Source organism: Phoenix dactylifera, chromosome 10 (assembly GCF_009389715.1).
Source record: "Phoenix dactylifera cultivar Barhee BC4 chromosome 10, palm_55x_up_171113_PBpolish2nd_filt_p, whole genome shotgun sequence".
NCBI classification, from domain to species: Eukaryota; Viridiplantae; Streptophyta; class Magnoliopsida; order Arecales; family Arecaceae; genus Phoenix; species Phoenix dactylifera.
This window is the reverse complement of record NC_052401.1, coordinates 116,907-259,770: the sequence shown is the minus strand read 5'-3', so window position 1 is coordinate 259,770 and position 142,864 is coordinate 116,907. Positions and strand designations below refer to the sequence as shown.

General features: G+C 43.4%; 7 protein-coding genes and 2 pseudogenes across 11 annotated transcripts in view; 6 read left to right on the top strand and 3 right to left on the bottom strand.

The window, feature by feature from the left end:
- Positions 1-18,596: 18,596 nt before the first annotated feature.
- Positions 18,597-19,535, bottom strand: LOC120112210 (tropomyosin-1, isoforms 33/34-like). Its single transcript, XM_039131072.1, has 2 exons — positions 19,449-19,535; positions 18,597-19,337 (listed from the first exon to the last, which is right to left on the bottom strand). Exons 1-2 carry the CDS (start codon positions 19,533-19,535, stop codon positions 18,597-18,599), a joined length of 828 nt encoding a protein of 275 aa, XP_038987000.1.
- Positions 19,536-27,964: 8,429 nt separating this feature from the next.
- Positions 27,965-30,541, top strand: LOC103723834 (protein PSK SIMULATOR 1). The gene has a single exon (XM_008814891.4). The coding sequence runs from the start codon at positions 28,230-28,232 to the stop codon at positions 29,967-29,969; it is 1,740 nt and encodes a 579-aa protein (XP_008813113.1). The 5' UTR covers positions 27,965-28,229; the 3' UTR covers positions 29,970-30,541.
- Positions 30,542-35,836: 5,295 nt separating this feature from the next.
- On the top strand, positions 35,837-49,097 carry LOC103723835 (DDT domain-containing protein PTM-like). Its single transcript, XM_008814892.4, has 9 exons — positions 35,837-37,314; positions 37,428-38,120; positions 38,609-39,977; positions 45,572-45,866; positions 45,960-46,084; positions 46,174-46,640; positions 46,773-46,801; positions 46,916-47,407; positions 47,493-49,097. The coding sequence occupies exons 1-9, from the start codon at positions 36,521-36,523 to the stop codon at positions 48,596-48,598; spliced, it is 5,370 nt and encodes a 1,789-aa protein (XP_008813114.2). The 5' UTR covers positions 35,837-36,520; the 3' UTR covers positions 48,599-49,097.
- Positions 49,098-49,667: 570 nt separating this feature from the next.
- Positions 49,668-73,325, top strand: LOC103723836 (phosphatidylinositol-3-phosphatase myotubularin-1). Of its 2 annotated transcripts, none has more exons than XM_039130669.1 (20): positions 49,668-49,820; positions 49,995-50,155; positions 50,274-50,342; positions 51,417-51,491; positions 53,428-53,499; positions 54,862-54,931; positions 56,333-56,382; positions 57,844-58,133; positions 58,304-58,377; positions 58,549-58,612; positions 58,730-58,795; positions 59,076-59,175; positions 59,299-59,412; positions 62,646-62,815; positions 64,955-65,039; positions 68,397-68,615; positions 70,521-70,580; positions 70,705-70,769; positions 71,916-72,195; positions 72,372-73,325. In XM_039130669.1, exons 2-20 carry the CDS (start codon positions 50,102-50,104, stop codon positions 72,882-72,884), a joined length of 2,490 nt encoding a protein of 829 aa, XP_038986597.1. In that variant the 5' UTR covers positions 49,668-49,820; positions 49,995-50,101; the 3' UTR covers positions 72,885-73,325. The 2 variants fall into 2 exon arrangements, with proteins under 2 accessions (XP_038986597.1, XP_038986596.1); XM_039130668.1 differs by having other exon boundaries at positions 49,668-49,904.
- Positions 73,326-73,974: 649 nt separating this feature from the next.
- LOC103723837 lies at positions 73,975-76,908 on the top strand (annotated as a pseudogene).
- On the top strand, positions 76,797-83,682 carry LOC103723838 (leucine-rich repeat receptor-like protein kinase PXC1). The gene is made up of 4 exons (XM_039130670.1): positions 76,797-76,832; positions 77,323-77,365; positions 78,157-82,513; positions 82,735-83,682. The coding sequence occupies exons 3-4, from the start codon at positions 81,022-81,024 to the stop codon at positions 83,463-83,465; spliced, it is 2,223 nt and encodes a 740-aa protein (XP_038986598.1). The 5' UTR covers positions 76,797-76,832; positions 77,323-77,365; positions 78,157-81,021; the 3' UTR covers positions 83,466-83,682.
- A 2,123-nt stretch (positions 83,683-85,805) lies between these two features.
- Positions 85,806-97,116, bottom strand: LOC103723839. Of its 3 annotated transcripts, XR_606713.3 has the most exons (9): positions 95,862-97,116; positions 89,150-89,294; positions 88,963-89,016; positions 88,741-88,832; positions 86,766-87,001; positions 86,604-86,627; positions 86,454-86,527; positions 86,255-86,379; positions 85,806-86,170 (listed from the first exon to the last, which is right to left on the bottom strand). XR_606713.3 is itself a non-coding variant. In XM_008814896.4 (8 exons), exons 1-7 carry the CDS (start codon positions 96,809-96,811, stop codon positions 86,282-86,284), a joined length of 1,749 nt encoding a protein of 582 aa, XP_008813118.1. In that variant the 5' UTR covers positions 96,812-97,115; the 3' UTR covers positions 85,806-86,170; positions 86,255-86,281. The 3 variants fall into 3 exon arrangements, 1 of the variants encoding a protein (XP_008813118.1); XM_008814896.4 differs by having other exon boundaries at positions 86,454-86,627; positions 95,862-97,115; XR_003383024.2 differs by lacking the exon at positions 85,806-86,170 and having other exon boundaries at positions 86,256-86,379; positions 86,604-86,660.
- A 9,652-nt stretch (positions 97,117-106,768) lies between these two features.
- On the bottom strand, positions 106,769-116,920 carry LOC103723840 (BTB/POZ domain-containing protein At3g44820). The gene is made up of 4 exons (XM_008814897.4): positions 116,625-116,920; positions 114,183-114,252; positions 108,542-109,750; positions 106,769-107,932 (listed from the first exon to the last, which is right to left on the bottom strand). Exons 1-4 carry the CDS (start codon positions 116,666-116,668, stop codon positions 107,402-107,404), a joined length of 1,854 nt encoding a protein of 617 aa, XP_008813119.1. The 5' UTR covers positions 116,669-116,920; the 3' UTR covers positions 106,769-107,401.
- A 19,911-nt stretch (positions 116,921-136,831) lies between these two features.
- The window catches only part of LOC103697643, a 12,139-nt pseudogene continuing 6,106 nt past the window's right edge, over positions 136,832-142,864 (top strand). The window contains exons 1-6 of the transcript XR_005513577.1: positions 136,832-137,090; positions 137,466-137,562; positions 137,672-137,769; positions 138,041-138,196; positions 139,381-139,458; positions 139,712-139,843. The product of XR_005513577.1 is annotated as a pyruvate kinase 1, cytosolic-like (transcript). The remainder of the gene's footprint in view (positions 137,091-137,465; positions 137,563-137,671; positions 137,770-138,040; positions 138,197-139,380; positions 139,459-139,711; positions 139,844-142,864) is intronic.

Here is a 142,864-nt window from a genome sequence, read left to right as displayed (position 1 = left end):
AAGGTTTTAAAAGTTTTTAATTCTTGCCTAACTACGAACGGTTCATGAAACAACATTCATGCGATGAACGTTGATCCCGCACATGCCTCTTCCGCTGCCATCTGATTTAATTTTGAAATATCAGCGGCATGGGCGGGTTCCCAACACCAAGAACATGAATAACTATCAAAAAGGAATTAAAAACAATGGAAAAAGATAGAAAAAAATACTTGCTTTATCGAAAAGGAATAAAAAAAAGAAAAAGACAGAGAAAAATACTTGCTTTCTCCCATGATTCTAGAATAAATTCCAAGTCATTGTTTTTCCAAAAAATTGATTGGCTTGGAATTTTATATTCTATCGAGTCTATGATCACTATTATTTCTCCCCACAAGGATGCTATTGTGAATAGAGCATCATAACAGGTTTTTAAGAAAAAAGTATAAGATAACAGGATATCACAAGCGTGCCAATGATATTGCAAATTGATAAGCTTTAGACCAGTCGAGAAATGTTTAAAATATCTTCTTGTAGGAATCTGGTTTTATAGGCGATTGAACACATTAAAGAATGAAATCATATCCCATACATATGCATGAATTGTTGTTAATGGATCTATCTTTTTGTTTTGTTGTTGATTTGCATACATAAGCTAAAGGCAACCAAAGTAGCAAGGCCACTGTAAGGGCCTGGTTCACTAGACCAGCTCATAACAGATTGGGCTGGCCTGATGTAGCCCAAAACCATGGGAAAGCACGTGTGATGTGCGTGCGATGGAGGATGAGGACTCCTGATCGGAGTCTATCTTGTTCTCAGTCAATTCTAGCTGGAATTAGGCCACCTAGGCCTGCCAAGATCAGGCAGAGCCTTAGGGCTTTCCTATAAATCAAGGTCCCCTCTCCTCCTTTTGGTATCCACCGTCAAACTTCACCCCAAATTGCTACCAATTTCCCTCAAAACTTTGATGTTTTTCATTTGAAGTTTCTCACTATGCCAACTTCCATACCTCGTTGGAGTCAAGGTAAGGCTCAAGCTTCCTCTTATTTATCTATTCTAGTCCCCAAATTTGGCATTGATGGGTTGATTGGGGCTAGTAGTTCGCCGGATATAGTTGAACAAGGCTTCTATGTTTCTTACTCTATTTTTCTATTTTTAGTTGTTTCATCCTTGTTGGCCATCTGCTCTCACTGCCCCTAGTCCTGATCGAGATATTTTCAATCATGGATGACCATGCAGTGGAGCTCAGCCACTGGTGAGCGGCTCAGGCTTGATCCAACATGCAACTTCGACAGTCCCCTATTTTTTCCTTGCCACATTCTTCTAATTTTGGGTTTTCCTTTTTGCCACCGATCGCAGCTATTGTTGCCGACGTCATCCCCTTTGTCAAAGGCTCGACCTCCAATTGTTATCTATTGCCACGATCACCTTCCTCCACCTCCGATTCAAGCCTCCAAAGGAACCCTCCCCTGTTACTTTATTTTTTTCCCTCTTCTCTTTTTTCCTTGCAAGGCAAAACTCGACTCTTGCATCACTAGTATTATTGCATTACCTATATGTTGCTGGAAATTGGACCCGGGGGCGGTCGTCGGTCGAGGAGGGGGAGCGGCAGGTGGACACAGGGGAGTGGCGGTCCGTCGGCGGGCGGCGTCCTCCGTCGGGGTGCCTGCAGAAAAGCCAGTGGCCGGATTTTCCGGCGTCGACCCTCCGATGCTTAAGTCAGAGGGGGGCAATCTGTGTTTAAAGGAGAAAGAGAAGAACAGTATCTTTTGAGTTTTCTGTCTCCAACCCCCCTTTGAGAAGCAAGGGTTCCCTTTTATAGGGGGGTCGGTTTACCTGTGATGTGATGGGGCGAGACCGTCGTACGCCTCGGCATGTTGCTTGGACTGGCACACGATCGGGTGAATCATTGCATTGATGTCGGAGATGAGGCCGTCGTACGACCCGAGCTGGCATGCGATCAGGTGAATCATTGCATTGATGTCGGGGGTAAGGCCGAGATCAGAGACTTATCACGGTTGACTGGACTCCGCTGAGCTGATTTGCCGTGGAGAGCCGTGGGTCCGTAGATAATAGGAGCCATGCACATTAATTGTTGAGTAGGCCGGAGATTCGCATTAATTGTTGAGTGAACCGGGGATTCACATTAATTGTTGAGTGAACCGGGGATTCGCATTAATTGTTGAGTGAACCGGGGGTTTGCAGAGGTCATGCGCAATAAATGCTGGGGCAGTGGCAGGATATGGCCCTCGGCCGGGCCTCGAAGGGGTACGACCGTAGTAGGTGGTCGACAAGGACAAACCTCTGGAGTCGGAAATTCTCCAGGTCGGAGGTTCTGAGGTCGGACGTTCCAAGGTCGGACGCCGACTTCGGTTGTCCAAGGTCGGCGGCTATGCGGCTTCTTAGGGGCGGGGTTACTATATTGCTGGGGGAAAACCGTATTTCCCCAACACTACCCCTCGACTTTTGAGTTCGAGCAGCTTGCGAGCTCGGACGCGGGAAGTAAAAATTGTCATTGTGGTTATTGAGGTCGAAGGGGATCACGTCCGCACCCTTACGCGTCTTGGAGCTTTTATAACGGAGTCTGCGCCCTTTGGTACTTCGAGGTCGCTTTAGACGGCGAACTTATAACGGGGTCTGCGTCCTTACGCATCCCGAAGCAGCTACAACGGGGATTGCACCCTTTGGATCTCCGAGATCGCGTCGTACGGCGTACTCATGATGAGGGTCCCTGGGCCCGATGGGGCGGCGCCTCGATCTCGTGGTCGAGGCCCCCCTTATAAATAGGTATGCTGTATCGCGTTTCAAAATGAACACGCGGCATGATCCGAGGTCGGATGTTTCTGATCTCGTATTGGCAGGATAGGGATCTGGGGAGGCTGAGGTTATACCGGTGTTCCACGTGTCCCTGAGGCTTATTAAATGAAGGGAGCGGGGGTGACGTCCGCTCGTCTTTCAAGGTGGTCCGGTTTTGCGGACCCATGATGAGGCCGTGAGATCCGATGGGACGGCGCTTCGATTTTGTACCCGACTTATTGATCTGGAGTGAATGCGGTGCTTCGGCTTCCGAGGCCGACACGTGGTGCCATCCAGACGGGGGGTGGGAACCGAACCCGCCGATCTGGGCCGTTAGGGGGGTCTATATAAACCCACGAATCTGCCCTAAGAGTTCCAATTGGTTGCCTTTCATTTTTGCCGTTTCCTCCTTCATCCTACCTTTCGACCAAATCTTGCCGGCGGCGCCCGGAGCGATTTCCGGCGACTTTCCCATAGGTTTCCACCCTGTGTTAGCTAGGGTTCCTCTTCTTCCTCCTCCTTACTCCCTTTATCTTTAGTTTATTTCATTTCTCTGTAAAATGGGTCTCGGTTTAGAGGAAGTAGGGTCGAGTTTGTCGGGAGAGGAGTTGGAGTTAATCCGCTCCCGGTTCTTCTTCCAGCCCGGGTTTCGTCTCGAAACTGCGAGACCGGAGGATAGGGCGACGTAGCCGCCCCCAGGTCGGATCGTGATCCACCGCGAGACGCTCTGGGCCGGCCTGCGGTTCCCTATTCACGAGTTCGTGAACAATTTGCTGGTAGAGTATCAACTCGTCCCAGCACAGCTTGCTCCAAACTCGTGGAGGACCATAATCGGGTTCTTGTCCTTGTGTCTTGCGCACGGGATCCCGACCTCGGTGAGTGTTTTCCGCCGGTGTTTTTTATTAAAGAAAAATCCGGCGGATGCGGGGTGGCTATACTTCGCCTTTCGGGGCGGTATGTCACTCTTTCAGGGCGCCCCTTTCTCTATTCATGAGTGGAAGAAAAAATTTTTCTTTCTTGCGTCCGAGGTGCCGTGGGGGTTCAACCCGAGGTGGGGGCACTCTCGGTTGAAGGCTCTCAACAGGCTCTCCGAGCCCTCGGGGAGGGATCCGAGGGTCTTGAACTCCCTACGGGCCCTCGGGAAGGGATTCAACCTAACCGAGCCCCTACGGGAGGACGCCTTGGCGAGCGTGGGCTTGAGTTCGGCGCACCCCGAGGGTAAGAATAGTCGCATCGCTTTGTTTTTATATGTTTTCTCTTTTCACTAACATTGGTCTGACACTTGAGAAAATTTTGGTTTCAGACATCCCCCACATGCCGACCAGCAACACGTCCCTCTTCTCTTGATTGAAGAGGCGGGAGGCCGAGGCCGGGGGGGCTATTCCCCAACCTCGGAAGAAGTCGAGGTCGGCCGGTGCCTCCACATCGGCCGGGACGGGAGGCCCGAAGGCAGGGGCCCCCACAATTGATCAGGGGCGGACACGGGTCACCGACGATGCGGGCCTAGCGGGGGGGGGGGGGCGGCCGTAATCCGCTTACGGCGCCCGGGGCCTGAGCCGACTAGAGGCCCCGAAGTCAGAGGCCCCGAAATCCCTAGCTCGGACTAGCCGAGCTCTTCAAGGATTTTTAGGAAGGAGTCGGCCGAGCCAGGATCCCCACTCCTCGAGGGGAGCTCGGCCATCCACGACGCCGATGTCGCACGCACCGTATTTCGGCGTGCGATGCTTCCAGCGGACCGGGCCGAGTTCCGGAACTTGCCGCTGGAAGAGGTTGTCGACGGTACTTACCATAATACCGCTCGGGTAAGCTACTTTCCCAATTTTCCTTAGACTACTGGCGAATATGTTATGTTTTTCAACTCGTAATCGCTTTACCCTTTTTCTCTTGCAGTATATCCACGAAGTCGACATCCTGGTATTCATTGCCCAAGGGTGTCAAGAAGAGACTCGGCAAGTCAGCCGGCAATTGGAGCTGGCTAAGAAGAAGATTGCCGAGTTGGGGGCGACGCTGGCCGAGGCCGAGGCATGGAGGGAGGCCACTGAGGTCGGGCGCCTAGCTATGGTCGAGGTGCTTGAGGAAGAAAGGGCTGCCCACTCCTTGGCCAAGTCAGCCCTGCGTGCCTCAGAGGCGTGCCTGGGGGAGGTCCACTCCGAGGTCGCGGGCCTCAGGTACGAGGGCGGGGTCCTGCGCCTCAAGATCGAGCAACTGGAGGCTCGAGAAAGGAGGGCACTCGAGCGGGCTGAACATGCCGTAGACTCCTTCAAAGAATCGGAGGAGTTTCGCAATATGTTAGAGAAGGAAATCGTCGATGGGTTCCTCCGGGGCTTCGACAACTTCCGAAAGCAGATGGCCCGGATCTGCCCCCAGTTCGATCTTTCGACGATTCGTCCGAGGATGAGGCTGGGTTACAGCTCCGATTCGGACGACGTTCCCGCCGCCCTGGCATCCGAGGCGGAGTCGGCTGAGTTGGACGTAGCCGAGCCTGCGACGGCGGTGGCCGAGTTGGAGGGCGTTCCCGAGGCACCCGCCGAGGCCCCTGCCGCAGACCCCGAGCCTGTGCCCGCCGGAAGACCCTCCAGTCATCGCCATAGATGACCCCGAGGGTGACGCCGACGCGACCGCCGCCCCTTAGGACTTAGATTTATTTCTTCTTTCCATTGTAATCGAGGTCGGCCTTCAAGTTTTTGAATGGTCGACCTCCAATTCTGTACTTAGCCTTTTGGCATTTCATCAATGAAAAATTCCTTTTGTCACTTCATGTTTATCTCTCTTTGTCTTTCTTTGTTGTAAACGAGGTCGGGATTTTAACTTATTGTTTTACCGAGCTACTTGATAAAGGCATGTTCTTTTTTTATTATGTTCCGCTTTCCTGAGTTCAGATTACACTAGCCAGAGGGAGCTCTAAGCTTAGATTTTTAGGAAACTTTCCTAAGTCCTGCAGCTCGGACTTGAAGATTACAGAAGTCGCCATGTTTGGCTTTTGGACTTGAGGCACCGAGCTCGGGCCTCAGGCCTCCGAGCGGGGACGTGCTAGACTTGCATAGGCCGCTAACTGGGGGTCTCGCCGAGCTTTCGTGCTCGGCTTTTGGACCATACGTCTATAGAAGGGTTAGTGCTGTCCCCCGAAGAGGAGCCAATAATCAAATCGACGCCAGGGCTTTCATAGTTATCGCCCTCGGACCCAGCCGAGGTTTCGGCGAGCAGAGTCGAAACTTGTAGAGGATACCTCGGTTTTCTTGAGCTCGATCAGTACGCCCGCGGTCGAGGTTATCTTCATAGGTCGATATTGGAGTCTGTGTATGGGGGCCGAATTGGCCCCTTGTTTACGAAGACTTACATAAGTTGTCGTGGAGGTTCAGTAGATGGAGCATGCATAAGGTCAGTGGGAGATTAGTCTTAAACCGACTTGTAGGAGCAATCCGACCTTGGCCAAAATAAGGTCTCGACTTTAATCGAGATTTTGCTGGCAACACGCAGATAAATATAACAAGGCGAGCATCGAGTGGGATGTACCTTTTGCACTTCCAAAGTTGCGCTCCTCGTAGCGGAGTAGGTTGCCTTATTTCCTCGCCAACTTTTCGGAATCATTCTTTGACTTTTGGAGAACTCGACTTCTCATGGGCCCGATGGCGCCCGCCGAGGTTGAAGGGGTTTGGGAATGCTCCATTAATCTGCGACTCTTCCCGAGGTCGAGCGAGTTTGGGACTCTACGGTCGACCCTCGGGGCATCCCGACCTTAGTCGAGGAATCGTACGTCAGGTCGATGGGTCTGGGAACGCTCTATCGACCTGCGACGCTTTCCGAGGTCGAGGGAGTTTGGGACTCTACGGTCGACCCTCGGGGCATCCCGACCTTAGTCGAGCAATCGTACGTTAGGTCGATGGGTCTGGGAACGCTCTATCGACTTGCGATACATCCCGAGGTCGAGGGAGTTTGGGACTCTACGGTCGAACCTCGGGGCATCCCAACCTTAGTCGAGGAATCGTACGTCAGGTCGATGGGTCTGTGAACGCTCTATCGACCTGCGACGCTTCCCGAGGTCGAGGGAGTTTGGGACTCTACGGGCTGGTGAGGATGAGTCCAGCTCCGCTACCCCCCGAAGTTGACGACCCGTCCGAATGTAGGACTCATGGTAGTCTCGGGGTTCCCCCCATGGATGCAGACGGTAGCTCGGGGTCGTCTGGCAAGGTGCATTCCACGAGGAAGTCGGCGAGTATTTGAGCTTTAATGGCCGGCCTAGATCGATATTCGAGGTCGAATTTCTCGAGCTCGACCGCCCATTTGGCGATCCTCCCCGCACGATCTGACCTTTGCAATATTTGCTTCATAGGCTGGTCGGTCAGTATGACTATTGTATATGCTTGAAAATAAGGCCGGAGTCTCCGAGCTGAGATGATAAGAGCAAAAATTGTCTTCTCAAGTTTTGAATATCGGATCTCAGCATCCCTGAGGACCCGGCTGATGTAGTAGACCGGTTTTTGGAGCTTGTCCTCTTCCCGGACCAGGACCGAGCTTACTGCGACCGGGGAGACGACCAGGTATAAGGGAAGAACTTCATCCCGCTGAGGCTTGGTGAGTAGCGAGGGAGAGGCCAGAAGGCTCCTGAGCTCTTCAAAGGCCTGCTGGCATTCTTCTGACCACAGGAAGTCCTTTGGCCGCTTAAGGATCTTGAAGAATGGGAGCCAGCGCTCAGCCGATCGGGAGACAAATCTCTCCAAGGCGGCAACCCGTCCGGTAAGCCGCTGCACCTCTTTAACTATCTTCGGAGGCGTCATTTCTTGCAGCACTCGGATCTTCTCGGGATTGGCTTCAATTCCATGCTGGGTCACTATGAAACCCAGAAATTTGCTCGAGGTAACTCCAAACGCGCACTTTGCTGGGTTGAGCTTCATTCGGTATCTCCTGAGCTTGGAGAACGTCTCGTTGAGGTCAGCTACATGGTGCTCCGCCGCTCGGCTCGTCACCCACATGTCATCCACATAAACTTCCATATTTCGGCCGATCTGGTCCTAAAAAATTTGGCTGACCAGCCTTTGATATGTGGCTCCAGCGTTCTTCAGACCGAAAGGCATCACCTTGTAGCAATAGGTGCCCTTGTCGATGATGAAGGCCATTTTCTCCTCATCTTCTGGCGCCATTCGGATTTGATTATATCCCGAGAAGGCGTCCATGAAGGTCAGCAATTGATGTCCTGAGGTGGAATCGACGAGCTGGTCAATACTTGGAAGGGGGAAACTGTCTTTCGAGCAGGCCTTGTTCAGGTCGGTGTAGTCCACACACATGCGCCATTTTCCATTGGCCTTCTTTACGAGGACTACGTTGGCAAGCCAGTCTGGGTAGGAGACCTCCCGGATGAAGCCAGCTTCAAGGAGTTTATCCACTTCCTCGGCTGCAGCTCGTTGTTGTTCCGGGGCAGAGCCCCTTTTTTTCTGCTTTACAGGTCTGCTGGTCGGCTTCACCTGGAGTCGATGGACCATGACCTCAGGGTCAATTTCCGGTAGGTCCGCGGGCGACCAGGCGAAGACATCAGCATTGTCCCACAGGAAGCTGACGAGGTGATCCCTCTCGCGGACGCCAAGGCCGGAACCGACCTGCACAGTTAGCTCGGGAAAATTTTCTCATAGGGGAACTTGAACAAGAAGCTCACCGGGATCTACTTGCTTCTTCCAGAGGTTGTCCCTCGCGTCCAGGGTTTCTATGGGTAGCGAGGGGCCCGTTGCCTGAGTCGGCGTCTCGGTTGGCAGCTTTACTCTGTGAGCCGCCATGTAGCACTGCTTGGCAACCAGTTGATCTCCTCGGACCTCGCCTACTCCTTGGCTGGTGGGGAATCGCATGAGCAGATGGCGGGTTGAGACCACTGCTCGAAGGGCATTTAGCCCTGGCCGCCCAAGGATGGCGTTGTAGGCTGAGGATAGACGGACCATAAGGAAGTCCGTCCTCACAGTGCTTTTCTGGGGAGCGAGGCCGACCGTAACAAGGAAGCTGACCTCACCCTCGACTGGGACCAACTCTCCGGTGAACCCGACTAGTGGGGTATTAATTTTCCGGAGATGTCCTTCTGGCAACCTCATTTTTTGCTAGGCATGGTAGTACAAAACGTTGGCTGAACTTCCATTGTCAACTAAGACACGTTTTACATCAAACTTATTTACAATCATGGAGATGACCACAGCGTCATCATGGGGGGTCTCAACCCCTCCCAAGTCCTCGTCCGAGAACGAAATGACTTCAACAGTACGCGGGCGCTTCGGGGAGACCCCTTGGGCTGATCCTCCTGCCGAGGCTCCTCCGATTACATTGATGGTGCCGGCGATAGGCCTGTTGTCATCTGGATTTTCGAGCGGTGTGGCGTTTTCCGCTGGCCTCCTTTCCTCATGTCGGTTCCTTACGAACCGATTGAGTACTCCGCGGCGGATAAGCACCTCTATCTCGTCTCGGAGCTGAAAGCAACCTCCGTGTCGTGCTCGCGGTCTCGGTGGAAGCGGCAGTACTTTCTGAGATTGTGGGGAACTCTTGTATCCCGCATAGGAGGCGGAGGTCGGAAGAAATTCCGACCTTCGATTTCCATCAAAATCTCGGCCCGGGGAGCATTGACAGGTGTGTAATTCTCGTACCTCCCTGGGTACGTCCGAGGCCATGGTGGGGACCTTGGTCGAGGTGGGGTCCTCCGTTGAGGTTGTCCCCGCTGCCGAGGCGAGCTCCTCAGTCGGGGGAGGTTCTTCTCTCGACGGGAGAATCGGCTTCTTTGTCGGCCGCGCTCCTCGCGACGTTTCTTCTGCTTCCTTGAGGCGGGCTCAATTGCACCCCACCTGGAAGCGATTGCCTCCTCGGCCTTTGCATACTTCCGAGCTCGGGCCAGCATCTCGGTGAAGTCGGCCGGGAAGCTCTTTTCGATAGAGAAGAGGAATCGATAAGAGCGAACCCCAGTCTTTAGAGCCGACATGGCTATTGACTGGTCCAGCTCGCGAACTTCCCACGTGGCAGCAGTAAAACGGTCTAGATACTCCTTGAGCGATTCTCCCTCCTTCTACTTGATATCCAGGAGGGAGTCCGACGTCCGCCGTTGGCGTCGGCTGGCAGCAAAATTGGTAGCAAACTGCCTGCCGAGTTGCTTGAAGGAAGATACCATGCTCGGCTTTAGCCCAGAAAACCAAAGCCGAGCTGTCCCTCGAAGAGTCGCCGGGAAGACCTTACAAAGTACGGCCTCCGAGGATCCTTGTAGGGCCATAAGAGCTCGATAGCTCTTCAAGTGGTCGAGGGGGTCGGTGATTCCGCTGTAGTGCTCCACTTGAGGCATCTTAAACCTCGCGGGGACCGGCTCATCCTCGATCTGGCGGGAGAAGGGGGACTTGGTGGTGAATTCAAAATCCCCCTCTTGTCTTGCCTTCTTGCTGTGGAGCGCTTCGATCTGGCGCTCCAAGTGTTCGACTTTTCTGTCGAGCTCCCCAACCCGTGGAATCGTCACCGTAGTTTGCTCCGGCTCACGGTGGTCTGGGGCTGATTCGGCCTCAGAGGGTTGGGGTCTTCTGTTGAGACCTTCCCCCGGCAGCTCTCTCTGGGGGGAGGCCCGCCCTTCGTTGTTGGCCCTGGAGGAGCCATGAAGATTCTGGCCTGGGAGAATCGGGCCATTGGGAGGAAACTCCGGCAAGACCTGGGCCTGCGGGAGAAGCGTTGGTAAGGCCTCCTCGCGCCACAAGCCTTGAACGGCAGCGGCCAGGGCCTGAACTTGCTGCACCAGAGCATTGAATTGCTCCGGCTGGACCTGGGAAACCGGGTCAGCCGGAGTAGGCGAATTCTGGACGGAGTGTCCAGGACTCTGTGGGGGACGCCGGAAGATATTGGAGGCTCCCTTACTTCTCAACTTCATGATCGCGACTCGGTCCCTTCCTCTAGCGCCAACTGTTGCTGGAAATTGGACCCGGGGGCGGTCGTCAGTCGAGGAGGGGGAGCGGCAGGTGGACACAGGGGAGTGGCGGTCCGTCGGCGGGCGGCGTCCTCCGTCGGGGTGCCTGCAGAAAAGCCGGTGGCCGGGTTTTCCGGCGCCGGCCCTCCGATGCTTAAGTCAGAGGGGGGGCAATCTGTGTTTAAAGGAGAAAGAGAAGAACAGTATCTTTTGAGTTTTCTGTCTCCAACCCCCCTTTGAGAAGCAAGGGTTCCCTTTTATAGTGGGTCGGTTTACCTGTGATGTGATGGGGCGAGACCGTCGTACGGCTCGGCATGTTGCTTGGACTGGCACACGATCGAGTGAATCATTGCATTGATGTCGGAGATGAGGCCGTCGTACGACCCGAGCTGGCACGCGATCAGGTAAATCATTGCATTGATGTCGGGGGTAAGGCCGAGATCAGAGACTTATCACGGTTGACTGGACTCCGCTGAGCTGATTTGCCGTGGAGAGCTGTGGGTCCGTAGATAATAGGAGCCATGCGCATTAATTATTGAGTAGGCCGGAGATTCGCATTAATTGTTGAGTGAACCGTGGATTCGCATTAATTGTTGAGTGAACCGGGGGTTTGCAGAGGTCATGCGCAATAAATGCTGGGGCAGTGGCAGGATATGGCCCTCGGAGAGATACGGCCGTAGTAGGTGGTCGACAAGGACAGACCTCTGGGGTCGGAAATTCTCCAGGTCGGAGGTTCTGAGGTCGGACGTTCCAAGGTCGGACGCCGACTTCGGTTGTCCAAGGTCGGCGACTATGCGGCTTCTTAGGGGCGAGGTTACTATATTGCTGGGGAAAACTGCATTCCCCCAACAATATAAAACCATATCATCTTATGCAAACCAAACCCATTGACACAAATCTCATAATACAAATCCACCGATACAAATCAATGAATATGTATATAGCGGTGATCAAATAAAGAAATTCTTACTTCTTGCTGTAACCAACTTAGATACAATGTTTACCAATCTAAGCGCACACCTAATATGTTCAACAAATTTAACATTAATAAATAATCAACTTCTCCTTGATCAGCCTCCAACATTAATGAATCAATTATGCACTGGCTTGTTAATTTTAGAGTCCTAATATTTGAATTACCCATAACTTCTCTATCCTTCCCTAACTCAAAATTAAATTAAATAAAAAGTTAGGAACTTACCTTGATTTAAAGACAAGAGCATGAAATCCTTTGTTAGCTTCTTTTTGCCCGGATGACTATATCTCCATACAAAATCAAGGCCGACTATGAAAAAAGATTCGCAAAATAAGAAGTATGAGGTCGACTAAATGGCAGCATGCAACTGTTCAAATCTAGTTTGTCAAATCAGGAAACAAGTATCCAATCAAGGTAAGGGTAGCAGGGATGATCGACAAGGATTAGGGTGAAGGAAGGATAGGATCGCTATGTAGCAGTGTCCAACAATCCTAATTGACCATCTTTGATTAATCTAGTTAATCAACTTATGAAACAAGAATCAAACCATTGTATAGTGTTGGGGGAATACGGTTTTTCCCCAGCAATATAGTAACCCCGCCCCTAAGAAGCCGCATAGCCGCCGACCTTGGACAACCGAAGTCGGCGTCCGATCTTGGAACGTCCGACCTCAGAACCTCCGACCTGGAGAATTTCCGACCCCAGAGGTCTGTCCTTGTCGACCGCCTACTACGGCCGTACCCCTCCGAGGCCCGGCCGAGGGCCATATCCTGCCACTGCCCCAGCATTTATTGTGCATGACCTCTGCAAACCCCCGATTCACTCAACAATTAATGCGAATCCCCAGTTCACTCAACAATTAATGCGAATCCCCAGTTCACTCAACAATTAATGCGCATGACCTCTGCCTATCGCCGGCACCATCAATGTAATCGAAGGAGCCTCGGCAGGAGGATCAGCCCAAGGGGTCTCCCCGAAGCGCCCGCGTACTGTTGAAGTCATTTCATTCTCGGACGAGGACTTGGGAGGGGTTGAGACCCCCCATAATGACGCTGTGGTCATCTCCATGATTGTAAATAAGTTTGATGTAAAATGTGTCCTAGTTGACAATGGAAGTTCAGCCAACATTTTGTACTACCATGCCTACCAAAAAATGGGGTTGCCAGAAGGACATCTCCGAAAAATTAATATCCCACTAGTCGGGTTCACCGGAGACTCGGTCCCAGTCGTGAGGTCAGCTTCCTTGTTACGGTCGGTCTCGCTCCCCAGGAAAGCACTGTGAGGACGGACTTCCTTGTGGTCCGTCTATCCTCAGCCTACAACGCCATCCTTGGGCGGCCAGGGCTAAATGCCCTTCGAGCCGTGGTCTCAACCCGCCATCTGCTCATGCGATTCCCCACCGGCCAAGGAGTAGGCGAGGTCCGAGGAGATCAGCTGGTTGCCAAGCAGTGCTACATGGCGGCTCACAGAATAAAGCTGCCAACCGAGATGCCAACTCAGGCAACGGGCCCCTCACTACCCATAGAAACCCTGGACGCGAGGGACAACCTCTGGAAGAAGCAAGTAGATCCCGGTGAGCTTCTTGTTCAAGTTCCCCTATGAGAAAATTTTCCCGAGCTAACTGTGCAGGTCGATTCCGGCCTTGGCGTCCGCGAGAGGAATCACCTCGTCAGCTTCCTGTGGGACAATGCTGATGTCTTCGCCTGGTCGCCCGCAGACCTACCGGGAATTGACCCTGAGGTCATGGTCCATCGACTCCAGGTGAAGCCGACCAGCAGACCTGTAAAGCAGAAAAAAAGGGGCTCTGCCCCGGAACAACAACGAGCTGCAGCCGAGGAAGTGGATAAACTCCTTGAAGCTGGCTTCATCCGGGAGGTCTCCTACCCAGACTGGCTTGCCAATGTAGTCCTCGTAAAGAAGGCCAATGGAAAATGGCGCATGTGTGTGGACTACACCGACCTGAACAAGGCCTGCCCGAAAGACAGTTTTTCCCTTCCAAGCATCGACCAGCTCGTCGATTCCACCTCAGGACATCAATTGCTGACCTTCATGGACGCCTTCTCGGAATATAATCAAATCCGAATAGCGCCAGAAGACGAGGAGAAAATGGCCTTCATCATCGACAAGGGCACCTATTGCTACAAGGTGATGCCTTTCGGTCTGAAGAACGCTGGAGCCACATATCAGAGGCTGGTCAGCCAAATTTTTGAGGACCAGATCGGCCGAAATATGGAAGTTTATGTAGATGACATGTGGGTGAAGAGCCGAGCGGCGGAGCACCATGTAGCTGACCTCAACGAGACGTTCTCCAAGCTCAGGAGATACCGAATGAAGCTCAACCCAGCAAAGTGCGCGTTCGGAGTTACCTTGAGCAAATTTCTGGATTTCATAGTGACCCAGCGCGGAATTGAAGCCAACCCCGAGAAGATCCGAGCGTTGTAAGAAATGACGCCTCCGAAGACAGTCAAAGAGGTGCAGTGGCTTACCGGACGGGTTGCCGCCTTGGGGAGATTTGTCTTCCGATCGACTGAGCGCTGCCTCCCATTCTTCAAGATCCTTAAGCGGCCAAAGGACTTCCTGTGGTCAGAAGAATGCCAGCAGGCCTTTGAAGAGCTCAGGAGCCTTCTGGCCTCTCCCCCGCTACTCACCAAGCCTCAGCGGGACGAAGTTCTTCACTTATACCTGGCCGTCTCCCCGGTCGCAGTAAGCTCGGTCCTGGTCCGGGAAGAGGACAAGCTCCAAAAACCGGTCTACTACATCAGTCGGGTCCTCAGGGATGCTGAGACCCGATATTCAAAACTTGAGAAGACAATTTTTGCTCTTATCATCTCAGCTCGGAGACTCCGACCTTATTTTCTAGCACATACAATAGTAATACTGACCGACCAGCCTATGAAGCAAATATTGCAAAGGTCAGATCGTGCGGGGAGGATCGCCAAATGGGCGGTCGAGCTCGAAAAATTCGACCTCGAATATCGACCCAGGCCGGCCATTAAAGCTCAAATACTCGCCGACTTTCTCGTAGAATGCACCTTGCCAGCGACCCCGAGCTACCGTCTGCATCCATGGGGGGAACCCCGAGGCTACCATGGGTCCTACATTCGGACGGATCGTCAACTTCGGGGGGTAGCGGAGCTGGACTCATCCTCACTAGCCCGGACGGAGTGGTGGCCGAACAAGCCTTGCGCCTCGAGTTCCCGGCCTCAAACAACGAGGCAGAGTATGAGGCTCTCATTGCTGGGCTCAAATTGGCGAAGGAACTGAAAGTGGAAGACCTGAAGGCCTTCAGCGATTCTCAGCTGATAGTGAGCCAGATCCAGGGAGACTTTGAAGCAAAAGGGCCATCAATGCAAAAATATCTCCAAAAAGTGCGGAAACTCACGTCTGCCTTGGGCTCTTTCAGCATCCAGCACATTTCCAGAGCGGAGAATCTCAGGGCAGACCAGTTGTCCAAACTGGCGACCTCCCGCATGAGCGAGCTTTCCAAGGAGACAACGCTCGAGTATCTTCAGACACCCAGCACGGAGGAACCTGAATCCACCATGTGCATCGACTTCGAGCCGAGCTGGATCGACGGGTTCGTCCGCTATCTCCAGGACGGAATCCTCCCTCATTATGAGACAGAGGCTCGCCGGATCAAGCGCCAAGCTTTCCGGTATGTCCTATATAAAAACAAGCTCTATCGTCGATCATTCACTTCTCCTCTTCTCAGATGTCTCCGTCCCTCTGAGGCGGACTATGCCCTCCGAGAAGTCCATGAAGAAATTTGCGGAAATCACCTGGGAGGTCGGGCGTTAGCCTATAAGATCCTGCGGCAAGGATATTACTGGCCCACGCTCTAGAAGGATGCGACGGACTTCGTTCGGAAGTGCGACCGGTGCCAACGGAACGCCGACCTTCGGCCCTGCTAACTTCAATCATCGCCCCCGGGCCGTTTGCCCAGTGGGGGATCGATATTCTGGGGCCCTTTCCTCTGGCCACCGGGCAAAGAAAATTTTTGGTCATCTCCATCGACTACTTTACTAAATAGGTTGAAGCTGAACCTGTAGCCTGGATCACTGAGCAAAAGATGCAGGACTTCGTGTGGAAGTCCATAATCTACAGATTCGGACTCCCCCGAATCCTTATATCTGACAATGGTCGGCAGTTCGACAACGTCCACTTCAGATAATTTTGCTCCGAGCTCGGCATCGACCACCGCTTCACCTCGGTCGCCCATCCCCAGACAAACGGAGAAACTGAAGTAACTAATCGTACCATTTTGCAGGGACTCAAGGCCAGGCTTGATCGATTCGAAGGACAGTGGATCGAGGACTTGTACAACGTCCTCTGGGCATACCGGACCACGTTCCGATTGCCCACAGGAGAGACCCCCTTCAACCTAGCGTATGGCACAGAGGCTGTCATCCCGCTGAAAATCGGCCTCCCTTCTTCAAGGGTGGAGCACTACGACCCCGACTCCAACTCTTTCCAACTCAGGAGTAATCTAGATCTCGTTGAAGAGACACGAGAGGTCGCCCGGGTCCGTATGGCAAGATACCAACAGAAAACGGCCCAATACTATAACTCCAGAGCCAAGCCCAAGCTCTTCAAAGTAGGGGACCTCGTCCTCAGGAGAGCCGAGGCTTCTCAGCCAACTGAGCAGGGAAAGCTCGTCCCAAATTGGGAAGGGCCGTATCAAATCGCCCGAGTACAACGATCCGGAGCATACAAGTTGAAATCCCTCGAAAGGACTCCAATTCCGCGAAGCTGGAACTCCGAGAATCTACGAATGTACTACCAATGAAACCCCTAGGGTTCAAGACAATCAGAAACATGGACTCAGTCTCCTTTTTACAAATGATTCGTCCATTCCAATAATTATGATTATTTCTTCTAATGTTGGGTCGTTTGTGATCCTCAGATTCCTCGATTAAGATCGGGATGCCTCGAGGCTCGACCGTAGAGTCCCAAACTCCCTCGACCTCGGAAAGTATCGCAGGACGATAAAGTATCGACTTGACGCAAGATTTTCCGACAAGGTCGGGATGCCCCGAGGGTCGACCGTAGAGTCTCAAACATCCTCGACCTCAGAAAGCGTCGCAGGTCGATAGAGTATTCCCAGACCCATCGACCTGATGTACGATTCTCTGACAAGGTCGGGATGCCCCGAGGGTCGACCGTAGAGTCCCAAACTCCCTCGACCTCGGAAAGCGTCGCAGGTCGATAGAGCATTCCCTGACCCATCGACCTGACGTACGATTCCTCGACTAAGGTCGGGATGCCCCGAGGGTCGACCGTAGAGTCCCAAACTCCCTCGACCTCGGAAAGCGTCGCAGGTCGATAGAGCGTTCCCAGACCCATCGACCTGACGTACGATTCCTCGACTAAGGTCGGGATGCCCCGAGGGTCGACCGTAGAGTCCCAAACTCCCTCGACCTCGGAAAGCGTCGCAGGTCGATAGAGCGTTCCTAGACCCATCGACCTGACGTACGATTCCTCGACTAAGGTCGGGATGCCCCGAGGGTCAACCGTAGAGTCCCAAACTCGCTGGACCTCGGAAAGCGTCGCAGGTCGATAGAGCGTTCCCAGACCCATCGACCTGACGTACGATTCCTCGACTAAGGTCGGGATGCCCCGAGGTTCGACCGTAGAGTCCCAAACTCCCTCGACCTCGGGGTGTATCGCAGGTCGATAGAGCGTTCCCAGACCCATCGACCTGACGTACGATTCCTCGACTAAGGTCGGCATGCCCCGAGGGTCGACCGTAGAGTCCCAAACTCCCTCGACCTCGGGAAGCGTCGCAGGTCGATAGAGCGTTTCCAGACCCATCGACCTGACGTACGATTCCTCGACTAAGGTCGGGATGCCCCGAGGGTCGACCGTGGAGTCCCAAACTCCCTCGACCTCGGAAAGAGTCGCAGATTAATGGAGCATTCCCAAACCCCTTCAACCTCGGCGGGCGCCATCGGGCCCAAGAGAAGCCCGAGTTCTCCGAAGGTCAAAGAATGATTCCGAAAAGTTGGCGAGGAAATAAGGCAACCTACTCCACTGCGAGGAGCGCAACTTTGGAAGTGCAAAAGGTACATCCCACTCGATGCTCACCTTGTTATATTTATCTGCGTGTTGCCAGCAAAATCTCGATTAAAGTCGAGACCTTATTTTGGCCAAGGTCGGATTGCTCCTACAAGTCGGTTTAAGACTAATCTCCCACTGACCTTATGCATGCTCCATCTACTGAACCTCCACGACAACTTATGTAAGTCTTCGTAAACAAGGGCCCAATTCGGCCCCCATACACAGACTCCAATATCGACCTATGAAGATAACCTCGACCGCGGGCGTACTGATTGAGCTCAAGAAAACCGAGGTATCCTCTACAAGTTTCGACTCCGCTCGCCAAAACCTCGGCTGGGTCCGAGGGCGATAACTATGAAAGCCCTGGCGTCGATTTGATTATCGGCTCCTCTTCGGGGGACAGCACTAACCCTTCTATAGACCTATGGTCCAAAAGCCGAGCACGAAAGCTCGGCGAGACCCCCAGATAGCGGCCTATGCAAGTCTAGTACGGCCCCGCTCGGAGGCCTGAGGCCCGAGCTCGGTGCCTCAAGAATCCAAAAGCCAAACATGGCGACTTCTGTAATCTTCAAGTCCGAGCTGCAGGACTTAGGAAAGTTTCCTAAAAATCTAAGCTCAGAGCTCCCTCTGGCTAGTGTAATCTGAACTCAGGAAAGCGGAACATAATAAAAAAAGAACATGCCTTTATCAAGTAGCTCGGTAAAACAATAAGTTAAAATCCCGGCCTCGTTTACAACAAAGAAAGACAAAGAGAGATAAACATGAAGTGACAAAAGGAATTTTTCATTGATGAAATGCCAAAAGGCTAAGTACAGAATTGGAGGTCGACCATTCAAAAACTTGAAGGCCGACCTCGATTACAATGGAAAGAAGAAATAAATCTAAGTCCTAAGGGGCGGCAGTCGCGTCGGCATCACCCTCGGGGTCATCTATGGCGATGACTGGAGGGTCTTCGGCGGGCACGGGCTCGGGGTCTGCGGCAGGGGCCTCGGCGGGTGCCTCGGGAACGCCCTCCAACTCGGCCACCGCCGTCGCAGGCTCGGCTGCGTCCAACTCAGCCGACTCCGCCTCGGATGCCTGGGCGGCGGGAACGTCATCCGAATCGGAGCTGTAACCCAGCCTCATCCTCGGATGAATCATCGAAAGATCGAACTGGGGGCAGATCCGGGCCATCTGCTTTCGGAAGTTGTCGAAGCCCCGGAGGAACCCGTCGACGGTTTTCTCCTCTAACATATCGCGAAACTCCTCCGATTCTTTGAAGGAGTCTACGGCATGTTCGGCCCGCTCGAGTGCGCCCCTTTCTCGAGCCTCCAGTTGCTCGATCTTGAGGCGCAGGACCCCGCCCTCGTACCTGAGGCCCGCGACCTCGGAGTGGACCTCCCCCAGGCGCGCCTCCGAGGCGCGCAGAGCTGACTTGGCCAAGGAGTGGGCAGCCCTTTCTTCCTCAAGCACCTCGACCATAGCTAGGCGCCCGGCCTCAGTGGCCTCCCTCCGCGCCTCAGCCTCGGCCAGCGTCGCCCCCAACTCGGCAATCTTCTTCTTAGCCAGCTCCAATTGCCGGCTGACTTGCCGAGTCTCTTCTTGACACCCTTGGGCAATGAATACCAGGGTGTCGACTTCGTGGATATGCTGCAAGAGAAAAAGGGTAAAGCGATTACGAGTTGAAAAACATAACATATTCTCCAGTAGTCTAAGGAAAATTAGGAAAGTAGCTTATCCGAGCGGTATTGCGGTAAGTACCGTTGACAACCTCTTCCAGCGGCAAGTTCCGAAACTCGGCCCGGTCCGCTGGAAGCATCGCACGCCGAAATACAGCGCGTGCGACATCGGCGTCGTGGATGGCCGAGCTCCCCTCGAGGAGTGGGGATCCTGGCTCGGCCGACTCCTCCCTAAAAACCCTTGAAGAGCTCGGCTCGTCCGAGCTAGGGATTTCGGGGCCTCTGACTTCGGGGCCTCTGGTCGGCTCAGGCCCCGGGCGCTGTAAGCGGATTACGGGCCCTGATCAATTGTGGGGGCCCCCGCCTCTGGGCCTCCCGTCCCGGCCGATGTGGAAGCACCGACCGACCTCGACTTCTTCCGAGGTTAGGGAATAGCCCCCCCGGCCTCGGCCTCCCGCCTCTTCAATCGAAAGAAGAGGGACGTGTTGTTGGTCGGCATGTGGGGGATGTCTGAAACCAAAAATTTTCTCAAGTGTCAGACCAATGTTAGTGAAAAGAGAAAACAGATAAAAACAAAGCGATGCGACTACTCTTACCCTCAGGGCGCGCCGAACTCAAGCCCACGCTCGCCAAGGCGTCCTCCCGTAGGAGCTCGGTTAGGTGAATCCCTTCCCGAGGGCCCGTAGGGAGTCCAAGACCCTCAGCTCCCTCCCCGAGGGCTCGGAGAGCCTGTTGAGAGCCTTCAACCGAGGGTGCCCCCACCTCGGGTTGAACCCCCACGGCACCTCGGACGCAAGAAAGAAAAATTTCCCCTTCCACTCATGAATAGAGGAAGGGGCGCCCTGAAAGAGTGACATACCGCCCCGAAAGGCGAAGTATAGCCACCCCGCATCCGCCGGATTTTTCTTTAATAAACAACACCGGCGGAAAACACTCACCGAGGTCGGAATCCCGTGCGCAAGACACAAGGACAAGAACCCGATTATGGTCCTCCACGAGTTCGGAGCAAGCTGTGCTGGGACGAGTTGATACTCTACCAGCAAATTGTTCACGAACTCGTGAACAGAGAACCGCAGGCCGGCCTAGAGCGTCTCGCGGTGGATCGCGATCCGACCTGGGGGCGGCCGCGCCGCCCTATCCTCCGGTCCCACAGTTTCGAGACGAAACCCGGGCTGGAAGAAGAACCGGGAGCGGATTAACTCCAACTCCTCCCCCGACAAACTCGACCCTACTTCCTCTGGACCGAGACCCATTTTACAGAGAAATGAAATAAACTAAAGATAAAGGGAGTAAGGAGGAAGAGGAAGAGGAACCCTAGCTAACACAGGGTGGAAACCTACGGAAAAGTCGCCGGAAATCGCTCCGGGCGCCGCCGGCAAGATTTGGTCGAAAGGTAGGATGAAGGAGGAAACGGCAAAATGAAAGGCAACCAAATGGAACTCTTAGGGCAGATTCGTGGGGTTTATATAGACCCCCCTAACGGCCCAGATCGGCGGGTTCAGTTCCCACCCCCCGTCTGGATGGCGCCACGTGTCGGCCTCGGAAGCCGAAGCACCGCATTCACTCCAGATCAATAAGTTGGGTACAAAATCGAAGCGCCGTCCTATCGGATCTCACGGCCTCATCATGGGTCCGCAAAATCGGACCACCTTGAAAGACGAGCGGACGTCACCCCCGCTCCCTTCATTTAATAAGCCTCAGGGACACGTGGAACATCGGTATAACCTCAGCCTCCCCAAATCCCTATCCTGCCAATACGAGATCAGAAACATCCGACCTCGGATCATGCCGCGTGTTCATTTTGAAGCGCGAAACGGCATACCTATTTATAAGTAGGGGCCTCGACCACGAGATCGAGGCGCCGCCCCATCGGGCCCAGGGACCCTCATCATGAGTACGCCGTACGACGCGATCTCGGAGATCCAAAGGGCGCAATCCCCGTTGTAGCTGCTTCGGGATGCGTAAGGACGTAGACCCTGTTATAAGTTCGCCGTCTAAAGCGACCTCGAAGTGCCAAAGGGCGCAGACTCCGTTATAAAAGCTCCAAGACGCGTAAAGGTGCGGACGTGATCCCCTTCGACCTCAATAACCACAGTGACAATTTCTACTTCCCGCGTCCGAGCTCGCAAGCTGCTCGAACTCGGAAGTCGGGGGGTAGTGTTGGGGGAATACGGTTTTCCCCCAGCAATATAGTAACCCCGCCCCTAAGAAGCCGCATAGCTGCTGACCTTGGACAACCGAAGTCGGCGTCCGACCTTGGAACGTCCGACCTCAGAACCTCCGACCTGGAGAATTTCCGACCCAGAGGTCTGTCCTTGTCGACCACCTACTACGGCCGTACCCCTCCGAGGCCCGGCCGAGGGCCATATCCTGCCACTGCCCCAGCATTTATTGCGCATGACCTCTGCAAACCCCCGGTTCACTCAACAATTAATACGAATCTCCGGTTCACTCTACAATTAATGCGAATCCCCGGTTCACTCATCAATTAATGCGAATCTCCGGCCTACTCAACAATTAATGCGCATGGCTCCTATTATCTACGGACCCACGGCTCTCCACGGTAAATCAGCTCAGCGGAGTTCAGTCAACCGTGATAAGTCTCTGATCTCGGCCTTACCCCCGACATCAATGCAATGATTCACCTGATCGCGTGCCAGCTCGGGTCGTACGACGGCCTCATCTCCGACATCAATGCAATGATTCACCCGATCATGTGCCAGTCCAAGCAACATGCCGAGCCGTACGAAGGTCTCGCCCCATCACATCACAGGTAAACCGACCCCTCTATAAAAGGTAACCCTTGCTTCTCAAAGGGGGGTTGGAGACAGAAAACTCAAAAGATACTGTTCTTCTCTTTCTCCTTTAAACACAGATTGCCCCCCCTCTGACTTAAGCATCGGAGGGCCGGCGCCGGAAAACCCGGCCATCGGCTTTTTTGCGGGCACCCCGACGGGGGACGCCGCCCGCCGACGGACCGCCACTCCCCTGTGTCCACCTGCCGCTCCCCCTCCTCGACCGACGACCGCCCCCGAGTCCAATTTCCAGCAACATATATCATTTTCAGTATGAAAATATTTATATGTTTATTATATGTGGTGTCAGCCATTGAAGTTATGATTATATGAACTATGATTCGGATTACCTTAAAAATGCGAGCAATGCACTGTTAAATTAGAAGTGATTTGACAAAAATAACATGTTATTTTCAGATGAATAAAAAGTGGTTTAGACTAGCCTCATAGTGAGATAGCCTTTATAAGCTTATAGGTGGGATACCTTCTACGAGCTTACGTGTATAATTTTGTTTATCAATTATAGATTGGGGCATGATCTTGGTTAGTCCAAAATTGAAAAGTAAATTGTTATCAAATCTAGATTTGTGATAAAGAGGAATGGATAAAATACATGAACCAATGTTAAACAAAAGGTTTTACTTGCTGGTGTTTGCGATATATCTATTTTGATACGACAGATACTTGATGTATGTTTATGTAATAACTCAAGATCTCACCTGAAATGGCTAACTGAAAGGTATTTTTTGGATTTTTTAGTCATGTACGAGTACCCAAGATCTCCTCGATGAATAACCGATGTGGGATTAAATACACACCCGCATGGGTTTTCACATACTCTTCCTGTTTAAGCCCTAACGTTCTTATGAGGCTAAAGGTTCAAATCCATTCAAATTTAATCACAAGCACCACAATTAGCCGATAGTCAGCCTCTATGAACTCGTGCTGCAATGTCTTCTAGTCCACATAGGCTTTGGGTCGAGTTCGCTCTAATGCCATTTATAACAATGTTGGACCACACCCAAAAAGGTCAGCTGAAAGGTCTTATTTGGATTTCTTAATTTTATATAAGTACCCAATATCTATCCAGTAAATAACTAATATGAGACTAAGGCCCTGTTTGGGAAAGTTGTTGGCAGTAGAGCTGTTAGAAGTAGAGCTGTTGAAATTAGAGCTGTCTGAAGTAGAGCTGTTATAAAAAGCTGTTTGCTGTTTGGTAACTACATTCGTAAAGTGCTGTGGTATTTTGTTTTGTGTTTGGTAAACAAACTGGAAAAGTACTTTTGTATGACAAAATTACCATAAAGGACATTGCATAGTATTATATAACAGAACATAATAAAACATAACATAAATTAATACATAAATATATGATATAGTATAATATTATTGTAATATAAAATAATATTATGTTGATATAGCATAATAGTGATATAATTATTAGAGTAAATTAATATTTGGTAATATAACATAATATTAAATTATTTAACATAACATATTAATGATTATGATATAATGTAATATATATTATATTTATAGTATAATACAATAATAAAAGTATAAACTATTATAATTATTAGTATAAATTAATTTCTTATAATATAACATAATATTAAATTATTTAAAATAACATATTAATGTATTATAATGTAATGTAATATAATACATTAATATGTTATTTTAATATGGACATTTTTGTCAAAAATACAGCTTTTCGAAAAAGCTGAAACAGCTTCCTCCCAAAAGCTCCAAATTGGAGCTTCCTCTCAAAAGCTGTTTTCAGCTTTCCGCAAAAGCTGAAACAGCTTTTTGAAAAATTTACCAAACACAGTTTTTCATCTAAAAGTACTTTTGGATTCTGGCCCTCTAAAAGCTCCCCCAAACAGGGCCTAAGGCCTCATTTGGAGGAGCTGTTGGCAGTAGAGCTTTCTGGTGTAGAGCTTTTATAATAAGCTGTTTGCCATTTGGTAACTACATTTCTAAAGTGCTATGCCATTTTAATATATGTTTAGTAAATAAACTAACAAAGTACTTTTGGTATGATAAAATAACCATAAAGGACATTGCATAGTATTATACAACAGTGCATAATAAAATATAATATATATTAATACATAAATATATGATATAGTATAATATTACTATAATGTAATATAATATAGTAATATAATATTATGTTTATAGTATAATTCAATAATAAAGATATAAATTATTATAATTATTAGCGTAAATTAATTTTTCACAATATAATAAATTTTTCAACTATGTAATAAAATTGGTTAAACAATTATTAAAAGAATATTTTGTGTAATTGTTATATTTTATCACGGGTATTTTGGTCAAAAAAATAGCTTCTTGATCAGGCTTAAAAGTGTTTTTCCGGAAAGCTCCAAAATAGAGCTTCTCCCAAAAAGCTGTTTTCAGCTTTCTGAATAAGTTAAAACAGTTTTCCGAAATTTTTACCAAACACCCCTATTTCATGTAAAAGTGCTTTTGGAGGGCTAGAAAGTACTTTTTGGCCCTCCAAAAGCTCCCCAAAACAAGGCCTAAACATACACCCGCATGATTTCTCACATACTTTCTCCATTTAAGGTCTGTGTCCTCGTTAGATTAAGACTTCAAATCCATTCTAATCTAATTACAAGCACCACGATCAGCCTGTGGTCAGCTTCCATAGATCTGTGCTGTTGTATTCTCCAATCCATATAGATTATAAGCCGGGTCTGCTCTGATATCATTTGTAATAGCTTAGAACCTCATTCCAAATAGCTAGCCAACAGATATTTTTTTTGGGTAGATCCGCGCTGTTGTATGTCCTAGTCCATATAGGTTATGGGCCGGGTCTGCTCTGATATCATTTGTAACAACTCAGAACCTCATTCCAAATAGCTAGCCGAAGCTCGAAAGATATTTTTCTGGGTTCCTTAGTTATGCATAAGTACTCAAAATCTCCTCGATGAATAACCAATATGGGACTAAACACATGCCCGCGCGAGTCCTTATATATTTTCCCCGTTCAAGCCCCGACATCTTTGTGAGGTTAAGGGTTCAAATCCATTCAAATTCAATCACAAGCACCACGATCGGCTTATGGTCAGACTCTATAAACTAGTGTTGTAGGTTGTGCTCCGAGATTACTCTGATACTATTTGTAATGATACAAAATTTCATTCAAAAAGACTAGATGGAAGATATCATTTGGGTTCCTTAATTCTGTATAAGTATCCAAAATCTTTTCAACGGATAGCCGATATGGAATGAAACATATGACCGCATGGCTCTCATATGCTCGAGATGACTAGGCCATCTACGACAGAAGGCGCATGATCGTTTGCTTTTACGCAACATGGTCGTGATCCTTTAGATGCGAGCACAGCTTCACAAATTCAAGTACGTAACGGGGAATGCTGCCAATTCTGCATCTATGAATCATGTTCTTCTCACTCCTTAGCCAACAAAGCAGTTCCGGTGGCTACAGTGGTTGTCCCGACATCACTGGCCTTGCGCTCTTCCTTTTTTTTTTTTCCCCGACCAACATAGAGTCCCTCGGTACAAAGCTTACCAAATAGTACGTTCTCGTTAATTTAAAAAAAATTAATTGAAACCATTAGCTGCACCAGAAAGCATTTTAGTGCGCGGCGTTGTCGAACCGGACCCAACCCACCAACCGGAATTCATGCGTTCACGGCAAGCTCCAAAACGGCTCCACATAATGGCCACATGTGGCCGAGAGCGACCAATTATCAATATTAAACGTAGATATCGGTGGGGAGAAGATTCGGAACGAACATGCTCTTCGTGAGCCATGGAAATTGTTGCTGGAAATTGGACCCGGGGGCAATCTTCGGTCGAGGAGAGGGAACGACTGTTAGTCCTCACGGCGGGGCGGCGGTCTGTCGGCGGGCGGCGTCCTCCGTCCGGGGCGGTCGGAGAGAAGGAACAGCAGGTCCTCGCAGCGGGGCGGCGATCCGTTGGCTGGCGGCGTCCTCCGTCCGGGTGCCTGCACACGAACCGGTGGTCGGGTTCTCCGGCGCCGGCCCTCCGACGCTCAAGTCAGGGAGGGGGCAAATAGTGGGGAGAAGGAGATAAACAGTGATTTTTGGGTGTATGAATGTTCCAATCCCCTCTTGGGAGGCCGAGGCTCCCTTTTATATGCGGGGGTCGGTTTACCTGTGATGTAACAGGGCGAGGCCGTAGTACGGCTTGGCATGTTGTTCAGGTCGGCGCTCGGTCAGGCGAATCATTGCACTGATGTCGGCGGTATGGCCGAGATCAGAGACTTATCATAGTCGACTAGACCCTGCTGGGTCGATTTGCCGTGGAGAGCCGGGGATCCGTAGATGTCAGGAGCCATGCGCATTTATTGTGGAGTAAGCCGGAGATCCGCATTTATTATGGAGTAAGCCGGAGATCCGCATTTATTGTTGAGTGTGCCGGAAGATTACAGCGGCCACGCGCAATAAATGCCGGAGGGGTGTTAGAGTACGGTCCTCGGACATCGGGGTTTCTCTTAGGTCGGAGGATTCGGGGTCGGTCGTCTTGTGGCCGAGCGTTCCGAGGTCGGACGCTGACTTCGGCTGTCCGGGGTCGGAGGTTGTACGGCTTCTTAGGAGCATTTATGTCATTTGGGGGGAAACTTTATTCCCCCCAACAGAAATAAACGGAGGGAGCCGGCCACCGGCCACGTTGATACAGGTCAAAGGCAACTAGGAGCATCCATCGCAATTTAGTTGGGCACATCACCGTTGTCCAACTTACGATTCTCGAATAATGCTCGAAGGTTCGCTATCCACAGCTCCATGCACGGCATGATTGGATTGCAAGGCTACTGCCATCCGCGGAGTGATGCGCGACCCAAACGATGGGCTAAGAAGGTCGAGATCAAAGCCGGGCACGTTTTTGACCGGCAAACGGAAAAGGACATGTCGTGCCTCCCTCGGGCCCGTCGCCCGCCGCGTACGTTGTGCTCGCCCGCTCGCCCGCTGGCCCTTTATCCCGGGCCCTCCCTGTCTCCATCTCTCACTTTCTTTCTCCAACTCCATCCATTCGCGCGCCTCTTCGTTCTCTCGCTCCTTTCCCCGTCTCATCCGCAAGTCCGGAGTCGCTGCCCCCTCCAATGGCTGGATGGAGATCGAGACTTGCTGCTGCCAGCGAGCCAGTTTACTGATGACGTGGCCGGCGCCTCCCTCCCTTCCACCTTCCAAGACTAGAATACTTTATTATTACTCGTTGTCTGCTGTCATTATTATTAGTCCCCTTCCAAGACTAGTTATTTGCTATTACTTATGGTGTGGCCGAATTGAGTGCATTAACCTTTATCGCCGCTTCCCACTCTGGCACTTACCGCATAACCCGCGGTATCTACCGCCGGCAGCAGCTCTCTAGCCGCATTCTATGAAATTCTTCACCCCCTCGCTCCTCCCATTCTGGCTAAAAGAAAATTCCCGTGTCCACATGCACGCTACCAGCAATTTCGCTTCAACATCACGCCACGCATTCGTTCAGCTCTAGTCACATTTACTGAACCAACCGGCCATCCCAACTCGATTGCTCTTCTTCGCTGCTGCTGCTAATGCAGCAGCACTGCATTAGTTTTCCTTTATCCTCTCCCTGTGCGTGAAACGTTTATTTAGATCATTCAATGTCTACTCCTAATCTTATTAGTATTTTTATTTAATTAGTCATTAATTTTTTTAAAAAATTAAAACTTTATTTTATATAATTATTATTTTTAGAATAACTATCTAATTTTATCTTCTAGAAGGTATTGAATTTTGAATTTAGATAAAAATTAAATATTCTATCTACTGATGCTCTAGTTAAAGAGAGTGATGTCTTCTTGATGTTTGTTTTAGACGTTGAACCTCCGTGCCGTCCTACGAACCTGGCGCCGCAGCAGCCTTATTACCGGGAATAATTGGATGCCCGGAGTAAACCACGAGATCTGGCTGGGCTCATAATATCTAGGCCGGGGTTTCAAGATCTCTTGCTTGTAACCCCTTTTCGCTCCTATAGTCCTGTTTGTCACCCCTCCTCCAGTTCGATCTTTTCCCCCTTGTAATTCCTCGATGAGGAAGCTGCACACGGAATCGTCCTGGTGGCTCGGGCGCGTGGGGCTAGCGAGGGGGAGCGGCCGGAAGAAGGGAGCGGCGGCCAAGGAGCCGGAGAGGGCCGCCGCCATCGGGGTGCTGGCCTTCGAGGTGGCGAGCCTCATGTCCAAGGCCGTCGCCCTCTGGCACTCCCTGGGCGACGAGCAGATCATCCGCCTGCGCGACGAGGTCCTGCATCTGGAGGGCGTCCGGAAGCTTGTCTCCGACGACGACGATTTGCTTCTGGGTCTGGCGCTCGCCGAGATGATGGACTCCCTCGCCTCCCTGTCGCGCTCCGTTGCGAGGCTCGGCAAGCGCTGCGCCGACCCCGTGCTCCAGCGGTTCGAGCACCTCTTCGCGGATCTGGTCAAGAACGGCGTCGATCTGCACGGGATCCGGTACGCCGGGAAGAAGATGGAGCGGAAGGCCACGAAGATGGAACGGTTGGTGGCCGCCAGCTCGGACCTCTACCAGGAGCTGGAGGTGCTGGGGGAGCTGGAGCAGGCGCTGAGGAGGATGCTGGCGGGCGCCGACCCGGGCCGTCGCGGCGGCCTCATCGAGTTCAAGCAGAAGGTCATCAGGCAGAGGCAGCATGTGAAGTATCTCCGGGAGGCCTCGCTGTGGAATCGGACCTACGACTATGCCGTCCGCCTGCTGGCGCGATCCCTCTTCACCATCGTCGCAAGGGTCGAGCACGCCTTCGGCTTCCAGCAGAAGGCAGCTGCTGACGCGACTGGCGGCGACCAGAAGGCGACCGTGACCCTCCTTTCTCGCAGCCACTCCATCGCCGGGCTGACGCACTCGTCGGTCCATCCATCCGGGGGTGATAGAATTCGCAGGTTTCCTTCTGGTCCTCTTGCGAGTCCTCGTACGAGATCGGGGCCGATCGCTGTTGCTGACAGAGCGAGTGGCAGGCAGTGTCTACCCCACGGCGGCTTGACTCCCGCTGCAAAGCGCCAGAATTCAAAAACCAGGTGGCCGGTCACCGGAAGACCTTTCAGCGGGTGCATGGTCGGTGGATTTGAGTCCCCTGTTCTGCAGAGCTGCATCCCCTTGGACAGTGGTTTCCGAAGGTCAAGTGTGGCGGCATCGAGGATTGCCAGTCGAGCCGAAGGTGTGAAACCAGAGGTCCGCTTCCAAGGCAACATTTTTAATATGAACGCATTCCTATCTATGCTCGAATCCAGGCAGAAGCTACTGAATGCTCCGGAGTCGACCCTCGGTGCTGCTGCTCTAGCTCTGCATTACGCCAATGTGATAATCGTGATCGAGAAGCTTGTGGCTTCTCCCCATTTAATTGGTCCAGATGCAAGAGATGACCTGTACAATATGTTACCAACCAGTGTAAGAGCAGCCCTGTGGGCGAGGCTGAAGTCCTATGCAAAGAATATGGCTTCCTCAGTTTACGATCCAGTTCTAGCAGCAGAGTGGAGTGAGGCGTTGACGCGGATATTGGACTGGCTCTCTCCGCTTGCTCATAACATGATAAGGTGGCAGTCCGAGCGCAATTTTGAGCACCAGCATTTGGTTTCAAGCTCAAATGTGCTCCTGCTACAGACTCTCTATTTTGCAAATCAGATGAAAACAGAAGCTGCAATAACGGAGCTACTTGTCGGTCTGAACTATTTATGGAGATATGGAAGAGAACTCGATGCAAAAGCTATACTGGAATGTGTCAGCAGCAGAGACTTAGATGATCCTTTAGACTCAAAAGACTGATATATAGCCTTTAGCCGTCGGTCTGAACTATTTATGGAGATATGGAAGAGAACTCAATGCAAAAGCTATGCTGGAATTTGTCAGCAGCAGAGACTTAGATGATCCTTTGGACTCAAAGGACTGATATATAGCCTTTAGCCGTTGGTCTGAACTATTTATGGAGATATGGAAGAGAACTCAATGCAAAAGCTATACTGGAATGTGTCAGCAGCAGAGACTTAGATGATCCTTTGGACTCAAAGGACTGATATATAGCCTTTAGCCATACCTGATTGTTACCGATGCTGTTTGTTGGATGGGGTAGAATGCTGGTGACTTCCTTGCATTCCAAGATTTATTTCTGAGATATACTTTTGGAATTTTACATTGTTCTATCCTTTTCCATCTTCCAAGGTAAAAATTGACGATATCAATTAATGTATGCTGAAGTTGGCCCTTTTGGCATGTATTATATGCAACTGAGCAATGTTTTTACCCTTTTTAAGAGGTGTAAATTCATGGCAGAGTACTAAAACATTTTGTATACCTGTCAAGGATCATAAATATAATAGAAAGTGACTATTATATGAAAAGGTATTATGCATCTTGTTCTGATTATCAATCTAGTTCAGTCTAGTTTTGTTCTGTTTCTTGTCATCTAACAGCATTATTAAGTGGGTATTTTCAAATCAGTAGTCTTAGACTAAGCTGAGCTAGCTGAATATCATATTGACATCTTGGTGTAGACAAGATGACACCATTGATTAATTGAGTAGCAAGTCATGGAATATGCTATTATTGTTTGGAAAAAGATGTGTGATCTTTCATCATGTGGAAGTAACTCAAAATGCTTAAACATATGCTTTACTGGGAGTGAATTGGTTTACAAGCCTTATAGCATGCTCTTATCCTAAAAAAATTGAAGGAAAAAAAAACAATATCATATAAACGTAATAAGAGGGTAAGCCTTACAGTAAGGTTATTATTTGGAGATTATGGATTCGAAACATGGAAATAGCCTCTCTATACATGGTGGTAAGGCTGCATAAATTTGACTCTTCCTAGACCCCACAATGGCAGGAGCCTTATGCATTAGTGCCCTTTTACATAAATCTAATGGTTACAAAGATCTCACGATTCTAGATTATAAATAAACCACGCGGCTTATGCTGATACCCCTTCTTTTTGATAATCTTTTATCTATTTTTGCTGCTTATACGTCACATCCATTTCTTTTGTCCTTCTTTTTTCATCAAACCACAAACACCTCTTTTTGCCTTTGTTCCTCCAATAACATAGTCGATTTAGAGACACAGAACAGTTAACATTTATAAATTGGCTAGCCATTGTGAAGGAACAGGAATTAGCTGCTAGAGGTTAGCATCCCTCAGCATTCTACTGAACATAGGCTGATTTCCATTCTTCTCTTGCATTATTTTTTAATTCTGGTCAGAGCTTATTATCTAGTTATCTTTGCACCGTCTGATATACATCTTTCATCCAATCATTTTGACTCATTTTTCTTACCTTGGTTTGTATTATTTAATTGTCAGAGCTAATATCTTCTCATCATCCCTTTATCATGGTTATGGATTTCATTTGTTGCTTGGATGCCAGCTTCTTTTTCACCCCTTGCAATCAGCACTGGGAATCGTTATAAGCAAATCTAGAAAAAATTGTAGAAGTAGCAAAACAAGGGTCTAGTCTTTATCAATGCCAAAGGTCAGAAGTTCTTGTCCTAACCACTGTAATCCTTCTTTTGAAACTTATGAGTGTCTGATTTATGTCTACTGCATTCTTCCTGGTGTGAATATGCATCTTTCCCTATTATTGTCGTAGTAGATACTTAGTTTATTGCACTCACAACATATAATGGAGACTAGTTCTGATGCTCTACGTTAATAAATTTTGAGGTATTTTTCTCAGGCTCTCAGCTATGTTTATATCTGGTAGATATTCCTATTTTTTCACTTAACATCATCTTTCGTTTTGTCTTCAGATCTTGCTAGCTAATGGCCTCCTTATATTCCTTTAGTTCTCCATGTTTCTAAATAGTTAATTATTTTTATTCTGTATTTCTAAATAAAAATGATATGATTTATTTGCTTTTGCAGTCGTTTGTTATCTAGGTACTTGTAGATTAAGGGCCTAATGATTAATGAAACCAAAATGAGATTGTTATATCTCAAGGAGAACTCTGGGAATTAGTAATAATCAATTGGTCAAAATAGATTGTGGAAATGCAAACGTAATTGTAGCACAGATGAAAGTAAGACCCTGGACAACGCTAATGGCCTAGAAATACTTTGAAGTGACCGATTTTCTTTTTCTCCAATCAGTTGCGCCGAATGGGAGATGGATGATAACATGCCAGCGGAATCAGGATAGGTGAGTGATGGTTAGGAGCAATAATCACTAAAATATGGTGTCAAGGACCTGAATTAACCACAATTTTACTTTTTCTTCAGCTTCCTTTACGGCTTTGAATTATAAGCTAATAACCTAGTAGGAAATGTAAGCCTTTTGCTTTGATACCATTCTCCTCCCACTGCTGTTCACGTTTTTAGTTCTAAGAAGATGGATTGGAGATGTGAATTTGGAGCACTATTAGATTGTGTCAATGAGATGTATATAGGAAAAACCATAAAAATAGTGGTGAGCCTCATAATGTTGCATGCATCGTAAACTATAAAAGGGTCATAATATGAATGACATGCATGAGAGGAGTGTGTGGTAGGACTAGGGAGGACCAGGTGCATCGGTGGAAGTTTAAATGTTGCTGCAGTAAAGTGATAACAAACCAATTGAGGTAGTATGATCATGTGTCATGAATCAATCGGAGGCCCCTATAAGGTACTGGGTGTGATTTTTCTTGGAATTTGAAAGCTTGCAGTGATAGAGATGTAGTCCATTATGGTATTGAATGGAGAATCATTCAACCATGTTTGGTAGGGATTGTGGTTATAAATGGATCTCAACAATTTGATGGGGTTTTTTCAAAAAGAGGACCAGCGCAATCTTTCCCAGCATGGATAAAACACTCAACATTTCGATCTCCTTGATTTCTTCACATCTTTCTTTGTGCAGTCACTTTGCTATTTGTTGGCATTTTCGATTAGTGCAAGACAGTCACAGAATCCATGACTTCGTATGAAGCACTTTTCATAAAGTTTCTTCATTAAGTGGATTGGCTGCTGTCACCTACATTACTTTTTCTGTAGAAACACTGGCACAGAAGTAACTCACAGATTATGGCAACCATTAAAGGACATCTGTTAATAGTTTGCAATAGGCATACAAGGACCTACTTGAATGGTAGAGTGCTTCAAAGCTCAAGTTGCTGCACCTGGTTTTGGATATGGAGATGTCACGACTGTTGTTACATTTGCTCGTGCAATTCAAGGAACATGGTAGTTCTAGAGCCTTGTGTATTTATGTTGCTGTCCTTTTCTAGCTGAATGTGGGAAATGGAGCATCTTTGATTTGATCTGACTTCGTAGATCTACGTGAGACCTCATCCTGTCTCCAACAATCACATCATCACATTAGTCGCTGCTTTACTGATAAGTAAAAATTAGGTGCTTGTTCTGGGAGTATGTTAGCTTGCCGTTCTCAATTTCTTGTTGTAAGGCATATGACAAGCTTCAAGACTCCAGACATCGGGACCTTTTATCTTTCTAGGATGCTACCTTCTCCTTGAATGAGTGATAGATACGAGTGGCTTCTCATTCCAATGGCGAGAGACATTGACTTACTGAGGTTATTTACTAATTTGGCATCGATCATGTTAACTGAGACAAGAGTCCATTCTAATTCCTCTTCTTAGTTGCAACAAATTCAGTATGGTCCGCCTACTCCTTGACGTAGTTTATTGTGATTGATTACCACTTTGTAGAATATTGCTTCCTTGTTTCTTCAACCTCTTTTTTGTTCTTGAAGCTGTAAGGACATTCATGGAGATGTTCTCAAGACACTTATTTCAGTCATTTGGTTGGATTGTCGAGCAGATCTCTGGTACATAGTTATATTATGACTTGATTTATTTGCATTGCATATTCATGGCTTGGATATCCTTGCTTCAGATTGCCAGGTTTCTTCTAGTTTATCGTGTGGTCTTATTCAGCGGCAATCTCTCATCTGATCCAGCACTTGTATCTAAACTTCATGATTATCTTCTTTTCAATCAATCAGACATTGCTTCGTATTAAGATGCTAAAGTTGAGAGTGCTTAAAGTTTGATTTCCAATTGCTATTTTCTTAATTTTTTGGACAAATACAAGAGGAAGCTACTCTTAACGTTTATGCAAGACCGCTCAAGCTCTCTCTTGTTTGACAAGAGTTGTGATTCTCGAGTCCGCTTGCTCTAACTTTTGACCAATTTGGAATTATATTGTGCAAAGTGCGCCAACTAGCTTTGTTCATTCCATATGGGGCTGTGGCTATGCTTTTTAGGTAGTTAGGTAGAAGAAAAGTACGTTTTTTACTAGCTGGTTAGGTAGAAGAAAAATAGAAAAGAGGAAATGCAGAGGGCACAGATCTGATTAGGATCAATCTTTTACTAATTGAGAGAAGGGAATCTTTCATCAAGCAAGTTTGCTTCAAATCTTTCAGCTAAAGGTTGTCACTACTTTGCCACCAAGGTGGTAGCACGGTGGGAACGGAGCTTTTATTCCACCAGAGTGACTTAGATTTGAAACACGTGGGCATCGATTAAATGCGGGGATCGAATGCTCTCTGCCTGGTTTGTCCGGTGGAATCGCTATCTGGTCTGCCAGTACTGAGGTGGCGCTGGGGTGACGTACTTACACGTGGGGCAACCCACGGGTCGGGAAGAGCACGAACTTGCGACCCGTATCGAACATTTTCTGGTGGAAGGGGGCTCAGTAGGGGCTGCTACACGGGTGGATTCGTTCCCCCTCCTTTTTTTTTTTTACCACTATATATATATATAAAAGGGTTGTCACTACCAGATAAAAATTGAACTATATCTTCTTTTGTACTCATATTTAAATTGAGTGCCTCTCCTCCATATTAAACCAATCATCTAAGAGAAGTGTTCCGCTTCAAATTTAAACTCTCGCCAGTTTTAGCTTAATTGCATCTCACTTTCTCCTGCTGTCTCTAGCTTTAGCAACGCATTGGGGCTCCCATTTTGCTAAGGTGAATTCATTGCACCAAGTTCTTGGACCACCTAGTTCCTAAATTGCAAGGTGGTCTTGCTAGGGCGTCGGTTGAAGTTCGGGTCTCTTTTGTGTCTAAGTCTTGCAATCCACATATTTGCGTCATCTTGGTCGGTTTTGGTCGAACAATTTCCTTATATTCATCGAAAGTGTATTCAAGGACAACCAAGTAGCTACCTCGGATCAAAACATAAGAGCTACAACTACGTGTAGCACCATGTACGTATAATTTTTGGTTATATACCGCCTGGTCCTCAGGGTTCAAGAAGTTGCGGGTGAGGGGTCAACGTTGGTTCCCTCCCTCCGCCGCTTAAAAATTTGAATTTATAAAGCAGGAACGCTAAGGGCAAAAATTTTCGGAATTCGTCCCGCCAAGTGTCGTCCAGCCCACACCGTGCCCGCGACGCCGTTTGTACGAGTAGGAGGTTCGACATGACACGAGGCGACACATCGTCCCATTTCCACTGCGCTGGCCACAGGATCAGCGACTCGACTGGGTCCGTCGACGCGCTCCGTCGAGTCAAACCCGCCCGCCCACCCCACCGATATTCTCAAGCACCACATAGTAAGGTAAAATACAATTGAGCCCACCCACCAACCGTCCGGAATGCCGCAGCTCTCCTCTATGGTCCATATCCAATCCATGTATCTACAATGATGTCTCTGTTTTCTAATTTGAGAGGAAGGCGGGGGGACGAGTCGCCGAGTGGAGGAGCCGGGCGTGGGTAGGAACCGAGTCGGGCGATGGGTTTCGAACCGATGCTGCTACTGTTATGGCGGTGACGTTCCCACCCCCTACGCTCCGACTCGGCTCATATGGAGGAGTGCACCCCCCGCCCCCCAACCCCACCCTCATGCCCTTTCCCCTCTCTCTATCGTCGTGCGCGGACGCCACTGCTCCCACCCAGGGCTAGGGCAAAACCATCCCGACGATCTCTCCTCTCGATCCATCATGATCCATCGATCCTCTCTCCTTTTCTTCTCCCCCATCGCTCCCCGATCGCCGCCTGCTCTCGCGGGCTACCTTGTCGCACAGGATTAGGGGCGGGGGAAGAGACTCTCGGAGACCCCCGGCGTAGATTATCGGCACCCAATTGGATACGCATCTCCCTCTCCCTCCCTCTTCCCTCTCTTTCTTTCTTCCGTTCGTTCGTCCGCTTCGTTCCCACGAGGAAATCTTAGCGCAAAATCGGAACTTTTAAAGTTTCTTTTCCTTCTTCCTTCCTTTTTGGATCCCCGTCTCCGTTCCCATCCATCCCGTCCCAAGTTCTCTTTCCTTCTTCGACGGATTCGAAGCCCCTCTTCCTCTCCTCTTGCATGGAATCCGGGAAGGTTGCTTTCGATTCTGAAGGCAAAGGGATCACGTCGTAGCGTTTCTTTTGCTCACGCTGTATGGAATCGGAGGGGAGCAGGTCTGGTAACCGAGCGAGCATGAAGGAGAGTAGCAGTGGGGAAGAGAGGGCGAATCGGGGATCTGAAGAGGCTTCGACGAGAGGTGGCGATGCACTGGTCGGTAGTTATGTGGGCAAGAATGTATCTGGAGCCAGGACGTTCCTCCTGGGGAAGGTCTCATCCTACGACGGCGGCAGAAGAAAGTACGGCGTCGTGTACGAGGATGGGCATCGCGAAGATTTGGAACACCAGCAGGTCTCCAAGATCCTCATGGTCCATGATGGAGGATCGAGTGTGAAGCCGAGCTGTATGAAGAGGAAGCTGGACCAGCTGGCCTCCTTAGGGTCTGGAGACTTGAAGATGCCGCCGAACACAAGGTCGAGGAACAATGCGCCAGAAGTCTCGGATGGAGCCGAAACCTCTTCGGTTAGCAGGTTGGGTTCCAACCTCTCAGACGATGCCGACTCTTCCAGTGATTCCTGTGACTGTGCCCGTGCTCCGGCTTCTGTGCCATCCATGGAGATCCAGATGCTGCCGCTGCCTCCGTCCTCTGGGGACATTGCTGTTCCAGAGGAAGCGATCAGTTATTTATTCTCCGTGTACAATTTCTTAAGATCGTTCAGCGTCCGGTTGTTTCTGAGCCCCTTTGGACTTGATGATTTTGTGCGGTCGCTCAACTTCAATGGCCAGAATTCCTTGTTGGATGCCATCCACGTCTCCCTCATGCGGGCTCTGAGGCGGCAACTTCAAATGCTTTCCTCAGAGGGCTCGGAGCTAGCCTCAAAATGCTTAAGGTGAGTATGCGCTCCCTTCGTCTCCTTGTTTGTGAGCACCTGTTAATCAATTTTCGAGTGCTTTGGAGGTTAAAAAATTTATATGTTCCTTTTCTTTTCCACATTATTCATAGACATCAAGATTGGACTTTGCTCGATGCATTAACTTGGTCACCTTTCTTAGTCGAGTACCTCTACATAATGGGATACATGAAAGGCCTTGGTGGGAATGGATTCGGTACTACCCTTTCAGACAGTGAATATTGCAGGCTTCCCGTGGCCATGAAACTCAAAGTTCTGCAAATATTGTGCGATGATGCTGTAGATTCTGCAGAGCTAAGAACTGAACTAGAAACACGGGAAAATGTGGAAGAAGAGATGGAATATGGTTCAGGTGTCAGCCTTCCTCCAGAGAGTGGGCCAAGGAGGGTGCATCCCAGATATTCCAAGACTTCAGCTTGCAAGAGTGTAAAAGCTCTGCGGAAGTCTGTTGAACCAAATAAACCAATTCCAGGTTCTAAGATTAAAGCAGAACCAGTTTCGGATGCATCAGATGCCTCTCCTGATGGGAATAGCGATGAATGCAGGCTTTGTGGAATGGATGGCACTTTGATTTGTTGCAATGGGTGCCCCTCAGCATATCATTCGAGATGCATTGGTCTGAGCAGAGCATTTCTTCCTGAAGGCCTGTGGTATTGTCCAGAATGCACGGTGGACAATCTTGGCCCAACATCTTCCAGAATAGGAAGGGGCATAAGAGGAGCTGAGATCTTTGGCGTTGATGTATATGGGCGGATGTTTCTGGGAACTTGCAATTATTTACTTGTGTAAGGCTTCCTTCGTCAGCTAGAGTTTCTTATCCTGATAATTTCATTAATTTGCACGTCCTAAAATTTCATTAATGCTTTCATTGCTTGCTTGGCCTTTTTATGTTGCTCATGAGACAAAGGGTTGTCGGTTCATAATAATTGGACCTGTTGCTGTGATTTCCTCCACTATTATTTCCTACCTTTTCATCTTCCTGGTTGAATAGCTCCTTTATATTTTTTAGGTCCATGGATTTAAGCATTATTCTTACTCGATTTGTAATACCACACCTGGATACCTACATGATGGAGCTGTTTTTCTTCCACCTCATATACTATCTGTTAACATGTTTATATATATTTATACATGACATTCGAATTCTTGTTATCTGTGTTTGCTTTATAGTTCCTTTTAATTTTTTTTTGCTGATTGCTTTCTTGAAGTTTTATTTCATCTATCTAATAGTTCATTTCTTTCATTTTGTGATCTTGTAAAATGAATGCCACAGGACTGGGACATCATTGGATTCAGAGCCATTTTCTAGATACTACAATCAATGCGATGTCACCAAGGTCTTAAGTCTGATTTGGTCAACAAGAGAAATCGCATCACTGTATGCTGATATCTGCAGCGGCATATTAAAATATTGGGAGTTCCCACCATCCAGTTTGCAGATTGGAAAAACTGAACCCATCAGTAATCTACTGATTGACAAGGAACCTACCACATGTCACATTCCACTCTTCAATAACCCAGTTAACAAAACTGTTAATTTCATTAATAGTGCAGAAGGAGAGAGCTCTGCTATTAACATAACAGATAGCAATGTAGACAATCAGGCAAATTTAAGTCAAAAGAATGACTGCAATGAAGCTGAGATCAATGGCTCTGCATTGGACTTTGTGGAGCAGCCCAACTTTCCAGAGATGCAAAAATTTGATTTGGCAAACACTGAAGTGTCTGCCGAGAAGACACCAGATGTTTCTGATAAATTATTGGTACCTCCAAAAGATGATGAATTTACTTCCAGAGATGCTTCTCTGGCAAGCCAAAAGAGTCTCCCAGTTATCCGGACAAAGACCACCGAGCAATTTCATAATGCATCTATTTTAACTGATGTGTTTTACTCAAACGAACCAATTTCTGCTGAAAGATCAGCTGCGCATGACATTGCAACTGGTGTTTCAGGAAATGAGAATGGAATATGCAAGGAAGATGCAGGCACCTCTATTTTTTCAACAAAGAATGATTCTCTGAGTATATCTTATGAAAGCAAACATCAGACCCAAATTTATGGTGAGAAATGCAGAATTCTAAGTGACAGGAGCTCAAGTAATTTAACTGTCTTCAAGCCCCTGGCTTATGTGAACCAGTATATTCAGGGTGATATTGCTGCATCAGCAGCCGCTAATCTGGCTGTTCTCACATCTGAAGAGAGTAGAGTTCTGGAAGCTCAATTTTCTTCTAATCCTAGGAAAACGGTAGCTGCAAACATTGCACTGCAACTGAAAGCATTTTCTGTAGCAACCATGCAGTTTCTTTGGCCAAATCTGGAGAAAAAGCTCATGGAGGTCCCAAGAGAAAGATGTGGTTGGTGCATTGTATGCAAAGGTGCAAGTACAAATAAAAAAGGGTGCTTGCTAAATTTAGCTGCCACCAATGCCATTAAAGGATCTGCAAGAAATGTTAGTGGCTTTCGTCCAGTTAAGCATGATGACAGCCACTTTCCTATAATTACTTCACGTATTGCAAACATGGAGGAGAGTTTGCATGATTTATTAGTTGGTCGGTTGTCAGATGCACAGTATAACCAACAATGGCATAAACAGCTAAGAGAAGCTTCCAGCTGCAGGATCTTAAAACTCTTGTTACTTGAGGTCAGCTTTTTTTTTTAGTATCTCTTTTTTTCTTGTACTGATTGCGTTGCTTCTTATGGTTGACCTGTTTGACCTGAACCTGCATGGCTGGTTTTGTTTGTTGGAAGATGCCGCTAATCTCTTCTTTTGTTTCAACATCATGATCTACATCTTAGTGCTATAGACTTGGAAAGGAATTAGTTAAAATACACAAAAGTATGCACTTTGCATGCTGGTTAATATGCTGTTGCTGTTTATTTCATCTGCCTGTTCCTGACCATGTCTAAATTTGGATGATATTTGATTTTTTTTGTTTTCATCATCAACTTCAGAGTGCAGATATAGATGCTCAAGCCATAATTATCATAAAATGCATTTCCATATCACGTAGCTATTCTGTCTAAGCACACTTCCCATCTGAACAGTGCTTCATGGTCGACACATTTGGATCACCTGCTCAATGGGGTTTCCATTAAATTGATAAATGATGAAAATGTATAGATGAAAAAAAAAAGAAAAAAAATGATTGGAAACAATATTTCTATTGTACTAAATAAGAGATAAGGAAAGCTTCCTTAAATTGGACTTGCGTGCCCTTTGCAAAAGTTTCTCTTGCACTAGAAATGCATAACATTGTTTCTCATTCCCTACAATGGTACATTATGTTCGTCTTGTTTCCAGCTTGCTTTGTACCATTTCTTATCCCAATCCTTTATCACAGCTATAATTCAAATTATCACTTCAGGTATGCCATATGATGTGCAATCTTTGCTTGGCGAGCTGTCTCCTTTTCTTTTCTTTTCTTCTTTCCAATATAGTGATCATATTGCATCTTGATTTTAAACATATTATTAACAAATATTTATATCTTAAATAAAATGATTGGAAGATTTACTCGTAAACTGACTATTTATTGTGATGTTTTCTTCCCTAAAAAGTATTGAATTAGATTATGATAAAGAACTTGATGGAGGTTAAATCACATAGTGACGAATTATAATCTTGTCGATGTCTCTTTGGTTGCTTACTTGATTGTATCCAGCAATGCAACATATGAAGGTATTATCTTTCCTTGCAAGAACTGCTGTTGTAGTTTCGTTTGGTTTGATACAATTGCTATAATTGTTGATATGGTGTTTGATTTGAGGAAGGTACAACTATTTGATGGAAAGCAAACTAAAGGGGCTTCAGATCATGGTTTGAATTTGATTTGAATACAGACAATTAATGTCTGTTGCAATAAAATGATACCATATTAGAAAGGGAGACTTAAATTTTAGACATAAAATTGCCAATTTTTGTTTTTAAAATACCCTAGAATGTGTCAAACAAAATATCTTCCGTAATATTATACTTTTATTTTTCTGTGTATAGTATTTTTCTCCCTTAAAACACATAATAAGCCACCCACCTTATCTATCTTAGGGATTCAAATTAAATTCAGCTAAGGAGATCTTTCCAAAAAATATTTTCTTTCTTAAGAAAACCAGACCTTAAATGAAACTCAAAATCTATCTCTGTCATGCACATCTCTCTCTCTCTCTCTCTCTTTCATATCTAACTAATTGGACTTTCCTATAAAATCTGTTCTGTAAATGTTATCCATTTAGAATGTATTTCATGCACATATCCTCGTGCATCATAAAAAAACAGTGCCTTATCAATTAGATTGATCATGTAAATACAGCAATTTTAATATCTCCGTTTCCTAATAAAAACCAAACTCTTTTTTTCCCCCCATTTTGATCTGACTCTCTTACCTTTATTCTTTAATTGTCATGTCACCATCCTTTTGGCTGGAAAAAATGTTATATCCACTTACAAGTTTGCCAATCACAAGCTACTGCATCCAACATCTTTTTTCATGTTTACTTACATTTCTCATGCCTTGATTTTTTGTTTCCCTTGTAGTTATTTTAGTCTGCCTACCACACTGTCCATGTATAAATTGCCTGTCTATGGTGTTTGAGTGCTCCCTTTAGCACTAACACGGTAGGGGAACGTGCAACCTAAGTAGAATAACTAAATGCTGCTACCCCCTTGCAAATACGGCACACTAAGTATGTGTTGGCTCTGACTGTTGACTTGTTTGTGTGTTAAAATTAAGAAACTATCAACAAGTGGTATCCTACAAGTCAACTAATTGGAGGCATTTCATTTAAAAATGAGTGCAATATGGGGGAAGGGTGGGGGAAGCAACATGATAGTGTTAGTTGGATAGTGTCTAAACCTCATCCATGTGCCAATGAGTGATTAGAAATGATGTATGTGCACCCTCATGATCATTGACTGTTAAGTTAGTGAAGGAAGGATGGCATAGACTTCTATGCATGAACCTCCAAATAGTATTTTATTTAATCTCTGACCCTTGCATTTCCATTTTAAAATTATTTTATAATGCTTAAAATTCAGTCTTTTTACAAATTCATGTTATTGGAGCAAGTTTTGCGGAGCAAGTATTGAAGAACGTACCAGTTGTTGACTAGTTCGGCACGATATGGGTTCGTACCATGCCGTTTCAGGGTGTACTGAAAACGAGGAGGGGGAGAGGAAGAGGGGGAGAGGGATGGAGGGAGGAAGGAGACCTCTAAACTCTAACCCTAACCCAAGCAAGACTAACCCCAAGCGAGGGAGGGAGGGAGGGGAAGGGAGAAGGAGGGGGGGGGGAGGAAGGGGGAGGGGCCCTTTAAACCCTAACCCTAGCCCTAAGTGAGACAGAGGGTTGAGGGTTGGAGAGGGAGGAAGGGGGCTGCTTATCAGTGATGCCTAAGGCTCCATCGAAACCCTTAAGGTTGCGAACTGGGGAGCGGGGGGGGGGGGGGGGGGGGGGGAGGGTGCGACGTGCTCTTGAACGCCATTGCAACTCTTGAATGGTCAAGAGTGGTGGTAGGGGGGCATGCTCTCGAACCATCACGAGCAGGGGGGTCGGAGATACTCGTTTGAGATGGTGAAGGGGGGAGTTTAAACTGAACTAGGAGGCTAGGGACCTTTTGAGTGAGTCAGCATGAGCGAGAGGGGTGTGTGGAGAAATCGAACCAGAGAGGTTTTATTACAGTGAACCAAAGGGGAGAGATTTTATAACCGAACCAACTCGACCCGGCTGTACTGTTTCGACTAGGCGTTGGTTCGATTCGGTACAGGCCGAATTGTTCGGTTCGGTTCGGCTCGGCAAACCATAGATTGGATAGTCTCATGTATTTAGACTAGGGGGCATCAAATGAGGATACATAAAGCCGATCCCCAGATGGTTGGATAAGTCTTGATGATTTTTTTAGTTGTGCATATAACTCCTATTTTTTAAAAATTAAGTTATTGTATGGTGGAGGATTGGCTCTTGGGAATGTTGGGTGGAATTCACAAGCCTTTGATCATGGAGGACTAGCTCTAGTTAAAAGAGTTTTATACCAGCAATAATTCTAATTAAAGAAGCAAACAAAGCATAGAGAGAAGTCATGAGTCAGTTGGGACTTATTTTCCCTTTACCAAAGCTTTTAGAGAGAGAGAGAGAGAGCAAAAGACTTGAGCCATCATGTAGATGGAACAATAGTTGTGGAGAGTGTAGAGGATCTAGTAGTGAGCACAACCGACGTGCCAAATGGTGGCTATCATGTTTTCTGATTGTAATACCTAGATATAGCAACTCAGAGCAAGGATGTTAGTATGTCACGTTGAGGCCTCACAAGGCTTCACCAGCGAAGGGCTCAATGAAGTTAGCATTATACCAATCCCATCATGGTTTATGCTTTATATTAGACAAGTTTGTAAGTTCCCCAGATATTTTGGACTTCTCTAAGTGAGTGGCTATTTTTTTCCGTTGTTTGTAACTCATTGATGTGCCTTGTGAGTCAAAGAAAGGAGTGAATTTAGATGAGGGAGTAGGATGTACCTAAAATAGAAAACAAAGCTCGAGCACCTTGGAAGTATTGCATAATTTTATTTGAAACAATCGAAGTTCACTTATTATTTGATTGTTGTTTTATTTGGTTTTAAGTTTTTGTTCTGAGTGATTTGACAGGTGTACTTCTAGCAGCGACACTATATACGGGCTTTAAAGAAATGGTGAAGTAGCAACCAGATAACTTTGTAAGGATTATGTTGATGTTCTTAAAGATGTGGGACCAGGGAGTGGTATAGAGTTGGTATATGAGAGCAAGAGTAGGATTTTGGAGTTGGTGTGATGCTACAAAAAGATCTTGGCCTATGTTACATGAACTGAGGTTCGTGTGTCAGGTGCAGGTTGTGTCTAAGTGTCAGATCCTTTTAAAATCTAGGATTTCGTTTGGTGGAGCTGTGTTTGTCATACCAATGTCCTAAGCAAGGAATGCGGAACCGTCCCAAACCGCTCGGTTTGAAGCGTATCGAGCCATGTTGGCTGGCGGATTGGGACGGTTCCAGTTCCAAAATGGTAAAACGACAGGTGGGGGGAGAAGGGGAAAGAGAGAAAAAGAGAGAGGGGGGAGAGGAAGAGAGGGTGGGCCTCCGGAGGGGTGCCGAGGTAGGGGCTTTGCGAATGAAAGAAGGGTTCGGAGGGCAGAGCCCTTGCTTCGGCCCTTTGTGGGCCTCTGACGCCCTCCAAAGGCCTCCAACGGCCGCTCCTTCCTCTCCCTTTTCCTTTCTCCCTCCTCCCTCTCTTTTCCTCTTTCCCGTTCTCCCTCTTCCGCTCCCTCACCCTCTCTGCTGTGTCGGCACGGGCTCAAGGCGTACTGAACCGTGCCGCCGGCCGACCGGTACAGGCTCCGGTACCGGCACGGCAGACCTTGGTCCTAAGTGTTGGACATGGATGCTTTAGGCTAAATTGAAGGGTCTGGGCAATCCTGGCTATCAAGGTCGTGTGGGAAATTTGTTCGAGAGTTTTAACAAGTTCATTCATGTTTTTGGAACTTAATTTGCACTATATGGAGGTAGACTCTGAACATGTGTGGATAACCAAATTTGGGTTAGGACCTTGCTTATGTTTGGGTATGTATGAAAGTACAAAATTAATCTAGAGAACATGCCACATACTTAAATTATGGGCGAGTATTCATTATATATAAGTTTTAGAAAATAAAGCTGGTATTCTACCCAAAAACAAAAGTTGGTATGAGTTTATATTGGAAGTTGCAATATACCATTCAACCAAAACTCGTAAGCTGTTGTATCTTCTATTTCTATGCCATTATAATTCTGATCACTTGAATAGTCTGAGAGTGATTTATGATCTGTGTTGCTTATCAAAGATAAATGGATGAAAAATAGTAATGCTATGTATGTAATATGTACCAGTCATGCTTCCCTTAAAAAAATTGGGGGTTCATGTACAAAACACAGAGAATCATGAAACTTAGAAATGCACTTTCTTTTTTTCTAAAAAAAATATTGATAATGCTTAAGTGGCTAGCTGTACAAAGATTCAAAAATCATACTTTTGTATTGTCTTCTGCTGCGTTCCATTGATGACATTAGTTGCTGTTATGGCTTATAATCGCTTGTGACTGTAAACGGTGGTGTTTTGTGTAAAATATGTAAAGTTCATTATTTTGTTTGAACTAATTTACCAGTGGAAGTGTGAAAAAAGAATCGCCATTCAACCTTATAGTCTCCACTATTGAAACTGACCCTGACTTTTTTGGCAGTTTGAAGAGAGTATTCGTAGGATTGCTTTTTCTGGAAGCTGGTTTAAACTGGTGGATGATTGGTCAATTGAGTTATGCACAGAATTTGCTGGTATATCCCACGTTGGATTAAATCAAAAACATGGACCCAGTGGGAAGCGAAATAAGCGACAATCTGTAGCATCTGATTCTGCACTATTCTTTTCTGATGATAACTGGAAGGATGTGCAATGGTGGCGAGGTGGAAGGCTTTCAAAGGTTGTTTTCCAGAAGGGGGTTCTTCTGAGCGCGCTAGTCAGGAAAGCAGCTCGTCAAGGTAAATGTTGCCCTGTTGAATGTTTTATGTCTCATTGTCCTGCTAGTTTCATATATAAATCTGATGATTGCTCATATGTCTCTTTCATGCCAGGTGGAATAAGAAGGATATCCTGTATTTCTTATCCTGAAATTTCTGAGCTCCCTAGAAGAAACCAGCAATCTGCTTGGAGAGCTTCCGTAGAAATGAGTAAGAATGCATCTCAGCTTGCTCTTCAGGTTTGTTCTCTATCTATTATCCTGGCCGAGTTTGTCATTTCTTCGGGATAATTTCAGTAACCCTTTAACAAACTTTGAGTTCCAATCAGGTTAGATATCTTGATGCTCATATAAGGTGGAAGGAACTTGTTCGCCCGGAGCAAATCCCTTTGGGTGGGAAAAGCTCAGATGTTGATAGTGCTGTTTTTCGAAATGCAGTCATATGCGATAAAAAGATTGCTGAGAATAGGATGATATATGCAGTTAAATTTCCCAATCAGAAGCATCTTCCCTTGCATGTAACAAAGAATATTCTAGTAGGGAATATCCAGGTTGGGAATGGCAAGTGGTGGTTCTCTGAAAATCATATTCCATTATACTTGATAAAGGAATTCGAAGAGAGAGTTGGTGTGAAACCCTCACCTGGTTCAACAATCTTAAACTCGCCTTATTTGCCAAAGTTTCAGAAAAGACAATCGGAAACACGTCGTAGAAATATTTTCTTATATCTTTTGCACAAGGGGGAGAAACCCAGCAAGTGTTCATGCGCATCATGTAAACGCGATGTTCTTCTAAGGTAATTCGTTGTTTTGTAGTGTTTATGATTTTGGTCAATCAAGTCTAGAAAGGTTTGTACGGTATTGTTCTCCCCCTTGCTAACTGTTATTTGCTGTTGCATGTTTCTTGTATTTTTTTTAATGTGATTTAGGGATGCGGTGAGATGCAGTTCTTGTCAAGGTATGGTCATGCTTGCCATTCCATGTTCCATCTCTTCTGTTTACATTTTAGGAACTAAGTGGTGGGTAATTTAAAAGTGGGATCATATTAAAACATTTTTTCCCTGAATTCCAGGTAACTGCCACACATATTGCTCAATATCTTCGGTTGCTGACAAGATTACTGATCCGGGCTCCAATATTACATGCAAATTATGCTATCATACTAAATCTGCTACACTCAATGCAAGTCGAAAGAAGATTCTGAACAATCAGTTGCCTTCTCAAAAAAGGCAAGATCGGTTGGTGGCAGGTCCCACATTCATGTTAAAGATTGGGTCTCCTCATGCTGCACAATCGGTTGGTAAAGCAGAAACTCATCTAGAAATGAGGCCTTTAGCTTCTGGTCCTAACTCAGAACGCAAAGCTAAACTTAGTGGAGCATGCCAGTCATTTGGTCTTATTTGGAAGCGGAAGAAGGGTGACGAGTCTGGCCAGGATTTCAGGGTCGAAAATATCATTCTCAAAAGCAATGAGGGCCTGAGTTCTTCGAGAAAGCCAGTTTGTTGCCTCTGCAATAGTTCTTACCGTTCAGATCTGATGTATATCTGCTGTGAGAAATGCCGAAGTAAGCCGTCATCCAATACATAAATTTACCACTTTCTGAAAATACCTTCCCCCCATGAGTTGCCTGAGTTCTTTGTTATTCGCAGATTGGTACCATGCAGATGCTTTGCAACTCGAGGAAGCTCAAATTTTCGATTTGTTAGGATTCAAGTGCAACAAGTGCCGGAGGAAAGGCTCACCAAAGTGTCCTTTTGTGGATCCAGATTATACGAAGCCAGAACCCGAACTGCTGAATAATGGAATTTCAAACAAAGGGACTACATCCGTTCTCCCTAGATTGGTACATCCGAGTACCCTGGGTTCACTCTCAGTCGAGGAAGATTTGGTTATTGTGGATGATGATCCCCTGCTTTATTCTTTTGGAAGAGTTGATCCAATTGTGGAGCAAACACTGGAAGCGGAAATCCAACCGAATGGATCTGGATCATTGTCCCGAAGCCAGGAAAAATTGTCTATCAGAAGGCCCCAATTAAAGCATGGAACTAATGTTGATGGGTTTTATGCACCTCAGAATGCCAACTCTAATTGCACAACATCTTCTGAGAGCCAATGTCTAGGGAGAAACAATGCCACATGTAGAACAGCTAGATATGAATTCTCTCCAGCCAATGAAGCAAACTTTGTAAGTGCTTCCGAGAAAGCATCATCCCCTTTATCGGAATGGAATTTTATGAAAGGTGGTGATCGTGGAGATGCGGGTTTTGGCACTGCTGGCATTAGTTACCAATGGCGTGATCCAGAAGGTGGGAACTCTGAGGATTTGGAATACGAACCACAGACATACTTCTCATTTACGGAGCTGTTGGCATCTGAGGATGGGGAGTTGGACGATCAATATGATATGCCTATGGATGCGTCAGAGTACGGTTGCGCCCCCAGCAGTTCTGATGAATTTGGAACTACTTATCAGGAAGCGCCTCCTTGCAATTTATCAGCAATGCATATAGGGGGGTCTGCAAATACCTCCTTTTCTGCCAATGAGGCTGCACTCGGCGGTGTGGAGTGTCAAAAATGCAAGCTCAACCAGCCATCTCCGGATCTCGCATGTGAAGTTTGTGGGCTGCAGATACATTCCCATTGTTCGCCTTGGGTTGAGAGCGAAGAGCCCTCCGGGGATGCCAAGTGGAGATGTGGTGGTTGCCGGGAATGGCGGAAGTCTAGCATCATCGGTAGTGTGGTTCGGGTTTTATGAGTGCAGCTTCTGTTGATTTTTGGCCAGCACGTGATTCCGGGAGAACTTGAGGGCGCCGGGTTGGACGCTCGCAGAGTCGCGGTAAAAGAAAAGGCCGCGAGAGTGCAGGCCGGGCTGCAAGACGTGGGGAAGGTGGGCAGCTGGGCTGCTGCTCATCTTGTCTATCGGTGGTTCTCTGCTGTGAATTTGCTGATCTTTTTGAATCTCCATGTCTCTGATCGCTGGCTATGATCACCGGTCCGTTGTTTTTAACCATGGAATGCCAATTAAGCAACGTTGAGAATTTGTTGAACTGTATATAAGAGAGGGTCAAGGGTAATCCCCCGTCTCGGTGGTATTCAATCTTCGATAGAATCAATTGACAGAATTTTGAATGTTATTGGTCAGGGGAGTGGCCTGGGGTTTGATTTTATCAGTGGGAGGGATCATTTCCTCAGTGCCAAGAATTTCCCCAAGTAGTTAACTTCAGGGAAAAAAAAAAACTAGTTAACGTGTGCTATCTGTGTGCAAACTTGATAAACACCTTTTAATGTAGCAAAAAAAAAAAAAAAAAACAACTTTTAAAACAACTCTCCTCCCATTTTTCATAAAAAAATATTTTATGAAGAACGATATTTTGTGGCCGTATGTTTTAAAAAATGCCAAGAAACTAAAGCAACACCTAGTTGCTTTTTAACTGCCTCCATGACCATCACTCCCCGACGCAATCCACCTACAAGCTACCAGTGAGTAGTGAGGGTGTGACTTGATCGGTCTTATTTCTAAATTCCTTTGCTCGATCCATTTCTATCCCGCGCTACTCCATAGAGTAACTTCGGCATCATCTGTATTTTATGTGAGGCTCACCGTCATGTGCACATCATATTTGTTGTCTCTGTCAGCATTCCTTTAAATATAAAATCGTGCTATCGGCTGACTTTTTTGACCCACAAATCTCTCCGAGATAACGGCCCGAATTTCTTGGGCTCACTATGGTCATTTAGCTTGGCCAATCTTGCAGCCCAACAATGCTAATCCAGAGCCCAGAACCAGACCACGTATATGGGTGTTCGTGTACACAGAAGGCGGTGGTACAAGTACGCGCGTATCGGCGGCGGCATTGGGCGTCACGCGAGGAGGAGAAGGCGGCGAACACGCGGGCATCGAGGCCGCGAAGGAAGGGGAACCGGGGAAAGGGCAGTGGGAAGGGAAGGAGACAACGCTTCCGCTACTTTCGTCGGTGGTGCGTGCTCCCTCCTCCTTCTCTCCATCGCAGGCACAAACGCATCTCTATCTCCCTCCCTGCCTCCTTCCCATCCCTCCCATGGTAACGGCCCCCCTTTGTACATATCTCATCTCCTCCTTGATTTTGTTCTATTCGTCTCTATTGTCCATGATATGATGTGATACGATATAGCATTATCGATAATCTCAACGACGGGAAGAAGAAAGGATAGAGAATAAAGCGTATCATACCCTCCCTCCGTCCTTCCGGTCGGTCGGTCGTTCGATCGAGAAGAGAGGATGACGATGGAGGGCGTCGGGAGCTGGGACGCCCTCGAGTGGACCAAGATCGAGGTATCTCTCATTCTCCTTCTTTATGTTCCTTCCTAGGGTTCCTTCTCTTCCTCCTCCTTTCGTCCTCGCTTTTCGCATGCGTCTTCTTAGCCCTCCTCATGCCTCTTTCCTATTGCAGCCGGTTTCAGGGTCGGCTTCGCATGACATGGCTGAGTTCCTGCTGGAAGTCGAGGAGGTTATCGTCCAGGTACGCCCCTTCATCTCCCCCCCTCTCTCTCGTTCATGAATCACGGCTTTTACTTCTAATTTAATCTCGACAGATTTCGCGGTTTTCATGGAATTTCTAAACGTTGCAGTGCGTTTTTGTCTCCTCTAACCCTTTTGGGCATGGGCATGAAGCCCCTGTTATTCAGATCTTCACGCACGGTTTAGATTTTGCCCTGGCTTTCGCCTTTGTTTGGTTGATGTAACACTTTATGTATGGTGGAGGCCGGCCCCTGACACTGGGCATAGATTCTGCTTTAGTCCAGTGCAGTATTTCGGAGATTCAACATGACTTTTCTCATATGCATACGATTCAAGGTGCTCGAAAACCATCATACAGCATGCCACTGGGGGATTTTGTAACCCATGGCTTTGTTGCTGGTTGTAGAATTTCAAATGTGGAAACATCTGCACAGGAAGATGCTATCACATCACTTCAGCAAAGTCTATTGACTGTCAATAAGACCCTGCCCGCACCTTGGACCTGCTGGCTTCTTTACATGATCTTGGAACTTATGTTGCTTCTGGCTGCTGGTTATAGAACAGCAAATGTTCAAATATCTGATAATCAATATAACCCTTGTTATATATCTGATAATCAATATAACCCTTGTCATGTTTCTTTGGGAAAGTTTATGATAATCAATATAACCCTTGTTATACTTTGGACCAGCTAACTTCTGTATTAACTTTTTTAGGAACCCTGACCTGCTTTGCTATCCTGTTATGTTTGAATAATAATCAAGTGCAAGCTGTCTGTGAGATTCTGTAGCTTGCCCCATGAAGGGTGGGCCAATTGAAAGGATGATAAAATGATCTAAAAAACCTTCTTTTCCTCCATCTATGTAGGGTTGTTAGCCATTTTTGGATTTTCTAGTGATAATATTTGATGAATCCTTTGAATTTAAATTAGAACCATCTTTTTCAATCAAAGGCATTTCTTATTGTAGTTATTGTAAAATGACCAGTGGAGTTGATTCCATTAAAAAATTTTGGTACAAAGCACTTTGATTATTTTTGGTTTGCACTGATAACTTGTTCTTCTAATTACTGCTAGGGTCATGGTGTTGTTCTAGTGAATACAAATGAGGCAGGTACATTATCAGTGACAAATTTCCGCCTTCTTTTTGTGGTAAGGAGCGCCAATTCTATGATGCCATTTTTACTTTGGAAGATGCCTTGGCTTAATGCGCACTGAGGAAAACTGTAGAGACTAGGGACACCAAAGTATTTATACGTTTTTGGTATATTGCCTGCTGAATGATCATTGAGTTTGAAATTAAATAACGATAAAGTATGTATATATTTTTAAATAGATCATTGGTCATAAGTAAGGTGTGGTCTCATACTCTTTTGCTGTACTTATGTGTTGGATTCTTAAATTATTATCCTTTTAACAACTCTCATTCTCCATCTGGCAACATTATGGCATAGGCATTCCAATTACGTTGCTTCAAATTTAAATAATGTTGAGCCCCAAATAAAACTTTTGACATATAAAACAAAAATGGATGTGGTTAAGATACTGGAATCTAGGCACATCTTATTTCTCAACTAAGGGGAAAGAACCTTCCAGTGTTCCCAGACAAAAAAAATCTAGCAATCTCTGTCCTCGGTTTTTCTTAAAAGTAGGAAAATCAAACCTATTTGCTCATTACTGGATACAAATGCACTCTTTCTTAATAACCTAAAAATACATTAACCTCTCTTCTCTAATGTGGAGCAGATAACATCATTGTCGTCATCATTTAATGTTTCTTCCCACCATCCGCCCGCTAACCTTATCTTCTCAAATGTGGAGCAGATATCATCATCTTTAACATTTTACAATGCTTCCCACCATCCGCCCACCACTTCACAATCTGCTACTAGCGACTGCCGGCTGACTTATGCTAAAAGCATATTACATACAATTTATTTCTCGCAACGCCTTATGGGCATTTCTTTTTTTTTTATACATATCTTTTTCCGTCCAAGAAGTTTTAATTATGTACTTCTTACTATCTCTTGGTGTTCTTAACTTGGCTTTACATGTATTTTGTTTGTATGCTCTGATTCGCTGTAGAAATCTAGATCCTGACTGAGTCCAGGTCTGGAAATGGATTTAAACCTATGAAGAATTCTGTGATTTGTTGTGTCCAGAATCCTAATTGCATGATTCCTAACTTTTATAGAAGAAAGGATTAAGAGAAAGAGAAAAAAGAAAAAAATATAGAGGTAATGATTTTCTGTTTCTGCATATGAGTTTCGGCAAGTACAGCTACACTGACTGCTCATTTTCTCGGAATTCCTCATTGCCAAATCCTGCAATTTATCAGCCCTAAATTTAGCCACATCAATTTGACAGACTCCCTTTAGTTTTTTTCCGGAATATATTGGGCTGCATACAGTATCCAGTTTTTCTCAACCCCCACTCTCTGCATGGGAGAAAATGAGATAAGAAAAGCTGTAGGTTCTTTATCTTAAATTTAAGTAAAATCAGCTTTTGAGAAAATGAGATAAGAAAAGCTGTAGGATCTCTATCGTAAATTTAATCAAAATCAGCTACGTGGTCTGCATTAGTACGCAAACTAAGGGCCATTAACTCTAACGATTCACCACGATCATTTTACCTTCACCTTACATTGTGATGACATTTAAAATTGACATTAAAACCTGCAACACATATATAATTTAAATTTACCCTCATAGACATAATTATAGCAAATAATCTGTTTTTTCAATAAAAACCAATTGCTCCTGCCTTTTTCATTCATTGCTCAGCTCTCCTTGTTTCAATCAACTACCATTGGTTAAATGGAGTTTGTTGCAGAATTGCTTATGCTTGAGTGCTTAGCAATCTCTACAGCTGTTTTCAATTCTCTCTTATCATCTTGTTTCTTTGATAATGCTGAATTCTGCTTGCTTTGGACTCAATTTCCATATATCAATCTGATCCCAACAAAGGCTGCACTATGCATTTGAAATTGAAGTTTGCTTTCAGTTGTCTTTAAGTTATGCATGTATTACTGCCCAATTCGAGCCATATATTATTTTCTTATATTTCTCTTCCTGAAATTCTTTTTTAGAGTGAGGTTTCCAGGGACATAATTGAACTTGGCACCATACCGTTGGCAACAATTGAGAAGTTCAGTAAACATGTAAGACTGCTCAACAACTTAATCTATTTGCTTGTCTATGTTTTCTGCTTAAAAATCACGTCATGAAATGTGAGCAAGCATTCTATAATCTGCATATGATGTTTCTCTTCTTTAAATCATTGCCGGAATTGTTCTGAGCTTGTTTTACACTAAGGATGCCAATGCGTTGAATCGCTTCTAACTTGAGCCACAAACTAACATGTATGATCTGGTTTGTACTCTAATCTGAGACATGGTTTTGGTTTCAAAGATTAGACTGCTTCATTGTGTGGACTAGGACTAAGTCAAAAAAAAGAAGAAGAGAGGGGGAGGGTCTCATTCTGTTCAACCTGGACGAAAGTTATGAATGACATGGACTAGAGCTTGATGAATGATACTGCCTTCAACATCTCATCTGAGAAGAAATTATGATTCACCTAATCTGCTCCCTTTCTCTTCTGGTTGGGCTGGTGGTCAAAAATCTGGACCCATTAAGTGATCTCTTTTCCCTTGATATCCCAACTTTAGATGATGAAGTAAAACATAAAACAGAAAGTAATTATATTGAATTATTAGTGAAGGAACATTTAAAATTCTGTTACTTTTTAGCATCTTATTTATGCTTTACTTGATTTAAAATAGCAAGCTGTATCAGAACTTGTGGCAGTATTTCTTTTGGTTATCCAATGCTTATGTGCTATATCCACTATATATTTGGTTTACTATTTTTGGGGTTTTCAGATGCTTCATACTTGTTTTTCTTGTGATCTGATAGCATAAAGTTACAGTCTTGAATTTGACTGTTAGAAATTTTAATTATTGCAAGCTAGATTTTGGTCATTTCAATAAGTTCATTTTGGCATCTTACTGCTAAAATTTCTGATATCATTGTGCAGGCAGACATGGCCTTAATTCTCAAATAGGGTACTGGGCTACCAGCTGTTTGTTTCATACTTTCATGCTATTAAAAAGTATATTACCAGGTTATGGTCTTGGCAATCTAGATCCTAGGACGGGTAAATTGGGGATAGGCCTAACCTTTAGCTTTTTTTTTTTTTTTTTTGTTTTTGGCCCAAGAAGGTTGCCTCAGGACTCTAACCCGCATCATTGCACTTGTCAGCTTAAGCCTTTTACCATTGCACAAAGCAATGTCCTCTTATATTTCATGCTATTAAGGCTAAAATTAGGATACACACTACAATATTTTGCCCTTGGTGATGCATTTTGTGCATGCCAAACTTGAGTTAAAGGTGGACATGCATGCTAAGCATTTAATGTTATGTAATTTTGAATATATATATATATATATATATATATATATATATATATATATAAAGTTTTGGCCATTTAGTAAGTTACTTATCTGTCAGTTGAAATGTTTAGGTTGTGAAGCTTCCTTCAGCTCCACGCCAGTCTGATAAGACATCTTCACGGCGACTTCTCCAAATTATTGGTATGCTCATAGAGTGCTTGTTTCGGCTAAATTATATATATATACATATATTGCATTAAGCATTATAGCCAAGACAAGTTATATAATTGCTGGATGTTGTGTACTTTTTATTACGTTATATTGGTGTTGATATATGTCCATGCCTTCTCTTTTAAGTCTCAATTATAAGTTCATTTGTGTTGTACAAATCATACATACATACATACATACATATATACGTGTATATATATACACGTACATACATACACCTACACATACATACACATACACGTGGATACATACACCTACACATACATACACATACACGTACATACATACACCTACACATACATACACATCCACGTACATATATATGCATATGCAGATGCATATGCATATATATATAATGATTTGGCAAATTGATCCAAGGAACTAGCATGCATTGAATTCCACTTCTTTTTTTTTTCTACTTTCATTCATGCGCTAAAGTAAAGAGGGTTAATTTTGTGCTTCTATACATGCTCTAAATACATCCAAATAGTCATATCAAGTATCTCTGTGATGCTCAAGGTTAGTGGAACCATTTCTGGGGCTCGTACCGGCTGGCAACTAGTTCAGTATGGTACTAGTACGCATCGTACCGAGCTGGGCTGTATTGAATGAGGGGGATGGAGAGGGAGAGAGGGACGAAGAGAGAGAGAGAGAGAAAAGGGAGGGAGGGAGAGGGGCTTAAGGAAAGGGGGAGAGGGAGAAGGGGAGGAAGAGAGAGAGGGAGGGCGGGAGAGGGAGGATAGGGGAGAGAGAGAGAGAGAGGGAGGGGGCTTATGGAGAGGGAGAAGAGTGAGAGAGGGAGGGGGAAGAGATGGGTCTTAACTTGGCATCGGTTAGCATCGAATTGGGGAGAGAGGAGAGTGAGCGAGCTGCTCTCCTCTAGTTGCTGGTATGACACATTCTTTTTCATGCCATGCTTAATACCCATGTTGTGCCTTGGGTCGGTACTGAGTTTCTAACCTAGCACCGTATCTTAGTATCAACCTAGCACTAGAAAACGTATCAAAAAAAGACAAGGGGATTAACAGTGACATATTTGGTTCATTGTCTGAACTCTAAAGATATCCCTATTGCATTAAATAAATATTATAAGTCAAAATTCCTATACACTAAGAGAGTTTGAGTTATTTGTTCCTTACAATTATCCTTTATTGCAAAGATTAAAAGATAGTATTTCTTTGTGCTTAACTTGTAATTTGTCATCATTTACATGAAAAGCTGTCTTAGTTATGTGAAAATATTGCTCATGCTTTTGTTATGCTTGTAACTCTACGAAATGCTACTTACCAATTTGAAAGCAAATTTAAAGCATGATATATTATTGTTAACTATCATAGTTGTTTGAGAACTTATTTTTCCTTTTTTTTGCAGGTAAAGATATGAGAATTATCGTATTCAGTTTTCGACCTAGAACCAAGCAGGTCATTTCCGAAGAAACCTTTTTTTTGTGGATGTGTATTAGGGCTGTCAAATAATGAGCTGTTTGCGATCTGCTCATGTTTGACTTGATACCCAGCTCAGTTTTGCTTCACTCATATTACTATCGAGCTGAACATGGGCCTAATTTTTTAGCTCTACTTGTGAATGAGCCGAACACGAGCTATACCAAGCTCGCCAATTTCCAGCTCGATATGTCTCGAATATAAATTAATAACAAATAACATATATTACTCAAATAATAAAATGATATTTTTTATCTCAGCAAAAATAGTATCTTTATTTTATTCAGGAATTACTAACACAATCTAAGCAAGAAGGCATTTGTGTTATCCATTAGATCTTAATCTCATAGCTCTCAATGCTTAATAGAAATCATTTGAGCCTTCAGATCTCAATGCTTACTTATTAGTTATCATTTTAGCCCTCAAATCTTGATTCAATGGTTTGAATAAGTTAGGGCTGATTATATTTACCCATGTCTATTCCCAAACCCTTATCCACCTCAATGAATGATGGCCCCAATCTCCCTCCCATTTCTCCTATCTTTGTTTTCTCTCCTTGTCCACTAATCTTCAAACATCCAAACTTCATCGCAAACTCTTCTATGTCTCCTATGCCTGTTGGGTTTAAGAGTCCCTTTCTTCCTGCTTCCCTTATGATGCAAGTGGTAATGGGAATGGAGATTGGTGACAACAAGACAAGGAGGCTCTCTGGTTCACTCTGGTTAAAGGATCTCTTCAACATCTCTTATCTGTAGCATCATCTTCCTCTCTTTCTCTGTTGATCGACAGCCTCTCCTCTTCTGGGTTCTCATCCATCAAAAGAGTATAAAATTTTGTGCTAAGCTAGCCGTACTCGAGCAGGCTCAGAATATAACGAACCAAGCTCAAGCTAGCTTTTCGCAAATCGACTTGAGCTTAAGTCTTCGATAGCAAGATCTTTCTTACACATCTAACTTCTTGTTATGTGAATAGCAAGTTCCTAACACCACTCTTCTCTCTCTCTCTCCCCCTCTCTCTTATTTATGTCTTGCATTAGGATTTCTTTACTGGAGACTACCTGCTACAGATCTGTATTTCATATTTGTACGAAAAAATGAAAATATAATGTTATGACATGCCCTAACTTATGATCCCTCATTGCTTTGCCCCAATTAGAGAGGATGAAAAGAATCACCAGATGTTTGGTTCCACATCTGACAGGTGTTTGGCTTTTCTGTCTAAATGGGAAAATAAGAGAGGGTATAGGTCATGGTGTTGGCTGTCACAGCACTGCTAGAATGTGAAATTTTATATGACCATGAGCTTTCAGAAAAAATAATTTCTTTTTGTTCTTGTCACAGTCATAATTGTTCCATTTTAGAGGCTGCCTAATTGAAGTAAACATCATGCTTTCTGATTCTTTTATGTAGCAAAGTGCTCATGTCTGCATACCTCTTGCAGAGACGTGCAGTGTTTAATGCTTTGGGGAGATATACGAAACCTGCACGGTTGTGGGATCTTTATACATTTATCTGTGGTCCTTCGAAGTTTGGCAATGACAACCCAAAACTACGGTTAATGAACGAGTATTGTCGGCTTCTTGGGGTGGGGTCTTTCCACGTATCAAGTAGCACATTTGAAGATGTTTTATTTTCCATGTCTAACGATTGGTGGAGAATTACTACACTAAATTCTAGCTATACTCTCTGTGCAACTTATCCTTTTGCATTGATGGTACCGAAGTGCATCAGGTATTTTGTGGACTTTCATGCTAATTCATGTTGATGGTTGTGGCTTGCTGATATGTAGTTTATCAATGATATTCTCAACATTTTCTTGACATAAAAAATAATGTAATTTTATTATTTTCCGATGCTAATAGTGCCCTTGGTTTTGTGGTTTTTTGTATTTCTGATACTAGTGATGAAGAAGTACTGCATGCTTCCACTTTTCGTGCGAGGTGTCGGTTACCTGTAATTTCATGGTGTCACCCTGGTATGAGTGCTGAGGATGCATTTTTTATAATTATTATTCCTTGTGCATACTTTATTGCATCTCTCTCTCCCCCTCTCCACATGTGTGTGTACAAAGCAAAGGAAAACTTTCACGGCCAAATGCATTTTTGGAAATTGTGTAGTGGAACTAAATCTATTTAATATATTGTAGAGACTGGAGCTGTTCTTGCTCGGTCATCTCAGCCATTAGTTGGTCTCATGATGAATCTGAGGAGGTAATTTTTCCCACTGCTTGGTTGCACCATTATTGTGGTTTCTATGATGAAAATTCTGGATCATCATGTCTGGTTATTGGAAGGGCAAGTGACTGACTTTTGTTAATTGTCATGCAGCAATGCAGATGAGAAGCTCGTTGCTGCATTTTGCACGCAAACTGCTGATGGGAAGGGGCCTCGAAGGTAATCGTTAGTCTGTGCCGTAACTTCTCCCCATCACGTGACTTTATCTTACAGTAAATTTTTTGCTTTCGTTCTTAGTTAAGTATATCTTAGAGCAACTAATTATTTAATTAAACTGGTGATATTGCATATTTCTTCCTTTGCATCATAGACTATATCTGATCTTATCTTTTGATATGACCTTAGTACTCATGCCCAAATATTTTTGCTGTATATTACTTTGTTTGTTTTCCTCCTCTTGGTTTCTTCTTTCACTAGGCAATGTATTATATAAATACAGGAAGCTCTATATTGCTGATGCAAGGCCTAGAAAGAATGCATTAGCTAATGGGGCAATGGGAGGTGGCTCAGAATCATCTTCCAACTACTCCCAATCTGAGGTCTGTCTAAGGTTTGGAATATGTAAATATGTCATACTTTGTTTCTACTGTCAATTGCAGTATTGCACTGTTTATTCTGTTTCCTTAATTTTTTCCTTTTCTGGTTTGACAATTTCCCAACAGGTCGTCTTTTTTGGAATTGATAACATCCATGCCATGAGAGAGAGCCTTGCTCGCCTTAGAGACTATGTGGACACTTATGGTGCGACTTCATCAGATGGAATGTCATCCTTTCTGGTAAGTTGCAGTCCCTCATGTAAGCCTTCTTAATTGGCAGATCCTCTCTCACTTTGTCTCACTTGATTTATTAGATAGCAATACTCTTCTTTGTACTCTGAAAATTGGTGCATCATTATTCATATGCATATATTAATGTTTATTCTACACTGTAGTGACATTAGTGTCGTGAACCAACACCCATACTTGCCTTGTATTGTTTTCCTAGATATATCTGAGCAAAGAAGTCTATGTCTTAATGAAAAATTTCTAGAATAATTTTTTAAATCTTAAATTAATGTATATTTTTATACATTTTTTTACAATATTTGACCATTGTATTATATTATCTTTGAAATACCAAAAATACATAAGAAACACTATTTATGAGGCTATCTTAGATTCAGATGCATATAAAATTTGTTGTAATAAATGTGTCTTAATAGTTGTTTCTTTTGTAGGTTAATGATTGTATAGTTTGTCTTTAATCCATGGCATGTCTGTTACTTATTTGATATTTGTCTTTCAATCTGTTATTTTTTTTGATTTAATTTCTTTGTTTTTTTTTGTAATATTGAAGATATGCATATAAGTGCATATGTAACAATCCCGATATCTTTCTTTTTTTCTTTTTAAGTAGTGTTTTTGGAGTGAAAGTCCAACTGTTTGATTGATTAACCAGTACCGGTCCCCAAACTTGATAACCTTTGTCCTATAAATATGAGTTTGGCTTTCTTAATCCTCTCTTGCTGATGGTTCCTGTTTAAGCCCAAGACCTTTAAAATAGCAAGTAATTATCCCTCCTCACTAGTTCCATTTAAGCATCCATTGCCACCTCTCTCTCTCTCTCTCTCTCTCTCTATCTTCAACTTGTATCCTCCCTTCCTGCTAAACCCATTAGTGGCCTCTTAGCTGCATTATCATAATATTGCTCTAAATATCTGTAATAGGTGCAATTGCCTCTGTGATTACATGAAACTGCCTACTTTGAAGATCATTATGCACCTGTGTGAATAGTTAGGACTTAGGACCACTAATCTGATGATATTCAATGAATAAAAAAGCTATTTTTTGACTATATGAGTGAAAGTTTGTCTGAACACGACAACTAGGGTTTTTGCTCTGTCCCAACTGTATGGGCATAACCTGTGGGAATCTCCAAGAGTCTAGGCCATTGAATATATGTGCTGTCATTTGAGGGCTCACATGTTATTGAAATTGCAGTTTCTTAGTCAATCTTCCCAAAGTATCATAGTTGGTATAATTGACTGTTGTATATGACTTTGGGGACTAATCTGATGGTTACCATGCATTAGTATTGAGTGGGTCGGCCACTGGAAACTTTCAAGTCCTTGAACAATTGTTTGATCATGCTTTTGTTTCATTTCAGTCTGTTTGGAAATTTTTGAAGTTTTTTGTTCTTTTTAATGGCTTTTGAATACGTATAGGCTATGCCAAATGCCGACTTTGGATGTTTTGTAGGTGACTTTCTTTTTTAAAAAAATAAAAAAAACTATGGTGATGGTGATCAAGGACTTGATGGTGTCTTTATTCCTGATTTTCTCTTTCCTCATATCATCTCTAGGTTTTCCTTCCCAGCTTGCTCATAACTGGCTTTTTTTTATTTGCCTCTTCTTCCTCCACTTAATCTCTTCTGTTTCCAGTCATTGGTCAGGCTTTGGATGATGCGACAAGGTTGGTGGTTGGTGTGGCAATAGAGATCTCTGATTTTGGAGTCTTTCATGCATGCCCTTGATTTTTGAACTCTTTGTATTAGGTCCCTTGTTTCCTAATTATAATAGTGAAATTAATAGTGGCTGTTTTTAGAATTTTAGAAAGCAAAAGAGTTAATAACTAAGTTGGTTTGGTGGCTTGAATGTTAGTGTTCTTGGTTGAGTATATAATATCTGCTGCATCTGTGGTAATCTGTTTTATGCTCATTACTCCATTTTGTACTGTTCCTTGCGGGAGTTTCTTTTGTTGTCTAGGGTATAGTTGTTGCTTGGCAACAGATTGGTTGCCAGATATGACAAATCTCTAAGATGAGTGAGTTGTGTGATTGTGTTATGTTTACTTGTAGAGACGGGCATGGTAGATTAAACTTCAGAACTCTAAATCCAGTAATTTAAACAGATATGATAGAATAAACTTTAGAGTTCTAAATCCAGTAATTTAAATTGTGCTAGAATTCTGTGAGTTGCGGACTTGAGTATCGTCTAGTTGCGTCATTGCCCCATTGAGTATGAGGGGCCAGGCCTGAACCATTGAGATAGAAATTTCTACTTTGAGAAATTTGAGGAATGCATATATGTACCCTTTTGCTACATGTTTCATTAATAGAATGATAGCTCTAGCCATCTCTTCATAGTCTACTGTAGGTTCTCATATGTGCAGAATCAAGGATCAATAGGCAGGACATCTGTCACCAGACAAATGGACATGCAAACTACGATGGACTGTGTACCATTATATTTTTTTAGAACTGCAATGCGGTAGATCTGTGATAAAGATTCATTACATAGATCTGAGTGATAGTTTGAGAAATTATTCAGAACTGCTTAAGATTTGGGTTTCTTCTACCATGTGGGCATATCTATTTCTTGCCATTCATTGTGGAATTTTAGGTAGTTGTCTAATTGATATGTGCTAGTACTTGGATTTGGCTAGCCTGCAAGTTTTTCATGTTATATATCTTTATAATTTACTTTTCATGCTGATTAACTAATTAATTTTTTTGCGTCCTGTTGAAGTTGATATGCCCAATCAAATCGATCTGTAAGGTGAAGGAATTTCTGTAGAGTTGATCGTTTTTGTATGTTGTGTCAAGAATTTTTTCCGGTTCTTATGCTGCGTATATTGACTTTGTGTGCATTATTGTCTTCACTTTACAATAAGAAAGAACCAAGATTTGCCATCTAGTTACCGGACCCCATACCGGTACTATCCTATTACAATATCGGTAGACGGTATAGTATGAGATGGCAAGATGTACCGAGTGTTGGTGCGGTACGAGACTGTATACTGGTTCGGTACCGGTACGGTATGGTATGCCTACATGGTACGATACTGACTGGTACGACAAATCGGCAAATCTTGGAAAGAGCATTTATGCTTGCTTGGCACCTCTTTTGCTACTGTAACATGCTTGAAGCTTGTTTTGAGCCTGATATTGAAGTTAGATATTTGATATGTCATATCAATCCTATTAGACAGAGACCTAGAATTAAGTGTGATTTTTATCATTTTTTGGGCAGAGAAATGGTGGATGGACCTGGGGTGGAGGTAACTTAAGCAGTATGTCAGCTTCTGTTTCAACTCTTGGAGACAGTGGCTGGTTAATCCATGTTCAGAGTGTCCTGGCTGGTTCTGCTTGGATTGCTGCACGTGTTGCTCTAGAATCAGCTTCAGTTCTCGTACATTGCAGGTTTCATTCTCTTTTGATTTTTGTGCGTTTATAGTTGATAAGGCACTTGCGTAAATATGCTGTAAAAACATAAACACTTACAGATACATATATACATACATATATGTATGTATGTATGTATGTTTGTTTGTATGTGTATATATATGGTAATGTTACTACACTCTTGAGGGATAGCTAATATAGTCTTCTCGCCTTCAAAATCAATGATAGTCTATCCAATACAAGACCGGAACCGGTGAATATGATATACATTATATAAAATGCCTAGAAATCAAAATTCATGTGTTTTGGTTGTCTCCAATCTAATCATTGAGTACGTGGCAAAAGCAAGTTTAATAGCATGATACTACATTTTACTATAATCTAATCATCAAAACTTAGTGAATTTAAATCTATTTATGTTTTAAGATGCATATATCATGATTCATAAAGTGGATTTTCAATTTTTGTTCCTTGTCATGTATTTTGCCGCACTAGTGTATTTGATACTATTTATTTTTGTACTAATTTGACGTATAGGTTAGATACCACCAAAATATATGAATCTCAGGGACAAGGACCGTCTCTGTCATCATTTCAAAAGCACCACACACACCACTACTACTACTACACACACACACACCAGTGTTTTCTCAATTTAATTGGCAGTTATGGTCGCGTATGTGCTAAATTATTCATTCTTTAACAAACTAAATCTTGTCTCCAAATGAATTAGAAACTTGAATGAACTTGAGGATGACTTGAATATATTGAATCTGTGATACGTAAAAATTTCCAAAAATGTTCTTACATGGGATTTTAATTAAATGACCCTGAAGGCTGATAGATGATGCTAGGACTAATTCTATGGACTAAATGATTGCATCATTCAACATGGGAACAAAGGAAAATGAGAATTAGGAAGCCACCATGTTGTGTATAGGTAAATGTAATGAAGTATGTAATGGCAGAAATTCTTAGAATTGCCCTTTAAGGACATTATGATTGGAATGTACACCAGGCTTATGGCCTTGTTAGATGGCCAACCAGCTTATCCATGTGAACCATGCAAATGGGGTTCAGGAGATGCGGTGGAAAGATGAAGACACTTGAAGGGATCATTGTGGATGCCATGATCGTGAGATTTCAAGGATACCAAAATTCACCTTTTAAGGTGGATTATGGCATCCAAACAAGCCTTTATGTTGCTTCCCACTGTATTTTTTTTACCTATAATATAGTCTGTCCTCTAGCCTTTGGAACGTTTGCTGTACATATTGTGAATGGAGATGCACAATGGTATGATTTCTATGTTTTTTAATTTTTAAAATAAGTTTCTAGAAGATAAGACAATATTATCTCTCATGGTTTTGTTAGCGATACTCTTTGCCTATAATTTGTACCTTGTGCATGGATTTTTTAGTTAAATAAGTGATTAGGCTTACTATATCTATTTACAAGTAGAATATATATGTTTTGAAAACAAAAAAAGTAGATATATCTATATTACCAAGCATCATGGTACGCTGTACCGGTACCCTCGCCTACCGGACCGGTACGGTTCCAGTTTGGATCGGTTTTGAACTGGTATCGAAGCAGCTAACGTGCAGCGTGAGCGGAAAAACCCGCGCGGAAGCGCGCCCCCCGTGTTAAATGCCCCACTTTGTGGCATTAAACGCGCCCGTGCAGGCTTGCTGCCCTAGGTAATCGTGCCCAGAACCGCGCGCCGGCATGGTTCTGAGCTCACGCTCGCGCGGGCACGCTGCCTTGGGGAATTACGCTTGGAACCGTGGGCGCGGTTCCTTGCTCGTGGACGCGCTGCCTCGAGGGCGGGTACCGGTGCGAACCGGTCCGGTGCACACCGGTACTAGGCTTGTACCGCTCGGTTTCGGCCCCTTGGGGCCGGAACTGTTTTCCATGCTTGAACCGGACCGGTTCGGTATGGGCTGAACCGGCCCGTACCGGCCGGTTCAGCATACCATGCCAAGCATGATAGCAATTAACAGTTTATATTGATCAATTTGTTATAATATTTTAATAGTAAACTTTTTGTTATTCTTTGTATTTATTAAAATTGTTAGTTTAGTTGTTTCATCTTGATTGCGATGAATTCTATGATGCTTCTGTAAACACTTTTTTTATCTTTTCTTTTTTTTGTAGTGATGGATGGGATAGAACAACCCAATTGGTCTCACTTGCTAGTTTATTGCTTGATCCATACTATCGAACATTCAAGGGATTTCAGGTACTCACAGGAAATTACTTTCCATTTGATTGTTTTGCTGAAGGTTCTGCATATTTTAATTTTAATTTGGTATTTTGAACTCTGGTTAGTTTTATTTTTAACAAATTCTTCTACTTGAAGTACACCTTTTTTTATTCTTTTCCTATAAAGGAACTTTAGAAAGCATATTGAACTCTGGTTAGTTACCTAGTCGGTTTTTATAGTCTATTTTTGAAGATATCCATCAGAAAATTCTCTTGTATACCATTTTATGCAATAATTAGAAACCTGGTTGACCCAAGGATTAAGGTACTTATGATTCAACACAGTACCGTCGATGCCGTACTATTCTGACAGGATACTTCCGGATGTGGTATTCTAAAATCGGCCTGGGCTAGAATGTATTGTGCATCCCAACAATAAATCGGTCATGATAGCCAGATAGGCTGGTATCATGGCCAGTGATCATGCCTGACCCGACAAGTCCACCATTATAAAAAGAAAATGAGTGAGAGAGAGAGAGAGAGAGAGAGAGAGAGAGAGAGAGAGAGAGCTGCCACAGGGTATTGGGGCCCGAGGGGTTTTGGACCAAGAGAGAGGAGAGAAGGGAAGGAGGCCAAATCCAGCTCTTCTACCCATTATTCGGTCTCCTCGAAGTTAGATCATCATGCAGATCTAGTGAATTTGCAGCTTTTCCTTTTTTCAGCTAGTTATCATTAAAAAATAAGAATAATAGGGAAATTCATGCCATTTTTTCCTTTGGCATGAAATTTGAATATGTTGTAGGTTGAGTATCACCCCAACATTTTTGGTTTTTTAATTGGATTTTTTTTTTTGGTTCACTTACATTATATTTTTCTTGATTAAGTTAATCATTAAAACAACAATAAAATAATTTTGGAGAGTTCCATTACCTTCATAATACACTCCATTAAAATCCACTTAAACATGGAAAAAACCCCTTAATATTCATTTAAGATAACAAAAAGTTAAAAAATTAGCAAAAATATAAAACATAAAAGGCATCCTGGCAGGGTATCGGATGCAGCATCATCAGGAGAGTTAAGTATGATGGCTCTCAAGTACATTATCCTTCTCTTTGTTAGTATTGGTATTTAATTCCTTTGGTCAACTTGTTTGAGTCAAGCTATCCAACTTGTGACCTGCCAACCTTTGCGAGTCTGGTCAGACCAAAACCTAAAAGTCATTCAAACGCACTTGACTCAGCAATCAAAATTATTGAACTGTTTGAAATGCCCAAGTGATCCAAGTTTGATTAATGGAGAGGGGGAAAAAGGAGTCCACAGGACAACAAATCTCTTAGCCCTAGTGGTTGTTGTGCTGATGGTTGGCAACATCTCGTTATATCATTGAAGATGGTGGAAGGATGAGTGTCTGTAGGAGATTGGGTGGTAAATGGGGGATGCGGTTGTATGTCATGGTAACAGAGGCGGCCACATCCAGAGATCATAGGAATGAAAGTGTAGAAGCCAGATCTAATGGGAAGGAGGTGCGCGCGCGCGCCACAACCAATTAGCTAGAGATCATAGGAATGACAGTGGAGGAGCCGAATCTAATGGGAAGGAGGTGTGTGTGTGTGTGGTGTGCGCACATGCTTCTATAAATCAGTAAAAAACATGTGATTGGTCCAAGGATCTGCAATTTTAATTTGAATTCAGTGTGCTCTAATCTATACCATATTGCAAAGAGTGACTCTTTGGGTCTGCAAAATTTACCCTTGAATGGAATATTATTTGGTGTGCAGATAAAACTTTGTTATATAACAATCATCAATGTGGTTACTTTTGGAAATAAAAACGTGCACATAACTAATCTCAATCCCCTATTCCGCATCTAAATCCACATGTAATAGGATATTTCTAATGCCCCAAATTTATTCAATCCTTTTCACCTTCAATCTCTATCTCCCATTTTAATTTATTATTTAGTTTATTTTTATGTGTTCAGTAATACTATTTTTTATCTAATCTATTTTTTTGCTTCTAAATGAACATGGCTTGTGGCTATATGCTAGTCTTCTGAGAGTAATGAAGACTGTAGATATCATAGACTCAATAATAGCAGCCATATGCAAAATCCAATGAGAGAATAGCATTACCAAAATGGTCATGCAACATACCAAGTTACCAAAATCAATCATGTCCAAGCCATTTAGTCTAGAAAATATGCAAACTCCAAATTAACACAAAAGAGAAACAATGATTGATGAGGCAAGCATTTCGGGTTTCCAACCCTTTGGAATGCTAAAGTTTTGAAACATTGAATTAATAAGGCAGCACAAAGGCCACCAGGTCATTAAGTTCATTGCATTGTAAATTGATGTCAAGTAATATAGCATTTAATGTCACCAGTATTTTAACTTATAGCAAAAAGAATCTAGCAAATGATGGTTGGTCCTCATCATATATTCAACTTGGTAAGTTCTCCGGAAGCTCCTGACTGCATGTTCCCCATCAAAGTCGAGGGGTCCTCATTCAAAAAAGATAAGAATGTGACTCATCAAACCAGGCCCATCATATATTTACCTGACCAACGACCTAATACTACGCAGGCTCATCAAACAGCGCTTTTGAGCTTTCTTCAGGATTTGGCCTGAACTTTCTTCTCACTCATTTAACTCGGTGACAACTCGTTCCAACTTTGCTGAGTTAAGATATTGGACAAACAAAAATTAAGAATGTGACTCGGCCTTTTTTTTGGACTTGCTGATTCAACCAATTCATGAAAGACTTGGCAAGAGTAATTTTTTAATGCTACTTGCATTATCTTGACTTTGACTCGATAGCCTTAGTTTTTGATTTGATTTGGCCTAGTCACGATGGACTCATTGAGTTTCCCATCCTTGGTGAGATGGAAAGGGGCCCGAAGAAGTTGGTGGGTTGGGGGTTTGTGGAGGTGAAAGACAAAAGTGATGGGTTAGACTGGAGCATATAGACTAGAGACTCTTGGGTCTCGACAGTATGGGAGTGATGAACTGGTCAACCCACAGGTTAATCATAGTCAAACCGGGACTTGATGACTCTACCCAATAACAGTTCAGTCTGGGTCAGCATTGCAGACCACTATTTTAGGAACATGGGTGCTTCATTGAGCCGGAATGCAATTGTGCTGTCTCAGTATGCTTCCAAATTATATTAAATTTGTTGTAATAATTTGGTTGGAAAGATGGCACTCAAGTTCTTAAATATTGTTTTGTGAACTCTGGAAATTGACAACTGAAATTACAGGTTGATAATTGTAAACATTCATTTCACATATTTTGCATATTTAAAGTCCTTTTAAGTGTAATTAGGGTATATGGTAACTTTGCTAATTCCAAAACTTTTGCTACTTAGAATTTCTTTTATTATTTTATAGGCTCTTGTGGAAAAAGATTGGCTTGCATTCGGGCATCCCTTTTCAGACCGCATGGGAATTCCAACAATCTCTGGAAACAGTACCACACCTTTAGAACTATCCAGGCAAGTGTCTGGTGGGAATATATCAGCATCATCAATACGGATCCCCTCAGGATCAGGATCCTTAGCCAGTAGTTCATCACATGCACAAAACAATTGCTCGCCAATATTCCTACAGGTATTTCCTCAGCAAATTTCTAGCTAAAGTGTTAGGAAGTGAAATTTATGTTGTTTATATCATTACCATACCAAATGTTTGGCCTTTTCTTTTCTTTCATCATCTGCACCTTAGTAAAATTTGCGTTCAGGTCATTGTCATATATTTGGCTCTTGTTTTGTTAGTATGGAGGGTGAGCCTTGGTGCAACAGCAAGATTGCTCTATTATGATTTGGAGGTCGTGTGTCAGAAACATGGAAACAACCTTTCTGCACACGGGGATAAGGCTGCATGTATATAACCCTCCCCAGACTTTACAATGGTGGGAGCCTTGTGGATTGGTCCACCCTTTTTATTTTGTTAGTATAACCTCTTTGGCTCTCAAATTGATAAGATAGCAAAGAATTTCAAATTCTTTTGTTTCTTATATATGCTGGGCCCTTGTGTGTGTTGGACTGCGCATTCATTAAAAGGTTACTAGAAACAAACAATCATATGTTTTGGCGGGCTTGAAATAAACATCATATGTTTTGGAGGTTCCGACTTATGCATCATAACTGCAATTATGCAAGGAAGTTAGCATTGTTCAGCTCTGGGCAACGTTGCCTGACCTCCACAAGTTAACAAAATTGGCAAAAAAAAAGGTCCCAAAAGTGTCCATGGTTTCAGAGCTTTGAGTTATTCAATTTTGACGTGCACACTGCAAGAATTATTAAACTGCTTTTTAAAAGAGAGATTAAATCTCTTGGTTGCCTATATTTTGGTCTATTTACCAGACACTAGCTAATGATCAACAGCAAAAATGACTTGGGATCGGCTGAAGATGGAAACAGAGTTAGCAGTGAGCAAAAATTGCAGTCAACAAAGGACAGTCCGATCTCAAAAGGCAAGCCTTTGAAGTTAATGATGGAGGCCCAGGACAAGAATCTGTAGGGATGTTGCCATGAATGATTAAGCAAGTAATGATTATAAGCAAAGACTGCAATTCTCTCTTGGGTACTCTTGATAAAATTACAGTCTTATAAAATACAGTAACATGCCAACTTAAGTTAGCATGGTATTTACATGTACTGCACACACCGTGGAGCTTAATAACATGGAACATGTATATACATAATTATATACAAAATTGGGATTTTATGACCGATTAGCCCTATGTTTAAATCTTAACAAATTGCATTTTCCTCATTTTCAATTGGTACGGGAAGCTATTGTGCTGACTGCTTGGCTTTGAGCAGTTCTTATTCAAATTTCAATGTTGTGTTGTGTTTCTCTTCTGTTGTGCTTCAGTTCTTCAAAATAGAATATTATTTCCTGTCAGGTGGTGGGCGAGAGAAAGAGATGAACATAATGATTTCATAAATTAATGTCATACCAAAGCTATTAATAAAGAAGCTACAAGTTTGCCACATGCGCTATCACTTCACGCCTTAGGCTTCCCTTATGGTTAATGTTGGTGCAAAACTATGTTGTCTGACAATGAAACATATTCCACAGAGTAATGAAGTGGTAATGGATCTGCTGATGTTGTTTTTTAGATTAGTCTTTGCTGTGTCCCTTTCGCTGGTTATTTTTTCCTTAGGTTTCTTTATGGTTGTGTCTCATGTTCATTTATGTAAAATGTTTCCACACCTTCTCCCCTTCTCCTCTAACATGCTAATGTGAAACCAGTATTGAAAAAAACAAAGTTTTTGTCTTTTTCCATGTAAAATGACTCATATTTTTGTTATTGCAATGGGTTACTCATGCTGAAACTTGTAGTGCATTTTCTTGTGACTGCATATATTTCCTGAATATGTGCTTTGATAATCCCTCTAACAGACTTACTGTTTGACTTTTTGTGTTTCATAAAGAACTTGATATTCTCTTTCCCTTTTTTATTGTCTGAACTCAGTTTCTTTTCTCTTATATGGGCTTGGTTTGCAGTGGGTTGATTGTGTTGCACAGTTGCTCCGGATGTATCCTTGTGCGTTTGAGTTTTCTTCGGTAGGTGTTTTTTGTCTGCTTCATATTTGTCAGCATCTTTGCATATGATTATGGGTGTTGAGCATTCATTTAGCTGTCCAATTGGACAACCTCTAGCTCACTAGCTTCAATTATGCATCTACAGGCTTTCCTAGTTGATTTTCTAGATTGTGTGCTGTCTTGCCGCTTCGGAAACTTCTTATGCAACAGGTATTTTCTTCATTGAGTTTTATCTAATTCTGAACACCACTATCAATTTAGAACTATTGCTGCAGTTTCCAGAAACAGAATATTTTTATCAGTCAATTAATTTGCAATTTGATATTGATCAAGGATTTTATATATTTTATGTAAGAAGAGATGATTGAGCTCTCACAATGCTGGCAATATTTTTAATCAACAGAAATTGTGGAGTGTCTAGGTCATGGTATGCCATACCGGCTCGAATTGGATTGTATGGGGCATACCATACCGTACCGGCTCAGTAATGTTTTTCGGTATGGGTGGCGTACCGACACTCGGTGCGACAAAAAAATTTCGTATCGTACCGTACCGACACTGCTAGCATGGCACCGGTACAGGGTCAAATACCGAAACGGCGCCGTAGTAGTTTAGTATTTATGCTTGGCATGCACTGGCACGCTTGGAGATGTGCTGGCACACAGCCATGCCATGTGCCAGTCTAGTCCTTGGCATGGTTTGTGCCGGTCTATTCTGGCTGTGCCAACAAGTACAATCTTTGCATTTGCTTCACTTTGTTCTGTGCTAAAATGCTTTACTAATTTTTAGCATAAATAGAGGTTTCTCTTGTTTTTTGAAATCTATCATTTATATGGCTATTTCCATCTGCTATTGCGAAGTTGAAAACAAAAGCACTGTCATAAAATATATTTTCTAATGGTGCTACGAACTATTTGTGCTAGATTGGTCTTGTGCTGTTGATTGGCATTTTCAATTGATGATGATATTTCGTGTCAACTTGATGTGCTTTCTATAGTTTATGCTACATTTTTGGCAAAGAAAAATGCAGCATCCTTATATAATATGCTAGTTGTGAGCCTCTGGAAAAGGGGGGAAACGATAATGGTACATGTGGATATAATTTATTCATTATTTATAGTCAAACAGTTGTTTCTCTTATATCGTTTCAGAAACTGGTCTTTATCCTTTTCTCAGCCAACAGTACTGAGGTTGCAAAAGAAAGCACCTATGCTTCTTATTTTTCTCTTGGGACATCCAAGTTGGTGTAATTATAGAATATTTAACATACGAGATAGGATTTATGCTGGTAATTAAGATTTCCCTTTTTCACTTTCATTGCTGAAGTTGTGGATACTGTGATTGTTTATTTTGTAGTGAGAAGGAGAGGCAGCAGTCTGGTGCAACCGATGCTTGTGGGTGCCTGTGGATGTACTTTTTCAATTTGCATTCTCCTGAGGGTAGCTCTCATGTCCACTATAACCTTTTCTATGACCCGGTGAAACATGATGGTCCACTATTACCTCCGGCAGCAGCATTAGCGCCAACAATTTGGCCCCAGTTTCATTTGCGATGGGCTTGCCCGAAAGAAGCGGGAGCTGGGGAACTTGAATCTCAATTGCGTATTTTGACTAAAAAATATGCTGATATGACAAAGGTACTCTTGCTTAATCTTGAAATTCGGCCAATTTATATGCAATTTGCACTTGAGGGTTTACTAACCACATAATCTTTACCATTAGGATGAATAGTGACATGTAGTGATGCTAAGGTCCAGATCTCAAGTATTATTTCTGATATGCATGTACCACTCTTCTTTCTGAGAAATCACAGGCAAAGGAGACGGGAGAAATGAGGGCTAAGGATCTCAAAATGAGCATGGAGTCTTTAGCTGCAGAATTGCAGAAGGAAAAACAGGCCAACAGTTCAGCTTTAGCAATGGCTAGAAGAGCCGGCAGGGAGAGTCTAGCCATAAAACGGGCCATACAGTCGCTTGGATGTAAGGTCCACTTGTCCAGTAATGGAAACCATGCAGCTGATTTTGGAAGTACACTGCTAGAAACAAGGGAGGTATTAAATTCTTTCAGAGGAGAGACTGATGCTGGCGGGCAACCTGATGAAAAGGCAGATTTCTCGGTGACCATTTCTGCTATTGAGGACAGCATGGTTCCTGACCACCCAATCAACGAGGTATGCGAGTCCTTGTGTCCTTTCCGCACAAGGGAGGGTTGCAGGTGGCCGGATGCTGGATGTGCGCAACTTGGTAGCCAGTTTGTTGGACTGAAGGCAAATTTCGATGCATTCGATCGGCTTTCAATTTATGATCGCTATTTTGGATCGGAGTAGGATGTCCAGAATGTCAGGTTCTCCATTCCGCCTAGGAATTTATTGCATGCAGTGGACGCTAGAAGCGTCATCGGTACATATTCATGCACATAATATTTGATCAAAGAAGTTACTAGTGACGTTGTAGCACCTCAATTTGTGGGTCGGATTTTAGGTGGAGCCACAGATTATGGTTTGCAGATAGGCAAGCTTGAAGCAGAAGTACCCATTAGAAGGTTCAATTACGTGCATAGAAGGCCATCTGGGGAGCATGACAAGATGTTCTCATGCGCTGGAACCTGGAAGTATCGTCAGCTTCTTTTTTTTTTTGACACATATGGGGGTCGTTGGTCGGTTTTGATTGTACATACTATTGTATTTTTTTTTTCAAGCCGATGTATAAACTCTGCATGGCTAATAGATCAATGTTGAATGAAAATCGACTTGGGTTGAGAACCGAACTTTTTAGCAGGCCTCTTATCAAATGGACGGATGACAGCTAAACGCTGCAGTTTGTACAACGATCGCCCGACAATTCTGTACGTTGAAACCTGTTGGGCCAGGAGCACTGCTTGACAATGCTGTACGTGCCTCATTGTAATTGCTGTAATCAAGCTCTTTACGGCACGAACGTTGCTTATCCAGCTTTATGCTTTTTAGGTGATCAAATGGTTTATGACAGCCAAATTAAGATCAGCATGGAGGAAATTCAGAGCAACGCGCCAGCGCCGGAAATAAAAAGGCAACTAGGAGTGCAAGTGCAATGAAGATATACTGCCGCTGCCTAATAGGAGTGTTTTCTCTTGTTAACCCAAATTCATGCCTCGTAAAAGTTGGCTTTATGGCATATATCAGGCTATCAGCACGAATAATCAGTTCGAAAGAGGTGTATGTTGCAACCTCTTTTTTATTTCTTTCCTTTGCCTTTCTTTATTTTATTGTTTTTAACTAATTACAAATTATTTTTGATACATTAAGAAACTATAACGACTAACGAGCAGCTAACCATAGCGAATTATTGACGAGGATAATTCTAGAAACAAAACATCCAACACTAAAACGTGATTAAATTGACAGGGGGCATACAACTACAACCTGAACCCAACCCTAATCCGAAAGGGCGGGTACAGCTACTTTATTTTCTTTTTGGCACTCCTGGCGCAGCTGCCCAGCCACCGGTCTGGCCCGCCTCTCGTCAACTACACGGTTGGCCACTGCTCGGGTCCTCCGCCACTCCCTCGCCGGTCCTCTCCTCCGGCCTCTCATTGCCCAGCCTCTTCGCTCCCACAAGACCTCCGCGGCCCCGCACGAGTTCTCGAAGCCGTGCGAGTTCCTGGGGAGCTGGACGCCGGCGGGCGGCCCCAGGGAGGCGGAGATGAGGCTGCAGAGGCAGGTGAAGCGGCTGCGGGGGGAGCACGCCTACGAGATGGAGCTGCAGCGGCAGGAGCACCAACGCAAGGACGACGCCCGCCGCGAGGCCGCCCGCCTCGCCAACGAGGAGAGAAAGACCGCCAAGGCCGCCGCCGCGGGCCCAGACCCGCGCAGCCGAGCGCGAGGCCTTCCAGGAGGAGTTCCGCCAAACTCTAGTACGTCCCCAGTCCTAATAGTTGAATCGAATTACTTTTTCTTTTTTAATATATTTGGATTAGATTGATTATGGATATGAAATTAGACATCTCTTGGAGTGATAAATGAAGGGAATGTATTCTGTGCAGGCACTCACTATCTTAATTTCGATTTCGGGATCTCATCCGTTATGCTGAAAGGTTCGTCCCATATCAGCCCCTCTCCTTTACTCGTAGTCGCATGCACCTCCTCATGGCTTTCGCCGCTCGTGTCTCTACCATCTCAATCGTATAGTTCTCGATCACTTCTGTCTCAGCAAGACTGCCTGATGTATACGGCTATTTCAGTTGAAATCCCTCCAGAAGATACCTCCAAATGCTATTAAATCAGATAATCTATCGATTTGTGTAGGAACTTATGGATTGCTCTAATATCGTAGTGGTAATCCTGCCCTTGAATTGTTCCATGCTTTCATTCCTTATCCTGATTTGAACTACGAGCTTCATTGAAATCTGTTCGTACCATCAATTGTACACCTGCTCTCTCCTCCCTGCCCACTCCAGGCATCTCAACTTACAGGGTTAGGGGTCTTTTTTTTCAAGACAAATAGATAGGTTTTGGATCATATGTTTTGCATTTTTCATATTCCCCAGATTCTTTATGCTGCATAGCTTGTGCTAAATTTGCTTTTATGGTCCACCTTATAGATGTTGTAAGGGGATCAGATTTCATTTTATGTTGTTAAAAGTAAGTGGAGACCCTGAGAATGAGATGTTTGAGTATTCTGCTGTTCTCTATGAAAGACATTATCTAAAGCATTGGGGGAGTACACATGGACTCTTGCTCCTGGATGCAGATTCTGTCTAGCCTGAATTGCAAATAGTTGTGGCCACAGAGGGCTAGATTCACGTTTGGGAGTGGGAGCAGTGCTCCAGAAGGATTAAGATCCAGATTGCTGAGAAGTGTCGGTAACCATAACCATGACCGCCATGATCTAGACTCGCCCAAACCATCGGAATTTGGATTGGTGTCCTGAATCCTTGTTCACTAGTCATTTCTATATTGGCCTACTTTGGTGTTATCGCGAGCTTTCATAGATCTTTTTTTGTAACTTCCATCCATGCCATCTTAGGTTTTTCCCTCCCTTCGTACATCCTTACATAGGGATTCTAGTACCTTAAATAGGGATTCTGGTACATCCAGAGGGTCATGAGGACCCCCAAGAGCAAACAAAAAAACAGAGGGCTATGTTCAAATAAAACCAACCCCTGTATCATGTGAATTAATCCTCCATTAGTCTGTTCTCAACTAATCATTGTACATGCTCATATCATCTTAATCGATTCTCTTTAGCTTGTTCACAATTCATGGAACTCCTATAGCTCGAATTCATCCGTTCGCTGCTCAGCCCCTTCTAGTTTTACCATGTCAAAAAGGATGTCCGAACTGTCTTTATGTAGGAGAGAATGATTTTGAAATTGATTGTATCACCATAAGGTTCGAGGTCGTAAGTGCATAGTTCATAGGATTAAGTACAGTATACATAGGAGTACTGATGCTTGTCAGCTGTGGGCATTTCTCTCAAATGTTAGGGTTATTTTGTCAAGAACGGTCTTTTCAATTGTGCTCTCCCTCTTTCCTCCTCTCTCCTTGGTAGCTGCTTTTGGTAAGTTAGCTACTTGATGAACTCAACCATCTTCATATTGAAATAATTGTAGGAAGTTCATTAATTCAGGATTGTCTGCATGCACCATTATTTCAGGATTGTCTGCATGCACCAGACTTCAATGAGTATTGTCGGAGTGTTGAAATAAATACAAAGTATCAGAGGAGATTATGGCTATTGACTTCGGAAATGGTGGTGGTGGTTCTGTTTTTCTTCTATATGGCTGGAAAACAATTTTGATACCTGATTCCCAATTTTTTTTCATAAAAGGTGATATTGTATTCTATACCTGTTATTGCTTTGGTCATGTGCTCATCTAAGTTTGACTAATTGAGATGAAAGCTACTGCATAGGTAACAACTGTGGGCTCATCAAACTTATTAATCTTTAAAATTCAGATTAACCGAGACTCTGCGATATTAGGATTTGATGAATTCCACCTGCATATTAGGTGATTTATATTTTGCTAGGCACAATGCATTTAAAATTAGTAGGTATTCACATTCTTTGATTTCATGTTCATCTGACAACAGTTGAAAGAAAGAGGTAAGAAATTGGAAAGTTGGAAGGCAAACGAGAAAATGGAAGGAACCACAGAAGACTGAAGAGGAAGAGCTTTTGCGTCAGCAGAGTTCAATATGGATTTCAGAGGAGAACTTGTACAAGAGAATATTAGAGGCAATAGTCAATTCAACGCCACTGTAGTCCAATTTGAAACTTGCCGAAGTTGTTTCCTGGTTTGTTACCCTTTTCATACTTGTAAATTACTGCATATATCAAATTCAATGCTCTTTGCTGCTTTGCTTTATCCAACCTCTCTCTCTCATTTGAATGTGTAAGATGGTCGAGATCCATGACATCAAGATTTATGTGCCTAATTAAACAATTCTAAACCACATTTGGACTTTTCATGTAAAAAGGGTTGTATGTCTTTCAAGTGGATTTTACATTTTCTATCGCTTTATTATCATATATTGCAATAGTATAACATTGTTTGGAATCAATTATCTTGCCTTTAAAGGATTAAGGTTTAACTTCATCCCCAAATTAAGTCTTGAACCAGTTTAAAGCACTCTAAGACCAATTTCCAAGCACATCTTAAATTCATAGCAGATAGCATGTGCATCCCAATAAATGTGGCTAACATGTAAAGTATGTGAATGAATTTATCAAGAGTCTCAGTTTGAGGACCAAAATAGCATTTAGACAGCATTTTTTTTTTTGCAGTGGTAGCCATTAATAGGAGCATTGGTAAATTCTCTTGTATCAGGTATTTATTTGATGAGTACCGAATCTACTATGGTCCCAGTGATTTTACGTATATGGCTAGAGATTTGTTTCGATGGTATTACATTAAACAATTTAATTGGAAAACAATTTTTTATAAAATATTGTGCAAAAACATTCTCGGATCAAAATTTAGTCTTTGCGGTCAAGGGAAAATATCTTTGTATGAAGTATCTCACCTTACAATTCTCAATAATATTTACACATGAACCTTTGGAGGTTAGTCATAGTCATATTCAATTCTCAACTTTTCTTTTCTTTTTTTTTTGTTTTTTTGCTGAAAAGCATGCTGTTTCATATTTCTAAAAAGTATGTAAATAATTTGATTTTAGAAACAGAAATAGTTCAGACATGTTTTCTTATTCCTTATAGTGGTTTTAATTAAGATTGATTTAAATGGAGGTAGAAAAATACAGGTGAAAGGTCTTATCAAAAACAAATCTTTTTTCTGAAAGTTAAAAAAAAAATTAAAGATCTTAGTAAGACTAAGAAAATAGAGAAATAAAAGGCTTAGCTTCATCTTCTACATGTTCTTGTAATTTTTAATATAATGAAATCGTAAAGGATCCTGAAATAATCATATATGTATAATGGAGTTGTAAAGTAACCTGAAATAAACATATCCCACTGTAGTACTTTGATGGGTTTGTGACTTTCCTTGCAAGCCAGCAACACCTTATGGATGTTGTATAGTTATATAGACTAGTTCTTGGGCAGTTGTCCTTTTGATCTTTTTGATGGGGACAGTTATCCTGTTATTATCTTTGGGCTCAGATATTCCTGTTGGAGTTGACATCAGTGGTGGATGTTCGGGCGAGTTTTCTGTCCATAAAGAAGGATTCTTTTGGTGGCCGATTCTCGGTGTCATGCGGGAGATGGCTTCGGCAAGTGACCTTTATTGATAATTCTGCTGAACCTTCATCCGGAGGGTTTTCATTTTGGAGATTTAGCTGTTCGTAAGCTTCATGTTGGTATGTCCTCACTTCTACCATCTTTATTTCTCGCATCAGCTATCACTCTGGTATGGTATCCGCACCTGGAACAGATGGGTTTGCCCTGCTCCTTCCAAATGGTTATGATGGCTTCGGCGGAGCTTCATAGGGTTGGCTATGTTGGAGCGTTGCCTGGTCCATATTAATCATTTTGGGTTGCCCATGGCTGGGAATTATGAGGTTGATTTCTCCTGGTCATAGCGAAGTTTCTGATGCCTGTAGTAAATGGCTCTAGGAAAATTTACCGTAGTCTTTGCGTTGATTATTAATTAGTTTTATCTTCCACTATCGTAAGTAGCAAAACAGAGGCGCAGGAGATTGTGCGGCAACGAAAATAAAGTAATAGAAATAGATGCAAATAAAAAAATAAATCAATATTTATTACTAGAGGAGTCTGGATGAAGTGAAGCAACCAGCGGCATCCAGATCGATGGTTATTCTTCATTTTTTTTGCCAGGGGATCAGGTTGCTCCCTCATGGATGCTTCGACTACCATGCTCTGGAGCACAGGGAGGTCGAGCTTTGCTATAAGAGGCTCGGCATTTCTGGGATGTTACTACTGGCAAAGGCGAGGGAAGCAATCGTCCGAACCTCAGGTTAGAGGCCACCTCGTCTCAAACCCCTGGCGGCGCGTTGTACGTTTAGAGTGAACATGAGCGCGAACATGGTCCATGAGCAAATTAGCGGCGCTCCCGATCCATATTAGAGGTCAAGAAAAGGGTCGTTATTTCTGGGAAATGGTCGTGATCCAACTAGCCGTGGACCTGATCCGCGGAGGCCAACAACATGGGGCAGAAAAGGCTCGTTATTTCTGGGAAGTGTTTCCGTGGACGTTAAACCGGCAAATTCGGCAATGGAGGCCAGCTGGTTTCAAACCCCCGGTAGCAGGACGCATTCCACCTCTAGCTTGAGACCACGATCATCATCAAACCAGCACTACCCCCTGAGGTGTGGGTAGTCGATGACCTATATACCATGCGACGCTGGACTTGGCAGGGCACCGCCTTTTGAGAACGAGGACGTTGCATGGAGTCGGAAGCTTAATCGCGGGATCCGGAAAAGCTAATCAGACACGTATGATCCGACCCATCCTTCTCGCTCGCTCGCTCGCGTATCTTTCGAATCTTTCCTTTGTCCTTTTGTTCCCTGCTTTATCTCCTAGGGCAATGAGAAGGGTACGACGCTTGGCCCGTGTCCCCCGGCCCACGTCCTTTCGATTGAGCGTGCGAGCGAGCGTGGAGCAGCGAGCCCCCACCCCCCGACCCCATTCGGCTGTGCGTGGGAAGCGTGTCGGCCAGTAACCTGTTGGCCCATCGCGTGCCCGATGGCATGTGTTGCTTTCGCGGTTGGTTAGGCGGAAACCGCGGCGCTGCTCCCTCCCTACTTTTGTTGCTTATGGTACGGTAGCAGCAGGGCACCGAGTTGGCCGGTACCATCCACGGCCATTCCATTTTATTCTTCAGTATCAATGAATGCTGGTTGTTAATAGCAAACGATTGAAGTGGGTTCAGTCAGCGTTCTATAGAGCAATACACGATCACAATTTCGTCTACTTCCTGTTCAATAATTAGAGGTACGAACAGTTTGCTAATGTACGTATGGCCAGGCACCAATCTACGCCTTACTCAGCTCAACATTCTTTTCTTGGCTGTTGGGGATTTACGCAGTACACGAAGATCGCGGCGATAGTGGCAGGATCCATGTGCCAGCTTACCGATCACTGCAGACGGGCGGAGCGGAGATCGAAACGGTCTTTTCTGTCTCGTTATACCACTGAATGAATCGACTTGCTTATGTATCTCTTGTAGATATAACCTCTACAGATTGTACGACTGGCGTAGCAGGTAATTAAGGTGCATCCTTGGTTGAGAGCTTTTAACTTTTAACCTTAGTCTTCTTTTTTTTTCTCCTTTTTTTGTGTAAGATGAGGTAGGGAGTGATATATAAATAAGAAGTTGCGGGTGGCGGCTATGAAATGTTTTTCTTGGACAATAAACACTGCTTAGTTTAAATAAATAGGCCTTCATAATCTACAAAATAGCATCGAAGGACAGAGACGCGGCCAGGTTAAGCGTATGGCGAAAAGAGAGAACAGAAGGGATGTGTAAAGCAGCACGCCCTAGCACTAGCAGGCGAGGGAATATGATGCGCTGGTAACAATGGAAGAGAAAAGGTGGCAGGGAGTGGCATCATCATTTCACCGGACGACACTTCTTCTCTAATAATTCATCATCCTCACTCATGACCATTCCTTTTCGTGACTTCTAATCATAAGCCCCACTGGCGGGAGGGAGAAGAGCAGACATTAGTGAAGCAAGGATTTCCTACCGTTCTTCTTTTAAGAATAAAAGGGATCAGTTAAGCAAGGTAACGAATCCCCAGCAACACAAGAGTCCAAGATCCCCAGATAACAATGCCTGCAGCCTTACCGGCGTAGCAGCGGCAACAGCAAAGTTGTTGGATAGATGGCGAGAGCCCCATAGAACAGTCTCTCTCCAATGGTAGGCTTTTTTAAGAGCAGCAGACGTGGCCTTCCTTTCTTCTTTGTTTTGAAACTTGAAACAAAGAAAAGTTTATACGGTCCTTGGTCTTAGCCTTGGTCCCTCCCACTCCCACTCCCACTTCTCCGTCTCGTTCGCCTTTCTTCATGACTTCGTCTCTCCTACTGGTACTACTGCTATCTTCTCCCCTTGTGATGGCGGTGGCGGGGCCCGGGCCCCGGTCCCAGACCCAGCAACAGCCCCAGCCCAGCGACACGGACGCTCTGACCATCTTCCGGTCAAGCACCGACACCCACGGTAACCTGGCCGCTAACTGGAGCACTCCCGACGCCTGCACCGGCCGGTGGCGCGGCGTCGGTTGCTCCGGCGGGAGGGTAACGTCGCTCGCCCTCCCCTTCCTCGACCTCCGGGGCCCCATTGCCCCGCTCTCCCACCTGGACCAGCTCCGCCGCCTCGACCTCCACGGCAACCGCCTCAACGGCACCCTCCTCCCCCTCATCCCCGCCCTCCCCAACCTCAAGCTCCTTTACCTCTCCCAGAACGACCTTTCCGGGGAGATCCCGCCCGCCGTCGGCCGCCTCACGCGCCTTCTCCGTCTCGACCTCTCCAGCAACGACCTCCGCGGGCCCATCCCGGGCGACGCCCTCGCCAACCTCACCCGCCTACTCACCCTCCGCCTCCAGAACAACCTCCTCTCTGGCCGCCTCCCGGATCTGTCCGCGGCCCTCCCCCGCCTCGTGGACTTCAACGCCTCCAACAACAATCTCTACGGGAGAGTTCCCGACAGCATGCACACCCGCTTCGGGGCGGCCACCTTCGCCGGCAACGCGGGCCTCTGCGGGCCCACCCCTCCACTGCCGCCCTGCTCATTCATGCCGCGCGAGTCTCCTCCCTCCTCTTCCTCCTCTCCTCAGTCGGTGGTGCCCTCCAACCCCAGCACCAGACCGAGCGCCTCTTCTAACGCCGGCGCCGTCATGGAGGGCGGAGGAGGAGAGGGAGGAAGGCGCAACGGAGAGGGGCTGAGCAGGGGCACGATCGTCGGCATCGCCGTCGGGAATGCCGTGTTCCTGCTGGTGGCCCTGTCCCTGCTGTGTGGATTCCGCTGCTGCATCAGGCACCTGGAAGACAAGGATGGCAGCAAGATAGGCGGCGATGGCAGGGAGAGCGACCATCCCTCCACTCTGGAGGCGGCGGAGGAAGAGAAGAAAAGGAAAAAGGGCGGCAGAGACAGCGATGGCGGAGAGAGTGACGAGGCGGCGGCGCGGCAGAGCAAGCTGGTGTTCTTTGAAGAGGAGGAGGTGGAGGAGGACGGCAGCGGGGGGAAGAGGGGGAGGAGAAAGCGTGGAAGCAAGCGTTTCGAGCTGGAGGAGCTGCTGCGGGCGTCGGCGGAGATGCTGGGGAAGGGGAGCCTGGGGACGGTGTACCGGGCGGTGCTGGAGGACGGGTGCATGGTGGCGGTGAAGCGGCTCAAGGATGCCAACCCCTGCTGCCGCGCCGACTTCCACAAGTACATGGACCTTATTGGTCGGCTGCGCCGCCCCAACCTCGTCCGCCTCCGGGCCTACTACTACGCCAGGCAGGAGAAACTCCTCATCTACGACTACCTCCCCAACGGCAGCTTCCACTCTCGCCTCCATGGTACCACTTCACTTTTCCGTAACTTACCTTACGATACCTCTTGCCGCTGCTGCTTCTGCTGCCGGCGGCGGCGGCGGCGGCGGCGGTTAATAATTAATTGACGTCTTCATCATCATCCATCATTAATCATCAATGGATGGTCTAAATTAGATCGACCACATCCCATCCTCTCCTCTCCCGTTAAATTGAATTCCTTGATCAATCGTACGCACTCTCTATAGGCAATCGGGGTCCCGGGAGGATCCCGCTGGACTGGACGACCAGGATAAGCCTGGTGCTGGGGGCGGCGCGGGGGCTAGCGTGCATCCACGAGGAGTATGTGTCGTCTAAGATCCCCCACGGCAACGTCAAATCCTCCAACGTGCTGCTGGACAAGAACGGCGCCGCCTGCGTGGCCGACTTCGGGCTGGCGCTGCTGCTGAGCCCGGCCCACGCCACCGCCCGCCTCGGGGGCTACCGGGCACCCGAGCAGACCGACACCAGGCGCCTTTCCCAGGAGGCCGACGTCTACGCCTTCGGGGTGCTCATCCTCGAGGTCCTCACGGGGAGGGCGCCGGCCCCCCACCCTCCTCCTCCTGCTCCTGATTCTCATCATCATCATCCTAATGATGACAACAACATTACTAATAGCAGCAGCAACGGCATCATCGGCGTCAGCCTGCCGGAATGGGTGCGGTCGGTGGTGCGGGAGGAGTGGACGGCGGAGGTGTTCGACGCCGAGCTGCTGCGGTACAAGAACATCGAGGAGGAGATGGTGGCCATGCTCCACGTGGGACTGGCCTGCGTGGCCCACGAGCCCGACCGGAGGCCGGCCATGTCGGAGGTGGTCAAGATGATCGAGGACATCAGGGTGGAGCAGTCGCCGCTCCCGGAGGAGGACTTCGACGAGTCTCGCGTCTCCTTCTCGCCTTCGATCGCCACCGCTACCGAGGACGGTCGCCTCAGCTACTGAACTCTATTCCATCTCTCCATCCATCCGTGCAGTTTTGCCGTCTTGTCATAATGGGGAGCAGTGCCGCCTCTCGAGAAAATGTCGTCTCTTGCTTTCGTTGCCCATCTGGTTATCAACCAGCCCTGTCCTCTATGGAATGCTTTACCTTGAACCAAGGTTTCTGACTTCAATTTGCTATATATATATAAAAAAAAACTGCATCAGAACTCTGCAACTACGGCTACTTGGAGCAAACGATTTGGTTGGACTTTCACTATTAACTTTTTTTTTTTTTTTTTTGGACTGAACGACTTCCCCCATAGTTTTAACTGAAAGCGAAATGACATTTTTTTGTTATATTTTATTTTGCTTCTTTAGGTATGCACATAATAGCTCGCTTTTGACCTTGCTGTTTCACAAATTCACGTAATTACTAATTTATTGGGCTAGAATTAGGAAACCGCAGCCTGGCAACACTGGTTGTCTTTAAACTAAGGACATAAGTGGCATTATCATGTTTATCCTGAACTTCAATTTAGTTCAACCAAATTATCAAATTTGCAAAATTTAACAATTGAAATCCGGCTAGACTTTCATTAGATGGTTACGTGTTATCATATGCTGTTGAATAGTTATTAATGTGGAAGGTGTCAATGCTCACTCTCTTTTGCCGCCTCCATCAATGTTTTTTTTTTTTCCGGCTAAAACCCTCCATCAGTGTTTTCGCCTTCACCTCCAGTTTACTCGCTGCCACTGCCGCCCGTTTACTCTCCACCATCACAGCTGCTGTCCCCATCTCTATATCTTCCAATGCCTTCTTCACCACCACCACCTTCATCTCTATCACTGTCTTCCCCTCTGCTACCATCTGCTTCTCTGCCAGCATCCTTTCTCTACCTTCTCCATCCCCATCCTTGCTGCTGCCTTCTTTGCCATCGCCTTCGTCACCTTCACCCATCTACTATGTTAGGTTTCCACCACCCAACTCGCCGCCACCATTGCCGTCGTTCCATTTTCTACTTCCACCACCTCCCAACCCGCATGATGCTTCGTCGCTTCCTTACCCGTCTCCACCACCACCACCACCTCAACTTTTGCCGTCTCTTCCACCTCATTTACTACCTCCAACGGCTAATTCAGCAACACCTCATGTTTATTGTTACCCATCAACGCCACCACCTCCGATGATCTTACCACCTCCACCTTCTAATTTTTTCTTCCTCTCCACTTTTATGTATTGAGCCACCCTCGCTACCATTATCCTCCATACATATAGCCACCGCCACCATCGTCGTCGCCACCATCACCACCTATATATTACGTCCCGCCACCACCTTTTCAACCCCTGTCAACACCGGTATGCTATGCTTCTCAACCATCCCCCTCACCATTGTTGCCCGCCGTCACCATCTCCACCACCACCAGTCCACTATGAGCCATCACCATGACCTTCACCTCCACCACCTCCACACCCTTGCCATCATACATCACCACCACAACCCTCTCCTCTGCCAGCTTTGCCCCATTACCAATATTAGTCACTACCCCCACCTAGGCCTTTGCCTCAGCCATCCTCAAAACCATGTGAAACTCCATGACGGCCACCGCCTCCCCCTCCGCCCCCTCAACCATCCGAGGCTCCTTCATGACTACTACCATCTTCCCCAGCACTTTCTCCGCTGCACGAAGGCCCATTACCGCTTGTTATTGGAATCTCATACACATCACCTCCACCTCCATTTTTGAAACTAAAAAAGTGGTCCAGAAAGCCCGAGGCCCAGCCCAAATTCTTGAAGTCCGATAAATAGCGGGTCAGGCCTGAGAAGTAGGCTTGAAGGCAAGGCTGGGCCACATAGCTAAGGCCAACCCGAACTCAGCCCGATCCGGCCCGTAAACCAGTCTGCCAACAACTTGATATTCGACTCACTGCATGAGCACAACCTTGTGGAGGAACCATCAGTCAGCAAAACCATTCGACCAAAATATATTCACATAAAAATAATATTTTAATGATTTTAAAAATGTTTTTTCTATTCACATAAGAATAATATTTTTCTCATTTTTCCTTTTTCTTTTGTTTTTTTTTTGAGAGAGATATAGTCCCTTTACAATTTTCCGGATTCAAATAATTTAGAATGCATGATTTTAGGCTCAAAACAAAACTTCAACTTACTGGGGTAATTTAAATCCTAAAATTTTCGTTCCTGATGCAGCCCCAGCGTGGCAGATTTATCAGTTGGCTTTTGTGCTAAATTTCCTGGATGAAGGATTTTAACAGGACTCTCACCTAGAAAACAACCATCCAGACACGAGAGACTCTCACCTAGAAAACAGACATCCAGACACGAGAAAGGAATTTAAAGGAAGGTACATGAAATCAACCCCACTGAAAAAGAACCATACTTCTAATCCATCCTTAAGAAGTCCAGGAGACTTTAACATTTACTGTTTCTGTCTAGGGCTCCTCCCGATCAACCAGTTTGTACCATACACTAAAATAATTTACAACAAAATTTAATAAACACAGTGCAATAAAACTTTATTTTCACCAGAAACTTGGTGGTGGTGGGAATTTAACATAAGTTGACATATTCGTACAACCTGCAACAAAATTATCACATTGCACAAAGGTGACAATTTTGTATCTGCCAATCTCTCTCTGACACAATCATTGTCTTAACTCATGATGGAAGCATGAGACAGACAGACAAAGAAGCCCGTGTAACCTGAAGCACAGACAAAAAGTCGGAAGCATAAAATGAACTTGCTGTGAAAAATGGCTCGATGATTACATGGATTTCCAAGTTTACCTTTGATAGGCAAAGAATTATATACCATCAGCTAATTCCCCCGGTCTGGTCAACTAGAGTACCGACTTGGTCCCCACATAGTGCACTTGAAATGTTTCCAGGCTCCAACAGATTAAAGAGAACAACTGCAAGACAAAAATAAGACCACACTGTTGTTAAGATTCAAATATGAAACAGAATAAGAGGGAAGAAAAATAACCTGGAATGTTGTTTTCCTCGCAAAATGTAATTGCTGTCATATCCATGGCGGTGAAGCCTCTAGAAACCAATTCCCTGAATGAAATGTGCTCAAATGCAACATTATTGCTGTTTCTGGAATTACAGTCATAAACATCATCGGCAGTAGTACCTTTTAGAACAACATCTGCATTAACTGTCCCAAAGACAATACATCAGAATACCTTCCCTGACACCAAGGTGAGTCAAGGAGGAGAAAGTAAGGGCGTGCACAAACTTTCAAATTAAGATATCTAAAGTTTGGGTATTTTTTGTTATGTGCATGAGAACATACTTTCAGAAGCTCTCAAGGCAGCTGCTGTGTCATTGCTGAAAAGTGGATTTCCTGTCCCAGCACCAATTCCACCAAATATAACAACCCTTCCTTTTTCAAGATGACGGATAGCTCGTCGCCTTATGTATGGTTCCGCAATCTCTTGCATCATTAATGCAGTCTGTACACGTGTTTCAACGCCAATCTTCTCCAATGATGCTTGAAGCAATATAGCATTCATTACTGATGCCATCATACTGTAATTCACACACTGAAAAGGTTAACTATTCTCTGGGTACCAGAGAGCTTCCATATCTAAGCATTGCACTGGCAGAAAACATTCAAGTACATTAGTGAATAGGCATACATACATTTGTCCTGCAGTTAAACTTTTCTGTCGGATGACATCAATTACCCTACAACCAATCAACTTTGCTCTCAAATTCTTCATGTCACTGGTCTGTTTTCTTGGCCTCATCATATTGTGAATCTCCATTATGACGAATCATTTTTTCAAGTCACCCACATAAATATTTAGAGCTTTTCGCAATGATTGGAGCACAAGTTATTCTAACTAAAAAAAAGGCATCCTAGTGCATGAGGCTACCACCACTGTAGAGTTTAAGGAGGGTCAGATATATGCAATCTTATATGGAGAAGCTATTCAATATTTTGAGCCCATGACACCCAGGTCACAATGGAGCAACTTTACCGTTTCACTAATGTTGTTTCCAACTTGTGCCATTTACTATTCATCTAAATACCCATTGTCACCATTTGTTGCTTCCATGGTATTGGTGTGGCCATGTCTAACTTGTTCCTCTCTCTCTACAAGTTTGCTTTCAACAAATATCATACATTCATTTATCTTACTAATCAACTACAGAAACTGGTTTATCTTTAAGCTTGAACACCCCCCCCCCCAACCTAAGCCCCCTCTCTTTTCATGGTTGTGCATAGCCACAGTTATCGCAATTCAATCCTATAAACTTGTAAACAATACCATCCAATTTCAATCATATTCATACTTTGAATGTCAAACTAACTCCTCTATGTTTCTTGTCCCCTCGTGGTTTATTGTTCAATGCATGGTCAGTACATCTCCCTCATGACAAATTCTCAGTGTGAGATCCACCATGAGATTGGGATTGAGGATTTGACACTGTAAGATATATTTAATGAAGTCAAGCGTACATAATAATTTACAGCAATAATACATTGCCCATTGTTTAATTATTTTTGTCAACCTTAAAACATGGTCCATATGTATAAAGTTTGTGAATAAATGTACATGTAATGTGATGCCACTGCCATCAGGTGTAAATTTAGTAATATTGATTTCGTTGCCCATGAAAAATATGCGAAATATTCTAAAACTGGCTTCTCATAATTCAGAATACAATAAATGGGTCCACTATAAATTCATAATAAATCTGAATTTCATCACCCCTTTTAATTTATCATGCATCTTTCTAAGGATGTTTTGCAGAAATCACCCACTTTATTTGTGTTTCTGCAGATCCAGACCGCTTCTATTTTCTGCAAGGGTAACCTGTTCTTAAATTTTTTGGATGCTTTTGCCCCTGGCTGCACAGATTTGCTCCAACCCGTAAGTGCCCATTGTGTGCTCAACAAGTATGTGCATTTAATTCAATATTAAAATATGTGCATTCATACAAAAAAAAAGTGCATTCACTATAAGAAATATTTGCATTCAACTCCACCTAAATGCATCCACTGTGGCCAGTGGCAAAAGCATCCAAAAATTATAAAACTAGGTTATCATTGAAAATAAATAACTACAAGTGGCCGAATCTGCAAAAAAGGAAAATAATCAGCATTATCTTTTTTTGCAAACTTCCCTCAATATCAGTGTCAATAAAGAAGTTATTTGCATATAGTATGAAAGTGCACGGCAAACAATAACAGAAAAATTCAACATAAAAAAGTAAAAAAAAAAATATTAACATTAAAAGTACAATAGCAAATGTTTTACCTTATTTGATAGGTTGTGGCTCTATCAATGCCAGTTGCAGCTATCCAGCTGTCACTAGAAAAGAAATTTCTACCTCCAACAACAACTGCCACCTAATAAACACCACAAGCCAGATGGCATAATGAAATAGAATAATTGAGAAGCTTAGTGACAGAATGAGAATTCCATTGACATTCCACTAAATCTCAAGGAGAATCTAATCCCAAGGAGAATTTAGCATACCTCTACACCAACACGGCTAGCCATTGCAATTTCCCTAGCAATAAGCATGGTCACCTGAAGAGAAAGAACAAAATCCAACTTCAGGACTATATTCGTGCAGTATATCATGGTACAGTTGTATCTATGTGGTAGATTAAACAGTTATGTACTTTAGCCTTACAAGTATGACAGAATATAACAAACTTACCTTCGCATCAACATTCTGGGGACCGGCCCCAACTAATGCAGCACCACTAATTTTCAAAACCACTCTCTTCCACCTTGGATTTGTTAATGATTTCATTTTCGAGTTAATTGTTAAGTTTACAGGCCCAGAAGCAGCTGCTGGGTATCTGCACATGCAATTATCATCCTGTGTTAAAATGTCCTAAATTAGGAGAAAGTGTGCATGCACACACCCACAGACACATGCAAACATGCCTACGCACAGACACATGCTCGCACATACACACATGCATGTATATCTTGCAAAGAAATTACCAAAACAACATATGCATTAGTAGACTAATGAGAAAGGCATCCAAGGCATGACCAGAACTCATTGCATGATCAATGTTTCCCTCAAATTAAAATCAAGAAAAAAAAAGCAATCTCACTTCAAATAAGCATGTTTCTTTCTTTGGCAACGGTAGGAGAGACCAAGGAATATCTAATTGTCAGTTGCTAGAACTGCCAATGGGTGTACGAGCAGGTATAGTGCAGGTCTGAGGAAACGAATATCCTAAGAACACTTGGAGCAAGGAAGTGCCCAGGAAACAGGTGCAGATTGGAGTTTCCCAGATTTTCCGAAGCAGGTATGGTGCTCTAGGTGAAAGTTTCCTGCTAGTAAGAACTAATTACATGCTTAAAGTAGCCATCTCGAGCAATCTACTAGGCTAATGCTAGCAAACAGCCTAGCAAAGTCCCTGAACATGTGCACCTTGTTACTATTTACAACCCTTGTCCGGTGAGCCAATCCAGCTGCCATTGACTTCAAGTTTGACCAAAAGATCACTTGTCTTTTGAAAACAAAACAATTTACTGTATACTGGAACTGCACAAACTTGATAACATCTTCGGCGGCATTAGAACTCGACATTAGCAAGATCATAAAGTAGGCGGCGTAGTGAATGCATGGATAGGAAGATACCATATTATGAAACACATGAACTGGGAAAAAAAAATGAGCGAGTGCAAGTTGGCATAAACCTGAAGACAAGGACGTATCTAATTGTCTAAAATCTACATGCTTAAAGTTGGTGCAGTACAAATACAGGCTTCTTCTGTTGCAACAATCCAGATTACATCTATCTTCAAACATCTCACAAACAAGAAGCTAAGCATCAGTTTTACTTTATTTAAGGAAGGACCAATTTAAATTCCTCTGTAATGACCATAAGTTTGGGCTGTTGAAGGTTGAAAATTCAATAACTAAGAATGGAGATAAAACTCAGATAGCTATACTTGTAGTCTACTCAAAAACTGATATGAGTTAGTGTCATCTGTAATGCTTAGAATGACATAAGTTTGGCATTGACATCTAATAGCAACAAGTTTAAGCAAGGGATGGTACAACATCCACAAAAGAAAACTAAGAATACCTGTTGTGGAAGAAGTATTAGCCAAATAAGGGTAAAGAAGAGGAAACTTCTTCCAAAAGGAGCAAAAAGGAACGAAAGATAAAAGAAAGTTCTTGAAAACATCTCATCCCAAGCCAGACTCCATCCCTGGCTCACTCCATTAGACCTGAGCGAACCATATAGATTACATTTATCCCGGAGGCAATATTACTGAATCAGGTGGCTAACATAGACTTTCAAGGTGCATTACCTCCCATAACCTATCTTACAACATTCCAAATTCACCTTGAACAAAATGATTATGCTTGAAATTTTAGCTGCCAGAGTACGACCATTGAGTAATGCATGACAGAATAGCCTTTTGCCTTGTTTCTAGTCAAAAAAGAAATTATGCCAAGATAGCGAAACAGCACAGTTACTCTGAACTATGGACATCAAAAGTGCCATTGTATTGCCCAAGGATTAACAGCAAATATTATTAAAAAATAATGAGTATTGTTAATTAGGACATCTATTAATTACATGAATAAGAAATCATCTAACCTTTAACCTCATGCCACTTTATTTTTAAATTTAAAATTTGCATTTCTCCTTTAAGAAATCACTCAGACATGTCATCATGTATTGAAATTTGAAATAAAGGAACAACACCAGCCAACCTTGAGCAACCAAAAACATCAAGAAAAGCAAAATCTTATGAGGTCTGCAACATTCATGTTAAAATAATGCAGTGATGTACAGAGGCTCCATAACCACAAGCAGATAGTAATATCTACAAGGCATTCTTTTCCAAGAATTAAAAAGTATAGATTATCTAGATAATTTAATGGAAGTAACCACCTCAGTATCATTTCCATTATGGTCAAATTTAGAGAAACAACAAAGGAAACAAGCCAATGCGTGAGCTAGAAGTTTTTGAAAAGCGAGCAATAAGCCATGAGCAGAAGAGTATTTACCTAATGAGTGTGAAACTTTTGTCTACTAAAATTCGACATTCAGTATTAAAATGTATTTCCCGTGTGCTACTGGGGCTGGAAGTGGGTTGGGCTAGGTCGGGCTATGCCCCTACCCAAACCTGGCCCAAATTTTTTTGGGGGGCGTCAGACTAGGCTTAGACCTGAAATTTTTTGGATAATCCAAGCCTGAGCCCTGCCCCAATTACTCGTTTGGGCAAAAAATAGGTCCGGCCCAAACCCGATTGAAGTTTAATATTTGATAATATTGTTTCACAAGTAAATAAGCTAATTAAAAATTAGGCACTCTCCTATAATATAAGTAAATGATACATGATACATTATTCTTAGCTAAAGTATTCTCTCTAAATAACAACATATAAAAATAAATTGATTCGGAGCTGAATTCGAGCTTTGTTCGGGATCGGGCTTGGCCCGGGACCAAGCCAATGACATATCCGAGCACGGCCCAAAAAACAAATGGGCTTTACATTTAAGCCCCAACCCAGTATGAACTCTTTCGGGCCTTGCCCGAAGCCTGATCTAGCTTGATGGGCCTGGGCAGGCCCGAGCCCATTTCCAGCTGTAGGTGCTACTAATTGGGTCTTAAATGCTTCCCGTCATATATAGTTGGGGTGTCAATGGATCAGGTTGGATTGTGTTTGAATCAAATAAGAATAATAACACAAGCAACCTTGACCTAACCTCGATATCAAATTAGGACCTATCAACCCATACCCAACCATAGGTTGACTCCCATACCAAACTTGATCCACAAGATTGACTCATTACTTTGCTCTACATGGGCCAGCCCAATTCAACCCATTCCAAGGCAATCATATGGTGAACTGCCACATAATTGAAAGAAAAGATCATAGCCAATGAAGCGGTATGCGTGTGATTCACTGCGCAGCGCAAACATGGTATATGGGCGCATATGCAGCTACATACATGATTACACTTCTAAATATTTAAATTTAAAATATAAAAGTATATAAATGGTTAAAAAATTAGAAACAAATCAGAAAACTTAGAAAAATAAAAAGAAATTAAGTTTGCACATTTAAACTTTTTGAGACTTTGAAGCAAGGTTTGTAGCCTCAGTACCGGACCCTGTACTAGTACCATTCTATTACAATATCGGTATACAGTATGGTACGAGACGGCGAGACGTACCGAATATTAATATAGTACAAGATAGCAACACTGGTACGATAATAGCGGTACGGTACGAGATGGCAATACCGGTATAGTATGATACCGACCAGTATAGCAGACCTTGCTTTGGAGTGCGTATTCTAACATAACATGGCATGCTAACATAACATGACATGCTAACCTAATAAAATGACAATATCATCTTACAAAGTATAGATCATGCTCAAACTTGCAACAAAGAGTAAAGTTGCAACAAAGTATTGTTAGAGGTCGATAATAAAGTATAAACTTTGAAGCACATGCTTCATAAACAAAAGACGATGCATATAGTACTTAAGATATGCGGGTACATATGCAGTGTGTAGGTGCATATGTGGGTGCATGTGCAGTGTGCAGGTGCATTTGCAGGCGCATGTGTAGTGAGCACGTGCATATTCAGGCGCATGTGCAGTGTGCATATGCAAACCCCCAGGCACATGAGGCCCGCATATGGCTGGTGTGATGCAATGCACGAGCAACCTCTACATATGCAGCTAGATATGCAGCTGTAATGCGATGCTTTAACCTCTGGGTTAAGCGGGCTCACATAATAGAAATAAAAAGAGTATAACAAATAAAAATAGTGTATAGGAATTCAGAAAATTGTTGTATCTTAGATTAGATATTAGCTATTCATTTAATACGAACCGTGTAGTTCATAGTTCTATAGTTATATCTATACCATTAGTTATATTAATTATATCTAGTATTAGTTCTAACTAATATAACTAACAATATAGAACTAGATATGACTAAATAAAAGTAATAGAATTCTATTTGTCTTATAGATAAATACTGTATGACTAATTGATAGAATTTTCATTCTATCATATTAATATAAACTGCTTTTTGACACAGTGATCCTAGCTCCATTTCAACTCTTTGAAGAGACATACCACTCTTCACAAGCTTATCCTATGGCCCATCACCAAATACTACTGCACCTAGACAAAAGTATACCCTAATGATTTGAGTCAGGCCAAATCTCTAATCCATGCCCAAGCCATCTAAATTCGGGTAAAAAAAAAAATCTGACCCTTTTCTGATCCAAAACGAAAAATCCCAAACAAAAACACAACCAAGACATGATCGGGTTGGGTCAGGTTTTTGGGTCTGGTCAGTTTTTTGTCGTCCTTAATATACAGTGAAAAATGGCAAGTGTAATGCATGTGATCGGTTCAAGAGTCAACAATGTTTAATGGATTTCTGTGATTTTATGAACGATTTTATGAACTGACCACACGTTTGAAATAATTAGTATGGCAAAAATGACCTATTTTAGTCATTTCACTTTTCTCAATTCACTCTTAAAAGAAAGAGTGAGAAAAAAACCCAAAACAAAGTATTACATTCTTTTTAAGGAAAAGGCATATTTGATATATACTTGTGAAACCCTCTATTAGGAGAAAGGAAAGGAAAATTTGATAGATCGTGATCCTAGAAATTAACAAATGTTATACGGAACATGCCACACACCAACAAAAATTTACATGCCATGCAAAATGCATTTAAGTAATTTATAAGGAAGGATAATGTGGTGGATGTTTTGCAGTCCCAAGAAAACCATAATATGGTGCTCACATGTGCCATATGCATGAACCTATAGGGAATAAAAGTCAATGTTTTCCTCTAAACATTTTAACCTATACAACTACAATCTAGTTCCTTTTCACTATCACACAGCCCTGCCCCCCTTCTCATTTCTGTATGCAATCAGAAACCCTCACTTTTCCCTTCTACTATCTTCATTTCTATCCAGACATTCTCTCTTGCTTTTCTCTATCAATCAGGCAGCAAGATAACCTCCACTATCCTTTTTGCTCTTCTTAATTGACTCTTCTATCTGTTACATCTTCTAGATTTTTTTAATCTATCCACTCTTTCTTCACTTTTATTTTTCTCATAATACAGTAGATATAGCAACACAATCCTTCTTCCTTCTTCTTAGTTCATTTTTTATTTTCTTTGAAGGCAATAGCAGCACGTCTGGCAACAATCAAATGTGAAAATGTTATTGCTCCTCCACGTTTTGCCTTTTTCTTCCCTTTCTTTATCAATCTCTATTATTCTTCCTAGTTTTCTGGTTTCTTTCTTCCCTTCTCAGCATGTCTGGCAACAATAGTAATGCAGGCAAAACATACTCTCAGATCAGCTCACAGCAACTGACAGAAATGGCAACAACCTACACAATATCTACTCTACTCTTTTTACACTGTTTAATAAAAAAATATCTTAGTGTGCATTATTTTGGACTAGTTGAGTTAGACAGGTTAGCAAAGGCCTAGAATTTCTTTGATTCTTTTGGTCTCTAGTTATGTAATTGTGACTAGGTTATTGTTATGACTTCTATTTTCACATTCTATCCCTGCATTAATTCCTTTTTAGAGGCTAAAGCATCTCTGTATTCCTGAGTTGTATTACATTCAGAGTTAACCATCCCTCCCCCTTGACCCCACCTCACTCTTTTTGCCTAATCCTGTTTGAGCTACAGCTGCTTCCCACACTCGTGGCAATTTTTTTGCATGAAAAGACCTTCCATCTGCTTCCTCCAAATATAGAACTCACTGTTTAGCTAGAAGCTAGTAATATGCCCTCCTATTTGAAGCATGACTCATGTTCACTCCCCTCTTCATCATGAATTATATCATTTCCATATGCTGCGTGATTGTTCTGCATTTTCTCTATATCTTCTGTTGGCATGTTCAAGATCCACCCTTCTGTTTATTGCTGATAACCAGTCAGAGCAACCACCATAATTAATTCATCATTATCACATCCAATTCATTCATAGTCTGGGGACTTGCATAACTTCTCAATAATTGGATAGAATAGATAGGCTGCTTTTGTTCATGAAAGGGGCCGTACTGGCCCCTAGAAATTTCAATGCAGCTATCGATCACTTGATGCCCAAAACTCATCTGGAGAGAATAAACGATGATTTCTTTTTACTGGGTATAATGGAAATACTCAAGAGAGTATACATTTTGGTAGCTCAATCGAACATCAGAATCTAGTCCTCTTTAGATGGAAAGAGGCGGGTAGGACCAAGCCATGTAACATGTAAGAAATGCAGGATTTTCACTAAGCATTAGCATAAAACAAGCCAGAGCGCAAGAAGAAAGAAAGAGTCGGACTGAACATTGACGATAGAATTAGGATGGAGAATAGAAGGGGAAGAGGAAGCAGGGACCTTTTCATCTGCCTTGTGACCACACCGGTGCCACCTAGGGCGCCGGACTTGTCTTCATCCCCAGCAGTCTTCGAGGAGGATGAGGAGGAGCCGACAATCTGCTCCATCTTCTTGAACCAGGGCCAGTGGCTGACGGCGAGGCCACCGCTGCTGAGGCGCTGGCACTCGACCTTGTAGCGCTTCTTGAGGTTGTCGATCTTGTTCTTGCACTGCTCCACGCTCTTGCCGGCCTTCTGCTTGTCACAGCGGTCGCTGACGATGGTGGCGACGTCCTCCCAGTCCCTCCCCCGCAGGTTCCCCCGGTTCAGCTGAACATATCTTTCCGTGTACGCGTCCAGGAGGTTGCCGATGGCCGTGTCGCTCCACTCCTCCCGGTCCTTGCGGTAGTCCCCGGAGGAGGACATGTGGCGGCCCTTCTTGGCCGCGCTGTTGTAGCAGTAGGGCGACTCCCCGTCACTGACATCGTCTCGGTCCTTGCGTTTGGGGTCCGGCCGGGAGGACGGCGGCGGGCCGTGGTGGTGGGGAAGGGGGCGGGAGGCGGGCGTGGCGGCCCCGCGGGACTTGCGCTCGGGGTTGTTGTTGGCGTCATCGTCGTCGTCGGGCTGCGGGGGGCCGAAGGGGTTGGCGTCGTCGGCGAAGCAGTGGTGGTGGGGGCTGACTTCTGGGAAGGCAGGGGCGCCCCCGGGGCGATTCGAGGCGTCGGTCTGGCTGAAGGCCTCGCCGAAGTCCTCGGGATCGTCGTGGCCGCCGCCGCCGACCCCCTTCTTGGGGCTGGAGATGGTGGCGAGTGGAGGTAGGGGGCGGGACTGGATGTGGAGCGCGCCTTTCGTCACGTAACGGTGGGCCGCCGCGAAAGCGCCCGCCTGCTGCTGCTGCGGCGGCGGTGGAGGCGGGGGCTGGGACTGGGCTTCGTCACCAAGAAGGGCGAAGTCGTCGTCGCAGGAGGCCATGGGGACGGTGGCGGCGTTAGGGTTAGGGTCAGGGTTCCCGGATCGAACCAGGCGGATGGAAGACGCGACGGGACGGGAGGCAGACGACGTTAGTAGCAGGGTGCCGGATCGTCCACGCGAGGCCACTTAAATGAGTAACGGTGGGAGCCGCCTGGGACTTATTATCTACGGAACCGTGACGGGATATGACGGCTCCGTTAAGCAACACCGCACACGTTTCCAGGGCGTAGGGCCCCGCAACGCAATACCCACCGCCCAGCATCGCCCACACCCCCTCCCCCCTTCCTCTCGCCCTCTCTGTGGGAAAATCAAAATCGGGGAAGAACGAGGCCATCTTGAGCAAAAAAAAAAAAAAAAGAAAGAAAAAAAAAGAAAAAAAAGAATGAGGCCATTTTCCTCCGTGTAACTCGAATATATTGTATTTGCTTAAAAATTAAATTAAATTGGCTCCATCCAGATCTGACAAAATAGGATTCGATTCATCAACTCCACCCATGCTCAACCTACAACCTACAGTAAACAGATTTGAATTTAAGCTACGTAGGCTTGGATCATAAACAGATCAATTTATTTAAATTATTTAAAAAATGGATTCAAGTTCCAATCTCTCGACCTGTCTAATTTATTTAATAATTAAGTTATATTGGATTAAGCAGATTAAGCTATTAAATAGGTTAACAAATTATATAGATCAACATATTATACAAATTAAGGTTAACATGTTATATAGATTATATAGGTCAATAGACTACATAGGTTAATAGATTAAGCGGGTTAGTTATTTATTAACTAGATTTAGCAAAGCGGATCGGGTTACTTGTTTATTAAATATTACAAATTTAGGTTTCAAATTTTGATCCATTTTATCTTTAAAATCCCCTCATCCACTTCGAATGATCCATCACCGGGCCTCCCTCTCTTCTTCTTCCTTGTCTCCAGTGGCCAGCATGCCACCCCGCCCAAACACTGCAGCCCAAAATATCATCTTTCTCTCTTAAAATCTAATATTGCCTTGCCTCTCTTGTTTTAAGATCTATCGCGCTGTTTTCCATTGGAAACCACCGTTGTTAGCCGAGATTGTCTCCATCACCGCTTACCAGTGAGCCCACACCCTCTTGCCACCTCTGTTGGGGGAAAAATGGGACACTCAAAGCACATGGTCAAATCACCGAAGCCTGGTGACGAACGTGACGACAGCAAGCATACTCTCAGCAGTCACAACCTCAGAGCGTCCGACCTTAGAGCGCTCGATGTCGGCACCCACGACCCCAGAGCTCACGACCTCGATCTCGGCATGACCTTGGCAGGCATGGTCTCGGCTGAGTTAAGCCCAATCGAACTCAAGGCCAAGAAAGACCCAGTCAAAGGGAGAAACCGACCCCCCACTCCACCGAAAATCAAGTCCTCCATATCCGGGATCAAATCCCGCGATCTCCGCCTCAACGGCTGTCAACATTTGAATTCACACGATCTCAACGGATCGCCAGCTAGCCCGAAATCTCAGGCCATTTACGTTAATTCATTGATTCGCATAATCACGCCCAATCACATGTAACCGCTATATCACCTCCTATAAAAAGGGGGGGGGGAAGCTTTAAGCGGGGGGACTTCTTCCTCCCCGGCCAAAAATACATCCCTACGTCATTTCTCTCTATTATATCTCTCCATTAAAAGTCTCTCTCTGACTTAAGCATCGGAGGGCATATGCCAGAACTCCCGGCCACAGGCTTCTTGCAGATATGTCGGAGACAGCCGTCCGTCGCCGCACCACAGCCGGAGCTCCTCCTCCTCGGTCCGCGGTCACCCCCATGTCCAGTTTCCAGCAACAGTTGGGACTAGAGGAAGGGCCCGAGTCGTGATCATGAGACTAAGGAGTAGAAGAGCCTCTAATGCCTCCCGGCATCATGCTCCAAGTTCTGGCCGCTCAGTCCAGAATCCACCACCAATGTCTCCGGAGATCAAGCTCCGCGGATCCACCCTGAACAGTTTGACATGTTGGTGCAACAAGTCCAAGCGCTCACTGCGGCCGTTCAAGGCCTGCAGCAAGTAAGAGACCAGCATGTACTCCCTCCTCATGGATGTAAGTCCTCAGGACAGTGCTCACGACATCGCTTTCCTGCAGAGCGTCGCCACCACCGAAGCTCCCACCGAGCTCGGAAGGACGACCTCGGCAGGCACGACCTCGGAAGATAGACCTCAAAAAGCCGACATCAGAAGGCCGATCTCAGCAGGCCGAGCTCAGAAGACTGAGCACAGAAGGTCGACCTCAAAAGGGAGACCTCAGAAGGCCGAGCACAGAAGGCCGAGCTCAGAAGGCCGAGCGCAGCAGGCCGAGCGCAGAAGGCCGAGCCCAGAAGGCCGACCTCAGAAGGCTGAGCTCAGAAGGCCGACCTCAAAAGGCCGAGCGCAGAAGGTTGGCCTTAGAAGGCCTCCTCCAGAAGGCCGAGCTCAAAAAGCCTTCCCCAGAAAGCCGAGCTCAGAATGCCTCCCCTAGAAGGCCGACCTCAAAAGGCAGACCTCAGAAGGCCGAGCTCAAAAGGCCGACCTCAGAAGGTCTCCTCCAAAAGGCCAAACTTAGAAGGCCTCCCTCAGAAGGCCGAGCTCAGAACGCCTCCCCTAGAAGGCCGACCTCAGAAATCCGATGCTGAGCCAAGTCTTGAGGGATTTCGAAGCTCGGTAGTCATCAAAATGTCTCCAAAAGGTACGGAACGCCACTTTAGCTTTAAATAATTTCAATATTTTACCTATTTTCAGGTCGGAGAATGCAAAAGATGACCTACGGATATTTCTATCTCCAATGCCGCCCTGCTCCGAGTGGGGGCGCACGATCGCCAACGGACGAGGTCCATCGCCTGTGGGCATCTCCATCTCCAACGCCGCCCTTCTCCAAGTGGGGGCGCACGATCACCAATGGACGAGGTCCGTCTCCTGTATGTATCTTTAATAATGCCCCAACCAAGTTCGAGATACCTGACCAAGTTCGGATGCCCCGACCAAGCTCGGGATGCCTCGACCAAGTTCGAGATGACCCGCTGCGATAACCTCGGGTGCAACCTAAAGATGTTCCGACCAAGCTCGGGACGCCTCGTTGCGTCGACCCCAAGCCAAGCCTCCCTCGACCTCGAGTCCAACCTAACGATGCCCGACTAAGTTCGGATGCCCCGACCAAGTTCGAAATGACCCGCTGCGATAACCTCGGGTACAACCTAAAGACGTCCCGACCAAGTTCAAAATGCCCCACTGAGTCAACTGCGAGCTAAGGCTCCCTCGATCTCGGGAACTACCTAACGAAGATTCGACTACGGTCCTAGACGCCTGAGGCAGATGTCATAGATCGAAGAGTACTCAAGCCTGTGCTAACTCACAACTTTTACGACCTAATAATGGCTCACCTTCAACCCACACTATAGGTCGATCCGAGCCTGAAGACTTAAAAGAAAAGTGTCATAACTAGATTCGGAAAAAGGCGGCACACGAGATCCTACCCAAAGAGGTCCAAGCTGAGCAATCAAAAACAAGAGTCCATCGAAAACGCAAGCAAAGCAAGTTTAGAGGCGCAACAAAATTGGAAAAAGTATTTCTTTCATTAATGAAAGGCCCTGAGGTTAAGTACAAAAATTAAGGTTGGCCCGTTTAGCTGTACAATGGTTTTGGCGGCCAATCTCGTCGGCAAAATGAAAAATACAAAAAGGAGAAGAAGAAAAAGAAGCTCAGGCTGCTTCTGAAGTAGTGCTGACCTCGGGAGGGGCCACGTGAGCAGCTTCATGCGCGACCTCGGGAGCAGCCTCAGGTGCGACCTCGGGAGCGGACTCAGGAGCCACTTTAGGAGCACCCCCAACTGCTTCTCTAGAGGGGACCTCGCAAGCAACTTGCTTAGCTGCCCCGGTCTCGGCCTCAACGACAGCATGCTCAGTCTCGGCTTTAGGGCTCTCAGGCGCACTGTCGAGCGCGCTGTCATCCTCAGGGCTTCCGGGTGCGCTGTTGTCCCCAGCGACCCCGAGACGAGGTTGGAGACCGCTGAGGTCGAGCTTAGGGCTAATCCTCCGCACCTGGGCCCGGAAATCTTCGAAGCCGCGGATGAGCCCGTCAACCGCCTCTTCCTCCATCAGGTCCTGGAACTCGGCCGACTCACGGAAGATCTGCACTGCATTCCGGGCTTGCTCTAACGACCTCTTCTCTCAAGCTTCGAGTTGCTCGATCTTCAGCCAGAGAACTCCTGCCTCATACTTCTGGCCCGCGAGCTCAGACTAGGCATCAGCCAAGCGAGCCTCGGCAGCACGAAGGGTTGACCTGGTGAGGGTGTGTGAAGCTTCCTCCTCCTAAAAATGCTCAGCCATGAGCTTGAGCTCGGACTCAAGAGCCTCCACCCCCACAGTAGATTCCTTCCACCTGGCCTCACCCTCGGTGAGATTCTTCTCCGTGACCTCCTCCCCTCTATGGCTCCTCCAAGCTCGAGCCTGGTAGTCAGCCGCCAAGGAGACCAGCATATCGATCTCATGGAGGTGCTGTAACGAGAACAAGTAAAAGTCAACCGAGATTAAAAACCCGGAGGGGTATGAGAATGAAAGTGCAGGAAAAAACTTACCCAAATAGCCGAGTAGTAGGCCTGATCAACAAAATCACTGACCCCGATGGCGTTAAGCTCAGCACGGTCAGTCGGAAGCAGCACGCAACAGATGACTTGGTGAGCAACTTCGTTGTTGTGGAGCGCGGAGTTATCCTTGAAGATCACCCACTCGGGCAATAGAGCTTTCTCTCGGGGAGGTCCTCAACTTCTGAGGAGCTTGGGACATCGAGCCTCGAAGGGCCCAGCAAAGGAGCTCGGGAAGAGCTCGAGACCCCGAGGCCGCTCCCCATCTCGGGTCCTGAGCGCCACAGGCGAATGATCTTGTGGGCTCTTGAAGGGCCCGAGGTCGGGCAAGCACGCGCCGACGGCTCCTCTGCAGCCTTGGCAGAAATTGTGCGTTCAACGAAAGTTGCACGCTCGATAGGGGGAGCCTCCTTCGGTCTAGACTCCCTTACCTTCTTTCGGCTGTTCTTCCGAACAAGCTGAGGGGTTTTAACCTCAAGATCTTCGACCTCCATAGGAACGGAAGTCGAGCCTATCCTAGGCCTCTTCTTTGGCATAGGACGAGCTCTGTTGGCCTCGGCCTCCCTTTTGTTGTACCGAGCAAGAAGAGCTTCGTTGCTCGACACCATCCCTGCGATCTCTGAAAAAGAAAAACTCAAGCCTCAGATTAACTCCAAAAAGAAAAAAGAAGAAGAACAAGAAGCGAAAGTGAAACGAACAATGGTAAAATAACACACAACCGCCCTTACCCTCAGGGCACGCCGAGCTCAAGCCGACATTTACCAGGCTCTCCTCGCTCAGGAGGTCATTCAGAAGGATATCCCCCTTTAGACAGCGAAGAGCCTGAAGGATTCTTTGCTCGCCCTTGGTTAGTTTAGGGTTTTATTATTGGCCTTGATAATTGGCTGGCCCCACGTCGGGTTAAACCTCCACGGAAGCTCGGAGGAGAGGAAGAAAAATTTCTCCTTCTACCCACGAATGGAGGAAGGAGCACCTCGGAAGAATGGCCTACCTCCCCGAAGGGCAAAGTATAACCATCCTCCGTCTACGGGGTTAGACTTTAGCATGTAACACCTGCGAAAGATGTTGATCGAGGTTGGTATGCCGTGAGCTGGGCAGAGAGATAAAAAAACAATGATTATCCTCCACGAGTTCGGAGCGAGCTGCGCTGGGACGAGACGATACATCTCTAGAAGCTTATTCACAAACCCATGCAGGGGGCATCTCAGGCCGGCCCGAAGTGTGTCCACATACACTCCGACCCGACCTAGAGGGGGCCTCGTAACTCTATCCCACAGTCCCGCAAATTCAAAGGTGAACTCGCGTGGGAAGGGGAATTGGGTTCGAATCGCACCCAATTCTTCCCTGGTTAGGCTCGACCCAACACCGTCCGGGCCATGGTTTACCTCCAGCCCGACCTCCTCCCCACGAGAAGAAGCCCTAGCAGAAGATGAGGCACCGCCAGACATCCTTTTCGCTCCCAAATAAAGAAGAAGAAGAAGAAGAAAATCGAGGAAGAAGAAGAAGAAGAGAAAACAAGCCTCCGAGCAAGCATGGGTGGAAACCTACCGTGGTCCCCGTCGAAAGCGCCGATAACTAGAAATGGAGGATCAAGAAAGACCTCCAGAGTACTCAGAGGTACCTCCGGAAAATATGAACAACAATCGGAAAGAAGCAAAATGGAGAAAGGAAGAGGCAAAGATTATGGCGGCCAAATGAAGGCTTTTAGGGCCAGGCCAGGGTTTATATAGACCCTTTTCCAACGGTTCAGATCGACAAGGGCAAGCTGCGCCTCCCATCCAGATCGCGCCACGTGCCAACCTTAGAAACCAAAACAGCATATCAACCTGGATCGTCGCTTTAAAAGCAGAATCGAAGCAGCGTCTCGTCAAATATTGGAGCCTCAACATGAATCCATGGCTCAAAATCGTCTCGAAAAGCAAAAAGCCGCCGCCTCGTGCTCTCATTGAAGACGCCCTAAAGCACCCTTTCCCCTCCTTTCGAAACAACAAGACGATTTAAAGCCGCCCGATCTCATCAGCATGATAAAGATAGCTACTTCTTCGTCCAAGCTCAGAAATGGCTCGGACTCGAAAGTCGGAGAATAGTGTTAGGGGAAAAATGGGACACTCGGAGCACAAGGTCAAATCACCAAAGCCTGATGACGAACGTGACAACAGCAAGTATACTCTCAGCAGTCACAACCTCAGAGCGCTTGACCTTAGAGCGCTCGATTTCGGCACCGACGACCCCAGAGCTCATGACCTCGATCTCGGTATGACCTTGGCAGGCATGGTCTCGGCTGAGTTAAGCCCGATCGACCTCAAGGCCAAGAAAGACCCAGTTAAAGGAAGAAACCGACCCCCCACTCCACCGAAAATCAAGTCCTCCAAATTTGGGATCAAATTCCGCGATCTCCGCCTCAACGGCTGTCAACATTTGAATTCCCACGATCTCAATGGATCGCCAGCTAGTCCGAAATCTCAGACCGTTTACGGTAATTCATTGATTCACACAATCACGCTCGATTACCGGTAACCGCTACATCCCCTCCTATAAAAAGGGAGGAAGCTCTAGGCGGGGGGACTTCTTCTTCCTCCCCGGCCAAAAATACATCCCCACATTATTTCTCTCTATTATTTCTCTCCATTAAAAGTCCCTTTCTGATTTAAGCATTGGAGGGCCTACGTCGGAACCCCCGGCCACAGGCTTCTTGCAGGTCTGCTGGAGATAACCGTCCATCGTCGCACCACAGCCGGAGCTCCTCCTCCTCGGTCCGTGGTCACCTCCTAGTCCAGTTTCCAGCAACAACCTCCATTTGGCCAAAGAAGCTACCATCTAAGGCATCTAAGGGTGTTGCCCCTCTTCACCTCCCTTGCTTTGTTTTCTATGCAGGCGATCGAAACGTTGTTGCACAATGGAGCCGCGACTATCTCACCGAAAAACTGCACCGCCTTGCTCCCCCTCCCCCTCTTCAGATCTCCTCCGTGTGGGCCCAAATTTGAGCCCATGCCATCCCTTTGATGTTTTCTTTCCTTTGTGTTGTATCTATTTCCGCCGACCGCTATCTGTCGGCTATCCAGTGCCTTGCTGTCAGATCTCCGAGCGCCCGACCACCCCCCCCACCCCACCTCCTCTTTTCCCTCTTCTCTCTCTTCCTCCGCCCTGTTTTCTTCTTCCTCCCCCTCCTTTAAGTTCTTTTCTTCCCATTTTCCCCTATTTATTTATTTATTTCAAAAGAAATCCTATTTTTCTTTCCTAATTGTTATTTTCTCTTCTCTAGTCCGTGGATTGAATGCAGTGATGATCCATGCCAATGACAGACCAAACCCATGTCTCTAATTAAATCCGGACTGAGTCTCTCTCTCTTCTTTGTCTTTATTAGTTAACCCAGAGTAAGTCTACTTTTGCATTTAGGTAACCACGAACCCCACCTTCTAGTGAAATTAATATTTTGATCCTAGGATTGGTCGAGATCCCTAAACGTTAGGCTAGACATGATGGTCTGGACATGGACTGGATCCTATCATAGAACATTTTAAGTTATATGATGTCTTATAGAAGTCCAATGAGACATAGTGAATTTATAATGCATGCCATGTATTTTAAAATTGCAATTTATATTGCTTAGTTTTGAATGAGAAGAAAATATTAAATCCAAAAATTTAAAATTTTAGAAAATTATGCATATTTATAAGTATTATGCATGTATGCATAAAAATAGTAATTTAAAAATTACAAATCAAACATAAATTCTTATTCTCGACTGATTATGAAAATAAGGATTTATTTACATAATAGTAGTGCTTGAAAAGAGATGATTTCTCTTAGTTTAATTTTGCATAAATTTTTGAAAATAAATAATTTTTAGTTTCTGAAAGTAAAATGTGAAATTTTGGTTGATGGTGCTTACGTTTTTGAAACAAATACATTTATGTTATGTATGAAAAATTGGTTGCTATGACTATTCTGAAAAACTCTCTCGTTTAACTATGATTTGAGCCAACCGGACTGATCGTTGGCCACATGTCAGAAACTAGTTTCTTCCAAGTCTAGCTAATCAGAGCTGATCGCTGGTAGAGCTAATCCTTTTGGGTCTAGTCAGTCGGGGATGATCGCTAGTATACACTGGTAGATTGTACATTTCATTTCTAGGATTAATTTCTTAGGGTTAAACGTGACCGTGTGATTTAGAGCTAGCTCATTTTTGGGCCTAGTTATTTGGGGCTTATCACTAGCACATGCTGATGGATTGCGTGTTATATATTCAAAGACTAGTTTCTTTCGGATCTTGTTATGGGACTGATCATGGCTGTAGTCAACAAAGACCGGAAAAGAGTTTATGATTTACAAAAAAGCATGATATATTTTTTTAAAAAAAATTATGATTTGAGCCAACCAGACTGATCGTTGGCCACATGTCAGAAACTAGTTTCTTCTGAGTCTAGCTAATCAGAGGTGATCGCTGGCAGAGCTAATCCTTTCGGATATAGTCAGTCGCAGCTAATTGCTAGTATACACTGATGGATTATATATTTTATTTTTGGAATTAATTTCTTGGGGTTATCACTAGCACATGCTGATGGATTGCGTATTATGTATTCAAAGACAGATTCCTTTCGGATCTTGTTACGGGGCTGATCGTGGCCATAGTCAACAAAGACCGGAAGAGAGTTTATGATTTACAGTAAAGCATGACATATTTTTTTAAAAAAATTATGTTGTTTAATGCATCTTAGCAGTGTTAAATTATTAATATTTTGAAAAATTTACTTTATATTTGATCCTACCATAAATTTTGGAAACTTATTAGGCCGTAAGCTCATTACCCCTTTTCTATGCAGCAGAGTAGATGGAGCTGGGATCGAGCAGTAAAAAGCTTAGGGTTTAAAAATTATTTAATTACTGAAATAATTTAATTTATTTTTTATTAGTAACTGTGGACTATTCTTTTGAATAAATACAACAGTTTAATCGTCTCTAGGAATGACATGAATAAAAGATGGGCTTTGCATGTCCTGTGGGGTGGGATTTGCGGCCGTCCGTCACATCCTCGGCTCGGGCGATCGAGTTGGGGCGCGACACCCAGTAAGTACTAGAGTCGCTCATGAAGGTTCTAGTAAAGCTTTTCGACACAAGCCCCCGCTTGTTACAGAGCTCTACGGTCTTCAGCATCATATTGTGAAAAATACATGCTTACCTCGTTCCGGAGCTTCGTCGCACGAGCCCTCAGGTAATGCCGTCAACACGCGCATGTTAAGCCCAGACCGCTACAGTATATGATACCGTCGCGTGAATAATCCGGTACGCGAACTTACATCCGTTTTGGAGCCTTTATATGCTCAAAGACATTTGTACAAGCCGTTATATGCTAGAGAGACTGCCGATAAAGCAACTGGATGACCACCCTTCTTTTTTTTTCGCAAATGAATAACAGACTGGCCACAGTTAGATGTACAAAGATAAATTTCTTGCTCGGAAGATATTGCTGCATGTACTCACGTTGCAAATTAATAACAGATGGGCCATGATTATCTCCAGCAATTATTTGTCTTTCGTCCACACGTATAGCACCAGATTTTCCGTTGGCCATTGTCAACTCCAACAAAGAGGCCTCTCCTTAACCGTTTCACTTTCGCACAAACCCACTTCAAGAAAGAGCATGCCCAATGTCTATATAATTGTATCTTGCAATCCGCCGTCAACGATAGTGCAGCAATTTCACAACAGTTCCATATTTTGACATCTAGCTAGTTCGAGAAAACAGGGTTACCATGTGCAACAGCCACAAGATTGACTGGCAAAGCGTGACACAGAGCACACTGTAAACAATTCATCGGTCTCACAATGCACGGGAAGAACAGATGACAAACCGTAAAGCTATACAATTCAACTGTCGAACACATACCCTGCTTTTCATGAGAGCATCTGGACTTGCAGAGAAAGATCTCGAGCCCCGCCGCGAGAACTCTCTGCTGTCAAACAAACCCCACCTTTTTGGTGCACCATAAAAAGAAACTTTACCGATGGCTTGATTGATGAGAAAGATATGGTCTCTCAATCGACCTTCTCGGGCTAGGACCTGTGCTTTCTATTGTGCCAGAGTGTAGATCCTTCGGCACCGGCATGCACCCAAGTTTTCTAGAGATGACGCGAGTGGAGTTGATCAGATCGTGAGGCCTACTCACCCTCCCCATCTCTTGCTTTATGTTTACGAATTCTAGTTCCAGTTTTCTGACCCTTGACCTCATTCGCTCCATGTCCACTCTCAGGACCCGGTTCTCACGGACCAGTGAAACCCACCCATCTCTTTGCAAGAGTTGTCCAGCCATGTCACCAGTAATGGCAGCGTCATCACTTTCTGATGCATGAAGACAGTGAGAAAGGGCTGTACGCAGCCTCAACTGCTCAAAAAACAGAACTTGGAGAATGATTCTAAGTGGCAAGCGCTCGTTATGCGATGCATGTGTACACGCTTCAATGGAAAGCTTCCCATAGTCTATTATGCTGCAAAGCTGCACTCTCTCCTTCTCTGGAAGCCAAGGGTGTGCCTGCAGAAGAGACATCAGATTATGAATACTTGAAGCACAAAATTGTTATACCCTTTGTCTAAAAACTACGCTGTTGGGCAACACCAAAATAACAGCTAGAGTATGGCCTTCCAATATATTTCTTCTAACGTTGATTCGTACATTACTTGCAGTTTGCTTTTTATGCGCATCTGACTTGAGCAATATATGGATAAGATACATCACTAATCCAACATGATTAAAAATGCATGCATTTACCCTAATGTATGTTCTAAAAAAATAGGTCATTCTGAATACAATCACAGGCAATTACACAAACAAAAACTTTGAGAGTATTAGGTATTCAGCAAGCCATTTTCGTCTAATTAAATTGGCTACAAAGCACTAAGTTAGAATATTCCTTATGCTTTCAATGTTAGACATTAGTTGATGCATAGAAACTATTTGGTAACATCACAAATTAGACATTGGATTTTTACAGGAACCTGATAATACCTTGCTCTAAGATCCAGGCATTATAATCTCTCTCTCTCTCTCGGTAAGATATATGTGCTATAACCAAAAGTGATGGGAGTAAGCAAAGTAATAAACTATGATATAGCCAGACAAGATGAATTAAAAGATTCAAACCTTGAAATATATATCTAGTGCTCCATATAGTCCATCATCCAGGGATCTCAAAGATTCCGGAAGGACCAGCAGGAGAGACTGCATCTTCTTGGGTTTCAAGTTGACATCAGGAGCAACCTCAGCAAGATAACTGTCTATTAACTTTGCGACTTTACTTAAGGGACTAGAGGTTGGAGATGTAGCAGGATTAAAAGAGGAAGGTGAAAATAGTGCAATATTTAGTTCCTGTGAAGATAAGAAATGACGAATAATCCGCTCAACACAATCAGTGTCATATAAATAATCAGAATCTGAGAAATTAGGAATTAAGAGACCATCGAGTGTTGCCCATTCAAGTTGCATGCCTATTCTCCTCTCCAGAGAGTCCCTACATTGCTGGCAAACATTCAGTATCATAGCAACTCGTAGAAGCCCTAACAGATAGCGGCAATAAGACTTTCCCTTCTTTCGAGGAAGCAGCTTTTCAACACTTTCCAGTAACAGTTTTTGATCAACTGAAGCTGGTGCCATAGCGAAACTTGCAAGACTTCTGGTTCTGCCTGCTTGCCCACTCTGCCATCGGTCAAGACCAGGTAAATACTTTCTTGAGTAGTACATCAGCGCACCAGCTATATTTTCTGATCTTATGCCTCTTTCCTTCATTGTTTCTATCAGTCTCTTAAACATTGGCACACCAAGGCATGAGATGTCTTCAAACCACCAGTCAGATAGTGAGGCTCTAATTCTAGCCCCCGTGTTTATTCCATTCCAGAGGATACTACCACCAGGGCTTTGTAAACTCCCATACATCATCATCGGCCATCCAAACAAACTAGGATCAGTACATGCCATCGTCGAGAGAGCATTAAGACATTTGCTCACAATATGAAGGGTTTCAGCATTTGAAATAGAATTCTCAGACCTATGCAGAGCCAGTATGCAATCTTTCCAGCTATGAAAGATAACTTTGTGGAAGAAACTTTCCGCCACAGCCAGTAAATTCTCCTCATCAAATTGCTCTGTCATTTCAAGATATTCTGCTGCAGAATACACCATTAAAATGTTTTTCGGTGTCAGTTCCACTCTGACTCCATAGCAGAACTGTGCTGCAAATAAAAAGGCATCAGGCCCTCCAGGACATCCGACTAATGTAAGGCACATGTCCTCTTTTGTATTTCGCAGTTGTTCTACCATATGTGCAATCTTCCCACATTTTGACAGCAGAGGAAACTGAAGAGGCAAGCGCAGTCATAAATTATTTGCACCAGAATGAAATAATATCCTAGTGTTCCCTTAACGAAAATAATGAGAGAAGATCTATAGGTAACTTGTTTTTTCCATCTGAATCATTGTCAAAGAATAAATAGGATGAATGCAAAAAGCATCCAAGACAGCAGTAACACTAGCAAAACTATGATTTCCATGTACAATTCATGTAAAAAGCATCCAAGACAGCAGTAACATTAATAAAACTATGATTTCCATGTACAATTCTGCCTTCTCAAAATATAATGGATAGATTCATGACTTGTGAGCAAGCATCATATACAATTTCACAAAAAGGAAATTAATGCAAGGTGCATATTTCTTTTCTGTGTGAGTAGAAATATTTATATATTGGCAAGAAAGAAAAGTACAAAAATAATTTCACTCATCATTTACTTGCCAGTATAACTTCAAAAAAATAAAAACAATGGCAAAAAGTCAATATTTATATGTTTTCCTCTTGGAAAATAAGGTCAAAAATTCACAATACTGATGATATAATAAGGTTAGATGAGAATAACTTGCTAAGCAGCAGTCATGTAGTCATCAAAGATAATAGAAGAAAATACGTTTATAGCTTCAATGTGTTTAGAATAAAATATTTAAAGCTTCTATCAGTTTGCTTTTTCAGAAATAAAATGACTGCGTTTGTGATCAGGAAGTGCATAAACTTCAGGGAAAAAAAGAGAGAAGGCAGATATTGCTGCATTATGATCAATCATGGAGAATTCTTGAAGATAGCATTGCATAACAACAAAGCAAAAGTCACTCATGATAAGAAACGAGGGAAAAATGACAACTAAGGGCTTGATTGCTCTCAAATTCAAAAATCACAAAAAGCTTTAAAGAAAATCAAATCAAATATCACAATATCCTCTAAAGAAAATTGTTGGCTAGTTCACTATACTGAGGCAACATGCTTCTGAACAGGCGAAGCATTACTTGATACATTACCAATGGCAAATTGCAAATCCACTCACTAACTGCAGCAGAACTGTCAATCAACCAATATTGGGTTGAATACACATATGGACCAGTTCCGTGGCTGCCAATGATAGTGCAGACTAAATCAGTATACAAGTCCAGCCACCATGCTTAGAATAAGAAACTAGGACTTTGTTTGTTCATGCAATATAGATCAGGGTTGTATCTTTTGCATAAAAGAAGGATTCACCTTCCTTAACATGAATCCACTATTGGATCAGCCACCACAAAATCTCAAAGTGCTCCAAACTAGGGTATGCCGTACCGGCCTGTACCGGTACGGGCCGATACAAACAGGTCCGGGCTTGGACTGGTACCAGATCAATGTGAGATCCAGTACCAGAAGTTTTTAATGAAAAACTGGCAGGTATGACTGCTGTACCGATATAGGATCGGTACGGGATTGGTACGTACCGGTTCGGACCGCCACCGGTACGCCGACCGGTACGGCGGACCTTGCACCAAACTCTGTCATTCATCTATCTGCGCAAAGGAAGGTGAATCCTTCTTTCGCATGAAAGATATACCCCCGACCCTATAGAGATGCAATGTTGGTCCCATGTATGACTTAGATTACATCTACCACATTATTTCCATAGATAGGATATCACGCCGAGACGCAATTTGTTAGCATGTTCAGGTCATTGTGCAGAACTCTTTTACTTCCTTCTGCACGTGCCTTTCATGTAGCCTTTAAAAGTTCATACCAGCTGAGGCTCACATAGGAAACAAGGGGATAGAGTAATTAGTTAAATGGTACAGAGATTGTACAAGACCAGATTTCACTATATTGCTCCTGGAGCCGAGTTATCAGCTCCATTGTGATATTTGAAAAAGCCAATTCCAAAGAGCCCGGCCATTTTTATTCATCTCAATTTGCAAGGGTATAATATCGACAAAACATGATGAATTACAAGTACGTTTAGTTAAGATTAGACTAAGTTTTAGACATAACAAAGTTCAGATTATCCAATTTCTTCAGGTTGGTAGCCTGATCTGCGAATGATTCAACATTCCAGTCTACAAATGATTCAAAATTCCATGCTAAAAAAAAACCATATAATTAGTGTTGAGAAAGGTGTCTTAGATGTCCAAGCAGCACAGCAGAAACACTTAGGACTGCTTGAATTCTCTGATATGCACACAGATCTTCAATCAAAAAAAAAAAAAAAAAAAACGAAGTGGGTATAAATAACTCTGATTAAGGGTCACAACAGGATCAGGCTAAACACGGGACAAGCTTTGGTAAAGCAGAATCTTTCATGTCAACTCAAATTCTGAAGTAGAAATATAAAAAATAACCTTAACAGTCCATCAGGGTATCAAGTAATTATTAGAAAAATCTGGGATGTTGGACCCTAAAATGATCGCATCAGCTTTCTCCGACACCTATCAATATAATAGCTTGGCCATTTATAAGCATAGACCTTGAAACTGTGTTCTAACCGACCGGTCATGGCATACCATGCCGGATATTAAAGTTTTCATTTTCCAGAAAAAGCTCTTGCAATATATCAACCGTATTTGACATATGGCTTGAATAAATTCATATACGTAAAGATACATTCACAGATGTGCACATACATAGACATAGGCATACATATTGTGCATGTAAATACATGCAAAAGATATAAACATGCATAAGAAAATAGAAATGTGGAGCAATGTATGTAAATAAGTATTCACGTGCGTATGTATATCTATTTAAATACAGAAAATATATGTGCATATGCACGCCTATGAACATATAGAAATGAATTTGTATAGCACAGACATGTGTACACCTATGTATGTGGATACATAAAAAAGTATGTACAAAAATATATGTACACGTGGGTGTATATATGCTTGTGTTCATGCATGTATACAAATATGCATATCAATAATGGTAGCAGTGACAAGCCTACAGTAGATACACCAAGGGTTGATGTATTGGTACTGGTCCATGTAATGATATCGTAGAGGTATGGTACAGACTGGAATGGTACTCCACAGGCACATGGTATGCCTCTTGGTGTGCTCGTACGAAAAAATAGAGGTGATGTACCATATATCAGCATGCATTGGTTTCAAGGGGTGTACAAGTACCAGGACTTTACCAGTATGGTAAGGTACAACCAATATGGACTGATACACACCAGTGCTTAAATCGTTGAGATACAAAGTGTTAAATGATATGATATGGTGCACAATGTTATTTATCTCATGCCGTTATTCTATTCTAAGCCGAATAACAAACTAATTTATTCAGACATGGCAGGCAAATACCAAGTCTGTTATTGCTGAAACCAATGAATAAATGCTTGCTACTTCTCCAGTATGGTTATAAACTAGGAATCTGAAACATCTATTGTTCTCATTAACTTATATTGTTAGTATCTGTTGCCTACTTCAAATAGATTAAGCGGTTTTTTCTTGACCCATTATTCACGATGTTCCACTACCAGTTATTCCAATTCCATATTAGCTTACATTGTTAATACGTGTTTCCCATTTCAAAGATTAAGCAATTCTTTTTGACCATCCATGTTCCCCTACATGTTATTATGGATCTATTTAAAAAGGAAAACAAAAAAGAAACAAGCACAAAATGGTGGTCTGTATTTTTATTAAGGAAAAACTGATAAACAATTTCATCACCTATACCAACATTCTAGTGAATAATATGATGTAAATATATTCACCATCGCCACAATCTTCAACTTACATTGATTCCTAGTTTGCTGTTCGTATTTGAGGAATTGCATGGATTTTAAGGGCGTTGTTTTTTCAGTTCACAGGTATCTGATATATGCTTTTGGATTTTTAATGGACCCGGATCGGCCCAAGTTCAACAAAAGCTGAGCTAACAAAAGAACACCATGGCTGGACTGTGCCAGGAATCCAGCAGAGGCCAGAACCCTGTCCCAAGCATTAGGGTCCACCGTGCTCATACAGGTTCAACTGGACTCTAGCATAAGTCCAATTATGAAGGTAAAAATGTAAGCATTCTAAACCAACTAATATGTTTTGCTTCTATTTCACTTCTTATTTCAGGGGGGTTTTTCTCAAGTCTTCATTCCTGTCTTGAAAATTTATCCTACTTCCTGTAATGGGATGGGGCTTTACATGGATTCAGATGGGGACCTGAACCTCAAAATCCAGTGATGGAATAATCTAGATTCAATAATTAGAGAGTTTGACTAGACTTGGGCCTTAAATTACAAACTGGACCAGACTTGGACTTACATGGGTCTAGCCCAGCTCAAATCCATTTTGTTTACAGCCTTAGTAAATTTGAATCTGTTTTTGTTTTGTTAAATGATCATAGCCATTCATACAGCATAACAGAAGTTCATGAGAAAGAATGAAAAAAGGGAAGATTAAATGCTTGCTAAGTTGTCGCTACTTACTAAGACTTGCGAACATGTACCTTGTGGAGATGGAAGAATACTCCCTCAACTTCAATAACAATATCACTTGGAAGACCAGTGCTACAAAACCTGCATTCATCAAAGCATCTCACTGCATAACTTTTATTTGTAGGATTCAATTTAATTCCAAAATGATTGGTTTGCAAAAGTTTCATTAAGACAAGAAGTAATTTATTCCGATCTTGATATAACAAAAAATATAACTTCACATTTTTTGATCAGCCAAGACAAATAGGCATAAAGATGTGCGCAAAAGAACTATCTACAAAGCTTGCCAATCTCTCCCCCTCCCCCCCCCCCCCCCCCCCCTCCCCTCTCTCTCTCCCTTCTTCCCTAGAAGGGACAATATATATATATATATATAACTATGTATGACTGCAAACTAACCTTTCCTGGATGTGCTTTACCTCAAACATCTCATCCACCCTAGGCCATTTGCAATCTTCTCAAACTTCTACATGTATGGGGATGGCATAAAATCTAAGATAGTGTTTAAAAAAGCAAAGGATGGTCTAAGAAAACAATAAAAAAAGCATATTTTTGAAAATGATGGATATCAATATTTTATATCATACTTGGGAACAAAATGAGGACAATACCAAAAACAGGCAAAGAAAATGGGACTTTATAAGGGATCTGAGGACTATACTTTCAGGTTGAAGAGAAAGGAGAAGAATGAAGATGACTGAATTTTTTTTCTCCTTGAAAATTTTATGCAAGCACCTGTTCCTCCAAGACCAATTTATGAACTTCTCTTAAGGTCAACCAACTTCCTCCAGCATGGAGTTCATTCCAATAGGACTCTTAATTCAACAAGGAAAAAAAATAACATCTCAATCTCTTTTGAAATAGCATGGCATAACTTATGTAAATAAATATGGGCTCAAGGCTGACCGTTGATGAAGATGAAGGCACACCATGAATCGCCCCCCCCCTTGGCCCCCCCCCCCCCCCCCCCCCGCCCCCCCCCCCCTCTCTCTCTCTCTCTCTCTCTCTCTCTCTCTCTCTCTCTTCTTGCACCAACTACCAACTATTAGTAATGCTGATCACAGCCCCCTCCATTGTAACTCAAAATACATGATTTCTCCTTAATGCCTGCAAAATTCTTTTCAAGGTATTTAATCACAAGCATTTTTCAAGGCAAATATATAAGCAAGATATAATTCTTTTAAAACCTACAATGATATCTTCTAACAAGCGATGGTAACATTGCATGACATGGACTTGGAGCAATTCAATATTTATAGATCTTATGTAGTGACCTGAAAAGTCATGTACATGAGCTAAAGAAAGTTTGTATTTCAGATTAAACAAGATTTTGTGTGCAAGACTGAAAACATATTATATCACGTGAAAAGCACCAGTCAAGGCAAACGATTTAGTGAATTACAGAATAGTGACAAGTACCAGAATCAAGAATGAAGGATTTATCTAATTTTAGGTGCTTGCAGAAAAACTATTGATTTTCTACTTCTGTTATCTAATGACATGTTGACTATCGTAGACTCCACTGAAATTTACAAGTTAACTTTTTTTCTCAGCATAGAGATTGAGAGAGGATATAAAAGGTGCAAGGAAGAATTTGGATACGACAATCTTCAGAAACAGAGACATGGTAGTAATTATTACAGGGGAAGTATAGTAACCAAAATAGGAGTCATGAAATTTTTCTAGGTCGGGATTAGATCAAGTATACAATCCAGTTCTAAGACACATCAGCCTGGGGTGAAAGCCATGAACCAACTCTGCTTGTTGAGAGTTAGCGGAGTCAGATCAAGTATATCTCTCCAATCCAGGATCAATTTCAAATATATTAACAATCATCAGGATAAGACCATGCAAAATGAAAGATATAGAAAAGTTAACAGTCTGAACCCTAGTATTTATCACACTTTTCTTCCTTCCCCCGATATTACACTCTTTTTGGAGCTTTCTTGCACCATATATATCTTTATTCTCCCAAACTATTTGACCGCTCTGCATCCAGATCACAAATTGAAGTTTTCTACGAACAGAAAGTATATAAATTATGGAGCTTGCTGCATCTTTTGATGAACCCACGCATGTATATCCAAAGGGAGAAAAGGTCCAGATGCCCCCAGAGCCAGGTGATGGTTTGCAAAATTGTTCAAGGCTTCAAACCACCCAGCTCCTGTTGTTCTCAGGAACTAAAAGGGTAAATTCCTATGATGAATCTAAAGTAATCAACCAAACAGATCAGTTGTAACATTTACGTCCGCCATTCCCTTCAGGAGATGAAGAAGAAGAACAGGCAAGCAAGTCATATTATACAACAGAGGAGACACGGAGCCAGAAAAATGCATGCGAGAACTGCAGGAGATGCAGTTAGAGTATGAGAAACGTGCCTGCCAGGTGCGTGCAAATTGAGTGAATCGAAGGCAGCAAAAGGAGGGAAGGGGGAGAGGGAGAGAGGGACGTACCAATCGTCTCCTTGGCGATAGAAACGGCACGCCCTTCGAGCCATATTCTTCTTCACCACTCGACCCTCCCGGTGCAGTCGAATTCCAGCTCACCACTCCAAAGACACCGTATCATAGAAATAGGAATGAGAAACAGGTGGACATGAGGGAAGAAAATAAGAACACCGCCCGGGGTGGTGTCGCCTTCAGTTGAATTCAATTTCTTGATTCATGGGAGGGAGGGTCGGTTAGCAAGGAAGGGGGGCGCGGGAGACGGTACCGTTGCTGCAGCATGGTGGTGAATTGGGAATTATGACGAGGAGGCGAGGGCGAGGAGGAGGAGGAGGAGGAGGGAGGAGGCAAGCAGAGGAGACCATCCAGACCAGCCCACCCACCGCTCCCCTCCAATCACCATCATGATGACGCCAGCACGTCTCTACCTATACGACCCCCCTGGTCAAACGTGTTTAGGCCAACCAACGTCTGACCTGTGCCAAGGAGAAAAGAAGGAAGCAAGAAAAACAAAAAAATTCACACAGGACGTCGACCGCTCCGGCCGGCGGATTGAGGGAAAGCTAGAGCGGGGACCGGGGAGTGGTCTTCTTTCACCTTTCCATATTAGTTATTTATTTATTAGCAAGATAAAGATAGGTAAAAAAAAAAAAAAGCAGAGACAATGAACGATGGATAGGATCGGAGGCCATAAGCAGCGGCCGGATATATGGTCTTATTCTATTCCATCACCTTTCTCTTTCCGTTGCTGTGGGTATAAAGTAGGCGGCGGTGGAAAGGTTCGGTGGGCGCACAAAGAGAGAGGCGCGGGGAGCGTGACGAGTAAGGCGTGTTCGGCTCGGTTCTAGAAGAGGATGAAAGAAATGAAAACGCTCGCTCGGAGTTCTCCGTCGCTCGTGGGTCCCCAAACCCCCTCCACTCCACTTGGCGGAGAAACGCCGTCATAGTAGTTGATTAAGGTCAGCCCCTCCTCACCCCTCCCCTGCTTGCTTTAATTTTTTGTTATTTAAGTGGTGAAATTCTCTGCTGTTGTTTCGATGATCGGAAATGATAGCATCACGCCAACCTCGACTTATCCATCATTTCGACGACGGTGAGAGACAGGGGCCGCTGGGAGCATGCGGTGCGCGAGCGCGCTTGCGATGATGATCTCCACGCTCTGGAAAAGAGCCAGAGAAGAGGGGCCGCGAGTGAATCACGGATATCCCCGAGCTCATGTGCTGCTGCTAGTGGGTGCCACCAGCTCACCCACCAGCCTCCTAGCAGCGATGTAACAGGATGATGGCTCGCTCCCCCCCCTTTTTCCCATGGGGGCCTTGCTCTCTTATTGTGTCCCCTTCCCGTCTCGACCCTTCTTACCTGTTCCGTCAAAAATAATATTGTTAATATTTAATGATACTGACGAAGGGCATGCCAGCCAGTCGACCACTAAAGGAGGTACATCAAAGAAAACCAAACAAAACAGGCAATCAATTTAAAATAATAATATTCAATCAAACCAGTTCGTGAAAAATTTTAAAGCCAATTTTCTTTGATGCTACATGCATACCTCTAATAAAATGAACAAAGCCACGGTCGAAATGCAGCAGCACCGTTTGCGACCCTGGGCCGGAAAGGCTCCACATCCCTTCCATGCTCCTTTTCTTTTTTTTTTTTTGATGAATCGGCTGCCCACGCTACATCAGAGCAAACAACACATCCCTTCCATGCTCTCACAAGGACGTAATGGATATACAATAGGCACTGAATGAAAAATGGATTGCTTCCGCGAAGTTTTCGATGGTGAGTCCAATCAAAAGCGGCAGCTTTAGGTGCCATAGCAGAAAGTTGCCCCACAGCATGAAAAAGCTCATTCGCGGCAGCGAGAAAGTAGTCCAGCAAACCATCGGCTACATTAAATTAGTAGACAGCCACCGAATGGAGGAGCAACAGCATGTAAGAGTACCATAGGTAGACTGAAACGTGTGTAACTTGCGGTCCTTCGCTTGCTTACTGTAAAGGAAATGACGAGCAGCAACGAAATGTCTGTCAATATATATCTAAATATATTAATTATAACAACACAAGGCCGCATAGTACTTGGCTATATATCCTTAACAAGGTGGCTCCCTTTCCCAAATAACACATTAGGATCGAATAATGTTTAATGAGGAGAAAACAAGAGGAAAGAGGACTCTTACTCTGAATGGTGTTAAAAGAAAGGAATTGAAAGAAGAGTAATTCAATTCTACAAAATTACAGGCTAGGCTACCCTGACTCCCCCATCAGAACCAACAAGATTTCTATCTATGAACCCTGTAATTATATCAGTAAACTTGATTTGATAAAACAGAGATCATGCAGCCGTTCCACCTTAACGGTTTAGTTCAACCAATGTAACATCTGTGAGCATTTAGTTTGTAACATAAGATAACAGAGATGACGGAGCTTCCAGCAGGTGTGGTTCTGCATGAGGAAGCTTTGGCCTGACATTTTGTCATTTTAAGCAGATGAATCTTCACTTGTTCCTCGATCCATTCTCTCCCTCCACCGAGCCCAGATCCACCTCAGAATCATAAATCCTCCAAAAGCATAAACCTAGAGGGGTAAAAACATCAGATTTTAGTAAGGCAACCCCTGTAACCAAAAGGAAAAACATGAAAATTGAGTGTTGAGCCGATGGACCAATGTGACATAATTGTTTACCATGAACTCAAACATTGCAATGCAAAAGTTGTGGAGTCAATATATGATAATAAGCATTTATGTTTAAGGGAAATAGCCAAGTTATCTAGGTAAAAACATCTGCACTTGGTCGAAGCAGCTGGTAGTCTCTATTTGAGCGTTCCAAAACATATCAGGTTGCCACAAGATTTTAAATTATTGCAGGTGTGGAACTGCTTGGAGGTGCATGAGATGCAATATGAATCACATGAAAGCTTATCGAGATAAATTGACCTAGGACTAGCACCCACAATTGTAAAGTCATGTACCTACCATAAGCCCAGGGTCAGAGGCTTCCAGTTCCATCATTAAGTCTTCATTTCATAACACCCAGAAAGATAAAATCAAGAGAGCGAACGAGAGAACGAGAGAGAGAGAGAGAGAGAGAGAGAGCAAACGGCAGGACCATTAATTTTGCAGCACATAGTTATGTATAAAACAGTGAAATGAAGGAACCATTACAAGGTTATTAAATGATCCAACAGAGACCATCATACATAATCAACTGCATCGCCTTTAACATCAACTTACACAAAGGCACCTGTATTGCCTCAACAAAATCTAAATGAAGCTTTAACTAAGATGTGCAGAACTCACGGCAGTTTAGGATCAAAGCAGAACACTCTCACTTCGATTCTCCGATGTCACTGCACATTTATTTACTTGTTAGATCTGTTTACAGCATGGACTAAAAGCAGGCCATGTAAATTGTAAGACATGCACATGTAAACCAACCAATAGCGATGTCAGAATCTATCTAGGAGTAACAACTTGCCATCTCAAAATAATTAGCTATATCTTTTCTACTACAATAAGCAATCACAACCTTTTAATTCCATCCAATGCTATGCACAATGAATCAACTAAATTATCAGCAGATTCACTGTCCAGGTCATGGATCAAAGATACCACATGTCATCATTAATTGTCTTTGATGACTCACTTTTCCTTCCAATCCCTGATTCCCCTTGCAATTCATGAAACAGATCAATTCTTGCCCCCATTTCAAAGAGCCAGTCAGAATACTCATCCATCAAAGTAACCCTAGGCACCCAGCAACTCATCCAAACTTAAACCAACATCTACCTCAAGAATTTTCTTAAGTCAAGCAGATATGCTAATTAACCCAACAACACTTTTCAACCCCAGGTCAACCTTCCCTTTTTCTTCTATATTTACAACCCTAGAAGCAGCACTGCTCCCCTTGGAACCCTTGCAATTCATCAGATGAGCCTGAAATCATTAAAATGATCTGACAGACAACTTCTAGAATCTACGTGCAAATGCTCCATTTTAGACTTCCAGTCAAGGAAATAAGATCTATCAAATCCTGATACTATAATATAAGAACTGGATAAAGGAACTAGGAAGGGGTGCAATCTGAGTATCAGGCTGCTTGGGCTCTCAGAATATAGAGGAGCTGCTCGAGCTTGGCCCAAGCTCGAGTCCACCTTAACAATATTTTTTCAAGCTCGGCTCAGCTAAGTTTTGAGCAAGCTTTAGTTGAGTTGACCCCCAAGCTTTCCCATTGTTTTCGCACAGCAGACGTGTTAAACGAGCCGAGCTCTGAAATACATTTGAGCTTGGCTCATTTTGATGCAGCCTCTCCAAAGATAGGAGGCTGCAAGGTTTAAAGCAGCAGTAATTCCATTTCAGATCTAAAGTTAAGATCTGAATTCTAACACTTTTGAATCAATTCTTCCAGCGGCTGTATGCCAGTCTCTGACATATTTTCAGACCTGTTTATCAATGAAAACTCTGTTGTTTAGCAGCAGTGTTTTGCATGGTAGAGCGAGAAAGCAGGTTGAAAATAGTACTAAGAGAGATTAGAAAAGATGAATAAGAAGACAGGAGTAGGGATGTGGCCACTTTTAGTCTCAAAGTAACTCACAAATTTTCAGAGGACTCCCCTAAATAGCAGTCCACCATCCCTTTTAAAGAGGCAAGACCAGTCACTAATTCAACTTTCATTAGGACTTTCAAATAGGAAATAAATTGACGCCAAACACCTGACTACGACTCCTATTAGACAAGCACCAACTGTCCTATAAATTTGACAGCACATAAGACTCAAGAAATTTTAAAAAACATCTAGAAAACTATTACTAAAAATACCAAAAAAGACCCACTTACTGTTCACGATAGTGTAGCCTGAACGGTTTAAATGGGTTTCGTTGTTGCATCAATTCACTTCCGCTGCGTATAAGCTCACCCTCGAGCTTGAATAAATAGCTGAATTGGTTTCCATCCTGGATACGAGCCCACTGTGCCTTTGCCTTGATGAAGTGTTGTTTCTGGCTAATCCCGATTGCTTTGGGTTGTTAAAAGTCAGCACCCATGGAGTAGGTTGGAGAGTTAAAATCTGCCTTTTATAGCTGAAGCTATAGGTGTTGGCTCATCCATCATGGTGAACATATGATCAGCGGACATGAGAACTACATCACATAACATTTTCTCATTATAGGCATTCCCAATTGAAAAACTAACCAAACATTAGTGTTTCACAACAAGATGCCCATGATCATTAAAACACGCTAATTGATAGCTTTCCTTGGCATGTCACACATGTCTTATAAATATCCGATCTCCGTCAATTATGATCAGCGTGCTTCTTTTGAGCATGAATGACCCTGTGTATGAAAAATGTCTGACCTCCTGTGTCTCCTCCAAGTGTCACATGGGTATAAGGAACCTCTTCTTCTTTCTCAGACTATATCTTGGGGACTTGTTTCTACCAACATACCCTTTTCTAAGGACATGTACTTAAAATATCCCCCGATCCTCCACAATTAGAAAATTGGATGTTCTCTCTCCTGACCTGATCATCTGAATTTTTGGGAATTGTCTTTGTATTGATTGATCCAGTTCCATCCGAAGGCCTTGGTTGTGGAATCATTCGAGAACCTAAGGCTGGTTTTCTACTCATTGTTCATCAATTTAACTTCCCTTCAATTTGCAATGCCATTTGGAAAGCTTCTTCTACTGTCCAAACTCGGAACAATTATGATCTTGTTTTGTATAGATAGCTTCAGACCTGCAAGATAACAAGCTGCAAGGACATCTTCTAACTCATAAATCCCACCTCTAGTTGTCAAATTGAAGAATTCTGTGTACTCTGTAGCAGTCTCATCCCTTTAGTGCAGCTAGTGAAATTGCAGATGTAATTGCTGTGTATAACCCACTGGCAAAAATCTGCTGCGCAATATCTCCTTCATCTCAGCTGTGTAGTTACTTCTCCTCGCCCAGAGCTATTAAACTCTTGTTCTCGTCCCCATCACATATAAGCAGCCCCTTCAGCTTTGCGGTTGCAAATGGTACCTTTGTTCCTTCACCCAATTGGTGCCAAGCAAATTGTCATAGCTAGACAACCAATCAATGAAGACTTCAAGTCCATCCTTCCTTGAAAATCGGGCAAATGCAGTTTTACACCCTAATCAAACACTGTTAGAGGTTCTAAAACATGCTACAGTGCTCAAGGATTCATGTACACCTCCCTAGAGTGACGATAAGGCTGTCCAATCAATAATCATTCATCAACATCCATTTGTTGTTACAAATTTCTGCTACTTGCTGTTCAGGAACTTCAAGCCCAGATTTCTGCTGTGCTTGAGTCTCAATTGTTCTAGCTTGCTGCCTCATAATGTTATTATTAGCATATGACTGATTTTGAGAAGAGAAATCAACATCTTGTTTCTCAAGAATTGAAAATCAAATTAGATTTTTCTGAGATATTCGAGGGACGTTTCCCATGCGCACTGTGGGGCTTAATCTGGACATTATTTTCCAAATTCGAAAGAGGATGGTCTGAATTACCTTGGATTATCTGAATTACCTTATCCAAGCGCTTTAGGATTTCCATAACTTCATCGGGTCTCTTGTTCATGCTGTCCATCCGCAACACGGACGCTCCTAACTAGCACTACATATCGCCTATTGTTTGCCCTAATCTTTCAAGTGCATCCTCATGTCATTGGAGGCGCTTGTCTCATTCTGTGTTATTCACCATGGCTGCAGCTTTTAAAGAAACTGTCAGCCTCAGATCTTTTGACGCTCTGCTACCAACTTAATGTAGGCTCTTAAAAGATAGAAGTTGCAAGTTTTCAAGCAGCAATAATTTAATTTCAGATCTGATGGTAGATCTGAATTCAAACACTTTTGAATCGATTCTTTCGCCTGTTGGTATAAACATTCTCTGACATGATCTCAAGTCTGTTTATCAATGAAAACTCTGATATTTAGCAGCAGCATTCCACATAGTAGAGTGAGAAAGCAGCCTGAATAGAGTAGTAAGACAGAGAGAGATGCTAAAATAGATGAATAAGAAGATTGGAGAAGAAGAAGGCCTAAGGCCACTTTTAATCTCGAAGTAACTAATGTTTCCCAAAAGACCCCTAAACAGCCGGTCACGATCCCTTTTAAAGAGGCAAGACCAGTAACTGATTCTACTTTCACTGGCTCAGGCTTCTTCTTCGAGGTTTGGTCCTACAATCAAGAAAGAGGCTCAGCTTACGTCTTCAAGTCCCATCAGTTTTTGATAAGGTGTGGTTACGTGACCGACTGCTAGACAGTGCTCAGGTAAAAGACAGTGTCAGAAAGCGAGCGGGAAAGCTAAGGCGAGGAGCTTGCGATGCCTTACGTAATACAGGTCAACTTCCATTCACCAAACCCAGGTTCATCTCGTGTAGTGATTGTGGACTCGTACGACCGACCGGTCATGGGTGGAACATGGCCTGCTTGACTCCACTCTCAGTGGCAAGAGTGAGTAGATAGCAGAAGTTCTTTCATTCCTCATTCCTGGGATATTAGTGAAGCTTGCCCATTAGGGGTGTTCTCACCTGTGCTAAAGATCGTCGTTGAGAATGGAATAAAAATCATTTCAAATCATTCCCGCGGCAGCCCCAGGAACCATTGTAACGAAGTAGGTAGACCATTTAGCATGTGTCCTCTCAATGCCTGCTGTTATTATTTCTCCACCGTCTTCCTGCGTCGAAAAATCAGAAAATTTAATCAAATCTAAGCAACTGACTAGAACTCCTATTGGACGAGCATCAGCTAGGCTATAAATTTGACAGCACCTAAGATTCCTAATCAATTTAAAAATAGGCAGAAAACTATGCTAAATACCCAAAACTGGCCAACTAACTATTCATAATATAGTAGCATGAACAGTTTCTGAGAATAGTAGCTGGGTACTGGTGGGTTTCATTGGACTTCTTTGTTGCACCACATTTTCTAGCTGAACCGAGCTCAAACAAGCTTTTAGTGACACGAGCCCGAGCTACTTGTGAGCAGCTTGGTTTATGTGGAGCCCTAGATCCAGGTAAACGAGGTAAAACCATTTATCCAAGCAATTAATCCATCTAAACCCCATTGTTATCAAGGATGCCTGCCATCTCATTAGCATTGGCCTAATACTTAATGGACAAGAACTACAACTTCATTAAATAAGGGAACAATCTCAAATGTGCAATACTTACAAGACCCATAAGATAATGTTTTCAGAGTTGCTTGAAATACTAACATTATGAAATGGCTAAAAGTAAAAGTCAGCCCAACATCAGATGCATAGGCCTCTGACTTATGCCATTTTTCCTCACAATGAAACCACAGAAAGACAGGAAGTTCACTAAGGCTGTGTTTGGTAAATAGGATAAGTGGGAGGAAATCCCCCAACACCGCAAAATACCCCAAGAATGTAAGAGAGAGAAGACAAAAATTCTACTCTGCCATTTTGGCAGAATAGAGTAATCCCATGGAACAAGGGAAACTTATCCCCTCCAATTCCTGTTTTGCCTCTATCCACTTTTTATACACACCAGAAAGTGTAAAGGCAATTTTGTCATTGTGATAAAATCCAAATCATTGCGAAAAGTGATGCACTTATTTATTCTCTCCAACCTCCAACTAACTGCCAAAAGAAGGCTTATCTTGTGGAATAGCCTATCCCTTTTACATTCAAAGGATATCTCTCCAAAACTTATCCCCTCTACCAAATGCAGCCTATGTCCATTAGCCAATGACCTCAAGTTTTAAATGAACATGGAAGGACACAAACAACATATGTATGTATGTGTGCCTGTATGGCTTATGTTATATGCATGTACGTGTAATAAAAAAAACAGTTCTTAAAAGATGCACTCCATACAAATGAATGGCCGTACAATAAATTTGTGATTTATCTAAAGCCTAACAAAAGTCTTAGAAGAGCATCCCTATAGTATCCAGCACCTAAATCCTCCCATACTAGGCCTTACAATGAGTAACCCACCATTAAGAGTGGACACGATTCATAACTACCATGCACAGAGAGTCTTCCACACCCGCTGTTCCAAACTGCCTTAGTGCCAATATCATGCTATGGACATGTTCAGAAACTCAATATACGATCTATGTTGTTCCTTCCATGCAACTTTTTGTACACATGGAAAAGATCAAATTCCAGCCAAAGTTATAATTTTTTAATTCCTTGCTGATAGTGAATATACTTTATCAACCTTCCCATCAAAATAGTCATGAGAACATCATAACAGAAATACCATGTTAAAGAAATAAAATTTACCCTTCTATTCCAAATTGATGTGAAAACTCGTTATCCTTTTGACCTATTAATTGGTTAAAATGTTCGTCCCAGCAACCTCTGGAGCATATTCTTTGTAAACAGCATGTGAAAAATATCAAGGGTTGGAGGTTTTCTAATTTACCATGACTTCATCTGTATATAAGACAATGGAAAAGATGAAGTCAAAATGCTTGTGATTTTAGTTTGAAGCAACAAAGTAAGGTAAAGAAAAACATTATGAACCACAAGAACCCTTCCAGAAACAGGAAAACATAGACAATGAATAGAGTGTGTTTGCGCAGTGCACTAGTTTATTTTGATTCACTGTACCATAGTGCATGATCCAATAGCATTAGAGAATACTAACAGTGATGCACTGAAAGAGAGAAGAAGAAAAAGGGCATATGAAGGACAAAGATTAGATAAAGACCTTCAGGATACCATCCTAGAACAGGTTCATAGTTTCTCAAATAAATTATTAAACATACTTAAATGATGGGGTGGTGTAGAACCAGGATTTTGTATGACTTACAATATCAGGAATCTTGAAATTGATGTATGCTTTAAAGTATCCCTAGGGATAGCATTAATAGGGAACGGATGATGCTGTGATCTTGCATAAAACCAGATCTTCCAAAACCTTGGTATGAAGTAACTTCTTGTCAAATAAGACAGTTTTGATTCAACTATGCATTTTCTACATTATGAATGCATCCTCATGCTCAAAAAGTCATATCCATGGCTAACAGGAAAGTCTGCAACTGAACTGTATATCACCTTATTAAAAAGATGCCACTTTATTTTTTACATGAGAGAACAATTGCAGCAATATCCCTATCAGTTAGGAATTATGGAGTCCCTCGTTAAAAATGATCTGCATATTTTCCTTTCATTCTCCACACGAGTATATGTAAAGTACAATACTGTATCTTTTGATGGTTAAGTATCTTTAGTTAATAATTTCTAGAAATAACTTCTAGAGCTACTCTTGGGTTGTTTTTGGTGAGTTTAAAATGAAGTTATTTAAGTTGTAGCAGGACTTTGATTAATCATGTTAGATTTAGAGAGTCATATTATATTTATTTAAATTAGGCAGTCTACACATCATGCCTTAACCAGGAAGCTGTATAGGGTGTTGGAGATACCTAGCTCACATGTCTTATGTATAGTTGTTTCTGGTGTAAGTTCTTTGTGGAAACAATATAGGAGAAAATTATGGCATGGTTGTCATTACTCATTAATTTTTGATAGGGAAATAAAATGAGGTTTTGAAAGGATTCACAATTGAGCTGTGTTTGTTTCCCTTGTACGGTATAGGTTTTGGGGTATCATGTAAAAGTAAGTTCCAGGTACAGAGTGGTCATCCTGGCACAGACTGCTCCTGTTCCATCATCATCATCATCATCATCATCATGATCGTCATCATCATCATCATTACCATCACCCCAACTCCAAAAACTCTTTTTTCCTTAAATATGGGTCGGATGAAGAAGGCAGCTATAAGCCTGGAAGGGTCCACATAAGGATTAAATGAATTTTAAGACCAAATATTGTCCTCACAACAAAAAAACCTCTAGCAACTGGCGCCAAATTTGTAGTGAAAGCAGATTTAGGCATGCGAGGGGCCTGCCCTGAATTTTGTGAGGCTTGTTGGACAGGTAAGGAGGTTTACATAATGGTCTCAACTCTCAAGATACCAAGGAGGAACTCTCCTAAATACTCCAAGACAATCTCTAGATGAAGTAAATATTAGCTTTTGATATCAAGAGTGGTGTTTATTCTCAACGCACGAACAAGCCAGAGGGCATAGTCAATGCAGTTCCCATCCTGTGATGGTAGCATCGTGATTTTTTTCAGTAGCGATTTAAAAAAAATGATAATACGGAAAACTGAAGAGGTAAGAACAATATACTGAAGATGAAAGGTTCAGGATTTCCCTTTGGAATCGGGATGAGCTGTTTGTAATTCTTCGTGAACAACTTAGAAACGAGAATACAAGGTGAGTTGCAACGCTTCTTTCTGAACAAATTGTAAACAAGAATATGCGAATACCTCACAAAGGGAACGAGAGCTGGAGATAGTGATGAAAGAATATGAAGATGACTACCCCCTCCTATGGGCCCCGAGAATTCCAACGTGCCTTGGAAAGATATTGCATCCAACAAATGATTTTCGGAATCCAGGTGATGGTTCAGGCCGTCCCGCAAACTGGAATGGCTCATGAAGTTTGAATATAATTTCTCACATCTTTTTTCTCTCTTTAGCTCGCTTACTTTTTAGGGTTGTATGTACAAATCCCCAAACCTGGTCATGTTGCAGATCCTCCGGGTAATAGATAGGGCTTTTGAATCTTCCCGTCCCAAATTTGCACAATTTCCGATTACATACAGGTTGAACGAGAGGGACGTCCGGTTGCACCAAAACAGGGGATAGAAGCTGCCGCCGGCGAGCGGGATCGGTATAGTTGGGGATAGAAAGGAAGACGGAAGAAAGGATGGGGAGATGGGATCGGTAAAGGAGCGTACAGCTTGGTTGGAAGGAAGATAGAAAGGAAGACGGAAGAAAGGATGGGGAGAAGGGAGAGGTACAGAAGGTTAAAGACTAGAGGAGGGATGGAGGGAGAGGGATAGGGTACCTGCCACACGTTGCGAGGGCTCATGTTTTCCGCAGTTTCTTCGACTTCCAGCTTGAGCGGTGAGGGAAAGCTCTCGACTCTTCGGCGAAAGGCATCCGGAAAGGTCACCATCGCCGTCGAGCTCCCTCCACGTTTCCCTCCTACCTCCTCTATCGCGTCCCGGCGCGCTCCGGCGATTTGTTCCATGTCCGACCCTGCCATCGCACCTCCCCCTTTCCTCCGCCTGCCAAATAGACTCAAGGCTGAACCACGGGGCTCCAAGGTTCCCTGAGATGGCGCTTGGTGATCGAGATGGCGACCGTCGAGCCTGGGGTAATCTAATATCGACGATTTAAGATCACCGTAAGATTTTTAGGAATCTAAAAAAAAAAAATCTAATTTTTTTTTATATAAATATTAAAATTTATATAAATATTTTTTAAAAATAATATATATATATATATATAATATTTATTTTGTATGTACAAATTTTTTACATATATATTAATATTATAAAAAAATAGTAGTTTAAAATTAAAATGACAAAAATATCCTTAATAGGTAAATATATAAAAAATATTTATAAGGGTATACATACATATAGCAATTTTAGAGAATATTCATGTAATTTCACATATTTAGGAGAGCATAATATAAAAAAAAACTTTAAACAAACATAAATACCCTCCTAAATATTAGAATTTGTATGCATACCTTTCCAAATTGATATTTACATGCATCCCTTATAAAATACTATTTCTATATAAATACCTTTAATATAGCGATTCAAATTGGTGAAAGAATTTTATTATTTTTTTATTATCTAATTGTCAAATCAATTTTTTTCTTGTACAATATTTTTTGTAAAAAAAATTCAGGGCAAACATTAAACTAAAATTTGAGTATTAAAATAAATTGAAATAGGCAAGAATAAAATTAAAATTTTTTGCGTGTAAACATTTCTAATATGTTAAATTGCACGAATACCATCATAAAGTTTTTATTTGCATATATACACTTATCAATATTTTTTTATGTTTATCCGTTAAAGGTATTTTAGTCATTTTTAATTTTAAACTACTAGTTTCTCAACAGCATTAAATGGTGTGGACACATATGCAAGAAAAAAGAAGAAAAAGAGTATACACACAAAATAAGTATTTTATAAGGATATACATGCAAATATCAATTTTGGGAGGATATTTTTTATGTAAATTTTAATATTTAAGAGGATATATACGCAAAAAACCCAAAAATTTATTTGGTATCCCACAAAAATATATTTATTAATTATGTAAAATATATTATAATAAAATATTAATATATTTATTTATATATTAATTATTAATATATCTAACAAAAATATATTTATTAGTTTTATAATTATTAATTTTATAAAGATATATTAAATGTTATTATAGAATTAATGCTTTTATTTATACTTATAATACATTATTTTAATAATAAAAAATATTTTGATTAGGGAAATAAGGCAAATACAAGTAATATATTAAATATTTTTAGTATATAAATATAAATTACAATAATATATTTCTACTATAATTTAAAATTATCATTGAATAATAGTATAACAATAATATGATTAATAATATATTATAATATAATATTTAATATTAATTTAATCAAATATATATAATATTGATATAATATATTAACAGTATATTGATATACCAATTTTTTCTACTAGAATAAGGGGTATTTTTGTCATCAATTTTTAGCCTAGGATCACTACCCTGGGATGATCTTAGATTTTCGGCCTTAAGGGCATGCATCCCATCACTAGGTTGGCTGGTGATTTAAAGGGTAGGAGTAATTTGGAATCAATGCCATGTAGGATCACTATGGTGCAATCAAACACAGTAATTTCATCATCTCCACTCACCCTTAATTTTGGGATGATCACCTCATACCTAGAGGTGCAAATGGATTGAGTCAGATCGGATCATGAGTGATTCCGACTTAACTTGATTCCTTATTCGGGTTCTAATGTTGGACCCAGACCCAATCCAATAGAAGATCGGGTCAGGTCGAATCGAATCTATTGCTAAAATTCTAACCCAACATGTCATTCGGGTCAGGTCGGGTCTATGCATAACCCAGTCCCAATTCAAAAATTTGAGTCTAGAGTTGGGTCTGATTCGGATTAGGGTCGAGTCCAAATAAATTTAAAAGGGTATGATTATGTCTGTAAAACAGAAAGTAGCCTTAATGACTTTTCTTTTAAATATTGAAGGATAAAAAACCACAAATTAGATAATATTGACTGGCTGCAAAAACAACATGCAGTGCCCATCAAATTAAATTATCTGAAAAACAGTCATGTCTTCATACTTGAGCCTTTTTGAGGCTCAATTGTTACTTTGTTGTTACAAATGCTTATTATTCTTTAATAAGCTTTCAAAACCAAGCAACAGAACTACACGAATCATTCTATATTTCGAATTGGTGCTATAAACTCGAGATGCAAAATACTGCTCACATACAGGATATGCACATCAGTCTTAAGGTATAACTTAGATAACAATACGGGTTCAGACTTTTTCGAGCCCAAATAGTTTACCGAGTTAGGTTTGGGTCGGCTCGGGTCGTAGGGTTGGAAACCCCAAATTGCCTAAAATTCAAACAAGGGCGGGTTGAGTTGAGTCGGATCTGAATTCAGTAAATCTAGAATGGGTCTAGATTTAGAATCTGACTTGTCCTCACAGGTCCTTCAAAATGGGTCGAATCAAGTCTAAGCAGGTAAAGTCGGGTCGGATCATGGGTCAACCCAGCCCATAGTCTTGCTCATACAAAATGCTTCCAATCGAGTTGAGTCGAGTTAAGTAGCTAGTGGCTCAAGCTCAGCTCAATTCAAAATATTCGGACGGGAAACTCAATTCAAGATTGATCAAATTTTAACATCCAAATTTGAATTCGACTAGATCGAAAAAAATAATAACTCGAGATCGACTCGACTCGCCTCGAATATCGATTGAGCCATACTCGAGCTCAAATTCGAATCTTAAATATAATTTAAAAATAATTAAAACAAAATATAACATAATATTATATTTTAAATTAAAATAACATATATTATAAATAAAATATAATTTTATTAAAAATATATAAACTTGATTAGACCTGTGAGCCTTCGAGCTGAGCATTTTGCTATTCAAGCTCGGCTCAAAAAATGTTCGAGCTACTTAAGCTCGCTAATAGTTGAGTTAAGTCAAGTTCAAGCAGTTCGTGAGTTGCTTAGCTCATTTGCACCCCACTGCTAACGTTGAAAATGCAAGTGACTTGATGACAAAGATTTTTTACCTATAAATCCTTGACTAATCCTAACTTAATACTAATTCTGAAAATAATATTGTTAGAGGGGAGGGGGGCAGAACTGGCAGAACCAAAAGAAAGAGCATATAAATCCCCGCTGAACTTTTCTCTTGGTACTCTCAAGATTAATGAAATTCTACTTAAAAACAAGACGAAAAAAATGTTGGAGGCAGTGAATAAAATAACTGTGAGATGTTATAGAAAAATAACTGTTTTTTTCAAACTTTTAATTCCCATAGCAATCCTGATTTGGTTTCTTGAGATTTAAAATATCTAATTTTTTATTAAAACAATCTTTGCAGTGCTAGTTGGAAAAGAGTTAGGCCTGTTTGGAATTGCTATTGGTAGTAAAACCTTTGAAGTAGTAATTTTGAGTAGAGCTTCGGAAAGTAGAGTTTCTATAGTAAGTTGTTTGTTATTTGGTAATCACATTTCTAAAGTGCCATAAAATTTTAATTAGTGTTTGGTAACCAAATCGAGAAAGTACTTTAGGTATGATAAAATCACAATAAAAGATATTGCATGGTATTATACAGTAGAATATAATAATAATATATTAATATATATGAAAATATTATCACATGGTATAATATAATTATAATATAATATAATGTAATGTATATTGTAATATAATGCAATATAACATAATATAATATAATATTATTATGATATTAATATTCATAGTTTAATAATATAATATAATATAGTAATATATTATTATATTATAATAATAATAATATAATATAATATATTTATACTATAATAATATGATGTGATATGATATGATATAATAGATATAGTTTTGAGATTTATTCATGGGTATTTTGGTCACCAGCAAAATTTCATCAAAGCCAAAATAGCTTTTCGATATGTCCTGAAAAGTATTTTTGCAAGAAGCTCCATGAGTAGACCTTTTCAGCTTTCTGATAAAATAAAAATAGTTTTTTGATTTTTTACCAAATACTACTATATCATCCAAAATATTTTTGGAGAGCTAAAAAGGACTTTCGGACTCTTTAAAAAATTTGCCAAACAAGGCCTAAGAGAGAAAATTTTCTTAAATTAGGATTTTTATAGTTTTATGCATAATAAAAGTTTCTCATTCTCTATAATCCAAATCCATAGTGGTTTTGTTGATCATGGTGAATCAAGGCCTATTCCATATATGTCACACCCCTCTATTTAGTAACCAAGGCCTATTCTCATCCTTTATAAAAGTTTCTTAAGCTTGAATCTTAGGTAGTACATCCCTTATTATATAGGCATGGATAATTAAAATGCGGAAGGATTGTCCATGGAGGCCGCAAACCTAATCTGAAGCTAATCCGAAGGACAAAATTTGGACATGGAAAATAGACTAAATAAACTGTTGAGTTGGGTTTAGGTTTCGAAGTTTGACATGATATTTTATCGGAATAGGTTCAGATTTTGGTAAAAATCCATATCCAAGAACTTGAAACCTAACCTGATTATATGCATGCATATAACCATATTGCACGTACTCCCACATATAAATATACAAATACATGATTACAATAACCTGTCTTGTTCCCCAAATGCTAATTCATGCTATTTCTAGTTTTCTTTTTACAATATGTTTGTTGTGGTTTAACTTTTTTGCTAAGTTTGATTATTGTAGGATCTTTTCCATGCTTCATATTCTTTGATTGCATGTGAATGCTTAAGTATTAAAGCAATAGTTGAGTAGATAGCCTCTTTTAGATCCAACTTTTATATGTTTTATATCATTATATTTTTCATGTTTTACGGTTTATAAGATTACATATTAGATGCATTAAATAATTCAAAAAATAACTCAAAATTATAGCTAAATAACTTGTTAAATACCTAATCTTTACTTGAAACTTGACCTAGTATCTAACCTTTTCTAGGTCCAATGTTGTTTATAGATATAAAGCTCCTTTTGCATTTGAATCAAGTAAAAATATTTTGGGTTTGGCCATAGATATTGTTGTTGCTGAAGACTGGCTTGACTTAAGTGTCGAGTAGTGGAATATGCTATAGGACTTGGTAATCAGCTGCTCAAGTTGTACAAAGCGGCAGTCTGTTTGAGGCTGCTTCAGGAACGTTGATTGTGTTCAGGGTCTTGGTTCATGATTGGGCTCCAAATTGAAACAACAAAGGCAAGAAAGTCTTCTTGCCGAAGAGTGTCCAACTGGAGATCCTCTGATGCCTAAGTTGGGGTGACACTCAGGGAATAGAGGAGATTCTTTGGGAGTGACAGTACAATAGTCTGTTAGGGCACCAAAGTATGTACCTGAGAGGTCCTCTTAAGAGTGGATAGTATAGGCTTAGGGTAGCATCTATCATCCAGAAATTCTGGTACGTGGGTCAGCTGTGATTGGCATGCCACTGCATGTTCTAATAATTAGGCGTGAGTGTTTCACACTCGTATCATGCCCCACACATCAATTTTGGAAACCATAGATGATCATGGCTAAGGTATTGCTAGTTGTGGTGCATTTTGAAATTCGAAGAACTGCCTGAATGCTTCTAGGTTTGCCACATGGCAGACTCTGGTTGGCAGTTCAGAGGCTTCGTGGAGAGATTTGGTTGGTCGTCTTCCTATGTAAGCTGTGGTCGGCTCAAAAGCACGTCAGATATGATCAAACTCCAACCAAATCCAACTTGCTAACATTCTAAAGTGCAGATGGGTCCCACTTTCATTCTCTTAAAAATAATAATATATAAATCAATTTAAAAAATTTATGAGGAAATCATTAGAACCTAATCCATACCAATTATTTATAAAAAAATTTCTTATATATAAAATCTTTAATAGCAGGCACTTGTATTTGCATCTGCATTCTAAGTAGTTTCGGTTAAATTTTTAAAATTACATACTGCATAAAAAGGTATAATACATTACGAATAAGCTGCTAAGGTTTGGGTGCTTGTACGATATTTCATAACTTGCAATAAAATATTAGGAATCTGAAATATTTCAACCAATTTATCCTAAAAAAAGTTGTAGGAGTCATTGCTTCAGCAATAATTCATATTTTTTTGCATATATATTTTTTATTTTTAAAAATTAAAATTATATCTTTTGATTTAGATAAATTTTAGTTGGAAGAAATAATTATTTTCACCTCTCATTCAAAGTTCTTATAGTCCTCTCAACGTGAAGTGATAGAAAGTCATCATCTAACATGAAGCTTCGAATTTTAAACATCTTGGCAGCAGTTGTTGTCGAGACATCCAAAGAGAATAGAGCCCAAAATATGGGATGGAGGAAGCAAGAAATAATAATAATAGAAAAAAAAAGATAGAGAAGTCTAAATTCTGTAACTATGTGGGGTGCCTCTATGGACATCCGATAACTGTCCATCGTGGTAAACCATTATAAAAGGGAGGCGGGAGGAGAAGGGGAGGATTTTGATTGGATGCGATCGGCAGGCCGCACACCCATTTCAACTCCTCTCCCCTAGATTCTCAGCATATCCGCTTCGAGAAAAGCAAGACGGGAATCGTCTCCCCAATCCGCCAAAACGGGACCACCGGGTATTTTTCACCAGTTCTGCCCTTTCTTCGTTCCCATCGGTACCTGGTTTTGGCTGCCCGGATTTTGACGTGGGAGCCGTGGTGGTATTGGATCCTGGCGCTGCCGGATTTGTCCTCTACCCGCGGGCGGCGCACCGGGTTCAGGGTCAAACCACGCGCGGCACACGACGGCGATTGGCGACTTGGCGAGTAAGCACATCACGCGGGGGGGCAAGGAGGTAAATTCCATTCACAGGCGTGATGGTGTGGGTTTGGGTAGTTCTATATACACCCCCCCTATTGCTCAGGACACCCCCCAAAAACAAAAAAAAAAATACCCAAACTAACCTTTAGTGTAATTACCATATTGCCCTTGAAATTTTCTCATACACCCCTCCTTCCTCCTCCTCCGTTTCGTTTTGAAAAGAAAAAAAAAAAAAAACCCTTCAAACCCCCCTTAAACCCCTCCTTCCCCATTCCCCCTTCTCCCTCTCGTCGCCGGCATTCTCCCGATCTCCGACCACCTCGCCGGCTTCTTCCGGAACCACCTCGCCGGCTTCTCCCGAATTTTTTTTTTTCACGGTTCGTGCTCCGTTCGGCACTGGATCGCCGAACAAAAGGCTTCTGTTCGGCTGAACAGTGCCGAACAGAAGCCTTCTGTTCGGCAACCCTCAACCGAACAGATCTGTTCGGCTGCACAGTGCCGAACAGAAGGCTTCTGTCCGGCACTGTTCACCCGAACAGAAGCCTTTTGTTCGGCGATCCAGTGCCGAACGGAGCACGAACCGTGAAAAAAAAAAATTTCGGGAGAAGCCGGCGAGGTGGTTCCGGGAGAAGCCGGCGAGGTGGTCGGAGATCGGGAGAATGCCGGCGACGAGAGGGAGAAGGGGGAACGGGGGGTTTTGGGCGTTGGCTAGGTGTTTTGGAGGGGAAGAGCGGGGTGGGGGGGGTTTGGGGGGTGTAGAGAGCAATTTAGGTGAGGGGGTGGGGAGGGTGGGGGGTAATTTAGGAATTTTTAATTTTTTAGGGGTGTCCTTAGCAAATGGGGGGGGGGGGGGGGGTGTAGAGAGTATTTAATTTTTTTTTAATTTTTGGGGGGTGTCCTGAGCAATAGGGGGGGGTGTATATAGAACCACCCTGTGGGTTTTGCGGGCGGAAGGCAGTAAATCTACCAGTGGGAGCGGTGCCGGCAGGGCCCCCGGTTTTTGGCCGCCTGCGCCCACCGATCTAGTCCCTTGGACTTGGTCATGATGATGCTCCCCGGCTACCGGTACGGAGCGCGGTTGCATTTCCGGTACGGAGCGCAGCCTCAACTCATTTATTATTCATCTACGACGTCCCGGGGCTATAAACAACGGCACGGAAGTATGTGTGGTTGTCCTTTTTTTTTTTTTTTGGTAAAATGTATGGTTGTCCTTCACCGGTATGTAAGTACCTATATTATTTTTTAATAATAATCAGGGTTAATTAATCCCATAACTAACGATGATTTGGGACCGATGCCGATCGGGAGAAGGCATCATCGCTGTCAAAAAATAAATAGGCAGGGTCAGAGAAGGGCAAAGGAAGCGAGAGCCTCTGCTGAGCCGCCTCCCTGCTTTCCTCTACTCGTGGTCGAACGAGGGTTTTGTGGGTGTCTCTCTACCATCCATCCGCCTGATCGGAGCGCGAAGCGGAATCGAGAAAGCACAAGATGCATTCGACTCACCTGCTCCTCGAAGAGCCCATCAGGATGGCTTCCATCCTGGAGCCATCCAAACCCGTATGTTCTATTAGCCCCGCCTCCTACACCTCCTCCGCCTCCTCCTTTTCCTCGACTATGATTCCCTTGTGTGTGTGTAATTTTTTCCTAAAAAAACCGGAAGAATTTGACCTTTCCACATGGATGTGGGTCTGGAGACAGCACATCGAGTTCCGGGAAAAAAATGTCCTAGGATATTCACTTCTAAAAACGGAGGATTTTGTTTTAAAGATATGATACATCCTTGTTTGTTGGGGTGGTTCTATTTCGATGCCCAGTTTACAAAGGTAGAAAAGTGAGGCAAAATCTCGGGTGAAAGATCTAAGAAGGATCGATGATGCTGATTGGATCGTATGCTATTTCACTCGCTAAGCTTTGAATTTTCTGTTTCTGCAGAGCTTTTTCCCTGCGATGACCAAGATCGTGGGGACGCTCGGCCCCAAGTCCCGAACCGTCGAGGTGATCTCTGCCTGCCTCAAGGCTGGGATGTCCGGTAACTTCCTCTTGGATTTTATATATCCTTCCCATCTTTCTGATGATTTAAAGCTTCTCTATCTCTTTTACAATTGTTTCTTATATAAAAAAAAAACTTCTTGTGGCAGTGGCTCGCTTTGACTTTTCATGGGGGGACGTTGATTATCACCAGGAGACTCTGGAAAATCTCAAGATGGCTGTCAAAAGCACCAAAAAGCTGTGTGCGGTAAGTTTATTATTACCAGCCACCCGACAATCCCATCTGCCGGTTGCAAATTATGTTCTGCGAGATCCCTCTTAGCTGCCGCTGCCCTTTTTGTTTTCTTGAGTGTTCAGTTAGAAATCAATCCTCTGTCCCTTTAAATTCATTTTTCTGCTAGTGGTCTCAGTCAGAGCTTCAACTAAATCCGAGGTTGATGTTAACTTTTGTCTATGGTGTCATGTTCTTTCCATGGATTATATGATTTTAATTGACTGAATTTTGTCTCCTTTTCTAGGTTATGCTAGATACGGTGGGTCCAGAGCTGCAGGTTGTCAATAAAAGTGAACGTGCAATTTCACTTGAGGCGGATGCGTTTGTTGTTTTGACCCCTGACCAGGAGCAAGAAGCCTCCTCTAAGTTGTTGCCAATTAATTTCAGCGGACTATCAAAGGCAAGCAATGGTCATCCTCAAAATATTGCCTCTTCCTATGTTTTACAATGCACCATGGATGTTATAAACATCGTTTGCATTTGCACGAGTCTTGAGCTAATTTACTGTGCTCGTCTGGACAAAATTGTTATATCTCAACCTGATGCCTGTGCCTTTTTGTCCATGCGATTTGTATGAATTCAAGATATGTGCTTGAACCCTTTCTTTTATTTTGCTGGACATGCCACTTACACAATTTAGATAGCTAATTGGAATAAATCTTTGTCGTTGCACAATTTAAGCTTACGAATCCAAGGAGCAATCCTTTGAAGGTCCCATATATGTTGAATTAGTCTAGAAAAAGAGGTAATGGTGGAATGGTGAAGATTTTGATGGAAGGAATTACATTCATCTCTAAGGCATAATTCATTAGTTAAAGAGCTCAAATTATGTGTCAAAAATTCGTTCTATGAGGAAGTTCTCTTTTAAATTTTAGAAAAGTAGAAATGCAAGGGTGAGTATTTTATCTCATGATGCAGATTCTCATGATTAAGACCATATATGGACAACATATTCTTGAAACAATATAATAAATAAAATATGAAAAATGTAAGAAAGTTAGACAAAAAACAACCACTCTAGAAGGGGATGCAAGAGGCACTAGTCTTAAAAAGATTGCAGTTAGCACTCGAAATGAAGTTAAATGTTAGGATAGGAAGGGTGGTTTTCGACGAGTGTAAAAAAGGGATGGTCATTTATGGCATCATAATAAATTTTTCACTATCCTTATCCATGGCAGTTTGTAGTTTAGTTCAGTATCTTCAAAAGTTTATCTTCATTTTTTGTGGTTTTGCGATACATTATTGACATGCAAATATGTGTTCTTACATCCTCATTGTTACTATATGTTTGCACATGCATGTTACTGTTGAAAATTTCTCAAACCTCACCTGCACATTGTAGACATGTTACTCGATATCACATTACCTCATCTGCCTGCCTGCATTTTTTTTAATGAGTTCATATGGCTATGATTTCTTGATTATAAGGTCCAACTTGACCAACAAAATCATTTAGGTTGCTACATTGCCATCAAGTTCAACTTAAAATGTCTGCATTGGCGCTACCATACAATATAACTGTAATTTGTACTTCGACTTCCATTTTTCTCTTTATATTTAATAGTTTTAATCTTTTAATTGCAGGCTGTGAAGCCAGGAGACACAATATTCATCGGCCAATACTTGTTTACTGGAAGTGAAACTACTTCTGTCTGGTTGGAGGTATGAATTTGGTAGACTTAGCTGATCTAATTTCTTAACATAGTGATTAGCTGACCCAAACGCTGCCTCCCTTGGTTCATTGTGCTCATGGACTAACATGGCTTGACAAAATCTCTATCTTCACCCACTAGCTTAGGTGGAATTGATTTGATTTGCTGACTCAGTGCATGAGTTGAAATTATCACCAACTTTATCTATATTGTTTTTGTATTTATTTGCATTCTTAAGAAAGCCTTGGGGCTATATGATGCAGGTAGCTGAATTGAAAGGTGATGATGTTGTTTGTGTGATAAAGAACACTGCTACTCTGGCTGGATCTCTATTCACCTTGCATATCTTGCAAATCCACATTAATTTGCCTACACTTTCTGATGCCGACAAGGATGTAAGTGATATATTTTTTACGTTATATATATGTATATTTTCTTTTAGTGCAACAATATGTTTTGTGGCCTTGTATATCTACTTAAATCCTCATTTCTTGACATGATTCTTTGAACTTTTTTTTGAGCATCTATACACATGATCTTGTTCTTTGGACTGATATCTATGGATTGTTGAAACTTAAAATGCAGTGTCCGTACCAAGATTCACAATCTCAGGATCGGACCCTATACCAACCACCATGCTGATATAGTATTGGTATGTTCGATACGGGTTCGGTTTGACGTATCAAGAATTGGTATGACCTCACATATAAGTTTTGGTTCGGTATCGGTATGGTATGGTAGAGCTAAATCAAGGTGGTATGCCTGATATGGGGCGGTATGCACCGATATGGCAAATCTTGGTCCGTACCTATCTTGTTATTAGGTCTAAACATTTATGATGCTTTCCTAATTATAGCCAGCGAAATGGCTTTGTTGTTGGAAATTGGACCCGGGGGCGATGATCGGCTGAGGAGGAGCTCTGGTGCTGGATCGGCAGGAGGAGGCGGTCCGTCGGCGAGCGGCGTCCTCCGGTAGACCTGCAACAAGCCGGTGGCCGGAAACCCCGGCGCCGGCCCTCCGATGCTTAAGTTAGAGGAGGAGATATAAGTAGGAGCAATATGTCCAGAGTTTCAGCGTCCAGCCCCCTTCAAGGTAGAGGGGTTCTCCTTTTATAGGGGGTGCTGGGTTACCTGTGATGCGACGGGACCAGGTTGCCGTATGACTGAGCACATCGCATGAATTGGTACACGATCATGTGAATTAATGCCTTGCCGTAGAGGACGAGGTCGGAATCAGGGAGTTGTCACGGCTGACTGAACGCAGCCGAGCTGATTTGCCGTGGAGGACTGGAGATCCGCAGACAGCAGGAGCCATGCACATTAATTGTTGAGTAAGCCGGGGGTCTGCAGAGTCCATGCGCATTAATTGTTGAGTAAGCCGGGGGTATGCAGAGACCATGTGCATTAATTGTTGAGTAAGCCGCTCAAGGCGTGGTCCCAAATCGGGCCGTAGGAGGATGTGACCGCAGCGGGCAGTCGGTGAGGTCCGACTTCCGGGATCGGATGCCTTCCGAGATCGGGCGTTTTCTAGGTCGGGACGTTCCGAGGTTGAGAGCTTTGGAGTTGGGCGCCTGGTAGGGCGTCAGGCCGGTCGTCCGAGGTCGGGCGCTTGGTTGGGTGTTTGAGGTCGGGCGCCAGGTTGGTCGTCCGAGGTCGGGTGCTTCCAATCACGTGTTTTGGGGAGACTTGTATTTCCCTCACAACAGGCTTAATGCTTAATTTTATATACCATATATAATTCAAATATATGTATTATTAGTAACAATGGAAAACATTGATCATGAAGACCATCCTATAGGAAGAAGGGTGGCTTTGATTTTCCAACTTCAAAAAAGGAGGAAGTGAAAGTGAGCCCTCCCCTCCCTCCCATGGCCATAATTGGTTGCTCTTTCTCTCTCTCTCTCTTGCATTACGAAACTTTCTTGCTAAAAAGAAAGGCTTTCCATGATTCTGCTTAAAAATGCCCCATCTTCCCCCTTGACCTTAACCATCTAACAATGTGACTTTTAGGTTGGCCATGTACTATAGGTTTGATCTGTGCCCTAAGGAATATAAATCAACAAATAGAAAAGAGGAACCTTAGATCTTTCATAGTTCTTGTAGATATATAATTTAAATGGGTAAAACATTTTGGTAACTTTTGTCTAAATTCGACAATGAGGGTCCTATATCGATGATTTGAGCTAGGGGGTGTGATCTATTATCTCTAAATTGCTTCTGGAGACTCCTAGTCCATGCATCAAGTGGTCAAAAAATGGACAATTTAAATAACATGAATGTTATACATGGTTTTTTTCACCATTTGATGCATAGGTTAGGGGTTTTCAAATCATAAAACTTTTTGTATTCAAGCATTTTAGAGGTAGTAGATCATATATAATAACTTGGATTATCGATGTGGATCTAATCTAGACCCAACTGGATTTGAGTGGAGATCTATTTGAGTGTAGCCATATCTATCTCTCTGCATGTGTATATGTCTGGGACTAGTGGAACCCTTGCTTGGTTAATGTTAATTAGTATAACAGTATGTTGTAGTTCTGTTAGTCACAATTGACCTTCTATATTTCATGGCAACCCCTCTTAGTTGGCTTACCTAGGTATATAATGCCAAATTAGTGGGTTCAATGTAAAGTTTGTCCTTTCTTACAGACTCCTGGAACCTTGATGGTTGATACCATGGTCTTTCTTACAGTCTTTTCGAACCTTGATGGTTGATACCATGGTCTGCTGTGCCGGTACCGGGTACTGAACCGGTTGTCCAGCGGCATGGGTTGGTTCGAATCTATGCTGTGCCATGCGGGGCCTCTACTGACACAGTAGAGGAGGCGGAGGAGAGGGCGAACGAGAGAGAGGAAGAGAGAGAAGGGGGAGAGAGGGAGGGAGGCCGGCGCTCGGGCAGGAGGCCGCGGCCGCGTTTTCGATTCCGTTCGAAATAGGAGTCCGATCGCTAAAAAAATTTACGATTTTTAAGTGAAGTCGGTAAATTGTTTGCCGATGTCATTTGCTGATTTCACTTAAAAATCGTAAAAGTTTTTAGCAGCTGGACCCCTGTTTCAATTGAAACAGAGAACCCGGCCACGACCTTCGTCTCCTGCCCAGGCGTCGGCCTCCGACGGCCTCCCTCTCTTTCCCTCTCTCTCTCTCTCTCCCGCATGCTCTCTTTTTGCTCTTTCGTTCTCCTTCTCCCCCTCGGGCAACGGATTTCGTTTTCGTTACTAGAACTGTCCCGGTCCGCCGCTGGGGCAGCTCAGTACGACTCGAACCGTCCGGTTCGGGACGGTTCCGCCGACCTTGATTCATACCGTGTTTATGAATGTTGAATCTATAGAGACGACACAAGGATTGTTGGTTGTTCAAGGACTCTCAGTCATCTTGTCAATCGCTCTTCTTATTCTCTTAGATAAAGCTATATGT

Bases quoted from the DNA above. Each gene is read 5' to 3' on its own strand.
- LOC103723836 (XM_039130669.1), top strand. From the start codon at position 50,102: ATGACGATGGAGGGCGTCGGGAGCTGGGACGCCCTCGAGTGGACCAAG. The intron at 56,383-57,843 runs GTCATTTCCGAA...TACCTCTTGCAG, and splicing joins TTCGACCTAGAACCAAGCAG to AGACGTGCAGTGTTTAATGC. The intron at 59,176-59,298 runs GTCTGTCTAAGG...ATTTCCCAACAG, and splicing joins CCAACTACTCCCAATCTGAG to GTCGTCTTTTTTGGAATTGA.
- LOC103723840 (XM_008814897.4), bottom strand. From the start codon at position 116,668: ATGGCTCGAAGGGCGTGCCGTTTCTATCGCCAAGGAGACGATTG. The intron at 114,253-116,624 runs GTACGTCCCTCT...TGATGAATGCAG, and splicing joins TATCGCCAAGGAGACGATTG to GTTTTGTAGCACTGGTCTTC. The intron at 107,933-108,541 runs GTTTGAATCTTT...TCTCTTCTGCAG, and splicing joins CACTAGATATATATTTCAAG to GCACACCCTTGGCTTCCAGA.
- LOC103723835 (XM_008814892.4), top strand. From the start codon at position 36,521: ATGGAATCGGAGGGGAGCAGGTCTGGTAACCGAGCGAGCATGAAGGAG. The intron at 37,315-37,427 runs GTGAGTATGCGC...CATTATTCATAG, and splicing joins CTAGCCTCAAAATGCTTAAG to ACATCAAGATTGGACTTTGC. The intron at 45,867-45,959 runs GTAAATGTTGCC...CTTTCATGCCAG, and splicing joins CAGGAAAGCAGCTCGTCAAG to GTGGAATAAGAAGGATATCC.
- LOC103723834 (XM_008814891.4), top strand. From the start codon at position 28,230: ATGAGGAAGCTGCACACGGAATCGTCCTGGTGGCTCGGGCGCGTGGGG.
- LOC120112210 (XM_039131072.1), bottom strand. From the start codon at position 19,535: ATGTCGCACGCGCTGTATTTCGGCGTGCGATGCTTCCAGCGGACCGGG. The intron at 19,338-19,448 runs GTACTTACCGCA...TTTCTCTTGCAG, and splicing joins GCTGGAAGAGGTTGTCAACG to CATATCCACGAAGTCGACAC.
- LOC103723838 (XM_039130670.1), top strand. From the start codon at position 81,022: ATGACTTCGTCTCTCCTACTGGTACTACTGCTATCTTCTCCCCTTGTG. The intron at 82,514-82,734 runs GTACCACTTCAC...CACTCTCTATAG, and splicing joins CTTCCACTCTCGCCTCCATG to GCAATCGGGGTCCCGGGAGG.
- LOC103723839 (XM_008814896.4), bottom strand. From the start codon at position 96,811: ATGGCCTCCTGCGACGACGACTTCGCCCTTCTTGGTGACGAAGCCCAG. The intron at 89,017-89,149 runs GTAAGTTTGTTA...CTTTCTCTTCAG, and splicing joins CCCAGAATGTTGATGCGAAG to GTGACCATGCTTATTGCTAG. The intron at 86,628-86,765 runs GTATGTTCTCAT...TCTTTGGGACAG, and splicing joins TGCCTTGAGAGCTTCTGAAA to TTAATGCAGATGTTGTTCTA.